Source organism: Oncorhynchus clarkii, unplaced genomic scaffold (genome assembly GCF_045791955.1).
Source record: "Oncorhynchus clarkii lewisi isolate Uvic-CL-2024 unplaced genomic scaffold, UVic_Ocla_1.0 unplaced_contig_4922_pilon_pilon, whole genome shotgun sequence".
NCBI lineage: Eukaryota > Metazoa > Chordata > Actinopteri > Salmoniformes > Salmonidae > Oncorhynchus > Oncorhynchus clarkii.
In genome coordinates this window covers 1-114,135 of record NW_027258138.1, presented here as the reverse complement: position 1 = coordinate 114,135, position 114,135 = coordinate 1, and the positions used below count along the sequence as shown (strand labels likewise).

General features: G+C 41.5%; 2 protein-coding genes, 53 non-coding genes and 8 pseudogenes across 55 annotated transcripts; 61 read left to right on the top strand and 2 right to left on the bottom strand.

The window, feature by feature from the left end:
• Positions 1 to 8,869: 8,869 nt before the first annotated feature.
• LOC139395783 (NACHT, LRR and PYD domains-containing protein 1 homolog) lies at positions 8,870 to 20,487 on the bottom strand. Its single transcript, XM_071143145.1, has 10 exons — positions 20,382 to 20,487; positions 19,535 to 19,572; positions 17,630 to 17,694; positions 17,283 to 17,497; positions 16,837 to 17,096; positions 16,098 to 16,232; positions 15,805 to 15,937; positions 15,674 to 15,703; positions 10,176 to 10,458; positions 8,870 to 9,169 (listed from the first exon to the last, which is right to left on the bottom strand). Exons 3-10 carry the CDS (start codon positions 17,635 to 17,637, stop codon positions 9,163 to 9,165), a joined length of 1,071 nt encoding a protein of 356 aa, XP_070999246.1. The 5' UTR covers positions 17,638 to 17,694; positions 19,535 to 19,572; positions 20,382 to 20,487; the 3' UTR covers positions 8,870 to 9,162.
• A 459-nt stretch (positions 20,488 to 20,946) lies between these two features.
• LOC139395782 (NACHT, LRR and PYD domains-containing protein 3-like) lies at positions 20,947 to 29,979 on the bottom strand. The gene is made up of 7 exons (XM_071143144.1): positions 28,327 to 29,979; positions 27,974 to 28,147; positions 27,721 to 27,894; positions 27,372 to 27,545; positions 24,862 to 25,035; positions 21,633 to 21,679; positions 20,947 to 21,494 (listed from the first exon to the last, which is right to left on the bottom strand). The coding sequence occupies exons 1-7, from the start codon at positions 29,940 to 29,942 to the stop codon at positions 21,082 to 21,084; spliced, it is 2,772 nt and encodes a 923-aa protein (XP_070999245.1). The 5' UTR covers positions 29,943 to 29,979; the 3' UTR covers positions 20,947 to 21,081.
• A 16,612-nt stretch (positions 29,980 to 46,591) lies between these two features.
• On the top strand, positions 46,592 to 46,755 carry LOC139395840 (U1 spliceosomal RNA). Its single transcript, XR_011630631.1, has one exon. It is a non-coding gene; the product is annotated as a U1 spliceosomal RNA (small nuclear RNA).
• A 1,035-nt stretch (positions 46,756 to 47,790) lies between these two features.
• LOC139395833 (U1 spliceosomal RNA) lies at positions 47,791 to 47,954 on the top strand. Its single transcript, XR_011630624.1, has one exon. It is a non-coding gene; the product is annotated as a U1 spliceosomal RNA (small nuclear RNA).
• Positions 47,955 to 48,442: 488 nt separating this feature from the next.
• Positions 48,443 to 48,606, top strand: LOC139395785 (U1 spliceosomal RNA). The gene has a single exon (XR_011630584.1). It is a non-coding gene; the product is annotated as a U1 spliceosomal RNA (small nuclear RNA).
• A 1,035-nt stretch (positions 48,607 to 49,641) lies between these two features.
• Positions 49,642 to 49,805, top strand: LOC139395842 (U1 spliceosomal RNA). The gene has a single exon (XR_011630633.1). It is a non-coding gene; the product is annotated as a U1 spliceosomal RNA (small nuclear RNA).
• A 1,035-nt stretch (positions 49,806 to 50,840) lies between these two features.
• LOC139395795 (U1 spliceosomal RNA) lies at positions 50,841 to 50,989 on the top strand (annotated as a pseudogene).
• A 488-nt stretch (positions 50,990 to 51,477) lies between these two features.
• LOC139395836 (U1 spliceosomal RNA) lies at positions 51,478 to 51,641 on the top strand. Its single transcript, XR_011630627.1, has one exon. It is a non-coding gene; the product is annotated as a U1 spliceosomal RNA (small nuclear RNA).
• Positions 51,642 to 52,676: 1,035 nt separating this feature from the next.
• LOC139395789 (U1 spliceosomal RNA) lies at positions 52,677 to 52,849 on the top strand (annotated as a pseudogene).
• A 488-nt stretch (positions 52,850 to 53,337) lies between these two features.
• Positions 53,338 to 53,510, top strand: LOC139395788 (U1 spliceosomal RNA; annotated as a pseudogene).
• A 488-nt stretch (positions 53,511 to 53,998) lies between these two features.
• LOC139395838 (U1 spliceosomal RNA) lies at positions 53,999 to 54,162 on the top strand. The gene has a single exon (XR_011630629.1). It is a non-coding gene; the product is annotated as a U1 spliceosomal RNA (small nuclear RNA).
• Positions 54,163 to 54,650: 488 nt separating this feature from the next.
• Positions 54,651 to 54,814, top strand: LOC139395832 (U1 spliceosomal RNA). Its single transcript, XR_011630623.1, has one exon. It is a non-coding gene; the product is annotated as a U1 spliceosomal RNA (small nuclear RNA).
• A 1,035-nt stretch (positions 54,815 to 55,849) lies between these two features.
• LOC139395831 (U1 spliceosomal RNA) lies at positions 55,850 to 56,013 on the top strand. Its single transcript, XR_011630622.1, has one exon. It is a non-coding gene; the product is annotated as a U1 spliceosomal RNA (small nuclear RNA).
• A 1,036-nt stretch (positions 56,014 to 57,049) lies between these two features.
• On the top strand, positions 57,050 to 57,213 carry LOC139395834 (U1 spliceosomal RNA). The gene has a single exon (XR_011630625.1). It is a non-coding gene; the product is annotated as a U1 spliceosomal RNA (small nuclear RNA).
• Positions 57,214 to 57,701: 488 nt separating this feature from the next.
• LOC139395787 (U1 spliceosomal RNA) lies at positions 57,702 to 57,865 on the top strand. The gene has a single exon (XR_011630586.1). It is a non-coding gene; the product is annotated as a U1 spliceosomal RNA (small nuclear RNA).
• A 1,034-nt stretch (positions 57,866 to 58,899) lies between these two features.
• On the top strand, positions 58,900 to 59,063 carry LOC139395844 (U1 spliceosomal RNA). The gene has a single exon (XR_011630635.1). It is a non-coding gene; the product is annotated as a U1 spliceosomal RNA (small nuclear RNA).
• Positions 59,064 to 60,065: 1,002 nt separating this feature from the next.
• LOC139395830 (U1 spliceosomal RNA) lies at positions 60,066 to 60,229 on the top strand. Its single transcript, XR_011630621.1, has one exon. It is a non-coding gene; the product is annotated as a U1 spliceosomal RNA (small nuclear RNA).
• Positions 60,230 to 61,231: 1,002 nt separating this feature from the next.
• Positions 61,232 to 61,395, top strand: LOC139395829 (U1 spliceosomal RNA). The gene has a single exon (XR_011630620.1). It is a non-coding gene; the product is annotated as a U1 spliceosomal RNA (small nuclear RNA).
• Positions 61,396 to 62,430: 1,035 nt separating this feature from the next.
• Positions 62,431 to 62,581, top strand: LOC139395794 (U1 spliceosomal RNA; annotated as a pseudogene).
• A 488-nt stretch (positions 62,582 to 63,069) lies between these two features.
• Positions 63,070 to 63,233, top strand: LOC139395827 (U1 spliceosomal RNA). Its single transcript, XR_011630618.1, has one exon. It is a non-coding gene; the product is annotated as a U1 spliceosomal RNA (small nuclear RNA).
• A 1,002-nt stretch (positions 63,234 to 64,235) lies between these two features.
• Positions 64,236 to 64,399, top strand: LOC139395826 (U1 spliceosomal RNA). Its single transcript, XR_011630617.1, has one exon. It is a non-coding gene; the product is annotated as a U1 spliceosomal RNA (small nuclear RNA).
• A 1,007-nt stretch (positions 64,400 to 65,406) lies between these two features.
• Positions 65,407 to 65,570, top strand: LOC139395835 (U1 spliceosomal RNA). The gene has a single exon (XR_011630626.1). It is a non-coding gene; the product is annotated as a U1 spliceosomal RNA (small nuclear RNA).
• Positions 65,571 to 66,605: 1,035 nt separating this feature from the next.
• On the top strand, positions 66,606 to 66,754 carry LOC139395792 (U1 spliceosomal RNA; annotated as a pseudogene).
• A 488-nt stretch (positions 66,755 to 67,242) lies between these two features.
• On the top strand, positions 67,243 to 67,406 carry LOC139395825 (U1 spliceosomal RNA). The gene has a single exon (XR_011630616.1). It is a non-coding gene; the product is annotated as a U1 spliceosomal RNA (small nuclear RNA).
• A 1,014-nt stretch (positions 67,407 to 68,420) lies between these two features.
• On the top strand, positions 68,421 to 68,571 carry LOC139395793 (U1 spliceosomal RNA; annotated as a pseudogene).
• Positions 68,572 to 69,059: 488 nt separating this feature from the next.
• Positions 69,060 to 69,223, top strand: LOC139395824 (U1 spliceosomal RNA). The gene has a single exon (XR_011630615.1). It is a non-coding gene; the product is annotated as a U1 spliceosomal RNA (small nuclear RNA).
• A 969-nt stretch (positions 69,224 to 70,192) lies between these two features.
• Positions 70,193 to 70,356, top strand: LOC139395837 (U1 spliceosomal RNA). The gene has a single exon (XR_011630628.1). It is a non-coding gene; the product is annotated as a U1 spliceosomal RNA (small nuclear RNA).
• A 488-nt stretch (positions 70,357 to 70,844) lies between these two features.
• Positions 70,845 to 71,008, top strand: LOC139395823 (U1 spliceosomal RNA). Its single transcript, XR_011630614.1, has one exon. It is a non-coding gene; the product is annotated as a U1 spliceosomal RNA (small nuclear RNA).
• Positions 71,009 to 72,044: 1,036 nt separating this feature from the next.
• LOC139395822 (U1 spliceosomal RNA) lies at positions 72,045 to 72,208 on the top strand. The gene has a single exon (XR_011630613.1). It is a non-coding gene; the product is annotated as a U1 spliceosomal RNA (small nuclear RNA).
• Positions 72,209 to 73,230: 1,022 nt separating this feature from the next.
• Positions 73,231 to 73,394, top strand: LOC139395821 (U1 spliceosomal RNA). The gene has a single exon (XR_011630612.1). It is a non-coding gene; the product is annotated as a U1 spliceosomal RNA (small nuclear RNA).
• A 968-nt stretch (positions 73,395 to 74,362) lies between these two features.
• Positions 74,363 to 74,526, top strand: LOC139395820 (U1 spliceosomal RNA). The gene has a single exon (XR_011630611.1). It is a non-coding gene; the product is annotated as a U1 spliceosomal RNA (small nuclear RNA).
• Positions 74,527 to 75,528: 1,002 nt separating this feature from the next.
• On the top strand, positions 75,529 to 75,692 carry LOC139395819 (U1 spliceosomal RNA). The gene has a single exon (XR_011630610.1). It is a non-coding gene; the product is annotated as a U1 spliceosomal RNA (small nuclear RNA).
• A 1,001-nt stretch (positions 75,693 to 76,693) lies between these two features.
• On the top strand, positions 76,694 to 76,857 carry LOC139395818 (U1 spliceosomal RNA). Its single transcript, XR_011630609.1, has one exon. It is a non-coding gene; the product is annotated as a U1 spliceosomal RNA (small nuclear RNA).
• A 1,002-nt stretch (positions 76,858 to 77,859) lies between these two features.
• LOC139395816 (U1 spliceosomal RNA) lies at positions 77,860 to 78,023 on the top strand. The gene has a single exon (XR_011630607.1). It is a non-coding gene; the product is annotated as a U1 spliceosomal RNA (small nuclear RNA).
• Positions 78,024 to 79,025: 1,002 nt separating this feature from the next.
• Positions 79,026 to 79,189, top strand: LOC139395815 (U1 spliceosomal RNA). The gene has a single exon (XR_011630606.1). It is a non-coding gene; the product is annotated as a U1 spliceosomal RNA (small nuclear RNA).
• Positions 79,190 to 80,191: 1,002 nt separating this feature from the next.
• Positions 80,192 to 80,355, top strand: LOC139395814 (U1 spliceosomal RNA). Its single transcript, XR_011630605.1, has one exon. It is a non-coding gene; the product is annotated as a U1 spliceosomal RNA (small nuclear RNA).
• A 1,002-nt stretch (positions 80,356 to 81,357) lies between these two features.
• LOC139395813 (U1 spliceosomal RNA) lies at positions 81,358 to 81,521 on the top strand. Its single transcript, XR_011630604.1, has one exon. It is a non-coding gene; the product is annotated as a U1 spliceosomal RNA (small nuclear RNA).
• Positions 81,522 to 82,523: 1,002 nt separating this feature from the next.
• On the top strand, positions 82,524 to 82,687 carry LOC139395812 (U1 spliceosomal RNA). Its single transcript, XR_011630603.1, has one exon. It is a non-coding gene; the product is annotated as a U1 spliceosomal RNA (small nuclear RNA).
• Positions 82,688 to 83,689: 1,002 nt separating this feature from the next.
• On the top strand, positions 83,690 to 83,853 carry LOC139395811 (U1 spliceosomal RNA). Its single transcript, XR_011630602.1, has one exon. It is a non-coding gene; the product is annotated as a U1 spliceosomal RNA (small nuclear RNA).
• Positions 83,854 to 84,854: 1,001 nt separating this feature from the next.
• LOC139395810 (U1 spliceosomal RNA) lies at positions 84,855 to 85,018 on the top strand. Its single transcript, XR_011630601.1, has one exon. It is a non-coding gene; the product is annotated as a U1 spliceosomal RNA (small nuclear RNA).
• Positions 85,019 to 86,020: 1,002 nt separating this feature from the next.
• LOC139395809 (U1 spliceosomal RNA) lies at positions 86,021 to 86,184 on the top strand. Its single transcript, XR_011630600.1, has one exon. It is a non-coding gene; the product is annotated as a U1 spliceosomal RNA (small nuclear RNA).
• Positions 86,185 to 87,185: 1,001 nt separating this feature from the next.
• On the top strand, positions 87,186 to 87,349 carry LOC139395808 (U1 spliceosomal RNA). The gene has a single exon (XR_011630599.1). It is a non-coding gene; the product is annotated as a U1 spliceosomal RNA (small nuclear RNA).
• Positions 87,350 to 88,350: 1,001 nt separating this feature from the next.
• LOC139395807 (U1 spliceosomal RNA) lies at positions 88,351 to 88,514 on the top strand. Its single transcript, XR_011630598.1, has one exon. It is a non-coding gene; the product is annotated as a U1 spliceosomal RNA (small nuclear RNA).
• A 1,001-nt stretch (positions 88,515 to 89,515) lies between these two features.
• On the top strand, positions 89,516 to 89,679 carry LOC139395805 (U1 spliceosomal RNA). Its single transcript, XR_011630596.1, has one exon. It is a non-coding gene; the product is annotated as a U1 spliceosomal RNA (small nuclear RNA).
• Positions 89,680 to 90,681: 1,002 nt separating this feature from the next.
• Positions 90,682 to 90,845, top strand: LOC139395804 (U1 spliceosomal RNA). Its single transcript, XR_011630595.1, has one exon. It is a non-coding gene; the product is annotated as a U1 spliceosomal RNA (small nuclear RNA).
• Positions 90,846 to 91,847: 1,002 nt separating this feature from the next.
• On the top strand, positions 91,848 to 92,011 carry LOC139395803 (U1 spliceosomal RNA). The gene has a single exon (XR_011630594.1). It is a non-coding gene; the product is annotated as a U1 spliceosomal RNA (small nuclear RNA).
• A 1,002-nt stretch (positions 92,012 to 93,013) lies between these two features.
• On the top strand, positions 93,014 to 93,177 carry LOC139395802 (U1 spliceosomal RNA). Its single transcript, XR_011630593.1, has one exon. It is a non-coding gene; the product is annotated as a U1 spliceosomal RNA (small nuclear RNA).
• Positions 93,178 to 94,179: 1,002 nt separating this feature from the next.
• On the top strand, positions 94,180 to 94,343 carry LOC139395801 (U1 spliceosomal RNA). The gene has a single exon (XR_011630592.1). It is a non-coding gene; the product is annotated as a U1 spliceosomal RNA (small nuclear RNA).
• Positions 94,344 to 95,345: 1,002 nt separating this feature from the next.
• On the top strand, positions 95,346 to 95,509 carry LOC139395800 (U1 spliceosomal RNA). The gene has a single exon (XR_011630591.1). It is a non-coding gene; the product is annotated as a U1 spliceosomal RNA (small nuclear RNA).
• A 1,002-nt stretch (positions 95,510 to 96,511) lies between these two features.
• Positions 96,512 to 96,675, top strand: LOC139395799 (U1 spliceosomal RNA). Its single transcript, XR_011630590.1, has one exon. It is a non-coding gene; the product is annotated as a U1 spliceosomal RNA (small nuclear RNA).
• A 1,002-nt stretch (positions 96,676 to 97,677) lies between these two features.
• On the top strand, positions 97,678 to 97,841 carry LOC139395798 (U1 spliceosomal RNA). Its single transcript, XR_011630589.1, has one exon. It is a non-coding gene; the product is annotated as a U1 spliceosomal RNA (small nuclear RNA).
• Positions 97,842 to 98,855: 1,014 nt separating this feature from the next.
• On the top strand, positions 98,856 to 99,020 carry LOC139395817 (U1 spliceosomal RNA). The gene has a single exon (XR_011630608.1). It is a non-coding gene; the product is annotated as a U1 spliceosomal RNA (small nuclear RNA).
• A 1,002-nt stretch (positions 99,021 to 100,022) lies between these two features.
• Positions 100,023 to 100,186, top strand: LOC139395797 (U1 spliceosomal RNA). The gene has a single exon (XR_011630588.1). It is a non-coding gene; the product is annotated as a U1 spliceosomal RNA (small nuclear RNA).
• Positions 100,187 to 100,674: 488 nt separating this feature from the next.
• Positions 100,675 to 100,838, top strand: LOC139395806 (U1 spliceosomal RNA). The gene has a single exon (XR_011630597.1). It is a non-coding gene; the product is annotated as a U1 spliceosomal RNA (small nuclear RNA).
• Positions 100,839 to 101,839: 1,001 nt separating this feature from the next.
• LOC139395790 (U1 spliceosomal RNA) lies at positions 101,840 to 102,003 on the top strand. The gene has a single exon (XR_011630587.1). It is a non-coding gene; the product is annotated as a U1 spliceosomal RNA (small nuclear RNA).
• Positions 102,004 to 102,491: 488 nt separating this feature from the next.
• On the top strand, positions 102,492 to 102,655 carry LOC139395784 (U1 spliceosomal RNA). The gene has a single exon (XR_011630583.1). It is a non-coding gene; the product is annotated as a U1 spliceosomal RNA (small nuclear RNA).
• A 1,001-nt stretch (positions 102,656 to 103,656) lies between these two features.
• LOC139395791 (U1 spliceosomal RNA) lies at positions 103,657 to 103,809 on the top strand (annotated as a pseudogene).
• Positions 103,810 to 104,810: 1,001 nt separating this feature from the next.
• On the top strand, positions 104,811 to 104,974 carry LOC139395839 (U1 spliceosomal RNA). Its single transcript, XR_011630630.1, has one exon. It is a non-coding gene; the product is annotated as a U1 spliceosomal RNA (small nuclear RNA).
• Positions 104,975 to 105,975: 1,001 nt separating this feature from the next.
• LOC139395841 (U1 spliceosomal RNA) lies at positions 105,976 to 106,139 on the top strand. The gene has a single exon (XR_011630632.1). It is a non-coding gene; the product is annotated as a U1 spliceosomal RNA (small nuclear RNA).
• A 499-nt stretch (positions 106,140 to 106,638) lies between these two features.
• Positions 106,639 to 106,802, top strand: LOC139395786 (U1 spliceosomal RNA). Its single transcript, XR_011630585.1, has one exon. It is a non-coding gene; the product is annotated as a U1 spliceosomal RNA (small nuclear RNA).
• Positions 106,803 to 107,803: 1,001 nt separating this feature from the next.
• Positions 107,804 to 107,935, top strand: LOC139395796 (U1 spliceosomal RNA; annotated as a pseudogene).
• Positions 107,936 to 108,974: 1,039 nt separating this feature from the next.
• LOC139395828 (U1 spliceosomal RNA) lies at positions 108,975 to 109,138 on the top strand. Its single transcript, XR_011630619.1, has one exon. It is a non-coding gene; the product is annotated as a U1 spliceosomal RNA (small nuclear RNA).
• Positions 109,139 to 111,610: 2,472 nt separating this feature from the next.
• Positions 111,611 to 111,774, top strand: LOC139395843 (U1 spliceosomal RNA). Its single transcript, XR_011630634.1, has one exon. It is a non-coding gene; the product is annotated as a U1 spliceosomal RNA (small nuclear RNA).
• Positions 111,775 to 114,135: the final 2,361 nt, after the last annotated feature.

Below are 114,135 nucleotides of genomic sequence, written 5' to 3'. Positions count from 1 at the left end.
CAGCTAGTCTACCTGGTTGGATCCCCTGAGCTCCATAACAACAGCTAGTCTACCTGGTTGGAGATCCCCTGACTCCATAACAACAGCTAGTCTCCTGACTGAGATCCCTGACTCCATAACAACAGCTAGTCTACCTGGTTGGATCCCCATTATCTGACTCCATAACAGCAGCTAGTCTACCTGGTTGGATCCCTTGACTCCATAACAACAGCTAGTCTACCTGGTTGGATCCCCTTAGACCCATAACAACAGCTAGTCTACCTGGTTGGATCCCCTGACTCCATAACAACAGCTAGTCTACCTGGTTGGATCCCTGAGCTCCATAACAACAGCTAGTCTACCTGGTTGGATCAATATCATGGATAATCTGATAGAGCAGCCACTATAGTACCTGGTGATACTAATGGGTAATCTGATGAGCAGCCACTATCCATACTGGTCAATATAATGGATCTTCTGATACCAGCAGCCACTATAGTACCTGGTCAATATAATGGATACTCTGATAGAGCAGCCACTATAGTACCTGGTAAATATAATGGATACTCTGATACAGCAGCCACTATAGTACCTGGTCAATATAATGGGTAATCTGATAGAGCAGCCACTATAGTACCTGATCAATATCATGGATAATCTGATAGAGCAGCCACTATAGTACCTGGTCAATATAATGGATACTCTGATAGAGCAGCCACTATAGTACCTGGTCAATATGATGGGTAATCTGTGCACTGGGGGCAACAAGCGGATACACTGGTGACACGCGTCCCACTTCCGACTCCTTTCTCTGTCAAATATGATCTATTATATTGTCAAGACAGCCGATTGGCCGCTCTAACAATGGAAATACATGACCTCAATGATTAAAAGGCAGGCGAGATCAGGTGGGACCGTTCTAACCAATGAGAGGGAATACAGTCATTTGAACAACAGACACAACTATGATGTTTTCCTCAAAGTTGCCAGTGGGGTGATAGTGGATGGTATGTCTGGACTAATGGTCTGTTTACATAGCAGTCATTAACGTGACAGGTTAGGAGGAGAATTAACACAGCAGGTTAGGAAAGAATTAACACGGCAGGTTAGGAGGAGAATTAACACGGCAGGTTAGGAGGAGAATTAACACGGCAGGTTAGGAGGAGAATTAACACGGCAGGTTAGGAGGAGAATTAACACGGCAGGATAGGAGGAGAATTAACACGGCAGGATAGGAGGAGAATTAACAGGTTAGGAGGAGACTTAACACAGCAGGTTAGGAGGAGAATTAACACAGCAGGATATGAGGAGAATTAACACAGCAGGATAGGAGGAGAATTAACACAGCAGGATAGGAGGAGAATTAACACAGCAGGATAGGAGGAGAATTAACACAGCAGGTTAGGAGGAGAACTAACACAGCAGGTTAGGAGGAGAACTAACACGGCAGGTTAGGAGGAGAACTAACACGGCAGGTTAGGAGGAGAATTAACACGGCAGGTTAGGAGGAGAATTAACACGGCAGGTTAGGAGGAGAATTAACACGGCAGGTTAGGAGGAGAATTAACACGGCAGGTTAGGAGGAGAATTAACACGGCAGGTTAGGAGGAGAATTAACACGGCAGGTTAGGAGGAGAATTAACACGGCAGGTTAGGAGGAGAATTAACACGGCAGGTTAGGAGGAGAATTAACACGGCAGGTTAGGAGGAGAATTAACACGGCAGGTTAAGGAGGAGAATTAACACGGCAGGTTAGGAGGAGAATTAACACGGCAGGTTAGGAGGAGAATTAACACGGCAGGTTAGGAGGAGAATTAACACGGCAGGTTAGGAGGAGAATTAACACGGCAGGTTAGGAGGAGAATTAACACGGCAGGTTAGGAGGAGAATTAACACGGCAGGTTAGGAGGAGAATTAACACGGCAGGTTAGGAGGAGAATTAACACGGCAGGTTAGGAGGAGAATTAACACGGCAGGTTAGGAGGAGAATTAACACGGCAGGATAGGAGGAGAATTAACAGGTTAGGAGGAGACTTAACACAGCAGGTTAGGAGGAGAATTAACACAGCAGGATATGAGGAGAATTAACACAGCAGGATAGGAGGAGAATTAACACAGCAGGATAGGAGGAGAATTAACACAGCAGGATAGGAGGAGAATTAACACAGCAGGTTAGGAGGAGAACTAACACAGCAGGTTAGGAGGAGAACTAACACAGCAGGTTAGGAGGAGAACTAACACAGCAGGTTAGGAGGAGAACTAACACAGCAGGATAGGAGGAGAATTAACACAGCAGGTTAGGAGGAGAATTAACACGGCAGGATAGGAGGAGAATTAACACGGCCGGTTAGGAGGAGAATTAACACGGCAGGTTAGGAGGAGAATTAACACGGCAGGTTAGGAGGAGAATTAACACGGCAGGTTAGGAGGAGAATTAACACGGCAGGTTAGGAGGAGAATTAACACGGCAGGTTAGGAGGAGAATTAACACGGCAGGTTAGGAGGAGAATTAACACGGCAGGTTAGGAGGAGAATTAACACGGCAGGTTAGGAGGAGAATTAACACGGCAGGTTAGGAGGAGAATTAACACGGCAGGTTAGGAGGAGAATTAACACGGCAGGTTAGGAGGAGAATTAACACGGCAGGTTAGGAGGAGAATTAACACGGCAGGTTAGGAGGAGAATTAACACGGCAGGTTAGGAGGAGAATTAACACGGCAGGATAGGAGGAGAATTAACACGGCAGGATAGGAGGAGAATTAACACAGCAGGATAGGAGGAGAATTAACACAGCAGGATAGGAGGAGAATTAACACAGCATGTTAGGAGGAGAACTAACACAGCAGGTTAGGAGGAGAATTAACACAGCAGGTTAGGAGGAGAACTAACACAGCAGGATAGGAGGAGAATTAACACAGCAGGTTAGGAGGAGAATTAACACAGCAGGTTAGGAGGAGAATTAACACAGCAGGTTAGGAGGAGAATTAACACAGCAAGATAGGAGAAGAATTAACAAAGCAGGATAGGAGGAGAATTAACACAGCAGGATAGGAGGAGAATTAACACAGCAGGTTAGGAGGAGAATTAACACAGCAGGTTAGGAGAATTAACACGGCAGGTTAGGAGGATAATTAACACAGCAGGATAGGAGGATAATTAACACAGCAGGTTAGGAGGAGAACTGACACGGCAGGATAGGAGGAGAATTAACACAGCAGGATAGGAGGAGAATTAACACAGCAGGTTAGGAGGAGAATTAACACAGCAGGTTAGGAGGAGAATTAACACAGCAGGTTAGGAGGATCATAAAGCGATACCAACCTTGTTTCAGCAGGATGTTGTATATGTCCCTTATGTCAGGCCTTATTGGAAAGGATTTATTGATAATATCTGTTGGGAAAAAGTTTGGATGTTGCCACACACATACCTACTTGTTAACAAAAAATTAAGTAAGTTTACTTTAAAATTATATATAAAAATCAACCAGCCAACCACTATGTGAAGACGTTTAAGGAAAACATCAACTCAAATTGTATCTTTTGTAATGACCACCCAGAAACAGTGTTGCATCTTGTCTTGGCATTGTATTCATGTAAAGAAAACTGTGGCAAGACATCAGTAGATTTATAATGGAATATATTCATGAAGATCTTACACTATTGTGGAGAGATGTACCGCTTGGATTCTTTACCTACGATAGAAATTAGCTGAACATTTTTTGATGTAATTAATTTCATTATTCTTTGGGCCAAATTTCATATTCACAAATGTAAATGTACAAACAAAAACACCACATTTTCTTACCTTGCAAAAAGAAATGTGAACTGTATTTTAAGACAATTAAATACTTTACTAACAGAAACGCTGTTATAATTATAAGTGTCTGTATGTCCCTTAATAAGGCCCGTGTGTAAAATGTGATATTTTACCCCCAAATTGTATTTTGTATATTAATTTATATTGTAATGAAACAGCAGGGAGCTGTTACAATATATACTTGTGTTCCCACGCGTACTTCCTGTATGGATTCGTGCAACGTGGCAGGTTCGGATGAGAACAGTTTATATGCACATTGTTGCGCGTCTCTTTTACTTGACGAGACGTACTTTTATTTAACGACAGCTGTACATAATTCCGATGCACGTCTTCTTTCGGGAAATGAAAGTGAGCTAGTTTCCCACAGTCTTTCGTGAGGATGATAATCACCTTTAATGTGCTGGCAATCACCGATAACAATAATACTATATTTTTTTGTTAGCCCTGTAGCCTATATCACATCACTTTGGATCTTATTGACTAGGCGAATCACTATAAATCAACACAAATGTAAATAAGCCTAAAATAATCATTCTTGGAAGTTTAAATCAATATTGTAATAACATGACGGATGTCTTACCCCCTAAATCATCACTCGCAATTTCTACATTAAAATGTAAAAGAACGCTACACACGTCTTAAACATTCCTCTTTGATGATAACGGTCTTCTTCTTCTTCTTCTATTTCTGTGGGGTTTAAGGAGGACTGTATCCCAAAATATGTATTGCCGCCACCAACTGGACGTTTTGAACAAAAAACAAAAAAATCCATGCATAAAAGTGAAACTAACTTAATCCACCCTAATAAAAATAGTACATTGCCAAAACAAACAACACTCCCACTTCTTCCTTCTTGTAGTTCTCCATATCTCCCGTCTCAGGCTCTAGGATCTGAAAGGCTGGTACGGCTCTGTGGAGGAAAGGGAGAGCGGAGGGATGTTGAGAGACGGACCCTCAGTCTGCTGTTCTCCCCCTCTGCTGAGACTGACCCTCGGTCTGCTGCTCTCTCCCTCTGCTGAGACTGACCCTCGGTCTGCTGCTCTCTCCCTCTGCTGAGACTGACCCTCGGTCTGCTGCTCTCTCCCTCTGCTGAGACTGACCCTGAGTCTGCTGCTCTCTCCCTCTGCTGAGACTGACCCTCAGTCTGCTGCTCTCCCCCTCTGCTGAGACTGACCCTCAGTCTGCTGCTCTCTCCCTCTGCTGAGACTGACCCTCAGTCTGCTGCTCTCTCCCTCTGCTGAGACTGACCCTCAGTATGCTGCTCTCTGCTGAGACTGACCCTCAGTCTTCTGCTCTCTCCCTCTGCTGAGACTGACCCTCAGTCTGCTGCTCTCTAACTCTGCTGAGACTGACCCTCAGTCAGCTTCTCTCTCCCTCTGCTGAAACTGACCATCAATCTGATGCTCTCTACCTCTGCTGAGACTGACCCTCAGTCTTCTGCTTTCTCCCTCTGCTGAGACTGACCCTCAGTCTGCTGTTCTCCCCCTCTGCTGAGACTGACCCTCAGTCTGCTGCTCTCTCCCTCTGCTGAGACTGACCCTCAGTATGCTGCTCTCTCCCTCTGCTGAGACTGACCCTCAGTATGCTGCTCTCTCCCTCTGCTGAGACTGACCTTCAGTATGCTGCTCTCTCCCTCTGCTGAAACTGACCTTCAGTCTGCTGCTCTCTACCTCTGCTGAGACTGACCCTCAGTATGCTGCTCTCTCCCTCTGCTGAGACTGACCCTCAGTATGCTGCTCTCTCCCTCTGCTGAGACTGACCTTCAGTCTGCTGCTCTCTCCCTCTGCTGAGACTGACCCTCAGTCTGCTGCTCTCTCCCTCTGCTGAGACTGACCCTCAGTCTGCTGCTCTCTCTCTCTGCTGAGACTGACCCTCAGTCTGCTGCTCTCTCCCTCTGCTGAGACTGACCATCAGATACAGGCACCATCAGCCCAGTAAAATATAAAGCAAATTATTTAAGTGTATGCTCACTCAGCTGTGCCTCACAAGTAATACAACAATTGATCTATTACCGGTGTGATCATATAGCCTCCCTCAAATTTTTAAATATCTATATTTTTTTAACGTCCTGAACAGCAATGCATTGGGCAGGTAAATTCAAGCAAAGCCCGTATGTGGTGATAATGTATTGGGCCTGTAGCTTACTGCACAAACCTCAGTGCTACAGAACTGTTTTTAATGGGTTAAAGTTTTTTAAGTCAGGTAAATAAAAAAATCAGAGCGGTAGATCGAGGAGACAATGTTTCAGAAAAAATGATAAGAAACAACTTTTCCTAGACTGAAATAGAGGTGCTAGTGTCAGATATTAAATAGAGGTGCTAGTGTCAGATATTGAATCGAGGTGCTTGTGTCAGATATTGAATAGAGGTGATAGTGTCAGATATTGAATATAGGTGATAGTGTCAGATATTGAATAGAGGTGCCAGTGTCAGATATTGAATCAAGGTGCTAGTGTCAGATATTAAATAGAGGTGCTAGTTTCAGATATTGAATAGAGGTGCTAGTGTCAGATATTGAATCGAGGTGCTAGTGTCAGATATTGAATAGAGGTGCTAGTGTCAGATATTGAATAGAGGTGCTAGTGTCAGATATTGAATAGAGGTGCTGGTGTCAGATATTGGATAGAGGTGCTGGTGTCAGATATTAAATAGAGGTGCTAGTGTCAGATATTGAATAGAGGTGCTAGTGTCAGATATTGAATAGAGGTGCTGGTGTCAGATATTGAATAGAGGTGCTAGTGTCAGATATTGAATAGAGGTGCTAGTGTCAGATATTGAATAGAGGTGCTGGTGTCAGATATTGGATAGAGGTGCTGGTGTCAGATATTAAATAGAGGTGCTAGTGTCAGATATTGAATAGAGGTGCTTGTGACAGATATTGAATAGAGGTGCTAGTGTCAGATATTGAATAGAGGTGCTGGTGTCAGATATTGAATAGAGGTGCTAGTGTCAGATGTTGAACAGAGGTGATAGTGTCAGATATTGAATAGAGGTGCTAGTGTCAGATATTGAATATAGGTGATAGTGTCAGATATTGAATAGAGGTGCTAGTGTCAGATATTGAATAGAGGTGATAGTGTCAGATATTGAATATAGGTGATAGTGTCAGATATTGAATAGAGGTGCTGGTGTCAGATATTGAATAGAGGTGCTAGTGTCAGATATTGAATAGAGGTGCTAGTGTCTCTGTTCACATAAATGATAAAATGGTAGAAAATTCAAACTAAATAAAACCATACATGGATCACTTCCTCATTTAGCCTTGCCACACCCCCCATGGATCACTTCCTCATTTAGCCTAGCCACACCCCCAATGGATCACTTCCTCATTTAGCCTAGCCACACCCCCAATGGATCACTTCCTCATTTAGCCTAGCCACACCCCCCATGGATCACTTCCTTATTTACCTAGCCACACCCCCCATGGATCACTTCCTCATTTAGCCTAGCCACACCCCCAATGGATCACTTCCTCATTTAGCCTAGCCACACCCCCAATGGATCACTTCCTCATTTAGCCTAGCCACACCCCCCATGGATCACTTCCTTATTTACCTAGCCACACCCCCCATGGATCACTTCCTTATTTACCTAGCCACACCCCCCATGGATCACTTCCTTATTTACCTAGCCACACCCCCCAGTGGACATGTATCATTGTTACAGAGTAAATATCTATATATTATTCTCCTCCATTACCGTTTCATTTACTTCTCACTTCCCCCCCTCCTGCTGCTCCCCCTATGGACATTCCACAACAGACTCTTACCCCTGATTGGTTCAAACCAAGTGATCCATGGGGGGTGTGGCTAGGCTAAATCAGGAGCTCTCCCTGGTCAGACCCAACTCAATGTACCATAGTACACATGTCAATCAGGAGCTCTCCCTGGTCAGACCCAGCAGTTGTCTTATATATGGCTATACACAGACAAGTTATATTTGAATGATTTGGCATAATTAATTACCATTTTGTTTCAATGATGTGACCGACCAATACTGACAGACCAACACCTCACCAGTCTTTTTCGCTCTAAGATGAGACCTTGAAACTGAGATATCTCCTTCTCAAGTCTGGGCTTACTGCCAAATTATAGCTACTGATAGTGAGGATTTGTACAGTCAGCCACTTAATGAACACACATTGGTTTATAGAAAAGCACACACGCATCACATGTGTTTAAAGAATAGCAAACATTACAATTTAAACATATATTTTTTATTTTTTTATTTTAATTTTACCCCTTTTTCTCCCCAATTTCGTGGTATCCAATTGTTGTAGTAGCTACTATCTTGTCTCATTGCTACAACTCCCGTACTGGCTCGGGAGAGACGAAGGTTGAATGTCATGCGTCCTCCGATACACAACCCAACCAAGCCGCACTGCTTCTTAACACAACACGCATCCAACCCGGAAGCCAGCCGCACCAATGTGCCGGAGGAAACACCGTGCACCTGGCAACCTTGGTTAGCGCGCACTGCGCCCGGCCCGCCACAGGAGTCGCTGGTGCGCGATGAGACAAGGACACCCCTACCGACCAAGCCCTCCCTAACCCGGACGACGCTAGGCCAATTGTGCGTCGCCCCACGGACCTCCCGGTCGCGGCCGGTTACGACAGAGCCTGGGCGCGAACCCAGGGACTCTGATGGCACAGCTGGCGCTGCAGTACAGCGCCCTTAACCACTGCGCCACCCGGGAGGCCCAATTTAAAATAATTTAAGTGTCTTTGTCCACAGACTAGGAGACAGGCCTCAGCATCTTCAGATTAGGTGGAGAAATGTCTTTGTCCACAGACTAGGAGACAGGCCTCAGCATCTTCAGATTAGGTGAAGAAGTGTCTTTGTCCACAGACTAGGAGACAGGCCTCAGCATCTTCAGATTAGGTGGAGAAGTGTCTTTGTCCATAGACTAGGAGACAGGCCTCACTCAGCATCTTCAGATTAGGTGGAGAAGTGTCTTTTGTCCACAGACTAGGAGACAGGCCTAAGCATCTTCAGATTAGGTGAAGAAGTGTCTTTGTCCACAGACTAGGAGACAGGCCTCAGCATCTTCAGATTAGGAGAAGAAGTGTTCTTTGTCCACAGACTAGGAGACAGGCCTCAGCATCTTCAGATTAGGTGGAGAAGTGTCTTTGTCCACAGACTAGGAGACAGGCCTCAGCATCTTCAGACTAGGAGACAGGCCTCAGCATCTTCAGATTAGGAGAAGAAGTGTTCTTTGTTCACAGACTAGGAGACAGGCCTCAGCATCTTCAGATTAGGTGGAGAAGTGTCTTTGTCCACAGACTAGGAGACAGGCCTCAGCATCTTCAGATTAGGTGGAGAAGTGTCGTTGTCCACATACTAGGAGACAGGCCTCAGCATCTTCAGATTAGGTGCTACAAGACAGAGGATGTAGGAGAGATCAGAAAGTATGGAGAAGAATGAGGAGTGAGATACACCTGAGATAATGATGTGATGATGTCCTATGATACACCTGAGATAATGATGTGATGATGTCCTATGATACACCTGAGATAATGATATGATGATGGTCCTATGATATACCTGAGATAATGATGTGATAATGGTCCTATGATACACCTGAGATAATGATGTGATGATGTCCTATGATACACCTGAGATAATGATATGATGATGGTCCTATGATATACCTGAGATAATGATGTGATAATGGTCCTATGATACACCTGAGATAATGATGTGATGATGGTCCTATGATATACCTGAGATAATGATGTGATGATGGTCCTATGATATACCTGAGATAATGATGTGATGATGGTCCTATGATACACCTGAGATAATGATGTGATAATGGTCCTATGATACACCTGAGATAATGGTCCTATGATACACCTGAGATAATGATGTGATGATTGTCCTATGATACATCTGAGATAATGGTCCTATGATACACCTGAGATAATGATGTGATGATGGCCCTATGATACACTTGAGATAATGATGTGATGATGGCCCTATGATACACCTGAGATAATGATGAGATAATGATGTGATGATGGCCCTATGATACACCTGAGATAATGATGAGATAATGGCCCTGTGAAACACATGAGATAATGATGAGATAATGGCCCTATGATACACCTGAGATAATGATGTGATGGTCCTATGATACACCTGAGATAATGATGTGATGATGGCCCTATGATACACCTGAGATAATGATGTCCAATGATACACATGAGATCTGTGATGATGGTCATATGATAAGAGTAATTTATTACAGGCAGCAACACAAAAAAACATGCTTCCATTCTGAAAAGTACTTTATCTTTGATCTGGGTAGCTATGTTTTTATTTGACCTATATTTAATCATTCCACATATTCAAGGGAGGGAGAAAAGAAACCGGTCTTACCTAGATTCACTCAAGAACTTAACAAGATGGTGTTCATGTTCACTGAGAGCTTTGAGACAAGCTCCCATCACTTCTGGTCCTTTAGGGAGGACTGCGTTCAGTAGTTTTCTCATTCGCTCCTGTTCAGTTGTTTCACCTGTTATTCTGGAGTACTCTTCATCACCAATCATGCTCTTTGACGACAGATCATCTGCTATTGGTATTGGGTTTTTGACTCCCTGAATGAGTTCAGCCCTGTGTTTCTTCAGAAACTCCTCAGCAGGAATCCCAGAGAGTGTTAATGCTGAAGGGGGGTGAAATAAATTAATATGTCTTTAGGGTGAACAGCAGCTGTTTCTACATCTAACAGTTATCATTCCTCTGATAGTCATTTCTTGTATAGAGCTGACTCCAGGGTTGTGGTTAATTCATATTCAAGTCAGTCAATAAAAAATAAATTAAAAATTGTCTTCCCATTAGTCATTGAAAATTGATGCCTTTTTCCGATTATTGAATTTGAATTTCAGTTTACTTCCTGAATGGACTGACTTATTTGGAATTGACGCCTACCCTGGCTGACACGATTGTCTATTCTACATAACATACTTGCAAAAGTGTTCATACCCCTTGGATTTCTCTATTGTGTTACATAGTGGGATTAAAATGGATTTAACTGTAATGTTTTGTCAACTATTTACTGAAAATACTCTGTAATGCCAAAGTGGACCTGTCCCCCATACAGGAGAAAACTGAGGATGGATCAACAACATTGTAGTGACTCCATCATAACGACTTAAATGACAGAGTGAAACACAACACATCACTGAATAACTGCCTCCTTATTTTCAAGCATGGTGGTGGCTGCTTCATGGTATGGGTATGCTTGTCATCAGCAAATACTGGGGAGTTTTTCAGGATGAAAAGAAACAGGATGGAGCTAAGAACAGGCAAAATCCTAGAGGAAAACCTAGTTCAGTCTGCTTTACACCAGACACAGGGAGATGATTTCACCTTTCAGCAGGACAATAACACAAGGCCAAATCTACACTGGAGTTTCTTACCAAGAAGACATTGAATGTTCCTGAGTGGCCAAGTCACAGTTTTGACTTAAATCTGCTTGTAAATCTTTGACAAGATGTGAAAATGGCTGTCGAGCCATGATCTCCAACATCTTGACAGAGCTTGAAGCATTATGAACATAATAATGGGCTAATATTGTACAATCCAGGTGTGTAAAGCTCTTAGTGTCATGCCCGGACCATAGAGAACCCTTGGTTCGTGACATATTTCTATGTTGGTGTTTTGTATGGTTCCCAATTAGTTGCCTCTAATTGGGGATCATATTTAGGTAGCCATTTTTCCCACCTGTGTTTGTGGGATATTGTTTGCATTGGTGCTTGTGTCACCACATAGTAACGGTGTGTTGATTGTTTATTGTTTTGGTTAAAGAAGTTTCACTTTAAATAAATATGTGAACCTCAACAAACGCTGGGCCTTGTTCCGTCTCTTACAATAACCGTGACACTTAGAGACTTACCCAATAAGACTCCCAGCTGTAATGACTCTTAGAGACTTACCCTAGAAGACTCCCAGCTGTAATGACTCTTAGAGACTTACCCAAGAAGACTACCAGCTGTAATCACTCTTAGAGACTTACCCAAGAAGACTCCCAGCTGTAATGACTCTTAGAGACTTACCCAAGAAGACTCCCAGCTGTAATGACTCTTAGAGACTTACCCAAGAAGCCTCCCACCTGTAATGACTCTTAGAGACTTACCCAAGAAGACTCCCAGCTGTAATGACTCTTAGAGACTTACCCAAGAAGACTCCCAGCTGTAATGACTCTTAGAGACTTACCAGAGAAGACTCCCAGCTGTAATGACTCTTAGAGACTTACCCAAGAAGACTCCCAGCTGTAATGACACTTAGAGACTTACCCAAGAAGACTCCCAGCTGTAATGACTCCTAGAGACATACCCAAGAAGACTCCCAGCTGTAATGACTCTTAGAGACTTACCCAAGAAGACTCCCAGCTGTAATGACTCCTAGAGACTTACCCAAGAAGACTCCCAGCTGTAATGACTCTTAGAGAATTACCCAAGAAGACTCCCAGCTGTAATGACTCTTAGAGACTTACCCAAGAAGACTCCCAGCTGTAATGACTTGTAGAGAATTACCCAAGAAGACTCCAAACTGTAATGACTCTTAGAGACATACCCAAGAAGACTCCCAGCTCTTAGAGACTTACCCAATAAGCCTCCCAGCTGTAATGACACTTAGAGACTTACCCAAGAAGACTCCCAGCTGTAATGACTCTTAGAGACTTACCCAAGAAGCCTCCCAGCTGTAATGACTCTTAGAGACTTACCCAAGAAGACTCCCAGCTGTAATGACACTTAGAGACTTACCCAAGAAGCCTCCCAGCTGTAATGACTCTTAGAGACTTACCCTAGAAGACTTCCAGCTGTAATGACTCTTAGAGACTTACCCAAGAAGACTCCCAGCTGTAATGACTCTTAGAGACTTACCCAAGAAGACTCCCAGCTGTAATGACACTTAGAGACTTACCCTAGAAGACTCCCAGCTGTAATGACTCTTAGAGACTTATCCAAGAAGACTCCCAGCTGTAATGACTCTTAGAGACTTACCCAAGAAGACTACCAGCTGTAATGACTCTTAGAGACTTACCCAAGAAGACTTCCAGCTGTAATGACTCTTAGAGACTTACCCAAGAAGACTCCCAGCTGTAATCACTCTTAGAGACTTACCAAAATGTACCCTTAAATACATTTAAACTCTGTTTTTACACCATTCCTGACATTTACTCTTAGTAGAAATTTCCTGTCTTAGGTCAGTAACAGATCACCACTTTATTTTTAAGAATGTGAAATGTCAGAATAATAGTAGAGTGATTTTATTTCAGCTTTTACTTCTTTCATCACATTCCCAGTGGGTCAGAAGTTTACATACACTCAATTAGTAGTTGGACAGCATTGCCTTTAAATGGTTTAACTTGGGTCAAATGTTTTGGTTAGCCTTCAAACAAGCTTCTCACAATAAGTTGGGTGAATTTTGGCCCATTCCGCCTGACAGAGCTGGTGTAACTGAGTCAGGTTTGTAGGCCTCTTTGCTCGCACACACTCTTTCAGTTCTGCCCACAAATGTTCTATAGGATTGAGATCAGGGCGTTGTGATGGCCACTCCAATACCTTGACTTTGTTGTCCTTTAAGCCATTTTTGTCACAACCACAACCTAAGTGTTTGGTGGTAACTTCCGACTTTAACTGTATGTTCTTTGACATTACACAGTATTTTGTGGAGATTGTTTACAAAAATTACAATTAAATCCCTTTTAATACCACTTTGTAACACAATAAAATGTAATGAAGACCTTCATCACCCCACTGAACAAGACCCATGAAGACCTTCATCACCCCACTGAACAAGACTCATGAAGACCTTCATCACCCCACTGAACAAGACCCATGAAGACCTTCATCACCCCACTGAACAAGACTCATGAAGACCTTCATCACCCCACTGAACATGACTCATGAAGACCTTCATCACCCCACTGAACATGACTCGTGAAGACCTTCATCACCCCACTGAACAAGACTCATGAAGACCATCACCCCACTGAACAAGACTCATGAAGACCTTCATCACCCCACTAAACATGATTCATGAAGACCTTCATCACCCCACTGAACATGATTCATGAAGACCTTCATCACCCCACTGAACATGATTCATGAAGACCTTCATCACCCCACTGAACATGACTCATGAAAACCTTCATCACCCCACTGAACATGACTCGTGAAGACCTTCATCACCCCACTGAACAAGACTCATGAAGACCATCACCCCACTGAACAAGACTCATGAAGACCTTCATCACCCCACTAAACATGATTCATGAAGACCTTCATCACCCCACTGAACATGATTCATGAAGACCTTCATCACCCCACTGAACATGATTCATGAAGACCTTCATCACCCCACTGAACAAGACTCATGAAGACCTTCATCACCCCACTGAACAAGACCCATGAAGACCTTCATCACCCCACTGAACAAGACTCATGAAGACCTTCATCACCCCACTGAACAAGACCCATGAAGACCTTCATCACCCCACTGAACAAGACTCATGAAGACCTTCATCACCCCACTGAACATGACTCATGAAGACCTTCATCACCCCACTGAACATGACTCGTGAAGACCTTCATCACCCCACTGAACAAGACTCATGAAGACCATCACCCCACTGAACAAGACTCATGAAGACCTTCATCACCCCACTAAACATGATTCATGAAGACCTTCATCACCCCACTGAACATGATTCATGAAGACCTTCATCACCCCACTGAACATGATTCATGAAGACCTTCATCACCCCACTGAACATGACTCATGAAAACCTTCATCACCCCACTGAACATGACTCGTGAAGACCTTCATCACCCCACTGAACAAGACTCATGAAGACCATCACCCCACTGAACAAGACTCATGAAGACCTTCATCACCCCACTAAACATGATTCATGAAGACCTTCATCACCCCACTGAACATGATTCATGAAGACCTTCATCACCCCACTGAACATGATTCATGAAGACCTTCATCACCCCACTGAACAAGACTCATGAAGACCTTCATCACCCCACTGAACAAGACCCATGAAGACCTTCATCACCCCACTGAACAAGACTCATGAAGACCTTCATCACCCCACTGAACATGACTCATGAAGACCTTCATCACCCCACTGAACATGACTCGTGAAGACCTTCATCACCCCACTGAACAAGACTCATGAAGACCATCACCCCACTGAACAAGACTCATGAAGACCTTCATCACCCCACTAAACATGATTCATGAAGACCTTCATCACCCCACTGAACATGATTCATGAAGACCTTCATCACCCCACTGAACATGATTCATGAAGACCTTCATCACCCCACTGAACATGACTCATGAAAACCTTCATCACCCCACTGAACATGACTCGTGAAGACCTTCATCACCCCACTGAACAAGACTCATGAAGACCATCACCCCACTGAACAAGACTCATGAAGACCTTCATCACCCCACTAAACATGATTCATGAAGACCTTCATCACCCCACTGAACATGATTCATGAAGACCTTCATCACCCCACTGAACATGATTCATGAAGACCTTCATCACCTCACTGAACATGATTCGTAAAGACCTTCATCACCCCACTGAACATGATTCATGAAGACCTTCATCACCCCACTGAACATGACTCACGAAGGTCTTCATCACACTACTGAACATGACTCACAAAGGTCTTCATCAACCCACTGAACATGACTCACAAAGGTCTTCATCACACCACTGAACATGACTCACGAAGGTCTTCATCACCCCACTGAACATGACTCATGAAGACCTTCAACAGTGTCTTTCATCACAACTTGAAGAGACGTTAGCTCTGTAACCTCGTCCACAAAGACAAACTTACGTGTTGGATGAGAGTCTTTGCTGTATTCATCTGAAAGACAAACAAGAGAAAATATCATAAAACACTTTAATAGCATCTGTTAGAAAAGGACATTGATGATTGACATACTGTTCATGTCCAGTATTACTTACCTTTTGATACCACTGATTTCCATACTGTCCTCTCATCATCCCCGATTAACTCCATCTCAATGTCCACCCCTGTGTTTCCCATTATCATCTTACAACAGCTTGGTGTGGTGTTTGCAGGTAACAGCTGAATCTTCTGTAGGAGGCCATATGGTGCAACGATTGAGACAACAGAGAGAGAGAGAGAGAGAGAGAGAGAGAGAGAGAGAGAGAGAGAGAGAGAGAAATAGAATGATATTCCAGTAATTCATATACAATATGACAGATTCTTGTCCTCAGCCTGATAAGTACTGCACCTCTGGATAGATGGAAGTGGAGAGGGGATTCTTGAATGCAAACCAGCTGTTCAGCTTTAAGGACCTGTTTGGACTCGACAGGAGAAATTCTGAATATCCTTGGGACACCTGATCTTTCTCCCGTTCCCGAACAGCCTGCAAAATGAGAGATGTAAGTAGTCAGTCACAACAATGTAGTCTCATAATTCACACAACATGCAGCTCACTGGACAATCCATTTTTGTCAACACTATCGTTATTGATTTACCATTATTTTATCAGATAAGTTGACTGAGAAGAGATTCTCTTTTACAGCAACGACCTGGGGAATAGTTACAGGGGAGAGGGGATAAATGAGCCAATTGGAAGCTGAGGATGATTAGGTAGCCATGATGATATGAGGGTCAGATTGGAAGTTTAGCCAGGACACCGGGGCTAACACTCATACGATAAGTGCCATGGGATCTTTAGTGACCATGGAGAGGACACCCGTTTTAACGTCCCATCTGAAAGACAGCTACAAAGGGCAATGTCCCCTTCACTGCCCAGGGGCAATGTCCCCTTCACTGCCCAGGGGCATTGGGTTCTCCTCCGACCAGAGGGATGTGTGCCATCTACTGGCTCTTCAACTGAATGAGACAGAAATAGATTTGTCACAGAGCTGCATGTTGTCTTTGTAATCTAGAGATTTTCAACAAACTATCAGCTTTCCTTCAATAAGATTCAACATACTGTTGTCACTTCAGTGATAGTGGCTCACCTCTTTCTGACTGGAGTTTCTGAGGAGCAGGTACAGCCTTGAAATTATTGTTGACTTTTTTACTGCCATGTAGAGGACCACATCACAGTGTACATCTACGATCCAAGAAAGGATATAGCTCAGTATAACAGCGATAGCTGAGAACTTGGGATGGAGAATCTTAGCATGGAATCTGGTGACCTCATGCACTTCCTCTAAAGACACTCCACGTTCCTCTACATGAAGAATCTTCATCTCATTCCTCAGGGAAGGGTTGGTCCCTGAACAACACAATAAAAAGGAGACAGAAAGACATATTATATTATTCATCCAACTAAAACACACAGAATATGCAGTACCAGATCACAGTAAACTCAAACTCCCATAATACTTTATTCATTAATTCAGGAAGTGAAACTCAGTTACATGGAAATGTCTTTCTGAATACTAATTCTATATGGTTTTACCTAAACAGACAAAGTGTGGCAGATGAACTTCCTCCAGTTCACCTAACTCCATAGTGATGTCCAGCAATGGACCACCTTGTGTGTACTGCATGTCTTTCAGAAGTTGACTGTAGGGTTCCCAGTTCCTGAAGTGATACTTCAGAATGACATCTCTCTTACACAGCCAGCGGAGCCCAGACACTGTGCACTCATAACTCCCTTTGGGTGTCCTGTGCCTTATGGCAACAACAATATGTGGTAGAGAGGGTCAATGGTCAAATGGAGAGGTTGGATTAGAAGACTATTCCCAAAGGTAATAGGGAAATACACTAGCAAGTGGAATGAAATGTTAAAAGTAGTTATTTTACCTGAACATTGTCACTCCCTGGACAGTGGAAGTCAAGGGTTCAATCTGAAGCCAGTGTGTGGAGTCCTGAACAAGGACAAGCATGTCAGTAATACATATGGGGCCTGTTTCCTGGACACAGATTGAGTCTAGTGCTGGACTAAAAAGCATGCTCAATGGAAGTTTCAATAGAAAGTTCTTTAAGGTCCAGGACTAGACTTAATCTGTGTCTGGGAAACTGGCCAATTATACCAAAGTATCTGATCTAAATGTATTTATTCAATGTTACATGGAATGCTGGTGATATATTGATTACACTGTTCAATGAACAAAGGTGACAACAGATAAAATCCTGCATGACTATGTCATGACGTTGCCCTTTTTTGGGTACAGCAAGCCCCATCCCCCTCTCCCTGCCTCCTACAACTAGGCTGCTGTGGTCAGAGAGGTCATACATTCCTGGAGGAGATGATCTCCTCACGGCCACAGTATAGAGACAGAGTGAATTTTCATAGAGAACAATGGAATTTCTTCCACCTCACAGAACTGGAGGTCCGAACGACATTTATGTTCTGGAGAAAGTATAAAATATCGGTGAAGAATTCAGTCCGGTTGCTACAATTTGGTGAAACTCATGAGAGACAATACGGCCACATTACCATAACGCTGTTTACATAATAGCCTCAGATATGAGGTTTACATCTAATTGTTGTATAAGATGAATGAGTGAAGAGGAAACTGTTTGTTTAACGAAGGAAACTCCAATTTCCTTTTGAGTTTAACTAAATCAGAGGAAAGCCCATGAGCCCAGTTCGGACCGGGCGTCGTGAGACAGCCTTTTTTCTGCAACTCCCAAATAAACCCCCCCCACCTTGAGAATTTATCACCAGACCATGTTTCTCTCCATTACAAGAGGACAAAGGTTGCAGACCAGCTTTCCTCGATAACGAGAGGGCCAAGGTTTGAGACCAGACTGCTGAATCTTTTAACCATCCCACGTGGTTAAACTATTAGACTATCGATAACGACAAAATAAGAACAAGTCTTTGACGTTAATTACTAGGAATTCGGTATCATTGAACATGAAGAACGACAACCGCAGAAAACATCTATTCTATAACGAAATGAATGAATGTCACTCTGAACTATCCATTCTATAATTATCGACTGTGTGTTGTCGACCCCCCACTTCCCTTTTGTACACCATGCCGCAATGCCGGTTTATCCCACTAGGGAAACTCCGTTATCATTTCCTTGTAACGATCAACTGTTTGTTTATGCATTTCTGTGAATTACTTAGTTAGTAAATAAATGATTTAAGACAATTGATGTATGGATGACTCATAGTGAAGACTGGGTTTGTGCAGATAACCAACAATTTTATGACGTTTGGAATGAGACTAAAGTGAGGTCAAATAAATAATTCATTAATTCGAAGACTAATTGATCAGATATAAAATATCTGAAAAGTTACATTAGGAAAATTATAACTTTGAATTCTGAATATTTTCCTTGGTGCCCCGACTTCCTAGTTAATTACAGTTACATGATTAATCAGTTTAATCACGTTATACTAATTACAGAGAATCTTTGATAAAAACTTAAAGTCTTCATTTAATGATAGTAAAGACAAGACATATACAAGCAGAACACAGGACTGTCTATATCCCAGTATGAATGGTTGGTCAGTACACACCTGGCTTTGAGACTGTGTTTATATTACTAAAGCAGAACACAGGACTGTCTATATCCCAGTATGAATGGTTGGTCAGTACACACCTGGCTTTGAGACTGTGTTTATATTACTAAAGCAGAACACAGGACTGTCTATATCCCAGTATGAATGGTTGGTCACTACACACCTGGCTTTGAGACTGTACCTGACTCCTGCAGGTATGTAAAAGTAAGAATTGACATTTTGACTTACCTCAACATGGTCACAAGTCTTACAGCTCTGAGGAATCCCTGAAGTCAAAAGTAGTTGTTATTTAAAATGGACAATCTCATGTAATAATGAATTAATAATTATTAAATAGACTTGTAATATAACTAAGCAACAGTCTCAGAATGTACACTCATTAGCATACCATAATCTGACATTAGCGTTATATTAATTAATGTTTGTGGAAGCAGGAAACAACATCGTTCTGGTCCGTGTTTTGTAGATGTTGGGGGTCTGATTTCTGCTAGATTCTAGGATGAGAGTTTAAAGGTAGAGTCAGCTAAATTATGTTGTACGAGCAGCACCACAGATATTGTGATGAGCAAGATGCCCGACTTCTCTCTCACACAGTCACACACAGTAACTGCCATGTGCACCGGTCCTTTTCACTCTCTTACAGCGGCGAGGTTGAGTGTTCGCCACGGGACCAAAACAGCGGAGAAGTTTAGCGCTCCAACACTCTTAATTGTTGTAGAAATTGACCCACTATGCTGTTTACTTTGTGCATCTACGTCATATCGCTGACTCTACCTTTAAGTTTGTTTTGACTGTGCTCCTTGTCTGGGACTCAAGTATAATGAATGCTTTAAAACTACTTTGAGTTAAAAACAATTATCAGTTAAGTCTGGGGCGGCAGGGTAGCCTAGTAGTTAGAGCATTGGACTAGTAACCGGAAGGTTGCAAGATCAAATCCCCGAGCTGACAAGGTACAAATCTGTCGTTCTGCCCCTGAACAGGCAGTTAACCTAGGCCGTCATTGAAAATAAGAATTTGTTCTTAACTGACTTGTCTAGTTAAATAAAGGTTAAAAAAAATAAAAAATTAAACTCACATTTCTCAGGTCCAGGCTTGATCCAACACTCTCCATCATGGTCTCTGGTGTTCTCAGGTCCAGGCTTGATCCAACACTCTCCACCATGGTCTCTGGTGTTCTCAGGTCCAGGCTTGATACAACACTCTCCACCATGGTCTCTGGTGTTCTCAGGTCCAGGCTTGATACAACACTCTCCACCATGGTCTCTGGTGTTCTCAGGTCCAGGCTTGATACAACACTCTCCACCATGGTCTCTGGTGTTCTCAGGTCCAGGCTTGATACAACTCTCTCCACCATGGTCTGTAGTTGTATTTCTGTAGGTCCAACAGAACACATTACAACACACCACTACTACTAATCTAACTGTCTGTAGGTCCAACAGAACACATTAAAACACACCACTACTACTAATCTAACTGTCTGTAGGTCCAACAGAACACATTACAACACGCCACTACTACTAATCTAACTGTCTGTAGGTCCAACAGAACACATTAAAACACACCACTACTACTAATCTAACTGTAGGAATGATTCCAGAGGAAAACACATGATGAAACATTGCTATTTGACTCACCTCTGAATGTGTTGGTCATCTATCTGACGCAGGGTCACTGAGGTCACTGAGGAGGAGGAAACGCCAAACCCAGGATAGAGGGGTTCAGTGAATGTGGTGTGTTCTGTGTAAAGGTGTGTCAGTGTACCAGAGGAGGACACACTATAGAAGGACAAAGTACCAGCTGACCAGATACACTCCAACTCTGTTAGAAACAGGGCCAGGGATGGATCTGCAACAGACTCCAGGATGGTAAAAGCAATAACCACTATGAGAGCAGAATAAACACCAGGACTTCTTATTGCCTCCAATGTCACTGTCAACCCCCCTTCCCTTCCTCTTCATTCCTCTGTACACCACACCAATGACTGCCCCGGTACCATCCATCTCCACCTCCCAGTAATGACGACACCCAGATAAGCCTTCTCTGCAGAGAACCTGATAAAGACAATCAAATCTGTCTGGATGGTCTTCATAATGCTGGTCCTCCACCACCCGTGTCACCTTCCTGTTCCCCTCAGACAGTATCAGGTGTGGGTGTGCTGTATTTGGGTCCAGGGTGAGATGACAGGCATCTGTAGACAAAATGAGAGCTTAATCAAACCACATCTTCATATAAAATATTGTGTTTTGTAGTTACAGAACAAGTATTGATTAGTTAATATGTTACTATAGTGCTGAATATGCAGTTAATTAGGATTGAAGAGACTTACATTTCCTCAGCCCTGATTTCAGCCTGCACTCTCCACCATGATCCACACTGTAGGAGAAACAGGTTATTGACTGACAAAGACCTAATAAAGCAGTCAACATTTAAACCATATTGTTGTGTTCTGGTGCACTATCCCAGTTCATTACTATCCTACCTACTGCATACAGAACGGAGTACAGTTCATTACTAGAGACATACAGGTATTCTATCCTACCTACTGCATACAGAACGGAGTACAATTCATTACTAGAGACATACAGGTATTCTATCCTACCTACTGCATACAGAACAGAGTACAATTCATTACTAGAGACATACAGATATTCTATCCTACCTACTGCGTACAGTACGGAGTACAATTCATTACTAGAGACATACAGGTATTCTATCCTACCTACTGCGTACAGAACGGAGTACAATTCATTACTAGAGACATACAGGTATTCTATCCTACCTACTGCGTACAGAACGGAGTACAATTCCAACAGGATATCAGAGATGCAGAAGAAGAGTATTCATGTGGTGATGATGTATGCTGTGTTGGAGTGCTCTGCCTGCTGGGTAGACTTCCTCTTAATTCTACCATCATGTCACTGAACCTACTACACTACAGTTGTGGCCAAAAGTTTTGAGAATGACACAAATATTAATTTTCACAAAGTCTGCTGCCTAAGTTTGTATGATGGCAATTTGCATATACTCCAGAATGTTATGAAGAGTGATCAGATGAATTACAATTAATTGCAAAGCCCCTCTTTGCCATGCAAGTGAACTGAATCCCGAAAAAACATTTCCACTGCATTTCAGCGCTGCCACAAAAGGACCAGCTGACATCATGTCAGTGATTCTCTCATTAACACAGGTGTGAGTGTTGACGAGGACAAGGCTGGAGATCACTCTGTCATGCTGATTGAGTTCAAATGACAGACTGGAAGCTTCAAAAGTAGGTTGGAATCACAGTTCTTCCTCTGTCAACCATGGTTACCTGCAAGGAAACACGTGCCGTCATCATTGCTTTGCACAAAAAGGGCTTCACAGGCAAGGATATTGCTGCCAGTAAGATTGCACCTAAATCAACCATTTATCGGATCATCAAGAACTTCAAGGAGAGCAGTTCAATTGTTGTGAAGAAGGCTTCAGGGCGCCCAAGAAAGTTCAGCAAGCGCCTGGACACCCCCCTATCCACATCGATGGAACAGTAGTGGAGAGGGTAGCAAGTTTTAAGTTCCTCGGCATACACATCACAGACAAACTGAATTGGTCCACTCACACAGACAGCATCGTGAAGAAGGCGCAGCAGCGCCTCTTCAACCTCAGGAGGCTGAAGAAATTCGGCTTGTCACCAAAAGCACTCACAAACTTCTACAGATGCACAATCGAGAGCATCCTGGCGGGCTGTATCACCGCCTGGTATGGCAACTGCACCGCCCTCAACCGTAAGGCTCTCCAGAGGGTAGTGAGGTCTGCACAACGCATCACCGGGGGCAAACTACCTGCCCTCCAGGACACCTACACCACCCGATGTCACAGGAAGGCCATAAAGATCATCAAGGACATCAACCACCCGAGCCACTGCCTGTTCACCCCGCTATCATCCAGAAGGCGAGGTCAGTACAGGTGCATCAAAGCTGGGACCGAGAGACTGAAAAACAGCTTCTATCTCAAGGCCATCAGACTGTTAAACAGCCACCACTAACACTGAGTGGCTGCTGCCAACACACTGACACTGACTCAACTCCAGCCACTTTAATAATGGGAATTGATGGGAAATGATGTAAATATATCACTAGCCACTTTAAACAATGCTACCTTATATAAATGTTACTTACCCTACATTATTCATCTCATACGCATACGTATATACTGTAATACATGTATCACTAGCCACTTTATACTATACTATGCCACTTTGTTTACATACTCATCTCATTTGTACATACTGTACCCGATACCATCTACTGTATCTTGCCTATGCTGCTCTGTACCATCACTCATTCATATATCCTTATGTACATATTCTTTATCCCCTTACACTGTGTACAAGACAGTAGTTTGGAATTGTTAGTTAGATTACTTGTTATTACTGCATTGTCGGAACTAGAAGCACAAGCATTTCGCTACACTCGCATTAACATCTGCTAACCATGTGTATGTGACAAATAAAATTTGATTTGATTTGATTTGATTTAAAGTTGATTCAGCTGCGGGATCGGGGCACCACCAGTACAGAGCTTGCTCAGATAGGGCAGCAGGCAGGTGTGAATGCATCTGCACGCACAGTGAGGCAAAGACTTTTGGAGGATGGCCTGGTGTCAATAAGGGCAGCAAAGAAGCCACTTCTCTCCAGGAAAAACATCAGGGACAGACTGATATTCTGCAAAAGGTAAAGGGATTGGACTGCTGAGGACTGGGGTAAAGTCATTTTCTCTGATGAATCCCCTTTCCGATTGTTTGGGGCATCCGGAAAAAAGCTTGTCCGGAGAAGACAAGGTGAGTGCTACCATCAGTCCTGTGTTATGCCAACAGTAAAGCATCCTGAGACCATTCATGTGTGGGGTTGCTTCTCAGCCAAGGGAGTGGGCTCACTCACAATTTTGTCTAAGAACACAGCCATGAATAAAGAATGGTACCAGTACATTCTCTGAGAGAAATTTCTCCCAACCATCCAGGAACAGTTTGGTGACAAACAATGCCTTTTCCAGCCTGATGGAGCACCTTGCCATAAGGCAAAAGTGATAACTAAGTGGCTCGGGGAACAAAACATTGATATTTTGGGTCCATGGCCAGGAAACTCCCCAGAACTTAATCCCATTGAGAACTTGTGGTCAATCCTCAAGAGGCGGGTAGACAAACAAAAACCCACAAATTCTGACAAACTCCAAGCATTGATTATGCAAGAATGGGTTACCATCAGTCAGGATGTGACCCAGAAGTGAATTGACAGCATGCCAGGGTGGATTGCAGAGGTCTTGAAAAAGAAGGGTCAATACTGCAAATATTGACTCTTTGCATCAACTTCATGTAATTGTCAATAAAAGCCTTTGACACCTATGAAATGCTTGTAATTATACTTCAGTATTCCATAGTAACATCTGACAAAAATATCTAAAGACACTGAGGCAGCAGACTTTGTGAAAATGTATATTTGTGTCATTCTCAAATCTTTTGGCCACGACTGTACATATGACACAACCGCTGCTCACACTATTAGGACATCTATTCTGACTTACTTCAGCTTCATCAGTTTATATGTGGGATCCACCAGAGCAGCTGAAAGCAGTTCCCCTGCAGAGTCTCCTGGGTGATTGTAGCTCAGGTCCAGCTCTTTCAGGTGGGAGGGGTTTGACCTCAGAGCTGAAGACAGAGCAGCACAGCCCTCCTCTGTGACCAGACAGCCAGACAGCCTGCAGAGAGATACACAACATATTTATTTTGATACTGTCGCAAAGCTAACTAAAAAGCAGCATTCCCAAGAGAGGATGGCTTTCACTTCAGCAGTGATAAATTCATGAACTTCTTTGAGGAAAAGATCATGATCATTAGAAATCAAAATACGGACTCCTCTTTAAATCTGCGTATTCCTCCAAAGCTCTGCACAACTCTGCCAGGAGGTAGGATCAAGAGAGACACTCAAGTGTTTTAGTACTATATCTCTTGACACAATTATGAAAATAGTCTTGGCCTCTAAACCTTCAAGCTCCATACTGGACCCTATTCCAACTAAACTACTGAAAGAGCTGCTTCCTGTACTTGGCCCTCCTATGTTGAACATAATAAACGGCTCTCTATCGACCGGATGTGTACTAAACTCACTAAAAGTGAATAAAGCCTCTCTTGAAAAAGCCAAACCTTGACCCAGAAAATATAAACTATCGGCCGATATCGAATCTCCCATTCCTCTCAAAAATGTTAGAAAAAGCTGTTGCGCCGCAATTCACTGCCTTCCTGAAGACAAACGATGTATACGAAATACTTCAGTCTGGTTTTAAACCCCATCATAGCACTGAGACGGCACTTGTGAAGGCGGTAAATTACCTTTTTAATAATGGCGTCAGACCGAGGCTCTGCATCTGTCCTTGTGCTCCTAGACCTTAGTGCTGTTTTTGATACCATCGATCACCACATTATTTTGGAGAGATTGGAAACCCAAATTGGTCTATACGGACAAGTTCTGGCCTGGTTTAGATGTTATCTGTCGGAAAGTTATCAGTTTGTCTCTGTGGATGGTTTGTCCTCTGACAAATCAACTGTAAATTTCAGTGTTCCTCAAGGTTCCGTTTTAGGACCACTATTGTTTTCACTATATATTTTACCTCTTGGGGATGTAATTCGAAAACAAAATGTTAACTTTCACTGCTATGCGGATGACACACAGCTGTACATTTTGATGAAACATGGTGAAGCCCCAAAATTGCCCTCCCTGGAAGCCTGTGTTTCAGACAAAGGAAGTGGCTACTTCTAAACTTTTAAACTCAGACAAAACAGAGATGCTTGTTCTAGGTCCCAGGAAACAAAGAGATCTTCTGTTAAATCTGACAATTAATCTTGATGGTTGTACAGTCGTCTCAAATAAAACTGTGAAGGACCTTGGCGTTACTCTGGACCCTGATCTCTCTTTTGACGAACATATCAAGACTGTTTCAAGGACAGCTTTTTTCCATCTAAATAACATTGCAAAAATGAGACATTTTTGGTCCAAAAATGATGCAGAAAAATGTATTCATGCTTTTGTCAATTCTAGGTTAGACTACTGCTTTGCTCTACTTTCCGGCTACCCGGATAAAGCACTAAATCAACTTTAGTTAGTGCTAAATACGGCTGCTAGTATTCTGACTAGAACCCAAAAATGTGATCATATTACTCCAGTGCTAGCCTCCCTACACTGGCTTCCTGTTAAGGCAAGGGCTGATTTCAAGGTTTTACTGCTAACCTACAAAGCATTACATGGGCTTGCTCCTACGTATCTTTCCGATTTGGTCCTGCCGTACATACCTACACGTACGCTACGGTCACAAGACGCATGCCTCCTAATTGTCCTTAGAATTTCTAAGCAAACAGCTGGAGGCAGGGTTTTCTCCTATAGAGCTCAATTTTTATGGAATCGTCTGCCTACCCATGTGTGAGACGCAGACTCGGTCTCAACCTTTAAGTCTTTATTGAAGACTCATCTCTTCAGTGGGTCATATGATTGAGTGTAGTCTGGCCCAGGAGTGTGAAGGTGAACGGAAAGGCACTGGAGCAACGAACCGCCCTTGCTGTCTCTGTCTGGCCGGTTCCCCTCTCTCCACTGGGATTCTCTGCCTCTAACCCTATTACAGGGTCTGAGTCACTGGCTTACTGGTGCTCTTCAATGCAGTCCCTAGGAGGGGTGTGTCACTTGAGTGGGTTGAGTCACTGACGTGGTCTTCCTGTCTGGGTTGACGCCCCCCCTTGGGTTGTGCCGTGGCGGAGATCTTTGTGGGCTATACTCAACCTTGTCTCAGGATGGTACGTTGGTGGTTGAAGATATCCCTCTAGTTGTGTGGGGGCTGTGCTTTGGCAAAGTGGGTGGGGTAATATCCTGCCTGTTTGTCCCTGTCCGGGGGTATCATCGGATGGGACTACAGTGTCTCCTGTTTTACCAAGCTCAGTACCGACCTGACTGAAACAGTGTGTGTAGTTTACAGCCTGGATCCTCCAGTCCAGCAGACAGCAGTGTAACTCACCTCAGTACCAACCTGACTGAAACAGCTGTACTTACCCCAGTGTGTGTAGTTTACAGTCTGGATCCTCCAGTCCAGCAGACAGCAGTGTAACTCCTGAGTCCTGCAGGTCATTGTCTCTCAGCTCCAGTTGTTTCAGTTGTGAGTTGGGTGAACTCAGGACTGAGGCCAGATCTGAACAGCAACCCTCTGTCAGACCACACTGACCTAGACTAGAGGGGAGTAGAGGACAAACTTGAACGCTTGCAACACACACACACACACCCATACACACGCACGCACACACACACACCTCAGTGTGTGTAGTTTACAGTCTGGATCCTCCAGTCCAGCAGACAGCAGTGTAACTCAGCTCAGTACCGACCTGACTGAAACACCTGTACTTACCCCAGTGTGTCTAGTTTACAGTCTGGATCCTCCAGTTCAGCAGACAGCAATGTAACTCCTGAGTTCTGCAGGTCATTGTCTCTCAGCTGCAGCTGTTTCAGTTGTGAGTTGGGTGAACTCAGGACTGAGGCCAGATCTGAACAGCAACCCTCTGTCAGACCACACTGACCTAGACTAGAGGGCAGAAGAACACATGATTAACACATGTTTAAAACATCCACATAATAACTCATACTGAAGATATTTAACTCACACTAGTGTCTGTATGTTGCAGAGTGGACTGGTTAGTCCAACACAGAGCAGCTCCACTCCTCTGTCTCCCAGGTCATTGTAGCTGAGGTCCAGTTCTATCAGGGGGGAGTTTGGTGTCTGCAGAGCTGAGGCCAGAGTCTCACAGGATTCATATGTGAGTTTACAGCCAGCTAGTCTGAAGAGAGGATATAGTCTGTTAGATATACAAATCCTTCATTATAATGATACTGTATACATCAACTCAATAACATAACTCACAGTGCTCCAGTCTGGAGAGAGGATATAGTCTATTAGATATACAAATCCTTCATTATAATGATACTGTATACACATCAACTCAATAACAGAACTCACAGTGCTCTCTTGCAGGTTTTCACTATCGGCAGCAACCTCTGATAACCTTTCTCTGATGTGTTGTATGTCTTGAGGTCAAACTCCTCCAGCACCTCCTCTGACATCAGTAACAGGTAGGCCAGGGCTGAACATTGGTCAGGTTTTAGTCTTGTTTCTGAAAGAGTTCCTGATCGCAGGGAGGTCTGCATGTCTTCAACTAGAGAGTTGGAACCAAGTTCATTCAGACAGTGGAACAAGTTGATGATCCTTTCTGGTGAGGATTCCTCCTCGATGATGTCTGAAAGGTACCTGACTGTTCTCTCAACTGTTTTCTTATTGCTCCGTGTGGTACTTCCTGTCTGTGTCAGAAGGCCTCGTAACAGATTCTGATTGGACTCCAGTGAGAGACCCAGAAGGAAGCGGAGGAACAGGTCCAGGTGTCCATTCTCACTCTTCAAGGCCTGGTCCACTGCTCTCCTGTGTAAGTCAGACAACTGGATTGACTCCTTCTCTTCATCATCACTAGTGGTGGGAAAAACATTTTCCTTCTTGTCCAGACATGATTCTAAAGCATGCACTGCTGCTAGAAACTCCTGAATGCTCAGATGCACAAAGCTGTAGACCTTCTCTTGGTACAGCCCAGATTCTTTTTTAAAGATCTCTGTACACAATGCTGAGTACTCTGATGCCTCTGTGACGTCAAGACCACACACTCTCAGGTCCTCCTCGTAGAAGATCAGGTTGCCCTTCTGCAGCTGTTGGAAAGCCAGCTTTGCCAGTTTCAGGATCATCTCTTTGTCTGACTGAGACAGTTCCTTTGGGCTTGTCTCTGTGGCTTTGTTGTACTTCCTGTTCTTCACAATGATTTGGATGAGCATGAAGTGTGAGTACATCTGGGTCAGAGTTTTGGGGACTTCATCCTTCTCTGTCTCTTTCAGCATCATCTCAAGGACTGTGGCTGATATCCAACAGAAGACTGGTATGTGGCACATGATGTGTAGGCTCCTTGATGTCTTCATGTATTTGATGATTTCATTGGCCAGATTCTGATCTGTGATTTTCTTCCTGAAGTACACCTCCTTCTGTGGATCATTGAACCCTCGTACCTCTGTCACTTGGTCAACACACTCAGGAGGGATCTGATTGGCTGCTGCGGGTCGTGTGGTTATCCAGAGGAGAGCAGAGGGAAGCAGATTCCCCTTGATGAGGTTTGTCAGTAGCACGTCCACTGAGGTTGGCATCGTGACATCACAGCACTTCTCATCATTTGTTAAGTCTAGAGGAAGCCGACACTCATCCAGACCATCAAAAATGAAAACAGTTTTGGTTTCACCATCTTCAATGCTGTCAATCTCTTTCAGCTCTGGGAAGTAGTGGGAAAGAAGTTGCATCAGACTGTATTGGTCCTTTTTCAGGTTCAGATCACGGAAAGGAAGAGGAAACATGAAATGAACGTCCTGATTTGCTTTTCCCTCTGCCCAGTCAAGGATGACCTTCTGCACAGAGACTGTTTTTCCAATGCCAGCGATTCCTTTGGTCAGCACAGTTCTGATTGGTTTGTCTTGTCCAGGTAACGGCTTGAAGATGTCGTTGCATTTGATTGGTGTCTCTTGTGTGGGTTGTTTCTTGGATGCCATCTCTATCTGTCTAACCTCATGTTCATTATTGAGCCCTCCACTTCCATCCTCTGTGATGTAGAGTTCTGTGTAGATGTCATTGAACAGATTTTGGTTTCCATGGTGTCCAATTCCTTCAGATATGTGTTGATACTTGTGTTGCAGTTTAGCCTTAATGTCTTGTTGGACTGTCAGAAGAGTTGCACCTGTAGGAAAACAATGAGAGTTGGGACTCATAAGTTAATGTGTTTGTTTTATAAGGGCCTTTGTACCATTCTTTGTGATATTGTATGAAACAGTCTTACTTCTTCTGTCCAGAAGGTTGTGTGTGATCTTTAATGCATCCTCACTGTCCAAACTCTCCACTTCCTTATTGTCATCTGGTAATGGTTCCTGGCTGAAAGCAGGTGGCTGATCACTCTTCATTGATAGCAGGATGGTTGTAGGTGACTCTGATCTGGGCTTCTGGACACTGAACAAAACAGGGAGACAGATCATCTCATCAATACCTCATCTACATCCTTTTAACAACTGTATAGTGGAACTTCTAGAAGTCCTGATGCTTCTTTTAAAGCTACAGTCTGGAATTGGTAAATCCATTTCTGGCCTTTTTAATGAATGATATAGACCTACATTTTACTGTGGGACAAAAAAGTATTTAGTCAGCCACCAATTGTGCAAGTTCTCCCACTTAAAAAGACGAGAGAGGTCTGTAATTTTCATCATAGGTACACTTCAACTATGACAGACAAAATGAGAAACAAAATCCAGAAAATCACATTGTAGGATTTTTTATGAATTTATTTGCAAATTATGGTGGAAAATAAGTATTTGGTAAATAACAAAATGTTATCTCAATACTTTGTTCTATACCCTTTGTTGGCAATGACAGAGGTCAAAAATTTTCTGTAAGTCTTCACAAGGTTTTCACACACTGTTGCTGGTATTTTGGCCCATTCCTCCATGCAGATCTCCTCTAGAGCAGTGATGTTTTGTGGCTGTTGCTGGGCAACATGTGGTTGAGATCTGGAGACTGGCTAGGCCACTCCAGGACCTTGAAATGCTTCTTACGAAGCCACACTTTTTTTTGCCCGGGCGGTGTGTTTGGGATCATTGTCATGCTGAAAGACCCAGCCACGTTTCATCTTCAATGCCCTTGCTGATGGAAGGAGGTTTTCACTCAAAATCTCACGATACATGGCCCCATTCATTCTTTCCTTTACACGGATCAGTCGTCCTGGTCCCTTTGCAGAAAAACAGCCCCAAAGCATGATGTTTCCACCCCCATGCTTCACAGTAGGTATGGTGTTCTTTGGATGCAACTCAGCATTCTTTGTCCTCCAAACACGACGAGTTGAGTTTTTACCAAAAATTTATATTTTGGATCATCCTAATGCTCTCTAGCAAACTTCAGACGGGCCTGGACATGTACTGGCTTAAGCAGGGGTACAAGCCTGGCACTGCAGGATTTGAGTCCCTGGCGGCGTAGTGTGTTACTGATGGTAGGCTTTGTTACTTTGGTCCCAGCTCTCTGCAGGTCATTCACTAGGTCCCCCCGTGTGGTTCTGGGATTTTTGCTCACCGTTCTTGTAATCATTTTGACCCCACGGGGTGAGATCTTGCGTGGAGCCCCAGATCGAGGGAGATTATCAGTGGTCTTGTATGTCTTCCATTTCCTAATAATTGCTCCCACAGTTGATTTCTTCAAACCAAGCTGCTTACCTATTGCAGATTCAGTCTTCCCAGCCTGGTGCAGGTCTACAATTTTGTTTCTTGTGTCCTTTGACAGCTCTTTGGTCTTGGCCATAGTGGAGTTTGGAGTGTGACTGTTTGAGGTTGTGGACAGGTGTCTTTTATACTGATAACAAGTTCAAACAGGTGCCGTTAATACAGGTAACGAGTGGAGGACAGAGGAGCCTCTCAGGTCTGTGAGAGCCTGAAATCTTGCTTGTTTGTAGGTGACCAAATACTTATTTTCCACGATAATTTGCAAATAAATTCATTAAAAATCCTACAATGTGATTTTCTGGATTTTTTTTCTCATTTTGTCTTTCATAGTTGAAGTGTACCTATGATGAAAATGACAGGCCTCTCTCATCTTTTTAAGTGGGAGAACTTGCACAATTGGTGGCTGACTAAATACTTTTTTGCCCCACTGTAAGTAATTTGGGAACACTTTCATTAGTTTGATATAAGAGAACTGTATATTTTGAAAATTCATTTCTTACCTCTTAGAACTTGTGTCTTGAGTCATTTTAGAGGCAGTGGTCCCCTCCTCTGTCTCCCCAGAGAGACTCATTTTAGAGGCAGTGGTCTCCTCTCTCTCCCCAGAGAGACTCATTTTAGAGGCAGTGGTCTCCTCCTCTCTCTCCCCAGAGAGGCTCATTTCAGAGGCAGTTGTCCCCTCCTCTCTCCCCCCAGAGAGACTCATTTTAGATGTAAGTCACAGCTCACTCAGCTACAATAAGCAATAACAGAACAGTCAATATTTCTGAACATTGAAAAACAATTAACAATTACCACACTTTTACTGTCTGTGGTCAGAGTTCAGACACTTCTTGCTGCATTTAAACATACACAGCCCAAAATTATTAATTTGATTTGGATCCCCACTAGCTGACTCCATAACAACAGCTAGTCCACCTGGTTGGATCCCCTGACCCCATAACAACAGCTAGTCTACCTGATTGGATCCTAATTAGCTGACTCCATAACAACAGCTAGTCTACCTGGTTGGATCCCCTGACTCCATAACAACAGCTAGTCTATCTGGTTGGATCCCCTGACTCCATAACAACAGCTAGTCTACCTGGTTGGATCCCCTGACTCCATAACAACAGCTAGTCTACCTGGTTGGATCCCCTGACTCCATAACAACAGCTAGTCTACCTGGATGGATCCCCTGACTCCATAACAACAGCTAGTCTACCTGGTTGGATCCCCTGACCCCATAACAACAGCTAGTCTACCTGGTTGGATCCCTTGACTCCATAACAACAGCTAGTCTACCTGGTTGGATCCCCTGACCCCATAACAACAGCTAGTCTACCTGGTTGGATCCCCTGACCCCATAACAACAGCTAGTCTACCTGATTGGATCCCCTGACTCCATAACAACAGCTAGTCTACCTGGTTGGATCCCCTGACTCCATAACAACAGCTAGTCTACCTGGTTGGATCCTCTGACTCCATAACAACAGCTAGTCTACCTGGTTGGATCCCCTGACTCCATAACAACAGCTAGTCTACCTGGTTAGATCCCCTGACTCCATAACAACAGCTAGTCTACCTGGTTGGATCCCCTGACTCCATAACAACAGCTAGTCTACCTGGTTGGATCCCCTAACTCCATAACAACAGATAGTCTACCTGGTTGGATCCCCTGACTCCATAACAACAACCAGTCTACCTGGTTGGATCCCCTGACTCCATAACAACAGCTAGTCTACCTGGTTGGATCCCCTGACTCCATAACAACAGCTAGTCTACCTGGATGGATCTCCTGACTCCATAACAACAGCTAGTCTACCTGGTTGGATCCCCTGACTCCATAACAACAGCTAGTCTACCTGGTTGGATCCCCTGACTCCATAACAACAGCTAGTCTACCTGGATGGATCTCCTGACTCCATAACAACAGCTAGTCTACCTGGTTGGATCCCCTGACCCCATAACAATGGCTAGTCTACCTGGTTGGATCCCCTGACTCCATAACAACAGCTAGTCTACCTGGTTGGATCCCCTGACTCCATAACAACAGCTAGTCTACTCCATAACAGGTAGTCTACTCCCCTGATTCCATAACAACAGCTAGTCTACCTGGTTGGATCCCCTGACTCCATAACAACAGCTAGTCCACCTGGTTGGATCACCTGAATCCATAACAACAGCTAGTCTACCTTGTTGGATCCCCTGACTCCATAACAACAGCTAGTCTACCTGGTTGGATCCTCTGACTCCATAACAACAGCTAGTTTACCTGGTTGGATCCCCTAACTCCATAACAACAGATAGTCTACCTGGTTGGATCCCCTGACCCCATAACAACAACCAGTCTACCTGGTTGGATCCCCTGACTCCATAACAACAGCTAGTCTACCTGGTTGGATCCCCTGACTCCATAACAACAGCTAGTCTACCTGGATGGATCTCCTGACTCCATAACAACAGCTAGTCTACCTGGTTGGATCCCCTGACTCCATAACAACAGCTAGTCTACCTGGTTGGATCCCCTGACTCCATAACAACAGCTAGTCTACCTGGATGGATCTCCTGACTCCATAACAACAGCTAGTCTACCTGGTTGGATCCCCTGACCCCATAACAACGGCTAGTCTACCTGGTTGGATCCCCTGACTCCATAACAACAGCTAGTCTACCTGGTTGGATCCCCTGACTCCATAACAACAGCTAGTCTACCTGGTTGGATCCCCTGACTCCATAACAACAGCTAGTCTACCTGTTTGGATCCCCTGACTCCATAACAACAGCTAGTCTACCTGGTTGGATCCCCTGACTCCATAACAACAGCTAGTCTACTTCATAACAGCTAGTCTACTCCCCTGATTCCATAACAACAGCTAGTCTACCTGGATGGATCCCCTGACTCCATAACAACAGCTAGTCTACCTGGTTGGATCCCCTGACTTCATAACAACAGCTAGTCTACCCTGGGGTACACACAACTTAAAAAACGTTACAGTTTAGATTGACAGACGGTAGTCGACATTATAACATTCACCAAGTAGACGTTACAGTTTAGATTGACAGACGGTAGTCGACATTATAACATTCACCAAGTAGACGTTACAGTTTAGATTGACAGACGGTAGTCGACATTATACCATTCACCAAATAGACGTTACAGTTTAGATTGACAGACGGTAGTCGACATTATAACATTCACCAAGTAGACGTTACAGTTTAGATTGACAGACGGTAGTCGACATTATAACATTCACCAAGTAGACGTTACAGTTTAGATTGACAGACGGTAGTCGACATTATAACATTCACCAAGTCAACGTTACAGTTTAGATTGACAGACGGTAGTAGACATTATAACATTCACCAAGTCAACGTTACAGTTTAGATTGACAGACGGTAGTCGACATTATAACATTCACCAAGTCAACGTTACAGTTTAGATTGACAGACGGTAGTCGACATTATAACATTCACCAAGTCAACGTAACAGTTTAGATTGACAGACGGTAGTCGACATTATAACATCCACCAAGTAGACGTTACAGTTTAGATTGACAGACGGTAGTCGACATTATAACATTCACCAAGTCGACGTTACAGTTTAGATTGACAGACGGTAGTAGACATTATAACATTCACCAAGTCAACGTTACAGTTTAGATTGACAGACGGTAGTCGACATTATAACATTCACCAAGTAGACGTTACAGTTTAGATTGACAGACGGTAGTAGACATTATAACATTCACCAAGTAGACGTTACAGTTTAGATTGACAGACGGTAGTAGACGTTATAACATTCACCAAGTCAACGTTACAGTTTAGATTGACAGACGGTCGTCGACATTATAACATTCACCAAGTAGACGTTACAGTTTAGATTGACAGACGGTAGTCGACATTATAACATTCACCAAGTAGACGTTACAGTTTAGATTGACAGACGGTAGTAGACGTTACAGACCGGTAACATAACAGGTATTTATTCTATACCAACCAAAGCCCGGCTCCCCCCCCCCCCCCCCCCCAAAGACCAATACGTTTGTTCTTAAATACATAAAATATTGTATCTTTCATCTCTCTGTGCTTCATAATTGTCCTTCAATTCACAAGAGGCGTAATGTATCGCACAGGAGAAAGCATTCGAGCGAGCGAAACAGCTCCCCTCTGTCTCTCTACATGTAGACCATGTATCTGATGCTGTCTGGACAGTGAAACAGCACACCCTCTGTCTCAGTATGTGTAGACCATGCATCTGATGCTGTCTGGACAGTGAAAACAGCACCCCCTCTGTCTCAGTATGTGTAGAACATGTATCTGATGCTGTCTGGACAGTGAAACAGCACCCCCTCTGTCTCAGTATGTGTAGACCATGTATCTGATGCTGTCAGGACAGTGAAACAGCACCTCTCTGTCTCAGTATGTGTAGACCATGTATCTGATGCTGTCTGGACAGTGAAACAGCACCCCCTCTGTCTCAGTATGTGTAGACCATGTATCTGATGCTGTCTGGACAGTGAAACAGCACCCCCTCTGTCTCAGTATGTGTAGACCATGTATCTGATGCTGCCTGGACAGTGAAACAGCACCTCTCTGTCTCAGTATGTGTAGACCATGTATCTGATGCTGTCTGGACAGTGAAACAGCGCCCCCTATGTCTCAGTATGTGTAGACCATGTATCTGATGCTGTCTGGACAGTGAAACAGCGCCCCCTCTGTCTCTCTACATGTAGACCATGTTTCTGATGCTGTGTGGTCAAAAAGAGTATTACATTGTTGTCCGTAGCATTGAAGGCAAAGGGATGCCAGCGAGCATCTGGCCCTTGATTAAAAAAGTATAAGAAATTAGCCAATCAGCGTTGAGCTACACTGTGCGAGCTCAACTGTGAATGGTCCTGGCGCACAAACAATTGACAGAAACAACTTGAATTGTTGCATCTTGTTGTGTTGTTGTCTTCTGGTGACTAGCTAGTTAAAATTGTCCCTTTCCTAAATTAGCCACGGATGGAGATGGGGATTTGAACTTGTGGTTTTACTCAATTCTCCATGCTGGCTAATGAATATAACGGCGGTTCTGATCCAACCATTGATTCTTACGTTGGTGTGCACCTGGCCCGAGAGGATGGAAGTTCAACATGTAGATAGATGTAGAAGGCTAATGTCAACTAGCTAACGTTGACCATGAATGGAGGTCAGGTTAGCGAGCAATCATTTTAGACATGTAGCCTAGGACAACGAAAAATAAAAGCAGGTACTGTATGACAGAGTGATACACCGTTTTGTCAACATGAACGAGAGGAGGATGGCATTGGCGTTTCTCAACAAGTAGGATGAGTCAACATGTTTTTTCTACATGTACGAACGCGCGCGCGCGCGCGCGCGCACACACACACACACACACACACATAAACCAGGACCATGAACTGTTCTTCGTAATGTGCGGTAACTCTGTGGTTCTAAATCAATAATTGTTTAGTCGTCCGAATATGTCGAAAACATGAACTTGCTTGACCCTGCTGTAGGTCATGTAACAGTCTGTTAAATACAATGTGTTGTGTGGATTTAACCAGACAGATGTTGCTTTCCGGTTTTGTGATAAAACAAAAGTGTGGTTGAATTTATTCTGCCAATGTGTCTTCTTATTGTTTCGGCCTTTAGGCCTATAGCCTATCTCTCGGTCAAAAGACGTGAATTAACAGTGATTTTACCCACTCACCGCTACTGGCATGCCCTCATAATTGGCGTGAATGCAATTCGGACACCTGAACTACAGGCTTCTGTCGGTCCGAACCTGCCAAATTGATGTATGCGCTTCAGAATGTTATAGGGCAATTTGTATCATGTTAAATGTCATTCACTATCGAGAACCACCTTCAGTAATACCCACATACATTTATAACTGTCACTTGAGTGTTCGTTTCCTTCTAATTGTATCCTCCATTGTTGCATCATTCCATTCCGTTCACCTTTCTGTCCTCTGTCACGTCAGTTGTTCCTGAGGGTCGTTAACATCGTTATCGTTATGGAACTCAGACCCGACGTAGCGGGTTAAACCTGTCGCCTGGTGCTCGGTTCACGACGACTGGACCGTTGTTATACAGTTCCATGATTAGTGAGAATTAGGGGCAGATGTATAGGACCCTCCCTATTCAACCCCTATTGTACACTTTTTTTTACACCTTCCAATGTTTCATGGATTGAACTTGAAAATGACAACTTTCAGGATGAATCAAACCGCTGTAATTGTTTTATTCATCAATATATTTCCCGTGTAAAGGTTCTCCAGACCAGTTTTTTTTAATGATTCATACATACTTCCCTAACCCTAAAATGTACCTAAATAATCTACAAAATCGGAGTATTTTTAAATCTACCAGTTGGTGCTGAAACGAAGACGAAGATGCATAGATGCCATTGTTTCATTGATCCCTATATTCTGTACCCGTTCTCTCCATGTACTCTGGTCTGTCTACAAAAAAAATCGAATTAAAGGTACACCGTATTTAGAGACATGGTTTAACTGAAATTAATGAAAACTTCACCAAAAAATCTGTTGGCAAGCAAGTGGGTTTTCAATGCAAGGGAACCACGCCTGCAAAGCCCATTATGCAACTTAACAAGGTAAGTCTGAATACAAACTAATGAGAAGTGCGCAGGAAAAGCGTGCATAAGAAAGGCGTCAATTCATAAATTGGAATAGTGCTCTTAGTGAATACATCCACGCGCTGCTTGAGTTCACATGTGGTGAGATCAGTTTATCTCGCCCGTTGCACCGGGGTGTGTATTCAGAAGAAAGGTGTGGCGACAACGACTAAACCAGTGGTTAACATTCTGCAACGGTGCACCGGCCAAGTTATATCGAGCGCACAGCAGTGAGCAAAACGGACCACCACTTTCCTGATCGGTGTCGCCAGAAAGCATTTTCAACGTTGATTTAGCCCAACATTCAAATAGTTTCTATGCCCATTGTTGCACGTCACTTTTACTTGACTGACTTGACGAAACAGAGTGTTTTCTTTAGTGACAGATTTACGTAATTCCGATGCACTTCTTCTAACGCAGTTTCGTCATGCGGATAATAATCACGATAATGCGCTGTCAGACGCTTTTACCAATAATACTCTACCTCATATCCCTGTAGCCAATGACATCACTTTGGATCATATTGATTAGGCTAATAAATATGAATCAACACCAATGTAAATAAAACTAAACTTATCATTCTTGAAAGTTGAAATCAGTATTGCATTAACTTTACAGTTCTTCAGGTGTCTTTCCCTTAAATGATCTGTCTCTCTATGAAAGCCTAACTTCTCCACAACACTTTTCTACATTAAATTATAAAAGAACGTAACAAACCTCAGATGTTTTGTCTTCTACCCGTAAGGTCCATGTCTTCCTGTGTTGAGACATGAGGTGGAGGGAGAGGGGAGGAGGGAGAGAGGGGGGAGGTGGAGGGAGAGGGGAGGAGGGTGAAGGGGGGAGGGTGACGAGAAGTATCAGGGATATACTGTATAGTGCCCTATGTGGCTCTGGTCTAAAGTAGTGCACTATATAGGGAATATGGTGTTATTTGAGGGTACCTACTCTATATACTGTAGTAACATAGGGCCTTATAGCTTATTGACATAGGATCTGTCTCTCTCACTAACACACACACACACACACATACACACATACACACCCCACCTTAACAGACTGACTACACTACATGTACAACACCTCACCTTAACAGACTGACTACACTACATGTACAATACCTCACCTTAACAGACTGACTACACTACATGTACAACACCACACTGTAACAGACTGACTACACTACATTTACAACACCTCACCTTAACAGACTGACTACACTACATTTACAACACCACACTGTAACAGACTGACTACACTACATTTACAACACCTCACCTTAACAGACTGACTACACTAGATGTATTACAGTAAAGATATGCTGTGGTATATATGTAGAACATATTACAGTAAAGATATGCTGTGGTATATATGTAGAACATATTACAGTAATGATATGCTGTGGTATATATGTAGAACATATTACAGTAAAGATATGCTGTGGTATATATGTAGAACATATTACAGTAATGATATTCTGTGGTATATATTTAGAATATATTACAGTAATGATATGCTGTGGTATATATGTAGAACATATTACAGTAATGATATTCTGTGGTATATATTTAGAACATATTACAGTAAAGATATGCTGTGGTATATATGTAGAACATATTACAGTAAAGATATGCTGTGGTATATATGTAGAACATATTACAGTAATGATATGCTGTGGTATATATGTAGAACATATTACAGTAATGATATTCTGTGGTATATATTTAGAATATATTACAGTAATGATATGCTGTGGTATATATACAGGGCATTTCGAAAAGTGTTCAGACACCTTGACTTTTTTCACATCTTGTTACGTTACAGTCTGTACAGAAGTCACTGTACAGTGTTGATCTGTTAGAGGTTCATGAGACGGGCTGAATATCAACACAACCATTCTCAGAGCCAGTTTCCCCAAAGACATTCGCAGTGCCCGACTAGTCCGGACTTGAACTCGATCGAACATCTCTGGAGAGATCTGAAAATAGCTGTGTAGCAACACTCCCCGTCCAACCTGACAGAACTTGAGAGGATCTGCAGAGAAGAATGAGAGAAACTACACAAATACAGGTGTGCCAAGCTTGTAGCGTCGTACCCAAGAAGACTCGAGGCTGTAATCACTGCCAAAGGTGCTTCAACAAAGTACTGAGTAAAGGGTCTGAATACTTATGCAAATGTGATATTTCCGGGTAGTTATTTTTAAATAAATTTGCCAAAATGTCTAAAAACCCATTTTTGCTTTGTCATTATGGGGTATTGTGATGTCATTATGGGGTATTGTGATGCCATTATGGGGTATTGTGATGTCATTATGGGGTAGTGTTTGTAGGATGATGAGGGAAAAAATAGTTTAAGAATAAGGCTGAAACGTTACAAAATGTGGAAAAAGTCAAGGTGCTGTATCTACATGAAGACCAACAGGTCCCTGTAGAATTATTCCTAGCTTGGCAGTCATCCAATGGTGTCTGGACAGAGATCTACACACACAGGGAGAGAGAGAGAGAGAGAGAGAGAGAGAGAGAGAGAGAGAGAGAGAGAGAGAGAGAGAGAGAGAGAGAGAGAGAGAGAGAGAGAGAGAGAGAGAGAGAGAGAGAGAGAGAGAGAGAGAGAGAGAGAGACAGAGAGAGAGAGAGAGAGAGAGAGAGAGAGAGAGAGAGAGAGGTACACATACACACACACACACACACACACACAGGAGCAATCACATGTACAGAAACACAGAGAGCGAAAGAGAGAGAGACACACAGACACTCATAGATTAAAACACTACAGGATAATAAACACAATATTTCACTTTTACTAAAAACTTTTCACGAAGGTCTATATTTTCATAGTGACTATGTACATGGTTGGGGGTCACTTCCATTTTAATTCCAGTCAGGTCAGAAAGTCAACCAGATTCCAAATCCAAATCGTCCTCATTGAAAAGCATTGAGGAGAATTAGAATTAGAATTAGAATTAGAATTAGAATTAGAATTAGAATTTCAGTCTATTTCCTGAATTGAGTGGAATTTAAATGGAATTGACCGTAACCCTGACTATGTATTGGTTTACCAACCTTTCTCAATATATTTTTCACTGATGAATTCTCACACCCAGGGGCAATTCTCACGCCCAATCACATGTTAGTGGTCGCATACACATTTTTAGCAGATGTTATTGTGGGTGTAGTGTAATGCTTGTGTTCATAGGTTTTAGTCCTTATTAAAACTAGTTTTTCAACCACTCCACAAATTTCTTAACTATACCTTTGGTAAGACGGTTAGGACATCTACTTTGTGCATGACACAAGTCATTTTTCCAACAATTGTTTACAGACAGATTATTCCACTTATAATTCACTGTATCACAATTCCAGTGGGTCAGAAGTTTACATACACTAAGTTGACTGTGCCTTTAAACCGCTTGGAAAATTTAAGAAAATTATGTCATGGCTTTAGAAGCTTTTGATAGGCTAATTGACATAATTTGAGTCAATTGGAGGTGTACCTGTGGATGTATTTTAAGGCCTACCTTCAAACTCAGTGCCTCTTTGTGGGAAAATCAAAAGAAATCAGTCAAAAATTGTAAACTTCCACAAGTGTGGTTCATCCTTGGGAGCAATTTCCAAACGCCTGAAAGTACCACGTTCATCTGTACAAACAATAGTACGCAAGTGTAAACACCACGGGACAACGCAGCCGTCATACCACTCAGGAAGGAGATGTGTTCTGTCTCCTAGAGACTAATGTACTTTGCTGCGAAAAGTGCAAATCAATCCCAGAACAACAGCACAGGACCTTGTGAAGATGATGGAGGAAACAGGTACAAAAGTATCTATATCCACAGTAAAACTAGTCCTATATTGACATAACCTGAAAGGCCACTCAGCAAGGAAGAAGTCACTGCTCCAAAACCGCTATAAAAAAGCCAGACTATGGTTTGCAGCTGCACATGGGGACAAAGATCGTACTTTTTAGAGAAATGTCCTCTGGTCTGATGAAACAAAAATAGAACTGTTTGGCCATAATGACCATCATTATGTTTGGAGGAAAAGGGGGAGGCTTGCAGGTCGAAGAACACCATCCCAACTGTGAAGCACGGGGGTGGCAGCATCATGTTGTGGGGGTGCTTTGCTGCAGGAGGGACTGGTGCACTTCACAAAATAGATGGCATCATGAGGAAAATAAATTAGGTGGATATATTGAAGCAACATCTCAAGGCATCAGTCAGGAAGTTAAAGCTTGGTCGCAAATGGGTCAATGATCCCAAGCATACTTCCAAAGTTGTGTCAAAATGGCTTAAGGACAACAAAGTCAAGGTATTGGTGTGGCCATCACAAAGCCCTGACCTCAATCCTATAGAAAATGTGTGGGCAGAACTGAAAAAACGTTTGCAAGCATGGAGGCCTACAAACCTGAATCAGTTACACCAGCTCTGTCAGGAGGAATGGGCCAAAATTCAACCAATTTATTGTGGGAAGCTTGTGGAAGGCTACCTGAAACGTTTGACCCAAGTTAAACATTTTAAAGGCAATGCTACCAAATAATAATTGAGTGTATGTAAATGTCAGACCCACTGGGAATGTGATGAAAGAAATAAAAGCTGAAATAAATCATTCTCTCTGGTATTATTCTGACATTTCACATTCTTAAAATAAAGTGGTGATCTTAACTGACCTAAAACAGGGAATTTTTACTAGGATTAAATGTCAGGAATTGTGAAAAACTGAGTTTAAATGTACTTGGCTAAGGTTTACGTAAACTTCCGACTTCAACTGTAGTAACTAAAGAGCACACACAGACAACATGCACACGACAGGGTTGCTTTCGCTCATCAGCGCTAGGTCCCTTACGATGAGCAGAAATTATACTTGATAACTGAAGATTAAAACTATCCTTAAAATATGTTTGGTAGTTTGTAGATTTATAAAAAATATTTTTTTTAGCTGTTTATCTCTGGGTTGACACTGAGTTGGCTTTGAATTTTGAAGATTTATTCCATGTTTCTACATGCCAGTCCCATCGGAGCCAATAGCATCGCAGCTCTCACCCTCCCATTCCCTCCCAACGGAGCCAATAGCATCGCAGCTGTCACCCTCCCATTCCCTCCCAACGGAGCCAATAGCATCGCAGCTCTCACCCTCCCATTCCCTCCCAACGGAGCCAATAGCATCGCAGCTCTCACCCTCCAATTACCTCCCAACGGAGCCAATAGCATCGCAGCTCTCACCCCTCCCATTCCCTCCCAACGGCGCCAATAGCATCGCAGCTCTCACCCCTCCCATTCCCTCCACAAGACCAGAGCTGTTTCTCCTGAATAATGACAGTAAGAGGATTGTTCCACGAAATGTGTGTCTTTTGATTCTCTCTGATATTTAATGCATAAATGACGCACTAATTCAAAAGGCACCTATTTTGTGGAATGACCAAACATTTACTATCAACTTGAAACTTGTGTTTAAAGTTAAACACTGAATCCATTAGAATATAGAATATTATTAAAACGTCGAACTATATGTATTATTATTATTATTATGTCAATTATTATTATCGCAATCTTTTATTGCAAGTAAAATGTAAAGAAAAAAAATTGCAATCACAATCTGGTCCGTCAGGATCCTCTTGCGTGTGACAACCCCATATTTCCACAGTGTCAACAAAATGTTCTCCTTTCAGAATTTCAGAAGTGTGTCTTAATTAACTATATTGGTGGAGATATTGGAGAAGGTGGAAACGTGTTGGGAGATCAGAGCCCCAAGACTCGTTGAGTTCCATGTCAAGAGGATGGAGGTGGAGGAAGACTTTGAGCAACTAGACAAGCAGCTCCAAAGTGTAGATGCACAGAATCTCATGTTGAAATGTACATTTATTTTGACATTTCATTTACACTGTAGAAATAGTCAGCATTTTTCACACTACCGAACGCTATACAATTAGTTAATTTCAGTCTTATAAGCAATGCCTGTAGATATTTTTCTTAAGTAGTCATACTGAGACAGAGGTTACTGCATCACTTCCGATGTTTCAAACAATGTCTCTTGGCACATATTGTAAGGTTAAGCAACATTAGTGGTAAGGACACAAAGGACTGTGCCGACAAGGTCATGGACAGGTGTGTCATATTTTCAGAATAGATCCAATAAGAACGTCATTTTAAAGGTATCGTTAGTGATACAAACTGTCTGCAACAAAGACGGTACATCCAAGAACCTTATCTCCTCAGCAGTTTGAAAGTGTTCAATTCACAAAGTACTTCCTATGTATAGTGCCCTATGTGGCTCCCTATGTGGCTCTGGTCTAAACTTTCAGGCTCCTTACCTACGGCCTGATGTCCTTGTTCAACTTCAACGGCCATCACACGAAGCGGGGACTAGGAAACACAACGGTGTACTCGGTACCTACAAACATGTCATTATTCTGCAGTATATTTTGTATTAATAACTGGGTGGTTTTGAGCCCTGAAAGTTGATTGGCTAACAGCCGTGGTATATTTGAGCAATAATACATGACAGCCCATGTGTTACGATGACATTTTTATCATGGCTGTGAGTGTCATAGCCCTAAAAACAAAGTCCTCCGGGTTTTTGTGGTGCCGTAACCACACAATACATGGTTACAGTCTGTATCCAGGCAACGCTGAGTTGCGTTTTGTCACGTTCTGACCATAGGTCTTGTGTGTTTTCCTTGTTTTAGTGTTGGTCAGGACGTGAGGTGGGTGGGCATTCTATGTTGTGTGTCTAGTTTGTCTGTTTCTGTGTTTGGGCCTGATATGGTTCTCAATCAGAGGCAGGTGTTAGTCATTGTCTCTGATTGGGAACCATATTTAGGTAGCCTGTTTTGCGTTGGGTTTTTGTGGGTGTTTGTTTCCTGTCTTTGTGTTTGTTACACAAGATAGGACTGTTTTGGTTTTTCACGGTTCTTGTTTTGTATATTGTTCATCTTTCATTAAAGATGTATAAAGATGACCACGCTGCATTTTGGTCCTCCTCTCTTTCACCAGAAGAAAAACGTTACATGTTGTGCATAAGAACATCCTTATCTACACCCTCCCATTGCTTAAAGGGTCACAAAGGTCGCACAATCAAGATGACCTGCTCTGTCTGTTTTAATAGACTAGATTCTTATCTTGTCTCCTAAACCAATTATTCATTTGCATGGTGGTAATTTGCGTCGTCCCTTTTTGAGAAGAATGGTTTTAGGAGCTTGGCGATTTAGATGTATTTTAATTTCACCTTTATTTAACTAGGCAAGTCAGTTAAGAACAAATTCTTATTTACCGAGGAACAGTGGGTTAACTGCCTTGTTCATAGGCAGAACGACAGATTTTTACCTTGTCAGCTCTGGGATCGATCCAGCAACTCTAACCACTAGGCTCCCTCCCGCTACCCCACCTTGATCATGTGACCCTAATGTCCTTTTAACTTATTGACACTTATTTTTTATTTTGCTTTGCTGTAGCCCTTTATAAAATACCTGTACCATTTGTTGTTCTTCATTGGAGCAGACTCTCTCGTATGTCATTATGCTGGTGTTGTTCAGCTTTCTGGCCTGTTATCAATTAGTCCTTACTCTTACTTCATTTCATCACACAACCTACTAGCCCTGCATTTAAATACATTCAAGCATTCTCTTGAATAATTAGCCTACAGTAAACAATGGCCTAAATAATATATATTTTTAAAAATAATTTGTACACTCAACTCTCTGGTGCACCTATAATTTATTTTGTGTTGTTTACACTCTACCAAGCAATCAGGAACAATATATATATTACCATATATATATATAAATATATATATATATATATATATATATATATATATATATATATATATATATATATACAGTATATACAGTATATAGTAGACTATATTATTCGTCACATCGACGCAGCGCTGACTCCTTCCTCTTCCTACGAGCTCAAGTCACATGTCTTCCATACGTCTGACGTCATCTGCTTTTGGCTCCTGAGCGACCAGTCGGATAAACATTCCCCCATTTTTGTTCAAGTTGAATTGTTTACTTGCGATCTCTGAATACTGACAAATATATTAGGCTACAGTTGTTCACCAATGAATGTGATTATGTAGACGGACATTTAGAAAACAAATTCAATGCATATATAATTTCTACCGTATTGCATGATGGGAAAAAGATCGGTCCGTGATATAATATAGTAAAACAAAATGTATTACTTTTTTTTCGCCTTGTCCGCAACTGTATTCGTAAACGTCATTAAACCCTGTTCAATATGATGTGGTATTATCAGTAGTAGAAGTGGTAACCGTGAGTCAAACACCTTTGTCCTGGAAGGAGTACTCCTCTACCAACGTGTACAACTCATACTTACCTGGCAAGGGAGACACCGTGATCACGAAGGCGGTTCACCCAGGGCGAGGCTCAGCCATTGCACTCCGGCTGTGCTGACCCCTGCGAATTTCTCAAATGTGGAAATCTCGATTGCATAAGTTCTGGTAGTGGGGGACTGCGTTCGCGCTCTCCCCTGATCTTGATGTTAAAAATAAGCTAGGAATGTGTTAAATTCGGAGTTCTATTGAGTTTCGTGTTGAGAAGGAGATTTGAGACTATTTCCATTTTTTTTTACTTATCAGATGAATGACTGGGGTCTGTTTATAAGTCAATTAAGGCCTCAGAGATACATTTTGGTCTTCTGATAACCCGGATGTGTGCGATATGTTATTGTAGCACTGGTGATTATGCCTGTCATGTCCTGATAATGTCAAGGAAAAGGCCTACTTGTGAATGGATCATTTTGTGCCCTCATGACGTAATCTGGATTGAGGTCTTTTATTTGCTAGATTATTAAATCATTTATAGGACAGTTTGTCATTTAAGACCACAGTAAATGTCAACCATTACCATGCCACAGTCATTGCCCTGGTCAACCATTACCATGCCACAGACATTTCCCTGGTCAACCATTTCCATGACAACAGACATTTCCCTGGTCAACCATTACCATAACACAGACATTTCCCTGGTCAATCATTACCATGCCACAGACATTTCCCTGGTCAATCATTACCATTCCACAGACATTTCCCTGGTCAACCATTACCACGCCACAGACATGTCCCTGGTCCACTTATTTCCTGATAAAATCAGTCAATAAGATGGATTCTGTTGTTCCAAGATGCAGATCCATTCCACAGACATTTCTGCAGGTTTTTTTTTTGTTGCAGTGAGAATGTGAAGTGAGGTATTCTGCCAAATTGTATTTAGGCATATTAAAACACTTCAGTTTATTGCGATGAATGTGATTATGTAGACGGACATTTAGAAAACAAATTCAATGCATATATAATTTATACCGTGTTGCTTGATGGGAAAATAGTCGGTCCGTGATATAATATAGTAAAACAAAATGTATTGCTTTTTTTTCGCCTTGTCCGCAACTGTATTCGTAAACGTCATTAAACCCTGTTCAATATGATGTGGTATTATCAGTAGTAGAAGTGGTAACCGTGAGTCAAACACCTTTGTCCTGGAAGGAGTGCTCCTCTACCAACGTGTACAACTCATACTTACCTGGCAAGGGAGACACCGTGATCACGAAGGCGGTTCACCCAGGGCGAGGCTCAGCCATTGCACTCCGGCTGTGCTGACCCCTGCGAATTTCTCAAATGTGGAAATCTCGATTGCATAATTTCTGGTAGTGGGGGACTGCGTTCGCGCTCTCCCCTGATCTTGATGTTAAAAATAAGCTAGGAATGTGTTAAATTCGGAGTTCTATTGAGTTTCGTGTTGAGAAGGAGATTTGTCACTATTACCATTTTTTTAAAATTATCAGATGAATGACTGGGGTCTGTTTATAAGTCAACTAAGGCCTCAGAGATACATTTTGGTCTTCTGATAACCCGGAAGACACCACCACAAATATATTAGGCTACAGTTGTTCACCAATGAATGTGATTATGTAGACGGACATTTAGAAAACAAATTCAATGCATATATAATTTATACCGTGTTGCTTGATGGGAAAATAGTCGGTCCGTGATATAATATAGTAAAACAAAATGTGTTGCTTTTTTTTCGCCTTGTCCGCAACTGTATTCGTAAACGTCATTAAACCCTGTTCAATATGATGTGGTATTATCAGTAGTAGAAGTGGTAACCGTGAGTCAAACACCTTTGTCCTGGAAGGAGTGCTCCTCTACCAACGTGTACAACTCATACTTACCTGGCAAGGGAGACACCGTGATCACGAAGGAGGTTCACCCAGGGCGAGGCTCAGCCATTGCACTCCGGCTGTGCTGACCCCTGCGAATTTCTCAAATGTGGAAATCTCGATTGTATAATTTCTGATAGTGGGGGACTGCGTTCGCGCTCTCCCCTGATCTTGATGTTAAAAATAAGCTAGGAATGTGTTAAATTCGGAGTTCTATTGAGTTTCGTGTTGAGAAGGAGATTTGAGACTATTTCCATTTTTTTTTACTTATCAGATGAATGACTGGGGTCTGTTTATAAGTCAACTAAGGCCTCAGAGATACATTTTGGTATTCTGATAACCCGGATGTGTGCGATATGTTATTGTAGCACTGGTGATTATGCCTGTCATGTCCTGATAATGTCAAGGAAAAGGCCTACTTGTGAATGGATCATTTTGTGCCCTCATGACGTAATCTGGATTGAGGTCTTTTATTTGCTAGATTATTAAATCATTTATAGGACAGTTTGTCATTTAAGACCACAGTAAATGTCAACCATTACCATGCCACAGTCATTGCCCTGGTCAACCATTACCATGCCACAGACATTTCCCTGGTCAACCATTTCCATGACAACAGACATTTCCCTGGTCAACCATTACCATAACACAGACATTTCCCTGGTCAATCATTACCATGCCACAGACATTTCCCTGGTCAATCATTACCATTCCACAGACATTTCCCTGGTCAACCATTACCACGCCACAGACATGTCCCTGGTCCACTTATTTCCTGATAAAATCAGTCAATAAGATGGATTCTGTTGTTCCAAGATGCAGATCCATTCCACAGACATTTCTGCAGGTTTTTTTTTTGTTGCAGTGAGAATGTGAAGTGAGGTATTCTGCCAAATTGTATTTAGGCATATTAAAACACTTCAGTTTATTGCGATGAATGTGATTATGTAGACGGACATTTAGAAAACAAATTCAATGCATATATAATTTATACCGTGTTGCTTGATGGGAAAATAGTCGGTCCGTGATATAATATAGTAAAACAAAATGTATTGCTTTTTTTTCGCCTTGTCCGCAACTGTATTCGTAAACGTCATTAAACCCTGTTCAATATGATGTGGTATTATCAGTAGTAGAAGTGGTAACCGTGAGTCAAACACCTTTGTCCTGGAAGGAGTGCTCCTCTACCAACGTGTACAACTCATACTTACCTGGCAAGGGAGACACCGTGATCACGAAGGCGGTTCACCCAGGGCGAGGCTCAGCCATTGCACTCCGGCTGTGCTGACCCCTGCGAATTTCTCAAATGTGGAAATCTCAATTGCATAATTTCTGGTAGTGGGGGACTGCGTTCGCGCTCTCCCCTGATCTTGATGTTAAAAATAAGCTAGGAATGTGTTAAATTCGGAGTTCTATTGAGTTTCGTGTTGAGAAGGAGATTTGAGACTATTTCCATTTTTTTTTACTTATCAGATGAATGACTGGGGTCTGTTTATAAGTCAACTAAGGCCTCAGAGATACATTTTGGTCTTCTGATAACCCGGATGTGTGCGATATGTTATTGTAGCACTGGTGATTATGCCTGTCATGTCCTGATAATGTCAAGGAAAAGGCCTACTTGTGAATGGATCATTTTGTGCCCTCATGACGTAATCTGGATTGAGGTCTTTTATTTGCTAGATTATTAAATCATTTATAGGACAGTTTGTCATTTAAGACCACAGTAAATGTCAACCATTACCATGCCACAGTCATTGCCCTGGTCAACCATTACCATGCCACAGACATTTCCCTGGTCAACCATTTCCATGACAACAGACATTTCCCTGGTCAACCATTACCATAACACAGACATTTCCCTGGTCAATCATTACCATGCCACAGACATTTCCCTGGTCAATCATTACCATTCCACAGACATTTCCCTGGTCAACCATTACCAAGCCACAGACATGTCCCTGGTCCACTTATTTCCTGATAAAATCAGTCAATAAGATGGATTCTGTTGTTCCAAGATGCAGATCCATTCCACAGACATTTCTGCAGGTTTTTTTTTTGTTGCAGTGAGAATGTGAAGTGAGGTATTCTGCCAAATTGTATTTAGGCATATTAAAACACTTCAGTTTATTGCGATGAATGTGATTATGTAGACGGACATTTAGAAAACAAATTCAATGCATATATAATTTATACCGTGTTGCTTGATGGGAAAATAGTCGGTCCGTGATATAATATAGTAAAACAAAATGTATTGCTTTTTTTTCGCCTTGTCCGCAACTGTATTCGTAAACGTCATTAAACCCTGTTCAATATGATGTGGTATTATCAGTAGTAGAAGTGGTAACCGTGAGTCAAACACCTTTGTCCTGGAAGGAGTGCTCCTCTACCAACGTGTACAACTCATACTTACCTGGCAAGGGAGACACCGTGATCACGAAGGCGGTTCACCTTGGGCGAGGCTCAGCCATTGCACTCCGGCTGTGCTGACCCCTGCGAATTTCTCAAATGTGGAAATCTCTTATGTGGGGGACTGCGTTCGCGCTCTCCCCTGATCTTGATGTTAAAAATAAGCTAGGAACGTGTTAAATTCGGAGTTCTATTGAGTTTTGTGTTGAGAAGGAGATTTGTCACTATTTCCATTTTTTTTTAATTATCAGATGAATGACTGGGGTCTGTTTATAAGTCAACTAAGGCCTCAGAGATACATTTTGGTCTTCTGATAACCCGGAAGACACCACCACAAATATATTAGGCTACAGTTGTTCACCAATGAATGTGATTATGTAGACGGACATTTAGAAAACAAATTCAATGCATATATAATTTATACCGTGTTGCTTGATGGGAAAATAGTCGGTCCGTGATATAATATAGTAAAACAAAATGTATTGCTTTTTTTTCGCCTTGTCCGCAACTGTATTCGTAAACGTCATTAAACCCTGTTCAATATGATGTGGTATTATCAGTAGTAGAAGTGGTAACCGTGAGTCAAACACCTTTGTCCTGGAAGGAGTGCTCCTCTACCAACGTGTACAACTCATACTTACCTGGCAAGGGAGACACCGTGAACACGAAGGCGGTTCACCCAGGGCGAGGCTCAGCCATTGCACTCCGGCTGTGCTGACCCCTGCGAATTTCTCAAATGTGGAAATCTCGATTGCATAATTTCTGGTAGTGGGGGATTGCGTTCGCGCTCTCCCCTGATCTTGATGTTAAAAATAAGCTAGGAATGTGTTAAATTCGGAGTTCTATTGAGTTTCGTGTTGAGAAGGAGATTTGAGACTATTTCCATTTTTTTTTACTTATCAGATGAATGACTGGGGTCTGTTTATAAGTCAACTAAGGCCTCAGAGATACATTTTGGTCTTCTGATAACCCGGATGTGTGCGATATGTTATTGTAGCACTGGTGATTATGCCTGTCATGTCCTGATAATGTCAAGGAAAAGGCCTACTTGTGAATGGATCATTTTGTGCCCTCATGACGTAATCTGGATTGAGGTCTTTTATTTGCTAGATTATTAAATCATTTATAGGACAGTTTGTCATTTAAGACCACAGTAAATGTCAACCATTACCATGCCACAGTCATTGCCCTGGTCAACCATTACCATGCCACAGACATTTCCCTGGTCAACCATTTCCATGACAACAGACATTTCCCTGGTCAACCATTACCATAACACAGACATTTCCCTGGTCAATCATTACCATGCCACAGACATTTCCCTGGTCAATCATTACCATTCCACAGACATTTCCCTGGTCAACCATTACCACGCCACAGACATGTCCCTGGTCCACTTATTTCCTGATAAAATCAGTCAATAAGATGGATTCTGTTGTTCCAAGATGCAGATCCATTCCACAGACATTTCTGCAGGTTTTTTTTTTGTTGCAGTGAGAATGTGAAGTGAGGTATTCTGCCAAATTGTATTTAGGCATATTAAAACACTTCAGTTTATTGCGATGAATGTGATTATGTAGACGGACATTTAGAAAACAAATTCAATGCATATATAATTTATACCGTGTTGCTTGATGGGAAAATAGTCGGTCCGTGATATAATATAGTAAAACAAAATGTATTGCTTTTTTTTCGCCTTGTCCGCAACTGTATTCGTAAACGTCATTAAACCCTGTTCAATATGATGTGGTATTATCAGTAGTAGAAGTGGTAACCGTGAGTCAAACACCTTTGTCCTGGAAGGAGTGCTCCTCTACCAACGTGTACAACTCATACTTACCTGGCAAGGGAGACACCGTGATCACGAAGGCGGTTCACCCAGGGCGAGGCTCAGCCATTGCACTCCGGCTGTGCTGACCCCTGCGAATTTCTCGAATTTCTCAAATGTGGAAATCTCGATTGCAAAATTTCTGGTAGTGGGGGACTGCGTTCGCGCTCTCCCTTGATCTTGATGTTAAAAATAAGCTAGGAATGTGTTAAATTCGGAGTTCTATTGAGTTTCGTGTTGAGAAGGAGATTTGTCACTATTTCCATTTTTTTTAAATTATCAGATGAATGACTGGGGTCTGTTTATAAGTCAACTAAGGCCTCAGAGATACATTTTGGTCTTCTGATAACCCGGAAGACACCACCACAAATATATTAGGCTACAGTTGTTCACCAATGAATGTGATTATGTAGACGGACATTTAGAAAACAAATTCAATGCATATATAATTTATACCGTGTTGCTTGATGGGAAAATAGTCGGTCCGTGATATAATATAGTAAAACAAAATGTATTGCTTTTTTTTCGCCTTGTCCGCAACTGTATTCGTAAACGTCATTAAACCCTGTTCAATATGATGTGGTATTATCAGTAGTAGAAGTGGTAACCGTGAGTCAAACACCTTTGTCCTGGAAGGAGTGCTCCTCTACCAACGTGTACAACTCATACTTACCTGGCAAGGGAGACACCGTGATCACGAAGGCGGTTCACCCAGGGCGAGGCTCAGCCATTGCACTCCGGCTGTGCTGACCCCTGCGAATTTCTCGAATTTCTCAAATGTGGAAATCTCGATTGCAAAATTTCTGGTAGTGGGGGACTGCGTTCGCGCTCTCCCTTGATCTTGATGTTAAAAATAAGCTAGGAATGTGTTAAATTCGGAGTTCTATTGAGTTTCGTGTTGAGAAGGAGATTTGTCACTATTTCCATTTTTTTTAAATTATCAGATGAATGACTGGGGTCTGTTTATAAGTCAACTAAGGCCTCAGAGATACATTTTGGTCTTCTGATAACCCGGAAGACACCACCACAAATATATTAGGCTACAGTTGTTCACCAATGAATGTGATTATGTAGACGGACATTTAGAAAACAAATTCAATGCATATATAATTTATACCGTGTTGCTTGATGGGAAAATAGTCGGTCCGTGATATAATATAGTAAAACAAAATGTATTGCTTTTTTTTCGCCTTGTCCGCAACTGTATTCGTAAACGTCATTAAACCCTGTTCAATATGATGTGGTATTATCAGTAGTAGAAGTGGTAACCGTGAGTCAAACACCTTTGTCCTGGAAGGAGTGCTCCTCTACCAACGTGTACAACTCATACTTACCTGGCAAGGGAGACACCGTGATCACGAAGGCGGTTCACCCAGGGCGAGGCTCAGCCATTGCACTCCGGCTGTGCTGACCCCTGCGAATTTCTCAAATGTGGAAATCTCGATTGCAAAATTTCTGGTAGTGGGGGACTGCGTTCGCGCTCTCCCTTGATCTTGATGTTAAAAATAAGCTAGGAATGTGTTAAATTCGGAGTTCTATTGAGTTTCGTGTTGAGAAGGAGATTTGTCACTATTTCCATTTTTTTTAAATTATCAGATGAATGACTGGGGTCTGTTTATAAGTCAACTAAGGCCTCAGAGATACATTTTGGTCTTCTGATAACCCGGAAGACACCACCACAAATATATTAGGCTACAGTTGTTCACCAATGAATGTGATTATGTAGACGGACATTTAGAAAACAAATTCAATGCATATATAATTTATACCGTGTTGCTTGATGGGAAAATAGTCGGTCCGTGATATAATATAGTAAAACAAAATGTATTGCTTTTTTTTCGCCTTGTCCGCAACTGTATTCGTAAACGTCATTAAACCCTGTTCAATATGATGTGGTATTATCAGTAGTAGAAGTGGTAACCGTGAGTCAAACACCTTTGTCCTGGAAGGAGTGCTCCTCTACCAACGTGTACAACTCATACTTACCTGGCAAGGGAGACACCGTGATCACGAAGGCGGTTCACCCAGGGCGAGGCTCAGCCATTGCACTCCGGCTGTGCTGACCCCTGCGAATTTCTCAAATGTGGAAATCTCGATTGCATAATTTCTGGTAGTGGGGGACTGCGTTCGCGCTCTCCCCTGATCTTGATGTTAAAAATAAGCTAGGAATGTGTTAAATTCGGAGTTCTATTGAGTTTCGTGTTGAGAAGGAGATTTGAGACTATTTCCATTTTTTTTTACTTATCAGATGAATGACTGGGGTCTGTTTATAAGTCAACTAAGGCCTCAGAGATACATTTTGGTCTTCTGATAACCCGGATGTGTGCGATATGTTATTGTAGCACTGGTGATTATGCCTGTCATGTCCTGATAATGTCAAGGAAAAGGCCTACTTGTGAATGGATCATTTTGTGCCCTCATGACGTAATCTGGATTGAGGTCTTTTATTTGCTAGATTATTAAATCATTTATAGGACAGTTTGTCATTTAAGACCACAGTAAATGTCAACCATTACCATGCCACAGTCATTGCCCTGGTCAACCATTACCATGCCACAGACATTTCCCTGGTCAACCATTTCCATGACAACAGACATTTCCCTGGTCAACCATTACCATAACACAGACATTTCCCTGGTCAATCATTACCATGCCACAGACATTTCCCTGGTCAATCATTACCATTCCACAGACATTTCCCTGGTCAACCATTACCACGCCACAGACATGTCCCTGGTCCACTTATTTCCTGATAAAATCAGTCAATAAGATGGATTCTGTTGTTCCAAGATGCAGATCCATTCCACAGACATTTCTGCAGGTTTTTTTTTTGTTGCAGTGAGAATGTGAAGTGAGGTATTCTGCCAAATTGTATTTAGGCATATTAAAACACTTCAGTTTATTGCGATGAATGTGATTATGTAGACGGACATTTAGAAAACAAATTCAATGCATATATAATTTATACCGTGTTGCTTGATGGGAAAATAGTCGGTCCGTGATATAATATAGTAAAACAAAATGTATTGCTTTTTTTTCGCCTTGTCCGCAACTGTATTCGTAAACGTCATTAAACCCTGTTCAATATGATGTGGTATTATCAGTAGTAGAAGTGGTAACCGTGAGTCAAACACCTTTGTCCTGGAAGGAGTGCTCCTCTACCAACGTGTACAACTCATACTTACCTGGCAAGGGAGACACCGTGATCACGAAGGCGGTTCACCCAGGGCGAGGCTCAGCCATTGCACTCCGGCTGTGCTGACCCCTGCGAATTTCTCAAATGTGGAAATCTCGATTGCATAATTTCTGGTAGTGGGGGACTGCGTTCGCGCTCTCCCCTGATCTTGATGTTAAAAATAAGCTAGGAATGTGTTAAATTCGGAGTTCTATTGAGTTTCGTGTTGAGAAGGAGATTTGAGACTATTTCCATTTTTTTTTACTTATCAGATGAATGACTGGGGTCTGTTTATAAGTCAACTAAGGCCTCAGAGATACATTTTGGTCTTCTGATAACCCGGATGTGTGCGATATGTTATTGTAGCACTGGTGATTATGCCTGTCATGTCCTGATAATGTCAAGGAAAAGGCCTACTTGTGAATGGATCATTTTGTGCCCTCATGACGTAATCTGGATTGAGGTCTTTTATTTGCTAGATTATTAAATCATTTATAGGACAGTTTGTCATTTAAGACCACAGTAAATGTCAACCATTACCATGCCACAGTCATTGCCCTGGTCAACCATTACCATGCCACAGACATTTCCCTGGTCAACCATTTCCATGACAACAGACATTTCCCTGGTCAACCATTACCATAACACAGACATTTCCCTGGTCAATCATTACCATGCCACAGACATTTCCCTGGTCAATCATTACCATTCCACAGACATTTCCCTGGTCAACCATTACCACGCCACAGACATGTCCCTGGTCCACTTATTTCCTGATAAAATCAGTCAATAAGATGGATTCTGTTGTTCCAAGATGCAGATCCATTCCACAGACATTTCTGCAGGTTTTTTTTTTGTTGCAGTGAGAATGTGAAGTGAGGTATTCTGCCAAATTGTATTTAGGCATATTAAAACACTTCAGTTTATTGCGATGAATGTGATTATGTAGACGGACATTTAGAAAACAAATTCAATGCATATATAATTTATACCGTGTTGCTTGATGGGAAAATAGTCGGTCCGTGATATAATATAGTAAAACAAAATGTATTGCTTTTTTCTTCGCCTTGTCCGCAACTGTATTCGTAAACGTCATTAAACCCTGTTCAATATGATGTGGTATTATCAGTAGTAGAAGTGGTAACCGTGAGTCAAACACCTTTGTCCTGGAAGGAGTGCTCCTCTACCAACGTGTACAACTCATACTTACCTGGCAAGGGAGACACCGTGATCACGAAGGCGGTTCACCCAGGGCGAGGCTCAGCCATTGCACTCCGGCTGTGCTGACCCCTGCGAATTTCTCAAATGTGGAAATCTCGATTGCAAAATTTCTGGTAGTGGGGGACTGCGTTCGCGCTCTCCCCTGATCTTGATGTTAAAAATAAGCTAGGAATGTGTTAAATTCGGAGTTCTATTGAGTTTCGTGTTGAGAAGGAGATTTGTCACTATTTCCATTTTTTTTAAATTATCAGATGAATGACTGGGGTCTGTTTATAAGTCAACTAAGGCCTCAGAGATACATTTTGGTCTTCTGATAACCCGGAAGACACCACCACAAATATATTAGGCTACAGTTGTTCACCAATGAATGTGATTATGTAGACGGACATTTAGAAAACAAATTCAATGCATATATAATTTATACCGTGTTGCTTGATGGGAAAATAGTCGGTCCGTGATATAATATAGTAAAACAAAATGTATTGCTTTTTTTTCGCCTTGTCCGCAACTGTATTCGTAAACGTCATTAAACCCTGTTCAATATGATGTGGTATTATCAGTAGTAGAAGTGGTAACCGTGAGTCAAACACCTTTGTCCTGGAAGGAGTGCTCCTCTACCAACGTGTACAACTCATACTTACCTGGCAAGGGAGACACCGTGATCACGAAGGCGGTTCACCCAGTTCGAGGCTCAGCCATTGCACTCCGGCTGTGCTGACCCCTGCGAATTTCTCAAATGTGGAAATCTCGATTGCATAATTTCTGGTAGTGGGGGACTGCGTTCGCGCTCTCCCCTGATCTTGATGTTAAAAATAAGATAGGAATGTGTTAAATTCGGAGTTCTATTGAGTTTCGTGTTGAGAAGGAGATTTGAGACTATTTCCATTTTTTTTTACTTATCAGATGAATGACTGGGGTCTGTTTATAAGTCAACTAAGGCCTCAGAGATACATTTTGGTCTTCTGATAACCCGGATGTGTGCGATATGTTATTGTAGCACTGGTGATTATGCCTGTCATGTCCTGATAATGTCAAGGAAAAGGCCTACTTGTGAATGGATCATTTTGTGCCCTCATGACGTAATCTGGATTGAGGTCTTTTATTTGCTAGATTATTAAATCATTTATAGGACAGTTTGTCATTTAAGACCACAGTAAATGTCAACCATTACCATGCCACAGTCATTGCCCTGGTCAACCATTACCATGCCACAGACATTTCCCTGGTCAACCATTTCCATGACAACAGACATTTCCCTGGTCAACCATTACCATAACACAGACATTTCCCTGGTCAATCATTACCATGCCACAGACATTTCCCTGGTCAATCATTACCATTCCACAGACATTTCCCTGGTCAACCATTACCACGCCACAGACATGTCCCTGGTCCACTTATTTCCTGATAAAATCAGTCAATAAGATGGATTCTGTTGTTCCAAGATGCAGATCCATTCCACAGACATTTCTGCAGGTTTTTTTTTTGTTGCAGTGAGAATGTGAAGTGAGGTATTCTGCCAAATTGTATTTAGGCATATTAAAACACTTCAGTTTATTGCGATGAATGTGATTATGTAGACGGACATTTAGAAAACAAATTCAATGCATATATAATTTATACCGTGTTGCTTGATGGGAAAATAGTCGGTCCGTGATATAATATAGTAAAACAAAATGTATTGCTTTTTTTCGCCTTGTCCGCAACTGTATTCGTAAACGTCATTAAACCCTGTTCAATATGATGTGGTATTATCAGTAGTAGAAGTGGTAACCGTGAGTCAAACACCTTTGTCCTGGAAGGAGTGCTCCTCTACCAACGTGTACAACTCATACTTACCTGGCAAGGGAGACACCGTGATCACGAAGGCGGTTCACCCAGGGCGAGGCTCAGCCATTGCACTCCGGCTGTGCTGACCCCTGCGAATTTCTCAAATGTGGAAATCTCGATTGCATAATTTCTGCTAGTGGGGGACTGCTTTCGCGCTCTCCCCTGATCTTGATGTTAAAAATAAGCTAGGAATGTGTTAAATTCGGAGTTCTATTGAGTTTCGTGTTGAGAAGGAGATTTGAGACTATTTCCATTTTTTTTTACTTATCAGATGAATGACTGGGGTCTGTTTATAAGTCAACTAAGGCCTCAGAGATACATTTTGGTCTTCTGATAACCCGGATGTGTGCGATATGTTATTGTAGCACTGGTGATTATGCCTGTCATGTCCTGATAATGTCAAGGAAAAGGCCTACTTGTGAATGGATCATTTTGTGCCCTCATGACGTAATCTGGATTGAGGTCTTTTATTTGCTAGATTATTAAATCATTTATAGGACAGTTTGTCATTTAAGACCACAGTAAATGTCAACCATTACCATGCCACAGACATTTCCCTGGTCAACCATTTCCATGACAACAGACATTTCCCTGGTCAACCATTACCATAACACAGACATTTCCCTGGTCAATCATTACCATGCCACAGACATTTCCCTGGTCAATCATTACCATTCCACAGACATTTCCCTGGTCAACCATTACCACGCCACAGACATGTCCCTGGTCCACTTATTTCCTGATAAAATCAGTCAATAAGATGGATTCTGTTGTTCCAAGATGCAGATCCATTCCACAGACATTTCTGCAGGTTTTTTTTTTGTTGCAGTGAGAATGTGAAGTGAGGTATTCTGCCAAATTGTATTTAGGCATATTAAAACACTTCAGTTTATTGCGATGAATGTGATTATGTAGACGGACATTTAGAAAACAAATTCAATGCATATATAATTTATACCGTGTTGCTTGATGGGAAAATAGTCGGTCCGTGATATAATATAGTAAAACAAAATGTATTGCTTTTTTTTCGCCTTGTCCGCAACTGTATTCGTAAACGTCATTAAACCCTGTTCAATATGATGTGGTATTATCAGTAGTAGAAGTGGTAACCGTGAGTCAAACACCTTTGTCCTGGAAGGAGTGCTCCTCTACCAACGTGTACAACTCATACTTACCTGGCAAGGGAGACACCGTGATCACGAAGGCGGTTCACCCAGGGCGAGGCTCAGCCATTGCACTCCGGCTGTGCTGACCCCTGCGAATTTCTCAAATGTGGAAATCTCGATTGCATAATTTCTGGTAGTGGGGGACTGCGTTCGCGCTCTCCCCTGATCTTGATGTTAAAAATAAGCTAGGAATGTGTTAAATTCGGAGTTCTATTGAGTTTCGTGTTGAGAAGGAGATTTGAGACTATTTCCATTTTTTTTTACTTATCAGATGAATGACTGGGGTCTGTTTATAAGTCAACTAAGGCCTCAGAGATACATTTTGGTCTTCTGATAACCCGGATGTGTGCGATATGTTATTGTAGCACTGGTGATTATGCCTGTCATGTCCTGATAATGTCAAGGAAAAGGCCTACTTGTGAATGGATCATTTTGTGCCCTCATGACGTAATCTGGATTGAGGTCTTTTATTTGCTAGATTATTAAATCATTTATAGGACAGTTTGTCATTTAAGACCACAGTAAATGTCAACCATTACCATGCCACAGACATTTCCCTGGTCAACCATTTCCATGACAACAGACATTTCCCTGGTCAACCATTACCATAACACAGACATTTCCCTGGTCAATCATTACCATGCCACAGACATTTCCCTGGTCAATCATTACCATTCCACAGACATTTCCCTGGTCAACCATTACCACGCCACAGACATGTCCCTGGTCCACTTATTTCCTGATAAAATCAGTCAATAAGATGGATTCTGTTGTTCCAAGATGCAGATCCATTCCACAGACATTTCTGCAGGTTTTTTTTTTGTTGCAGTGAGAATGTGAAGTGAGGTATTCTGCCAAATTGTATTTAGGCATATTAAAACACTTCAGTTTATTGCGATGAATGTGATTATGTAGACGGACATTTAGAAAACAAATTCAATGCATATATAATTTATACCGTGTTGCTTGATGGGAAAATAGTCGGTCCGTGATATAATATAGTAAAACAAAATGTATTGCTTTTTTTTCGCCTTGTCCGCAACTGTATTCGTAAACGTCATTAAACCCTGTTCAATATGATGTGGTATTATCAGTAGTAGAAGTGGTAACCGTGAGTCAAACACCTTTGTCCTGGAAGGAGTGCTCCTCTACCAACGTGTACAACTCATACTTACCTGGCAAGGGAGACACCGTGATCACGAAGGCGGTTCACCCAGGGCGAGGCTCAGCCATTGCACTCCGGCTGTGCTGACCCCTGCGAATTTCTCAAATGTGGAAATCTCGATTGCATAATTTCTGGTAGTGGGGGACTGCGTTCGCGCTCTCCCCTGATCTTGATGTTAAAAATAAGCTAGGAATGTGTTAAATTCGGAGTTCTATTGAGTTTCGTGTTGAGAAGGAGATTTGAGACTATTTCCATTTTTTTTTACTTATCAGATGAATGACTGGGGTCTGTTTATAAGTCAACTAAGGCCTCAGAGATACATTTTGGTCTTCTGATAACCCGGATGTGTGCGATATGTTATTGTAGCACTGGTGATTATGCCTGTCATGTCCTGATAATGTCAAGGAAAAGGCCTACTTGTGAATGGATCATTTTGTGCCCTCATGACGTAATCTGGATTGAGGTCTTTTATTTGCTAGTTTATTAAATCATTTATAGGACAGTTTGTCATTTAAGACCACAGTAAATGTCAACCATTACCATGCCACAGTCATTGCCCTGGTCAACCATTACCATGCCACAGACATTTCCCTGGTCAACCATTTCCATGACAACAGACATTTCCCTGGTCAACCATTACCATAACACAGACATTTCCCTGGTCAATCATTACCATGCCACAGACATTTCCCTGGTCAATCATTACCATTCCACAGACATTTCCCTGGTCAACCATTACCACGCCACAGACATGTCCCTGGTCCACTTATTTCCTGATAAAATCAGTCAATAAGATGGATTCTGTTGTTCCAAGATGCAGATCCATTCCACAGACATTTCTGCAGGTTTTTTTTTTGTTGCAGTGAGAATGTGAAGTGAGGTATTCTGCCAAATTGTATTTAGGCATATTAAAACACTTCAGTTTATTGCGATGAATGTGATTATGTAGACGGACATTTAGAAAACAAATTCAATGCATATGTAATTTATACCGTGTTGCTTGATGGGAAAATAGTCGGTCCGTGATATAATATAGTAAAACAAAATGTATTGCTTTTTTTTCGCCTTGTCCGCAACTGTATTCGTAAACGTCATTAAACCCTGTTCAATATGATGTGGTATTATCAGTAGTAGAAGTGGTAACCGTGAGTCAAACACCTTTGTCCTGGAAGGAGTGCTCCTCTACCAACGTGTACAACTCATACTTACCTGGCAAGGGAGACACCGTGATCACGAAGGCGGTTCACCCAGGGCGAGGCTCAGCCATTGCACTCCGGCTGTGCTGACCCCTGCGAATTTCTCAAATGTGGAAATTTTCTGGTAGTGGGGGACTGCGTTCGCGCTCTCCCCTGATCTTGATGTTAAAAATAAGCTAGGAATGTGTTGAATTCGGAGTTCTATTGAGTTTCGTGTTGAGAAGGAGATTTGTCACTATTTCTATTTTTTTTTAATTATCAGATGAATGACTGGGGTCTGTTTATAAGTCAACTAAGGCCTCAGAGATACATTTTGGTCTTCTGATAACCCGGAAGACACCACCACAAATATATTAGGCTACAGTTGTTCACCAATGAATGTGATTATGTAGACGGACATTTAGACAACAAATGCAATGTATATAGAATTTCTACCGTGTTGCTTGATGGGAAAATAGTCGGTCCGTGATATAATATAGTAAAACAAAATGTATTGCTTTTTTTTCGCCTTGTCCGCAACTGTATTCGTAAACGTCATTAAACCCTGTTCAATATGATGTGGTATTATCAGTAGTAGAAGTGGTAACCGTGAGTCAAACACCTTTGTCCTGGAAGGAGTGCTCCTCTACCAACGTGTACAACTCATACTTACCTGGCAAGGGAGACACCGTGATCACGAAGGCGGTTCACCCAGGGCGAGGCTCAGCCATTGCACTCCGGCTGTGCTGACCCCTGCGAATTTCTCAAATGTGGAAATCTCGATTGCATAATTTCTGGTAGTGGGGGACTGCGTTCGCGCTCTCCCCTGATCTTGATATTAAAAATAAGCTAGGAATGTGTTAAATTCGGAGTTCTATTGAGTTTCGTGTTGAGAAGGAGATTTGAGACTATTTCCATTTTTTTTTACTTATCAGATGAATGACTGGGGTCTGTTTATAAGTCAACTAAGGCCTCAGAGATACATTTTGGTCTTCTGATAACCCGGATGTGTGCGATATGTTATTGTAGCACTGGTGATTATGCCTGTCATGTCCTGATAATGTCAAGGAAAAGGCCTACTTGTGAATGGATCATTTTGTGCCCTCATGACGTAATCTGGATTGAGGTCTTTTATTTGCTAGATTATTAAATCATTTATAGGACAGTTTGTCATTTAAGACCACAGTAAATGTCAACCATTACCATGCCACAGACATTTCCCTGGTCAACCATTTCCATGACAACAGACATTTCCCTGGTCAACCATTACCATAACACAGACATTTCCCTGGTCAATCATTACCATGCCACAGACATTTCCCTGGTCAATCATTACCATTCCACAGACATTTCCCTGGTCAACCATTACCACGCCACAGACATGTCCCTGGTCCACTTATTTCCTGATAAAATCAGTCAATAAGATGGATTCTGTTGTTCCAAGATGCAGATCCATTCCACAGACATTTCTGCAGGTTTTTTTTTTGTTGCAGTGAGAATGTGAAGTGAGGTATTCTGCCAAATTGTATTTAGGCATATTAAAACACTTCAGTTTATTGCGATGAATGTGATTATGTAGACGGACATTTAGAAAACAAATTCAATGCATATATAATTTATACCGTGTTGCTTGATGGGAAAATAGTCGGTCCGTGATATAATATAGTAAAACAAAATGTATTGCTTTTTTTTCGCCTTGTCCGCAACTGTATTCGTAAACGTCATTAAACCCTGTTCAATATGATGTGGTATTATCAGTAGTAGAAGTGGTAACCGTGAGTCAAACACCTTTGTCCTGGAAGGAGTGCTCCTCTACCAACGTGTACAACTCATACTTACCTGGCAAGGGAGACACCGTGATCACGAAGGCGGTTCACCCAGGGCGAGGCTCAGCCATTGCACTCCGGCTGTGCTGACCCCTGCGAATTTCTCAAATGTGGAAATCTCGATTGCATAATTTCTGGTAGTGGGGGACTGCGTTCGCGCTCTCCCCTGATCTTGATGTTAAAAATAAGCTAGGAATGTGTTAAATTCGGAGTTCTATTGAGTTTCGTGTTGAGAAGGAGATTTGAGACTATTTCCATTTTTTTTTACTTATCAGATGAATGACTGGGGTCTGTTTATAAGTCAACTAAGGCCTCAGAGATACATTTTGGTCTTCTGATAACCCGGTGGTCTTCTGTGCGATATGTTATTGTAGCACTGGTGATTATGCCTGTCATGTCCTGATAATGTCAAGGAAAAGGCCTACTTGTGAATGGATCATTTTGTGCCCTCATGACGTAATCTGGATTGAGGTCTTTTATTTGCTAGATTATTAAATCATTTATAGGACAGTTTGTCATTTAAGACCACAGTAAATGTCAACCATTACCATGCCACAGACATTTCCCTGGTCAACCATTTCCATGACAACAGACATTTCCCTGGTCAACCATTACCATAACACAGACATTTCCCTGGTCAATCATTACCATGCCACAGACATTTCCCTGGTCAATCATTACCATTCCACAGACATTTCCCTGGTCAACCATTACCACGCCACAGACATGTCCCTGGTCCACTTATTTCCTGATAAAATCAGTCAATAAGATGGATTCTGTTGTTCCAAGATGCAGATCCATTCCACAGACATTTCTGCAGGTTTTTTTTTTGTTGCAGTGAGAATGTGAAGTGAGGTATTCTGCCAAATTGTATTTAGGCATATTAAAACACTTCAGTTTATTGCGATGAATGTGATTATGTAGACGGACATTTAGAAAACAAATTCAATGCATATATAATTTATACCGTGTTGCTTGATGGGAAAATAGTCGGTCCGTGATATAATATAGTAAAACAAAATGTATTGCTTTTTTTTCGCCTTGTCCGCAACTGTATTCGTAAACGTCATTAAACCCTGTTCAATATGATGTGGTATTATCAGTAGTAGAAGTGGTAACCGTGAGTCAAACACCTTTGTCCTGGAAGGAGTGCTCCTCTACCAACGTGTACAACTCATACTTACCTGGCAAGGGAGACACCGTGATCACGAAGGCGGTTCACCCAGGGCGAGGCTCAGCCATTGCACTCCGGCTGTGCTGACCCCTGCGAATTTCTCAAATGTGGAAATCTTGATTGCATAATTTCTGGTAGTGGGGGACTGCGTTCGCGCTCTCCCCTGATCTTGATGTTAAAAATAAGCTAGGAATGTGTTAAATTCGGAGTTCTATTGAGTTTCGTGTTGAGAAGGAGATTTGAGACTATTTCCATTTTTTTTTACTTATCAGATGAATGACTGGGGTCTGTTTATAAGTCAACTAAGGCCTCAGAGATACATTTTGGTCTTCTGATAACCCGGATGTGTGCGATATGTTATTGTAGCACTGGTGATTATGCCTGTCATGTCCTGATAATGTCAAGGAAAAGGCCTACTTGTGAATGGATCATTTTGTGCCCTCATGACGTAATCTGGATTGAGGTCTTTTATTTGCTAGTTTATTAAATCATTTATAGGACAGTTTGTCATTTAAGACCACAGTAAATGTCAACCATTACCATGCCACAGTCATTGCCCTGGTCAACCATTACCATGCCACAGACATTTCCCTGGTCAACCATTTCCATGACAACAGACATTTCCCTGGTCAACCATTACCATAACACAGACATTTCCCTGGTCAATCATTACCATGCCACAGACATTTCCCTGGTCAATCATTACCATTCCACAGACATTTCCCTGGTCAACCATTACCACGCCACAGACATGTCCCTGGTCCACTTATTTCCTGATAAAATCAGTCAATAAGATGGATTCTGTTGTTCCAAGATGCAGATCCATTCCACAGACATTTCTGCAGGTTTTTTTTTTGTTGCAGTGAGAATGTGAAGTGAGGTATTCTGCCAAATTGTATTTAGGCATATTAAAACACTTCAGTTTATTGCGATGAATGTGATTATGTAGACGGACATTTAGAAAACAAATTCAATGCATATATAATTTATACCGTGTTGCTTGATGGGAAAATAGTCGGTCCGTGATATAATATAGTAAAACAAAATGTATTGCTTTTTTTTCGCCTTGTCCGCAACTGTATTCGTAAACGTCATTAAACCCTGTTCAATATGATGTGGTATTATCAGTAGTAGAAGTGGTAACCGTGAGTCAAACACCTTTGTCCTGGAAGGAGTGCTCCTCTACCAACGTGTACAACTCATACTTACCTGGCAAGGGAGACACCGTGATCACGAAGGCGGTTCACCCAGGGCGAGGCTCAGCCATTGCACTCCGGCTGTGCTGACCCCTGCGAATTTCTCAAATGTGGAATTTCTGGTAGTGGGGGACTGCGTTCGCGCTCTCCCCTGATCTTGATGTTAAAAATAAGCTAGGAATGTGTTAAATTCGGAGTTCTATTGAGTTTCGTGTTGAGAAGGAGATTTGTCACTATTTCCATTTTTTTTTAATTATCAGATGAATGACTGGGGTCTGTTTATAAGTCAACTAAGGCCTCAGAGATACATTTTGGTCTTCTGATAACCCGGAAGACACCACCACAAATATATTAGGCTACAGTTGTTCACCAATGAATGTGATTATGTAGACGGACATTTAGACAACAAATGCAATGCATATATAATTTATACCGTGTTGCTTGATGGGAAAATAGTCGGTCCGTGATATAATATAGTAAAACAAAATGTATTGCTTTTTTTTCGCCTTGTCCGCAACTGTATTCGTAAACGTCATTAAACCCTGTTCAATATGATGTGGTATTATCAGTAGTAGAAGTGGTAACCGTGAGTCAAACACCTTTGTCCTGGAAGGAGTGCTCCTCTACCAACGTGTACAACTCATACTTACCTGGCAAGGGAGACACCGTGATCACGAAGGCGGTTCACCCAGGGCGAGGCTCAGCCATTGCACTCCGGCTGTGCTGACCCCTGCGAATTTCTCAAATGTGGAAATCTCGATTGCATAATTTCTGGTAGTGGGGGACTGCGTTCGCGCTCTCCCCTGATCTTGATGTTAAAAATAAGCTAGGAATGTGTTAAATTCGGAGTTCTATTGAGTTTCGTGTTGAGAAGGAGATTTGAGACTATTTCCATTTTTTTTTACTTATCAGATGAATGACTGGGGTCTGTTTATAAGTCAACTAAGGCCTCAGAGATACATTTTGGTCTTCTGATAACCCGGATGTGTGCGATATGTTATTGTAGCACTGGTGATTATGCCTGTCATGTCCTGATAATGTCAAGGAAAAGGCCTACTTGTGAATGGATCATTTTGTGCCCTCATGACGTAATCTGGATTGAGGTCTTTTATTTGCTAGATTATTAAATCATTTATAGGACAGTTTGTCATTTAAGACCACAGTAAATGTCAACCATTACCATGCCACAGTCATTGCATTTGCCCTTTCCCTGGTCAACCATTTCCATGACAACAGACATTTCCCTGGTCAACCATTACCATAACACAGACATTTCCCTGGTCAATCATTACCATGCCACAGACATTTCCCTGGTCAATCATTACCATTCCACAGACATTTCCCTGGTCAACCATTACCACGCCACAGACATGTCCCTGGTCCACTTATTTCCTGATAAAATCAGTCAATAAGATGGATTCTGTTGTTCCAAGATGCAGATCCATTCCACAGACATTTCTGCAGGTTTTTTTTTTGTTGCAGTGAGAATGTGAAGTGAGGTATTCTGCCAAATTGTATTTAGGCATATTAAAACACTTCAGTTTATTGCGATGAATGTGATTATGTAGACGGACATTTAGAAAACAAATTCAATGCATATATAATTTATACCGTGTTGCTTGATGGGAAAATAGTCGGTCCGTGATATAATATAGTAAAACAAAATGTATTGCTTTTTTTTCGCCTTGTCCGCAACTGTATTCGTAAACGTCATTAAACCCTGTTCAATATGATGTGGTATTATCAGTAGTAGAAGTGGTAACCGTGAGTCAAACACCTTTGTCCTGGAAGGAGTGCTCCTCTACCAACGTGTACAACTCATACTTACCTGGCAAGGGAGACACCGTGATCACGAAGGCGGTTCACCCAGGGCGAGGCTCAGCCATTGCACTCCGGCTGTGCTGACCCCTGCGAATTTCTCAAATGTGGAAATTTTCTGGTAGTGGGGGACTGCGTTCGCGCTCTCCCCTGATCTTGATGTTAAAAATAAGCTAGGAATGTGTTGAATTCGGAGTTCTATTGAGTTTCGTGTTGAGAAGGAGATTTGTCACTATTTCCATTTTTTTTTAATTATCAGATGAATGACTGGGGTCTGTTTATAAGTCAACTAAGGCCTCAGAGATACATTTTGGTCTTCTGATAACCCGGAAGACACCACCACAAATATATTAGGCTACAGTTGTTCACCAATGAATGTGATTATGTAGACGGACATTTAGACAACAAATGCAATGTATATAGAATTTCTACCGTGTTGCTTGATGGGAAAATAGTCGGTCCGTGATATAATATAGTAAAACAAAATGTATTGCTTTTTTTTCGCCTTGTCCGCAACTGTATTCGTAAACGTCATTAAACCCTGTTCAATATGATGTGGTATTATCAGTAGTAGAAGTGGTAACCGTGAGTCAAACACCTTTGTCCTGGAAGGAGTGCTCCTCTACCAACGTGTACAACTCATACTTACCTGGCAAGGGAGACACCGTGATCACGAAGGCGGTTCACCCAGGGCGAGGCTCAGCCATTGCACTCCGGCTGTGCTGACCCCTGCGAATTTCTCAAATGTGGAAATCTCGATTGCATAATTTCTGGTAGTGGGGGACTGCGTTCGCGCTCTCCCCTGATCTTGATGTTAAAAATAAGCTAGGAATGTGTTAAATTCGGAGTTCTATTGAGTTTCGTGTTGAGAAGGAGATTTGTCACTATTTCCATTTTTTTTAAATTATCAGATGAATGACTGGGGTCTGTTTATAAGTCAACTAAGGCCTCAGAGATACATTTTGGTCTTCTGATAACCCGGATGTGTGCGATATGTTATTGTAGCACTGGTGATTATGCCTGTCATGTCCTGATAATGTCAAGGAAAAGGCCTACTTGTGAATGGATCATTTTGTGCCCTCATGACGTAATCTGGATTGAGGTCTTTTATTTGCTAGATTATTAAATCATTTATAGGACAGTTTGTCATTTAAGACCACAGTAAATGTCAACCATTACCATGCCACAGTCATTGCCCTGGTCAACCATTACCATGCCACAGACATTTCCCTGGTCAACCATTTCCATGACAACAGACATTTCCCTGGTCAACCATTACCATAACACAGACATTTCCCTGGTCAACCATTACCACGCCACAGACATGTCCCTGGTCCACTTATTTCCTGATAAAATCAGTCAATAAGATGGATTCTGTTGTTCCAAGATGCAGATCCATTCCACAGACATTTCTGCAGGTTTTTTTTTTGTTGCAGTGAGAATGTGAAGTGAGGTATTCTGCCAAATTGTATTTAGGCATATTAAAACACTTCAGTTTATTGCGATGAATGTGATTATGTAGACGGACATTTAGAAAACAAATTCAATGCATATATAATTTATACCGTGTTGCTTGATGGGAAAATAGTCGGTCCGTGATATAATATAGTAAAACAAAATGTATTGCTTTTTTTTCGCCTTGTCCGCAACTGTATTCGTAAACGTCATTAAACCCTGTTCAATATGATGTGGTATTATCAGTAGTAGAAGTGGTAACCGTGAGTCAAACACCTTTGTCCTGGAAGGAGTGCTCCTCTACCAACGTGTACAACTCATACTTACCTGGCAAGGGAGACACCGTGATCACGAAGGCGGTTCACCCAGGGCGAGGCTCAGCCATTGCACTCCGGCTGTGCTGACCCCTGCGAATTTCTCAAATGTGGAAATCTCGATTGCAAAATTTCTGGTAGTGGGGGACTGCGTTCGCGCTCTCCCTTGATCTTGATGTTAAAAATAAGCTAGGAATGTGTTAAATTCGGAGTTCTATTGAGTTTCGTGTTGAGAAGGAGATTTGTCACTATTTCCATTTTTTTTAAATTATCAGATGAATGACTGGGGTCTGTTTATAAGTCAACTAAGGCCTCAGAGATACATTTTGGTCTTCTGATAACCCGGAAGACACCACCACAAATATATTAGGCTACAGTTGTTCACCAATGAATGTGATTATGTAGACGGACATTTAGAAAACAAATTCAATGCATATATAATTTATACCGTGTTGCTTGATGGGAAAATAGTCGGTCCGTGATATAATATAGTAAAACAAAATGTATTGCTTTTTTTTCGCCTTGTCCGCAACTGTATTCGTAAACGTCATTAAACCCTGTTCAATATGATGTGGTATTATCAGTAGTAGAAGTGGTAACCGTGAGTCAAACACCTTTGTCCTGGAAGGAGTGCTCCTCTACCAACGTGTACAACTCATACTTACCTGGCAAGGGAGACACCGTGATCACGAAGGCGGTTCACCCAGGGCGAGGCTCAGCCATTGCACTCCGGCTGTGCTGACCCCTGCGAATTTCTCAAATGTGGAAATCTCGATTGCATAATTTCTGGTAGTGGGGGACTGCGTTCGCGCTCTCCCCTGATCTTGATGTTAAAAATAAGCTAGGAATGTGTTAAATTCGGAGTTCTATTGAGTTTCGTGTTGAGAAGGAGATTTGAGACTATTTCCATTTTTTTTTACTTATCAGATGAATGACTGGGGTCTGTTTATAAGTCAACTAAGGCCTCAGAGATACATTTTGGTCTTCTGATAACCCGGATGTGTGCGATATGTTATTGTAGCACTGGTGATTATGCCTGTCATGTCCTGATAATGTCAAGGAAAAGGCCTACTTGTGAATGGATCATTTTGTGCCCTCATGACGTAATCTGGATTGAGGTCTTTTATTTGCTAGATTATTAAATCATTTATAGGACAGTTTGTCATTTAAGACCACAGTAAATGTCAACCATTACCATGCCACAGTCATTGCCCTGGTCAACCATTACCATGCCACAGACATTTCCCTGGTCAACCATTTCCATGACAACAGACATTTCCCTGGTCAACCATTACCATAACACAGACATTTCCCTGGTCAATCATTACCATGCCACAGACATTTCCCTGGTCAATCATTACCATTCCACAGACATTTCCCTGGTCAACCATTACCACGCCACAGACATGTCCCTGGTCCACTTATTTCCTGATAAAATCAGTCAATAAGATGGATTCTGTTGTTCCAAGATGCAGATCCATTCCACAGACATTTCTGCAGGTTTTTTTTTTTGTTGCAGTGAGAATGTGAAGTGAGGTATTCTGCCAAATTGTATTTAGGCATATTAAAACACTTCAGTTTATTGCGATGAATGTGATTATGTAGACGGACATTTAGAAAACAAATTCAATGCATATATAATTTATACCGTGTTGCTTGATGGGAAAATAGTCGGTCCGTGATATAATATAGTAAAACAAAATGTATTGCTTTTTTTTCGCCTTGTCCGCAACTGTATTCGTAAACGTCATTAAACCCTGTTCAATATGATGTGGTATTATCAGTAGTAGAAGTGGTAACCGTGAGTCAAACACCTTTGTCCTGGAAGGAGTGCTCCTCTACCAACGTGTACAACTCATACTTACCTGGCAAGGGAGACACCGTGATCACGAAGGCGGTTCACCCAGGGCGAGGCTCAGCCATTGCACTCCGGCTGTGCTGACCCCTGCGAATTTCTCAAATGTGGAAATCTCGATTGCATAATTTCTGGTAGTGGGGGACTGCGTTCGCGCTCTCCCCTGATCTTGATGTTAAAAATAAGCTAGGAATGTGTTAAATTCGGAGTTCTATTGAGTTTCGTGTTGAGAAGGAGATTTGAGACTATTTCCATTTTTTTTTACTTATCAGATGAATGACTGGGGTCTGTTTATAAGTCAACTAAGGCCTCAGAGATACATTTTGGTCTTCTGATAACCCGGATGTGTGCGATATGTTATTGTAGCACTGGTGATTATGCCTGTCATGTCCTGATAATGTCAAGGAAAAGGCCTACTTGTGAATGGATCATTTTGTGCCCTCATGACGTAATCTGGATTGAGGTCTTTTATTTGCTAGATTATTAAATCATTTATAGGACAGTTTGTCATTTAAGACCACAGTAAATGTCAACCATTACCATGCCACAGTCATTGCCCTGGTCAACCATTACCATGCCACAGACATTGCCCTGGTCAACCATTACCATGCCACAGACATTTCCCTGGTCAACCATTTCCATGACAACAGACATTTCCCTGGTCAATCAGACATTTCCCTGGTCAATCATTACCATTCCACAGACATTTCCCTGGTCAACCATTACCACGCCACAGACATGTCCCTGGTCCACTTATTTCCTGATAAAATCAGTCAATAAGATGGATTCTGTTGTTCCAAGATGCAGATCCATTCCACAGACATTTCTGCAGGTTTTTTTTTTGTTGCAGTGAGAATGTGAAGTGAGGTATTCTGCCAAATTGTATTTAGGCATATTAAAACACTTCAGTTTATTGCGATGAATGTGATTATGTAGACGGACATTTAGAAAACAAATTCAATGCATATATAATTTATACCGTGTTGCTTGATGGGAAAATAGTCGGTCCGTGATATAATATAGTAAAACAAAATGTATTGCTTTTTTTTCGCCTTGTCCGCAACTGTATTCGTAAACGTCATTAAACCCTGTTCAATATGATGTGGTATTATCAGTAGTAGAAGTGGTAACCGTGAGTCAAACACCTTTGTCCTGGAAGGAGTGCTCCTCTACCAACGTGTACAACTCATACTTACCTGGCAAGGGAGACACCGTGATCACGAAGGCGGTTCACCCAGGGCGAGGCTCAGCCATTGCACTCCGGCTGTGCTGACCCCTGCGAATTTCTCAAATGTGGAAATCTCGATTGCATAATTTCTGGTAGTGGGGGACTGCGTTCGCGCTCTCCCCTGATCTTGATGTTAAAAATAAGCTAGGAATGTGTTAAATTCGGAGTTCTATTGAGTTTCGTGTTGAGAAGGAGATTTGTCACTATTTCCATTTTTTTTAAATTATCAGATGAATGACTGGGGTCTGTTTATAAGTCAACTAAGGCCTCAGAGATACATTTTGGTCTTCTGATAACCCGGATGTGTGCGATATGTTATTGTAGCACTGGTGATTATGCCTGTCATGTCCTGATAATGTCAAGGAAAAGGCCTACTTGTGAATGGGTCATTTTGTGCCCTCATGACGTAATCTGGATTGAGGTCTTTTATTTGCTAGATTATTAAATCATTTATAGGACAGTTTGTCATTTAAGACCACAGTAAATGTCAACCATTACCATGCCACAGTCATTGCCCTGGTCAACCAATACCATGCCACAGACATTTCCCTGGTCAACCATTACCATAACACAGACATTTCCCTGGTCAATCATTACCATTCCACAGACATTTCCCTGGTCAACCATTACCACGCCACAGACATGTCCCTGGTCCACTTATTTCCTGATAAAATCAGTCAATAAGATGGATTCTGTTGTTCCAAGATGCAGATCCATTCCACAGACATTTCTGCAGGTTTTTTTTTTGTTGCAGTGAGAATGTGAAGTGAGGTATTCTGCCAAATTGTATTTAGGCATATTAAAACACTTCAGTTTATTGCGATGAATGTGATTATGTAGACGGACATTTAGAAAACAAATTCAATGCATATATAATTTATACCGTGTTGCTTGATGGGAAAATAGTCGGTCCGTGATATAATATAGTAAAACAAAATGTATTGCTTTTTTTTCGCCTTGTCCGCAACTGTATTCGTAAACGTCATTAAACCCTGTTCAATATGATGTGGTATTATCAGTAGTAGAAGTGGTAACCGTGAGTCAAACACCTTTGTCCTGGAAGGAGTGCTCCTCTACCAACGTGTACAACTCATACTTACCTGGCAAGGGAGACACCGTGATCACGAAGGCGGTTCACCCAGGGCGAGGCTCAGCCATTGCACTCCGGCTGTGCTGACCCCTGCGAATTTCTCAAATGTGGAAATCTCGATTGCATAATTTCTGGTAGTGGGGGACTGCGTTCGCGCTCTCCCCTGATCTTGATGTTAAAAATAAGCTAGGAATGTGTTAAATTCGGAGTTCTATTGAGTTTCGTGTTGAGAAGGAGATTTGAGACTATTTCCATTTTTTTTTACTTATCAGATGAATGACTGGGGTCTGTTTATAAGTCAACTAAGGCCTCAGAGATACATTTTGGTCTTCTGATAACCCGGATGTGTGCGATATGTTATTGTAGCACTGGTGATTATGCCTGTCATGTCCTGATAATGTCAAGGAAAAGGCCTACTTGTGAATGGATCATTTTGTGCCCTCATGACGTAATCTGGATTGAGGTCTTTTATTTGCTAGATTATTAAATCATTTATAGGACAGTTTGTCATTTAAGACCACAGTAAATGTCAACCATTACCATGCCACAGACATTTCCCTGGTCAACCATTTCCATGACAACAGACATTTCCCTGGTCAACCATTACCATAACACAGACATTTCCCTGGTCAATCATTACCATGCCACAGACATTTCCCTGGTCAATCATTACCATTCCACAGACATTTCCCTGGTCAACCATTACCACGCCACAGACATGTCCCTGGTCCACTTATTTCCTGATAAAATCAGTCAATAAGATGGATTCTGTTGTTCCAAGATGCAGATCCATTCCACAGACATTTCTGCAGGTTTTTTTTTTGTTGCAGTGAGAATGTGAAGTGAGGTATTCTGCCAAATTGTATTTAGGCATATTAAAACACTTCAGTTTATTGCGATGAATGTGATTATGTAGACGGACATTTAGAAAACAAATTCAATGCATATATAATTTATACCGTGTTGCTTGATGGGAAAATAGTCGGTCCGTGATATAATATAGTAAAACAAAATGTATTGCTTTTTTTTCGCCTTGTCCGCAACTGTATTCGTAAACGTCATTAAACCCTGTTCAATATGATGTGGTATTATCAGTAGTAGAAGTGGTAACCGTGAGTCAAACACCTTTGTCCTGGAAGGAGTGCTCCTCTACCAACGTGTACAACTCATACTTACCTGGCAAGGGAGACACCGTGATCACGAAGGCGGTTCACCCAGGGCGAGGCTCAGCCATTGCACTCCGGCTGTGCTGACCCCTGCGAATTTCTCAAATGTGGAAATCTCGATTGCATAATTTCTGGTAGTGGGGGACTGCGTTCGCGCTCTCCCCTGATCTTGATGTTAAAAATAAGCTAGGAATGTGTTAAATTCGGAGTTCTATTGAGTTTCGTGTTGAGAAGGAGATTTGAGACTATTTCCATTTTTTTTTACTTATCAGATGAATGACTGGGGTCTGTTTATAAGTCAACTAAGGCCTCAGAGATACATTTTGGTCTTCTGATAACCCGGATGTGTGCGATATGTTATTGTAGCACTGGTGATTATGCCTGTCATGTCCTGATAATGTCAAGGAAAAGGCCTACTTGTGAATGGATCATTTTGTGCCCTCATGACGTAATCTGGATTGAGGTCTTTTATTTGCTAGATTATTAAATCATTTATAGGACAGTTTGTCATTTAAGACCACAGTAAATGTCAACCATTACCATGCCACAGTCATTGCCCTGGTCAACCATTACCATGCCACAGACATTTCCCTGGTCAACCATTACCATAACACAGACATTTCCCTGGTCAATCATTACCATGCCACAGACATTTCCCTGGTCAATCATTACCATTCCACAGACATTTCCCTGGTCAACCATTACCACGCCACAGACATGTCCCTGGTCCACTTATTTCCTGATAAAATCAGTCAATAAGATGGATTCTGTTGTTCCAAGATGCAGATCCATTCCACAGACATTTCTGCAGGTTTTTTTTTTGTTGCAGTGAGAATGTGAAGTGAGGTATTCTGCCAAATTGTATTTAGGCATATTAAAACACTTCAGTTTATTGCGATGAATGTGATTATGTAGACGGACATTTAGAAAACAAATTCAATGCATATATAATTTATACCGTGTTGCTTGATGGGAAAATAGTCGGTCCGTGATATAATATAGTAAAACAAAATGTATTGCTTTTTTTTCGCCTTGTCCGCAACTGTATTCGTAAACGTCATTAAACCCTGTTCAATATGATGTGGTATTATCAGTAGTAGAAGTGGTAACCGTGAGTCAAACACCTTTGTCCTGGAAGGAGTGCTCCTCTACCAACGTGTACAACTCATACTTACCTGGCAAGGGAGACACCGTGATCACGAAGGCGGTTCACCCAGGGCGAGGCTCAGCCATTGCACTCCGGCTGTGCTGACCCCTGCGAATTTCTCAAATGTGGAAATCTCGATTGCATAATTTCTGGTAGTGGGGGACTGCGTTCGCGCTCTCCCCTGATCTTGATGTTAAAAATAAGCTAGGAATGTGTTAAATTCGGAGTTCTATTGAGTTTCGTGTTGAGAAGGAGATTTGAGACTATTTCCATTTTTTTTTACTTATCAGATGAATGACTGGGGTCTGTTTATAAGTCAACTAAGGCCTCAGAGATACATTTTGGTCTTCTGATAACCCGGATGTGTGCGATATGTTATTGTAGCACTGGTGATTATGCCTGTCATGTCCTGATAATGTCAAGGAAAAGGCCTACTTGTGAATGGATCATTTTGTGCCCTCATGACGTAATCTGGATTGAGGTCTTTTATTTGCTAGATTATTAAATCATTTATAGGACAGTTTGTCATTTAAGACCACAGTAAATGTCAACCATTACCATGCCACAGACATTTCCCTGGTCAACCATTTCCATGACAACAGACATTTCCCTGGTCAACCATTACCATAACACAGACATTTCCCTGGTCAATCATTACCATGCCACAGACATTTCCCTGGTCAATCATTACCATTCCACAGACATTTCCCTGGTCAACCATTACCACGCCACAGACATGTCCCTGGTCCACTTATTTCCTGATAAAATCAGTCAATAAGATGGATTCTGTTGTTCCAAGATGCAGATCCATTCCACAGACATTTCTGCAGGTTTTTTTTTTGTTGCAGTGAGAATGTGAAGTGAGGTATTCTGCCAAATTGTATTTAGGCATATTAAAACACTTCAGTTTATTGCGATGAATGTGATTATGTAGACGGACATTTAGAAAACAAATTCAATGCATATATAATTTATACCGTGTTGCTTGATGGGAAAATAGTCGGTCCGTGATATAATATAGTAAAACAAAATGTATTGCTTTTTTTTCGCCTTGTCCGCAACTGTATTCGTAAACGTCATTAAACCCTGTTCAATATGATGTGGTATTATCAGTAGTAGAAGTGGTAACCGTGAGTCAAACACCTTTGTCCTGGAAGGAGTGCTCCTCTACCAACGTGTACAACTCATACTTACCTGGCAAGGGAGACACCGTGATCACGAAGGCGGTTCACCCAGGGCGAGGCTCAGCCATTGCACTCCGGCTGTGCTGACCCCTGCGAATTTCTCAAATGTGGAAATCTCGATTGCATAATTTCTGGTAGTGGGGGACTGCGTTCGCGCTCTCCCCTGATCTTGATGTTAAAAATAAGCTAGGAATGTGTTAAATTCGGAGTTCTATTGAGTTTCGTGTTGAGAAGGAGATTTGAGACTATTTCCATTTTTTTTTACTTATCAGATGAATGACTGGGGTCTGTTTATAAGTCAACTAAGGCCTCAGAGATACATTTTGGTCTTCTGATAACCCGGATGTGTGCGATATGTTATTGTAGCACTGGTGATTATGCCTGTCATGTCCTGATAATGTCAAGGAAAAGGCCTACTTGTGAATGGATCATTTTGTGCCCTCATGACGTAATCTGGATTGAGGTCTTTTATTTGCTAGATTATTAAATCATTTATAGGACAGTTTGTCATTTAAGACCACAGTAAATGTCAACCATTACCATGCCACAGACATTTCCCTGGTCAACCATTTCCATGACAACAGACATTTCCCTGGTCAACCATTACCATAACACAGACATTTCCCTGGTCAATCATTACCATGCCACAGACATTTCCCTGGTCAATCATTACCATTCCACAGACATTTCCCTGGTCAACCATTACCACGCCACAGACATGTCCCTGGTCCACTTATTTCCTGATAAAATCAGTCAATAAGATGGATTCTGTTGTTCCAAGATGCAGATCCATTCCACAGACATTTCTGCAGGTTTTTTTTTTGTTGCAGTGAGAATGTGAAGTGAGGTATTCTGCCAAATTGTATTTAGGCATATTAAAACACTTCAGTTTATTGCGATGAATGTGATTATGTAGACGGACATTTAGAAAACAAATTCAATGCATATATAATTTATACCGTGTTGCTTGATGGGAAAATAGTCGGTCCGTGATATAATATAGTAAAACAAAATGTATTGCTTTTTTTTCGCCTTGTCCGCAACTGTATTCGTAAACGTCATTAAACCCTGTTCAATATGATGTGGTATTATCAGTAGTAGAAGTGGTAACCGTGAGTCAAACACCTTTGTCCTGGAAGGAGTGCTCCTCTACCAACGTGTACAACTCATACTTACCTGGCAAGGGAGACACCGTGATCACGAAGGCGGTTCACCCAGGGCGAGGCTCAGCCATTGCACTCCGGCTGTGCTGACCCCTGCGAATTTCTCAAATGTGGAAATCTCGATTGCATAATTTCTGGTAGTGGGGGACTGCGTTCGCGCTCTCCCCTGATCTTGATGTTAAAAATAAGCTAGGAATGTGTTAAATTCGGAGTTCTATTGAGTTTCGTGTTGAGAAGGAGATTTGAGACTATTTCCATTTTTTTTTACTTATCAGATGAATGACTGGGGTCTGTTTATAAGTCAACTAAGGCCTCAGAGATACATTTTGGTCTTCTGATAACCCGGATGTGTGCGATATGTTATTGTAGCACTGGTGATTATGCCTGTCATGTCCTGATAATGTCAAGGAAAAGGCCTACTTGTGAATGGATCATTTTGTGCCCTCATGACGTAATCTGGATTGAGGTCTTTTATTTGCTAGATTATTAAATCATTTATAGGACAGTTTGTCATTTAAGACCACAGTAAATGTCAACCATTACCATGCCACAGACATTTCCCTGGTCAACCATTTCCATGACAACAGACATTTCCCTGGTCAACCATTACCATAACACAGACATTTCCCTGGTCAATCATTACCATGCCACAGACATTTCCCTGGTCAATCATTACCATTCCACAGACATTTCCCTGGTCAACCATTACCACGCCACAGACATGTCCCTGGTCCACTTATTTCCTGATAAAATCAGTCAATAAGATGGATTCTGTTGTTCCAAGATGCAGATCCATTCCACAGACATTTCTGCAGGTTTTTTTTTTGTTGCAGTGAGAATGTGAAGTGAGGTATTCTGCCAAATTGTATTTAGGCATATTAAAACACTTCAGTTTATTGCGATGAATGTGATTATGTAGACGGACATTTAGAAAACAAATTCAATGCATATATAATTTATACCGTGTTGCTTGATGGGAAAATAGTCGGTCCGTGATATAATATAGTAAAACAAAATGTATTGCTTTTTTTTCGCCTTGTCCGCAACTGTATTCGTAAACGTCATTAAACCCTGTTCAATATGATGTGGTATTATCAGTAGTAGAAGTGGTAACCGTGAGTCAAACACCTTTGTCCTGGAAGGAGTGCTCCTCTACCAACGTGTACAACTCATACTTACCTGGCAAGGGAGACACCGTGATCACGAAGGCGGTTCACCCAGGGCGAGGCTCAGCCATTGCACTCCGGCTGTGCTGACCCCTGCGAATTTCTCAAATGTGGAAATCTCGATTGCATAATTTCTGGTAGTGGGGGACTGCGTTCGCGCTCTCCCCTGATCTTGATGTTAAAAATAAGCTAGGAATGTGTTAAATTCGGAGTTCTATTGAGTTTCGTGTTGAGAAGGAGATTTGAGACTATTTCCATTTTTTTTTACTTATCAGATGAATGACTGGGGTCTGTTTATAAGTCAACTAAGGCCTCAGAGATACATTTTGGTCTTCTGATAACCCGGATGTGTGCGATATGTTATTGTAGCACTGGTGATTATGCCTGTCATGTCCTGATAATGTCAAGGAAAAGGCCTACTTGTGAATGGATCATTTTGTGCCCTCATGACGTAATCTGGATTGAGGTCTTTTATTTGCTAGATTATTAAATCATTTATAGGACAGTTTGTCATTTAAGACCACAGTAAATGTCAACCATTACCATGCCACAGACATTTCCCTGGTCAACCATTTCCATGACAACAGACATTTCCCTGGTCAACCATTACCATAACACAGACATTTCCCTGGTCAATCATTACCATGCCACAGACATTTCCCTGGTCAATCATTACCATTCCACAGACATTTCCCTGGTCAACCATTACCACGCCACAGACATGTCCCTGGTCCACTTATTTCCTGATAAAATCAGTCAATAAGATGGATTCTGTTGTTCCAAGATGCAGATCCATTCCACAGACATTTCTGCAGGTTTTTTTTTTGTTGCAGTGAGAATGTGAAGTGAGGTATTCTGCCAAATTGTATTTAGGCATATTAAAACACTTCAGTTTATTGCGATGAATGTGATTATGTAGACGGACATTTAGAAAACAAATTCAATGCATATATAATTTATACCGTGTTGCTTGATGGGAAAATAGTCGGTCCGTGATATAATATAGTAAAACAAAATGTATTGCTTTTTTTTCGCCTTGTCCGCAACTGTATTCGTAAACGTCATTAAACCCTGTTCAATATGATGTGGTATTATCAGTAGTAGAAGTGGTAACCGTGAGTCAAACACCTTTGTCCTGGAAGGAGTGCTCCTCTACCAACGTGTACAACTCATACTTACCTGGCAAGGGAGACACCGTGATCACGAAGGCGGTTCACCCAGGGCGAGGCTCAGCCATTGCACTCCGGCTGTGCTGACCCCTGCGAATTTCTCAAATGTGGAAATCTCGATTGCATAATTTCTGGTAGTGGGGGACTGCGTTCGCGCTCTCCCCTGATCTTGATGTTAAAAATAAGCTAGGAATGTGTTAAATTCGGAGTTCTATTGAGTTTCGTGTTGAGAAGGAGATTTGAGACTATTTCCATTTTTTTTTACTTATCAGATGAATGACTGGGGTCTGTTTATAAGTCAACTAAGGCCTCAGAGATACATTTTGGTCTTCTGATAACCCGGATGTGTGCGATATGTTATTGTAGCACTGGTGATTATGCCTGTCATGTCCTGATAATGTCAAGGAAAAGGCCTACTTGTGAATGGATCATTTTGTGCCCTCATGACGTAATCTGGATTGAGGTCTTTTATTTGCTAGATTATTAAATCATTTATAGGACAGTTTGTCATTTAAGACCACAGTAAATGTCAACCATTACCATGCCACAGACATTTCCCTGGTCAACCATTTCCATGACAACAGACATTTCCCTGGTCAACCATTACCATAACACAGACATTTCCCTGGTCAATCATTACCATGCCACAGACATTTCCCTGGTCAATCATTACCATTCCACAGACATTTCCCTGGTCAACCATTACCACGCCACAGACATGTCCCTGGTCCACTTATTTCCTGATAAAATCAGTCAATAAGATGGATTCTGTTGTTCCAAGATGCAGATCCATTCCACAGACATTTCTGCAGGTTTTTTTTTTGTTGCAGTGAGAATGTGAAGTGAGGTATTCTGCCAAATTGTATTTAGGCATATTAAAACACTTCAGTTTATTGCGATGAATGTGATTATGTAGACGGACATTTAGAAAACAAATTCAATGCATATATAATTTATACCGTGTTGCTTGATGGGAAAATAGTCGGTCCGTGATATAATATAGTAAAACAAAATGTATTGCTTTTTTTTCGCCTTGTCCGCAACTGTATTCGTAAACGTCATTAAACCCTGTTCAATATGATGTGGTATTATCAGTAGTAGAAGTGGTAACCGTGAGTCAAACACCTTTGTCCTGGAAGGAGTGCTCCTCTACCAACGTGTACAACTCATACTTACCTGGCAAGGGAGACACCGTGATCACGAAGGCGGTTCACCCAGGGCGAGGCTCAGCCATTGCACTCCGGCTGTGCTGACCCCTGCGAATTTCTCAAATGTGGAAATCTCGATTGCATAATTTCTGGTAGTGGGGGACTGCGTTCGCGCTCTCCCCTGATCTTGATGTTAAAAATAAGCTAGGAATGTGTTAAATTCGGAGTTCTATTGAGTTTCGTGTTGAGAAGGAGATTTGAGACTATTTCCATTTTTTTTTACTTATCAGATGAATGACTGGGGTCTGTTTATAAGTCAACTAAGGCCTCAGAGATACATTTTGGTCTTCTGATAACCCGGATGTGTGCGATATGTTATTGTAGCACTGGTGATTATGCCTGTCATGTCCTGATAATGTCAAGGAAAAGGCCTACTTGTGAATGGATCATTTTGTGCCCTCATGACGTAATCTGGATTGAGGTCTTTTATTTGCTAGATTATTAAATCATTTATAGGACAGTTTGTCATTTAAGACCACAGTAAATGTCAACCATTACCATGCCACAGACATTTCCCTGGTCAACCATTTCCATGACAACAGACATTTCCCTGGTCAACCATTACCATAACACAGACATTTCCCTGGTCAATCATTACCATGCCACAGACATTTCCCTGGTCAATCATTACCATTCCACAGACATTTCCCTGGTCAACCATTACCACGCCACAGACATGTCCCTGGTCCACTTATTTCCTGATAAAATCAGTCAATAAGATGGATTCTGTTGTTCCAAGATGCAGATCCATTCCACAGACATTTCTGCAGGTTTTTTTTTTGTTGCAGTGAGAATGTGAAGTGAGGTATTCTGCCAAATTGTATTTAGGCATATTAAAACACTTCAGTTTATTGCGATGAATGTGATTATGTAGACGGACATTTAGAAAACAAATTCAATGCATATATAATTTATACCGTGTTGCTTGATGGGAAAATAGTCGGTCCGTGATATAATATAGTAAAACAAAATGTATTGCTTTTTTTTCGCCTTGTCCGCAACTGTATTCGTAAACGTCATTAAACCCTGTTCAATATGATGTGGTATTATCAGTAGTAGAAGTGGTAACCGTGAGTCAAACACCTTTGTCCTGGAAGGAGTGCTCCTCTACCAACGTGTACAACTCATACTTACCTGGCAAGGGAGACACCGTGATCACGAAGGCGGTTCACCCAGGGCGAGGCTCAGCCATTGCACTCCGGCTGTGCTGACCCCTGCGAATTTCTCAAATGTGGAAATCTCGATTGCATAATTTCTGGTAGTGGGGGACTGCGTTCGCGCTCTCCCCTGATCTTGATGTTAAAAATAAGCTAGGAATGTGTTAAATTCGGAGTTCTATTGAGTTTCGTGTTGAGAAGGAGATTTGAGACTATTTCCATTTTTTTTACTTATCAGATGAATGACTGGGGTCTGTTTATAAGTCAACTAAGGCCTCAGAGATACATTTTGGTCTTCTGATAACCCGGATGTGTGCGATATGTTATTGTAGCACTGGTGATTATGCCTGTCATGTCCTGATAATGTCAAGGAAAAGGCCTACTTGTGAATGGATCATTTTGTGCCCTCATGACGTAATCTGGATTGAGGTCTTTTATTTGCTAGATTATTAAATCATTTATAGGACAGTTTGTCATTTAAGACCACAGTAAATGTCAACCATTACCATGCCACAGACATTTCCCTGGTCAACCATTTCCATGACAACAGACATTTCCCTGGTCAACCATTACCATAACACAGACATTTCCCTGGTCAATCATTACCATGCCACAGACATTTCCCTGGTCAATCATTACCATTCCACAGACATTTCCCTGGTCAACCATTACCACGCCACAGACATGTCCCTGGTCCACTTATTTCCTGATAAAATCAGTCAATAAGATGGATTCTGTTGTTCCAAGATGCAGATCCATTCCACAGACATTTCTGCAGGTTTTTTTTTTGTTGCAGTGAGAATGTGAAGTGAGGTATTCTGCCAAATTGTATTTAGGCATATTAAAACACTTCAGTTTATTGCGATGAATGTGATTATGTAGACGGACATTTAGAAAACAAATTCAATGCATATATAATTTATACCGTGTTGCTTGATGGGAAAATAGTCGGTCCGTGATATAATATAGTAAAACAAAATGTATTGCTTTTTTTTCGCCTTGTCCGCAACTGTATTCGTAAACGTCATTAAACCCTGTTCAATATGATGTGGTATTATCAGTAGTAGAAGTGGTAACCGTGAGTCAAACACCTTTGTCCTGGAAGGAGTGCTCCTCTACCAACGTGTACAACTCATACTTACCTGGCAAGGGAGACACCGTGATCACGAAGGCGGTTCACCCAGGGCGAGGCTCAGCCATTGCACTCCGGCTGTGCTGACCCCTGCGAATTTCTCAAATGTGGAAATCTCGATTGCATAATTTCTGGTAGTGGGGGACTGCGTTCGCGCTCTCCCCTGATCTTGATGTTAAAAATAAGCTAGGAATGTGTTAAATTCGGAGTTCTATTGAGTTTCGTGTTGAGAAGGAGATTTGAGACTATTTCCATTTTTTTTTACTTATCAGATGAATGACTGGGGTCTGTTTATAAGTCAACTAAGGCCTCAGAGATACATTTTGGTCTTCTGATAACCCGGATGTGTGCGATATGTTATTGTAGCACTGGTGATTATGCCTGTCATGTCCTGATAATGTCAAGGAAAAGGCCTACTTGTGAATGGATCATTTTGTGCCCTCATGACGTAATCTGGATTGAGGTCTTTTATTTGCTAGATTATTAAATCATTTATAGGACAGTTTGTCATTTAAGACCACAGTAAATGTCAACCATTACCATGCCACAGACATTTCCCTGGTCAACCATTTCCATGACAACAGACATTTCCCTGGTCAACCATTACCATAACACAGACATTTCCCTGGTCAATCATTACCATGCCACAGACATTTCCCTGGTCAATCATTACCATTCCACAGACATTTCCCTGGTCAACCATTACCACGCCACAGACATGTCCCTGGTCCACTTATTTCCTGATAAAATCAGTCAATAAGATGGATTCTGTTGTTCCAAGATGCAGATCCATTCCACAGACATTTCTGCAGGTTTTTTTTTTGTTGCAGTGAGAATGTGAAGTGAGGTATTCTGCCAAATTGTATTTAGGCATATTAAAACACTTCAGTTTATTGCGATGAATGTGATTATGTAGACGGACATTTAGAAAACAAATTCAATGCATATATAATTTATACCGTGTTGCTTGATGGGAAAATAGTCGGTCCGTGATATAATATAGTAAAACAAAATGTATTGCTTTTTTTTCGCCTTGTCCGCAACTGTATTCGTAAACGTCATTAAACCCTGTTCAATATGATGTGGTATTATCAGTAGTAGAAGTGGTAACCGTGAGTCAAACACCTTTGTCCTGGAAGGAGTGCTCCTCTACCAACGTGTACAACTCATACTTACCTGGCAAGGGAGACACCGTGATCACGAAGGCGGTTCACCCAGGGCGAGGCTCAGCCATTGCACTCCGGCTGTGCTGACCCCTGCGAATTTCTCAAATGTGGAAATCTCGATTGCATAATTTCTGGTAGTGGGGGACTGCGTTCGCGCTCTCCCCTGATCTTGATGTTAAAAATAAGCTAGGAATGTGTTAAATTCGGAGTTCTATTGAGTTTCGTGTTGAGAAGGAGATTTGAGACTATTTCCATTTTTTTTACTTATCAGATGAATGACTGGGGTCTGTTTATAAGTCAACTAAGGCCTCAGAGATACATTTTGGTCTTCTGATAACCCGGATGTGTGCGATATGTTATTGTAGCACTGGTGATTATGCCTGTCATGTCCTGATAATGTCAAGGAAAAGGCCTACTTGTGAATGGATCATTTTGTGCCCTCATGACGTAATCTGGATTGAGGTCTTTTATTTGCTAGATTATTAAATCATTTATAGGACAGTTTGTCATTTAAGACCACAGTAAATGTCAACCATTACCATGCCACAGACATTTCCCTGGTCAACCATTTCCATGACAACAGACATTTCCCTGGTCAACCATTACCATAACACAGACATTTCCCTGGTCAATCATTACCATGCCACAGACATTTCCCTGGTCAATCATTACCATTCCACAGACATTTCCCTGGTCAACCATTACCACGCCACAGACATGTCCCTGGTCCACTTATTTCCTGATAAAATCAGTCAATAAGATGGATTCTGTTGTTCCAAGATGCAGATCCATTCCACAGACATTTCTGCAGGTTTTTTTTTTGTTGCAGTGAGAATGTGAAGTGAGGTATTCTGCCAAATTGTATTTAGGCATATTAAAACACTTCAGTTTATTGCGATGAATGTGATTATGTAGACGGACATTTAGAAAACAAATTCAATGCATATATAATTTATACCGTGTTGCTTGATGGGAAAATAGTCGGTCCGTGATATAATATAGTAAAACAAAATGTATTGCTTTTTTTTCGCCTTGTCCGCAACTGTATTCGTAAACGTCATTAAACCCTGTTCAATATGATGTGGTATTATCAGTAGTAGAAGTGGTAACCGTGAGTCAAACACCTTTGTCCTGGAAGGAGTGCTCCTCTACCAACGTGTACAACTCATACTTACCTGGCAAGGGAGACACCGTGATCACGAAGGCGGTTCACCCAGGGCGAGGCTCAGCCATTGCACTCCGGCTGTGCTGACCCCTGCGAATTTCTCAAATGTGGAAATCTCGATTGCATAATTTCTGGTAGTGGGGGACTGCGTTCGCGCTCTCCCCTGATCTTGATGTTAAAAATAAGCTAGGAATGTGTTAAATTCGGAGTTCTATTGAGTTTCGTGTTGAGAAGGAGATTTGAGACTATTTCCATTTTTTTTACTTATCAGATGAATGACTGGGGTCTGTTTATAAGTCAACTAAGGCCTCAGAGATACATTTTGGTCTTCTGATAACCCGGATGTGTGCGATATGTTATTGTAGCACTGGTGATTATGCCTGTCATGTCCTGATAATGTCAAGGAAAAGGCCTACTTGTGAATGGATCATTTTGTGCCCTCATGACGTAATCTGGATTGAGGTCTTTTATTTGCTAGATTATTAAATCATTTATAGGACAGTTTGTCATTTAAGACCACAGTAAATGTCAACCATTACCATGCCACAGACATTTCCCTGGTCAACCATTTCCATGACAACAGACATTTCCCTGGTCAACCATTACCATAACACAGACATTTCCCTGGTCAATCATTACCATGCCACAGACATTTCCCTGGTCAATCATTACCATTCCACAGACATTTCCCTGGTCAACCATTACCACGCCACAGACATGTCCCTGGTCCACTTATTTCCTGATAAAATCAGTCAATAAGATGGATTCTGTTGTTCCAAGATGCAGATCCATTCCACAGACATTTCTGCAGGTTTTTTTTTTGTTGCAGTGAGAATGTGAAGTGAGGTATTCTGCCAAATTGTATTTAGGCATATTAAAACACTTCAGTTTATTGCGATGAATGTGATTATGTAGACGGACATTTAGAAAACAAATTCAATGCATATATAATTTATACCGTGTTGCTTGATGGGAAAATAGTCGGTCCGTGATATAATATAGTAAAACAAAATGTATTGCTTTTTTTTCGCCTTGTCCGCAACTGTATTCGTAAACGTCATTAAACCCTGTTCAATATGATGTGGTATTATCAGTAGTAGAAGTGGTAACCGTGAGTCAAACACCTTTGTCCTGGAAGGAGTGCTCCTCTACCAACGTGTACAACTCATACTTACCTGGCAAGGGAGACACCGTGATCACGAAGGCGGTTCACCCAGGGCGAGGCTCAGCCATTGCACTCCGGCTGTGCTGACCCCTGCGAATTTCTCAAATGTGGAAATCTCGATTGCATAATTTCTGGTAGTGGGGGACTGCGTTCGCGCTCTCCCCTGATCTTGATGTTAAAAATAAGCTAGGAATGTGTTAAATTCGGAGTTCTATTGAGTTTCGTGTTGAGAAGGAGATTTGAGACTATTTCCATTTTTTTTACTTATCAGATGAATGACTGGGGTCTGTTTATAAGTCAACTAAGGCCTCAGAGATACATTTTGGTCTTCTGATAACCCGGATGTGTGCGATATGTTATTGTAGCACTGGTGATTATGCCTGTCATGTCCTGATAATGTCAAGGAAAAGGCCTACTTGTGAATGGATCATTTTGTGCCCTCATGACGTAATCTGGATTGAGGTCTTTTATTTGCTAGATTATTAAATCATTTATAGGACAGTTTGTCATTTAAGACCACAGTAAATGTCAACCATTACCATGCCACAGACATTTCCCTGGTCAACCATTTCCATGACAACAGACATTTCCCTGGTCAACCATTACCATAACACAGACATTTCCCTGGTCAATCATTACCATGCCACAGACATTTCCCTGGTCAATCATTACCATTCCACAGACATTTCCCTGGTCAACCATTACCACGCCACAGACATGTCCCTGGTCCACTTATTTCCTGATAAAATCAGTCAATAAGATGGATTCTGTTGTTCCAAGATGCAGATCCATTCCACAGACATTTCTGCAGGTTTTTTTTTTGTTGCAGTGAGAATGTGAAGTGAGGTATTCTGCCAAATTGTATTTAGGCATATTAAAACACTTCAGTTTATTGCGATGAATGTGATTATGTAGACGGACATTTAGAAAACAAATTCAATGCATATATAATTTATACCGTGTTGCTTGATGGGAAAATAGTCGGTCCGTGATATAATATAGTAAAACAAAATGTATTGCTTTTTTTTCGCCTTGTCCGCAACTGTATTCGTAAACGTCATTAAACCCTGTTCAATATGATGTGGTATTATCAGTAGTAGAAGTGGTAACCGTGAGTCAAACACCTTTGTCCTGGAAGGAGTGCTCCTCTACCAACGTGTACAACTCATACTTACCTGGCAAGGGAGACACCGTGATCACGAAGGCGGTTCACCCAGGGCGAGGCTCAGCCATTGCACTCCGGCTGTGCTGACCCCTGCGAATTTCTCAAATGTGGAAATCTCGATTGCATAATTTCTGGTAGTGGGGGACTGCGTTCGCGCTCTCCCCTGATCTTGATGTTAAAAATAAGCTAGGAATGTGTTAAATTCGGAGTTCTATTGAGTTTCGTGTTGAGAAGGAGATTTGAGACTATTTCCATTTTTTTTTACTTATCAGATGAATGACTGGGGTCTGTTTATAAGTCAACTAAGGCCTCAGAGATACATTTTGGTCTTCTGATAACCCGGATGTGTGCGATATGTTATTGTAGCACTGGTGATTATGCCTGTCATGTCCTGATAATGTCAAGGAAAAGGCCTACTTGTGAATGGATCATTTTGTGCCCTCATGACGTAATCTGGATTGAGGTCTTTTATTTGCTAGATTATTAAATCATTTATAGGACAGTTTGTCATTTAAGACCACAGTAAATGTCAACCATTACCATGCCACAGACATTTCCCTGGTCAACCATTTCCATGACAACAGACATTTCCCTGGTCAACCATTACCATAACACAGACATTTCCCTGGTCAATCATTACCATGCCACAGACATTTCCCTGGTCAATCATTACCATTCCACAGACATTTCCCTGGTCAACCATTACCACGCCACAGACATGTCCCTGGTCCACTTATTTCCTGATAAAATCAGTCAATAAGATGGATTCTGTTGTTCCAAGATGCAGATCCATTCCACAGACATTTCTGCAGGTTTTTTTTTTGTTGCAGTGAGAATGTGAAGTGAGGTATTCTGCCAAATTGTATTTAGGCATATTAAAACACTTCAGTTTATTGCGATGAATGTGATTATGTAGACGGACATTTAGAAAACAAATTCAATGCATATATAATTTATACCGTGTTGCTTGATGGGAAAATAGTCGGTCCGTGATATAATATAGTAAAACAAAATGTATTGCTTTTTTTTCGCCTTGTCCGCAACTGTATTCGTAAACGTCATTAAACCCTGTTCAATATGATGTGGTATTATCAGTAGTAGAAGTGGTAACCGTGAGTCAAACACCTTTGTCCTGGAAGGAGTGCTCCTCTACCAACGTGTACAACTCATACTTACCTGGCAAGGGAGACACCGTGATCACGAAGGCGGTTCACCCAGGGCGAGGCTCAGCCATTGCACTCCGGCTGTGCTGACCCCTGCGAATTTCTCAAATGTGGAAATCTCGATTGCATAATTTCTGGTAGTGGGGGACTGCGTTCGCGCTCTCCCCTGATCTTGATGTTAAAAATAAGCTAGGAATGTGTTAAATTCGGAGTTCTATTGAGTTTCGTGTTGAGAAGGAGATTTGAGACTATTTCCATTTTTTTTTACTTATCAGATGAATGACTGGGGTCTGTTTATAAGTCAACTAAGGCCTCAGAGATACATTTTGGTCTTCTGATAACCCGGATGTGTGCGATATGTTATTGTAGCACTGGTGATTATGCCTGTCATGTCCTGATAATGTCAAGGAAAAGGCCTACTTGTGAATGGATCATTTTGTGCCCTCATGACGTAATCTGGATTGAGGTCTTTTATTTGCTAGATTATTAAATCATTTATAGGACAGTTTGTCATTTAAGACCACAGTAAATGTCAACCATTACCATGCCACAGACATTTCCCTGGTCAACCATTTCCATGACAACAGACATTTCCCTGGTCAACCATTACCATAACACAGACATTTCCCTGGTCAATCATTACCATGCCACAGACATTTCCCTGGTCAATCATTACCATTCCACAGACATTTCCCTGGTCAACCATTACCACGCCACAGACATGTCCCTGGTCCACTTATTTCCTGATAAAATCAGTCAATAAGATGGATTCTGTTGTTCCAAGATGCAGATCCATTCCACAGACATTTCTGCAGGTTTTTTTTTTGTTGCAGTGAGAATGTGAAGTGAGGTATTCTGCCAAATTGTATTTAGGCATATTAAAACACTTCAGTTTATTGCGATGAATGTGATTATGTAGACGGACATTTAGAAAACAAATTCAATGCATATATAATTTATACCGTGTTGCTTGATGGGAAAATAGTCGGTCCGTGATATAATATAGTAAAACAAAATGTATTGCTTTTTTTTCGCCTTGTCCGCAACTGTATTCGTAAACGTCATTAAACCCTGTTCAATATGATGTGGTATTATCAGTAGTAGAAGTGGTAACCGTGAGTCAAACACCTTTGTCCTGGAAGGAGTGCTCCTCTACCAACGTGTACAACTCATACTTACCTGGCAAGGGAGACACCGTGATCACGAAGGCGGTTCACCCAGGGCGAGGCTCAGCCATTGCACTCCGGCTGTGCTGACCCCTGCGAATTTCTCAAATGTGGAAATCTCGATTGCATAATTTCTGGTAGTGGGGGACTGCGTTCGCGCTCTCCCCTGATCTTGATGTTAAAAATAAGCTAGGAATGTGTTAAATTCGGAGTTCTATTGAGTTTCGTGTTGAGAAGGAGATTTGAGACTATTTCCATTTTTTTTTACTTATCAGATGAATGACTGGGGTCTGTTTATAAGTCAACTAAGGCCTCAGAGATACATTTTGGTCTTCTGATAACCCGGATGTGTGCGATATGTTATTGTAGCACTGGTGATTATGCCTGTCATGTCCTGATAATGTCAAGGAAAAGGCCTACTTGTGAATGGATCATTTTGTGCCCTCATGACGTAATCTGGATTGAGGTCTTTTATTTGCTAGATTATTAAATCATTTATAGGACAGTTTGTCATTTAAGACCACAGTAAATGTCAACCATTACCATGCCACAGACATTTCCCTGGTCAACCATTTCCATGACAACAGACATTTCCCTGGTCAACCATTACCATAACACAGACATTTCCCTGGTCAATCATTACCATGCCACAGACATTTCCCTGGTCAATCATTACCATTCCACAGACATTTCCCTGGTCAACCATTACCACGCCACAGACATGTCCCTGGTCCACTTATTTCCTGATAAAATCAGTCAATAAGATGGATTCTGTTGTTCCAAGATGCAGATCCATTCCACAGACATTTCTGCAGGTTTTTTTTTTGTTGCAGTGAGAATGTGAAGTGAGGTATTCTGCCAAATTGTATTTAGGCATATTAAAACACTTCAGTTTATTGCGATGAATGTGATTATGTAGACGGACATTTAGAAAACAAATTCAATGCATATATAATTTATACCGTGTTGCTTGATGGGAAAATAGTCGGTCCGTGATATAATATAGTAAAACAAAATGTATTGCTTTTTTTTCGCCTTGTCCGCAACTGTATTCGTAAACGTCATTAAACCCTGTTCAATATGATGTGGTATTATCAGTAGTAGAAGTGGTAACCGTGAGTCAAACACCTTTGTCCTGGAAGGAGTGCTCCTCTACCAACGTGTACAACTCATACTTACCTGGCAAGGGAGACACCGTGATCACGAAGGCGGTTCACCCAGGGCGAGGCTCAGCCATTGCACTCCGGCTGTGCTGACCCCTGCGAATTTCTCAAATGTGGAAATCTCGATTGCATAATTTCTGGTAGTGGGGGACTGCGTTCGCGCTCTCCCCTGATCTTGATGTTAAAAATAAGCTAGGAATGTGTTAAATTCGGAGTTCTATTGAGTTTCGTGTTGAGAAGGAGATTTGAGACTATTTCCATTTTTTTTTACTTATCAGATGAATGACTGGGGTCTGTTTATAAGTCAACTAAGGCCTCAGAGATACATTTTGGTCTTCTGATAACCCGGATGTGTGCGATATGTTATTGTAGCACTGGTGATTATGCCTGTCATGTCCTGATAATGTCAAGGAAAAGGCCTACTTGTGAATGGATCATTTTGTGCCCTCATGACGTAATCTGGATTGAGGTCTTTTATTTGCTAGATTATTAAATCATTTATAGGACAGTTTGTCATTTAAGACCACAGTAAATGTCAACCATTACCATGCCACAGACATTTCCCTGGTCAACCATTTCCATGACAACAGACATTTCCCTGGTCAACCATTACCATAACACAGACATTTCCCTGGTCAATCATTACCATGCCACAGACATTTCCCTGGTCAATCATTACCATTCCACAGACATTTCCCTGGTCAACCATTACCACGCCACAGACATGTCCCTGGTCCACTTATTTCCTGATAAAATCAGTCAATAAGATGGATTCTGTTGTTCCAAGATGCAGATCCATTCCACAGACATTTCTGCAGGTTTTTTTTTTGTTGCAGTGAGAATGTGAAGTGAGGTATTCTGCCAAATTGTATTTAGGCATATTAAAACACTTCAGTTTATTGCGATGAATGTGATTATGTAGACGGACATTTAGAAAACAAATTCAATGCATATATAATTTATACCGTGTTGCTTGATGGGAAAATAGTCGGTCCGTGATATAATATAGTAAAACAAAATGTATTGCTTTTTTTTCGCCTTGTCCGCAACTGTATTCGTAAACGTCATTAAACCCTGTTCAATATGATGTGGTATTATCAGTAGTAGAAGTGGTAACCGTGAGTCAAACACCTTTGTCCTGGAAGGAGTGCTCCTCTACCAACGTGTACAACTCATACTTACCTGGCAAGGGAGACACCGTGATCACGAAGGCGGTTCACCCAGGGCGAGGCTCAGCCATTGCACTCCGGCTGTGCTGACCCCTGCGAATTTCTCAAATGTGGAAATCTCGATTGCATAATTTCTGGTAGTGGGGGACTGCGTTCGCGCTCTCCCCTGATCTTGATGTTAAAAATAAGCTAGGAATGTGTTAAATTCGGAGTTCTATTGAGTTTCGTGTTGAGAAGGAGATTTGAGACTATTTCCATTTTTTTTTACTTATCAGATGAATGACTGGGGTCTGTTTATAAGTCAACTAAGGCCTCAGAGATACATTTTGGTCTTCTGATAACCCGGATGTGTGCGATATGTTATTGTAGCACTGGTGATTATGCCTGTCATGTCCTGATAATGTCAAGGAAAAGGCCTACTTGTGAATGGATCATTTTGTGCCCTCATGACGTAATCTGGATTGAGGTCTTTTATTTGCTAGATTATTAAATCATTTATAGGACAGTTTGTCATTTAAGACCACAGTAAATGTCAACCATTACCATGCCACAGACATTTCCCTGGTCAACCATTTCCATGACAACAGACATTTCCCTGGTCAACCATTACCATAACACAGACATTTCCCTGGTCAATCATTACCATGCCACAGACATTTCCCTGGTCAATCATTACCATTCCACAGACATTTCCCTGGTCAACCATTACCACGCCACAGACATGTCCCTGGTCCACTTATTTCCTGATAAAATCAGTCAATAAGATGGATTCTGTTGTTCCAAGATGCAGATCCATTCCACAGACATTTCTGCAGGTTTTTTTTTTGTTGCAGTGAGAATGTGAAGTGAGGTATTCTGCCAAATTGTATTTAGGCATATTAAAACACTTCAGTTTATTGCGATGAATGTGATTATGTAGACGGACATTTAGAAAACAAATTCAATGCATATATAATTTATACCGTGTTGCTTGATGGGAAAATAGTCGGTCCGTGATATAATATAGTAAAACAAAATGTATTGCTTTTTTTTCGCCTTGTCCGCAACTGTATTCGTAAACGTCATTAAACCCTGTTCAATATGATGTGGTATTATCAGTAGTAGAAGTGGTAACCGTGAGTCAAACACCTTTGTCCTGGAAGGAGTGCTCCTCTACCAACGTGTACAACTCATACTTACCTGGCAAGGGAGACACCGTGATCACGAAGGCGGTTCACCCAGGGCGAGGCTCAGCCATTGCACTCCGGCTGTGCTGACCCCTGCGAATTTCTCAAATGTGGAAATCTCGATTGCATAATTTCTGGTAGTGGGGGACTGCGTTCGCGCTCTCCCCTGATCTTGATGTTAAAAATAAGCTAGGAATGTGTTAAATTCGGAGTTCTATTGAGTTTCGTGTTGAGAAGGAGATTTGAGACTATTTCCATTTTTTTTTACTTATCAGATGAATGACTGGGGTCTGTTTATAAGTCAACTAAGGCCTCAGAGATACATTTTGGTCTTCTGATAACCCGGATGTGTGCGATATGTTATTGTAGCACTGGTGATTATGCCTGTCATGTCCTGATAATGTCAAGGAAAAGGCCTACTTGTGAATGGATCATTTTGTGCCCTCATGACGTAATCTGGATTGAGGTCTTTTATTTGCTAGATTATTAAATCATTTATAGGACAGTTTGTCATTTAAGACCACAGTAAATGTCAACCATTACCATGCCACAGACATTTCCCTGGTCAACCATTTCCATGACAACAGACATTTCCCTGGTCAACCATTACCATAACACAGACATTTCCCTGGTCAATCATTACCATGCCACAGACATTTCCCTGGTCAATCATTACCATTCCACAGACATTTCCCTGGTCAACCATTACCACGCCACAGACATGTCCCTGGTCCACTTATTTCCTGATAAAATCAGTCAATAAGATGGATTCTGTTGTTCCAAGATGCAGATCCATTCCACAGACATTTCTGCAGGTTTTTTTTTTGTTGCAGTGAGAATGTGAAGTGAGGTATTCTGCCAAATTGTATTTAGGCATATTAAAACACTTCAGTTTATTGCGATGAATGTGATTATGTAGACGGACATTTAGAAAACAAATTCAATGCATATATAATTTATACCGTGTTGCTTGATGGGAAAATAGTCGGTCCGTGATATAATATAGTAAAACAAAATGTATTGCTTTTTTTTCGCCTTGTCCGCAACTGTATTCGTAAACGTCATTAAACCCTGTTCAATATGATGTGGTATTATCAGTAGTAGAAGTGGTAACCGTGAGTCAAACACCTTTGTCCTGGAAGGAGTGCTCCTCTACCAACGTGTACAACTCATACTTACCTGGCAAGGGAGACACCGTGATCACGAAGGCGGTTCACCCAGGGCGAGGCTCAGCCATTGCACTCCGGCTGTGCTGACCCCTGCGAATTTCTCAAATGTGGAAATCTCGATTGCATAATTTCTGGTAGTGGGGGACTGCGTTCGCGCTCTCCCCTGATCTTGATGTTAAAAATAAGCTAGGAATGTGTTAAATTCGGAGTTCTATTGAGTTTCGTGTTGAGAAGGAGATTTGAGACTATTTCCATTTTTTTTTACTTATCAGATGAATGACTGGGGTCTGTTTATAAGTCAACTAAGGCCTCAGAGATACATTTTGGTCTTCTGATAACCCGGATGTGTGCGATATGTTATTGTAGCACTGGTGATTATGCCTGTCATGTCCTGATAATGTCAAGGAAAAGGCCTACTTGTGAATGGATCATTTTGTGCCCTCATGACGTAATCTGGATTGAGGTCTTTTATTTGCTAGATTATTAAATCATTTATAGGACAGTTTGTCATTTAAGACCACAGTAAATGTCAACCATTACCATGCCACAGACATTTCCCTGGTCAACCATTTCCATGACAACAGACATTTCCCTGGTCAACCATTACCATAACACAGACATTTCCCTGGTCAATCATTACCATGCCACAGACATTTCCCTGGTCAATCATTACCATTCCACAGACATTTCCCTGGTCAACCATTACCACGCCACAGACATGTCCCTGGTCCACTTATTTCCTGATAAAATCAGTCAATAAGATGGATTCTGTTGTTCCAAGATGCAGATCCATTCCACAGACATTTCTGCAGGTTTTTTTTTTGTTGCAGTGAGAATGTGAAGTGAGGTATTCTGCCAAATTGTATTTAGGCATATTAAAACACTTCAGTTTATTGCGATGAATGTGATTATGTAGACGGACATTTAGAAAACAAATTCAATGCATATATAATTTATACCGTGTTGCTTGATGGGAAAATAGTCGGTCCGTGATATAATATAGTAAAACAAAATGTATTGCTTTTTTTTCGCCTTGTCCGCAACTGTATTCGTAAACGTCATTAAACCCTGTTCAATATGATGTGGTATTATCAGTAGTAGAAGTGGTAACCGTGAGTCAAACACCTTTGTCCTGGAAGGAGTGCTCCTCTACCAACGTGTACAACTCATACTTACCTGGCAAGGGAGACACCGTGATCACGAAGGCGGTTCACCCAGGGCGAGGCTCAGCCATTGCACTCCGGCTGTGCTGACCCCTGCGAATTTCTCAAATGTGGAAATCTCGATTGCATAATTTCTGGTAGTGGGGGACTGCGTTCGCGCTCTCCCCTGATCTTGATGTTAAAAATAAGCTAGGAATGTGTTAAATTCGGAGTTCTATTGAGTTTCGTGTTGAGAAGGAGATTTGAGACTATTTCCATTTTTTTTTACTTATCAGATGAATGACTGGGGTCTGTTTATAAGTCAACTAAGGCCTCAGAGATACATTTTGGTCTTCTGATAACCCGGATGTGTGCGATATGTTATTGTAGCACTGGTGATTATGCCTGTCATGTCCTGATAATGTCAAGGAAAAGGCCTACTTGTGAATGGATCATTTTGTGCCCTCATGACGTAATCTGGATTGAGGTCTTTTATTTGCTAGATTATTAAATCATTTATAGGACAGTTTGTCATTTAAGACCACAGTAAATGTCAACCATTACCATGCCACAGTCATTGCCACAGACATTTCCCTGGTCAACCATTTCCATGACAACAGACATTTCCCTGGTCAACCATTACCATAACACAGACATTTCCCTGGTCAATCATTACCATGCCACAGACATTTCCCTGGTCAATCATTACCATTCCACAGACATTTCCCTGGTCAACCATTACCACGCCACAGACATGTCCCTGGTCCACTTATTTCCTGATAAAATCAGTCAATAAGATGGATTCTGTTGTTCCAAGATGCAGATCCATTCCACAGACATTTCTGCAGGTTTTTTTTTTGTTGCAGTGAGAATGTGAAGTGAGGTATTCTGCCAAATTGTATTTAGGCATATTAAAACACTTCAGTTTATTGCGATGAATGTGATTATGTAGACGGACATTTAGAAAACAAATTCAATGCATATATAATTTATACCGTGTTGCTTGATGGGAAAATAGTCGGTCCGTGATATAATATAGTAAAACAAAATGTATTGCTTTTTTTTCGCCTTGTCCGCAACTGTATTCGTAAACGTCATTAAACCCTGTTCAATATGATGTGGTATTATCAGTAGTAGAAGTGGTAACCGTGAGTCAAACACCTTTGTCCTGGAAGGAGTGCTCCTCTACCAACGTGTACAACTCATACTTACCTGGCAAGGGAGACACCGTGATCACGAAGGCGGTTCACCCAGGGCGAGGCTCAGCCATTGCACTCCGGCTGTGCTGACCCCTGCGAATTTCTCAAATGTGGAAATCTCGATTGCATAATTTCTGGTAGTGGGGGTACTGCGTTCGCGCTCTCCCCTGATCTTGATGTTAAAAATAAGCTAGGAATGTGTTAAATTCGGAGTTCTATTGAGTTTCGTGTTGAGAAGGAGATTTGAGACTATTTCCATTTTTTTTTACTTATCAGATGAATGACTGGGGTCTGTTTATAAGTCAACTAAGGCCTCAGAGATACATTTTGGTCTTCTGATAACCCGGATGTGTGCGATATGTTATTGTAGCACTGGTGATTATGCCTGTCATGTCCTGATAATGTCAAGGAAAAGGCCTACTTGTGAATGGATCATTTTGTGCCCTCATGACGTAATCTGGATTGAGGTCTTTTATTTGCTAGATTATTAAATCATTTATAGGACAGTTTGTCATTTAAGACCACAGTAAATGTCAACCATTACCATGCCACAGACATTTCCCTGGTCAACCATTTCCATGACAACAGACATTTCCCTGGTCAACCATTACCATAACACAGACATTTCCCTGGTCAATCATTACCATGCCACAGACATTTCCCTGGTCAATCATTACCATTCCACAGACATTTCCCTGGTCAACCATTACCACGCCACAGACATGTCCCTGGTCCACTTATTTCCTGATAAAATCAGTCAATAAGATGGATTCTGTTGTTCCAAGATGCAGATCCATTCCACAGACATTTCTGCAGGTTTTTTTTTTGTTGCAGTGAGAATGTGAAGTGAGGTATTCTGCCAAATTGTATTTAGGCATATTAAAACACTTCAGTTTATTGCGATGAATGTGATTATGTAGACGGACATTTAGAAAACAAATTCAATGCATATATAATTTATACCGTGTTGCTTGATGGGAAAATAGTCGGTCCGTGATATAATATAGTAAAACAAAATGTATTGCTTTTTTTTCGCCTTGTCCGCAACTGTATTCGTAAACGTCATTAAACCCTGTTCAATATGATGTGGTATTATCAGTAGTAGAAGTGGTAACCGTGAGTCAAACACCTTTGTCCTGGAAGGAGTGCTCCTCTACCAACGTGTACAACTCATACTTACCTGGCAAGGGAGACACCGTGATCACGAAGGCGGTTCACCCAGGGCGAGGCTCAGCCATTGCACTCCGGCTGTGCTGACCCCTGCGAATTTCTCAAATGTGGAAATCTCGATTGCATAATTTCTGGTAGTGGGGGACTGCGTTCGCGCTCTCCCCTGATCTTGATGTTAAAAATAAGCTAGGAATGTGTTAAATTCGGAGTTCTATTGAGTTTTGTGTTGAGAAGGAGATTTGAGACTATTTCCATTTTTTTTTACTTATCAGATGAATGACTGGGGTCTGTTTATAAGTCAACTAAGGCCTCAGAGATACATTTTGGTCTTCTGATAACCCGGAAGACAACACCACAAATATATTAGGCTACAGTTGTTCACCAATGAATGTGATTATGTAGACGGACATTTAGAAAACAAATTCAATGCATATATAATTTATACCGTGTTGCTTGATGGGAAAATAGTCGGTCCGTGATATAATATAGTAAAACAAAATGTATTGCTTTTTTTTCGCCTTGTCTGCAACTGTATTCGTAAACGTCATTAAACCCTGTTCAATATGATGTGGTATTATCAGTAGTAGAAGTGGTAACCGTGAGTCAAACACCTTTGTCCTGGAAGGAGTGCTCCTCTACCAACGTGTACAACTCATACTTACCTGGCAAGGGAGACACCGTGATCACGAAGGCGGTTCACCCAGGGCGAGGCTCAGCCATTGCACTCCGGCTGTGCTGACCCCTGCGAATTTCCCAAATGTGGAAATCTCGATTGCATAATTTCTGGTAGTGGGGGACTGCGTTCGCGCTCTCCCCTGATCTTGATGTTAAAAATAAGCTAGGAATGTGTTAAATTCGGAGTTCTATTGAGTTTCGTGTTGAGAAGGAGATTTGAGACTATTTCCATTTTTTTTACTTATCAGATGAATGACTGGGGTCTGTTTATAAGTCAACTAAGGCCTCAGAGATACATTTTGGTCTTCTGATAACCCGGATGTGTGCGATATGTTATTGTAGCACTGGTGATTATGCCTGTCATGTCCTGATAATGTCAAGGAAAAGGCCTACTTGTGAATGGATCATTTTGTGCCCTCATGACGTAATCTGGATTGAGGTCTTTTATTTGCTAGATTATTAAATCATTTATAGGACAGTTTGTCATTTAAGACCACAGTAAATGTCAACCATTACCGTGCCACAGACATTTCCCTGGTCAACCATTTCCATGACAACAGACATTTCCCTGGTCAACCATTACCATAACACAGACATTTCCCTGGTCAATCATTACCATGCCACAGACATTTCCCTGGTCAATCATTACCATTCCACAGACATTTCCCTGGTCAACCATTACCACGCCACAGACATGTCCCTGGTCCACTTATTTCCTGATAAAATCAGTCAATAAGATGGATTCTGTTGTTCCAAGATGCAGATCCATTCCACAGACATTTCTGCAGGTTTTTTTTTTGTTGCAGTGAGAATGTGAAGTGAGGTATTCTGCCAAATTGTATTTAGGCATATTAAAACACTTCAGTTTATTGCGATGAATGTGATTATGTAGACGGACATTTAGAAAACAAATTCAATGCATATATAATTTATACCGTGTTGCTTGATGGGAAAATAGTCGGTCCGTGATATAATATAGTAAAACAAAATGTATTGCTTTTTTTTCGCCTTGTCCGCAACTGTATTCGTAAACGTCATTAAACCCTGTTCAATATGATGTGGTATTATCAGTAGTAGAAGTGGTAACCGTGAGTCAAACACCTTTGTCCTGGAAGGAGTGCTCCTCTACCAACGTGTACAACTCATACTTACCTGGCAAGGGAGACACCGTGATCACGAAGGCGGTTCACCCAGGGCGAGGCTCAGCCATTGCACTCCGGCTGTGCTGACCCCTGCGAATTTCTCAAATGTGGAAATCTCGATTGCATAATTTCTGGTAGTGGGGGACTGCGTTCGCGCTCTCCCCTGATCTTGATGTTAAAAATAAGCTAGGAATGTGTTAAATTCGGAGTTCTATTGAGTTTCGTGTTGAGAAGGAGATTTGAGACTATTTCCATTTTTTTTTACTTATCAGATGAATGACTGGGGTCTGTTTATAAGTCAACTAAGGCCTCAGAGATACATTTTGGTCTTCTGATAACCCGGAAGACAACACCACAAATATATTAGGCTACAGTTGTTCACCAATGAATGTGATTATGTAGACGGACATTTAGAAAACAAATTCAATGCATATATAATTTATACCGTGTTGCTTGATGGGAAAATAGTCGGTCCGTGATATAATATAGTAAAACAAAATGTATTGCTTTTTTTTCGCCTTGTCTGCAACTGTATTCGTAAACGTCATTAAACCCTGTTCAATATGATGTGGTATTATCAGTAGTAGAAGTGGTAACCGTGAGTCAAACACCTTTGTCCTGGAAGGAGTGCTCCTCTACCAACGTGTACAACTCATACTTACCTGGCAAGGGAGACACCGTGATCACGAAGGCGGTTCACCCAGGGCGAGGCTCAGCCATTGCACTCCGGCTGTGCTGACCCCTGCGAATTTCCCAAATGTGGAAATCTCGATTGCATAATTTCTGGTAGTGGGGGACTGCGTTCGCGCTCTCCCCTGATCTTGATGTTAAAAATAAGCTAGGAATGTGTTAAATTCGGAGTTCTATTGAGTTTCGTGTTGAGAAGGAGATTTGAGACTATTTCCATTTTTTTTACTTATCAGATGAATGACTGGGGTCTGTTTATAAGTCAACTAAGGCCTCAGAGATACATTTTGGTCTTCTGATAACCCGGATGTGTGCGATATTTTATTGTAGCACTGGTGATTATGCCTGTCATGTCCTGATAATGTCAAGGAAAAGGCCTACTTGTGAATGGATCATTTTGTGCCCTCATGACGTAATCTGGATTGAGGTCTTTTATTTGCTAGATTATTAAATCATTTATAGGACAGTTTGTCATTTAAGACCACAGTAAATGTCAACCATTACCGTGCCACAGACATTTCCCTGGTCAACCATTTCCATGACAACAGACATTTCCCTGGTCAACCATTACCATAACACAGACATTTCCCTGGTCAATCATTACCATGCCACAGACATTTCCCTGGTCAATCATTACCATTCCACAGACATTTCCCTGGTCAACCATTACCACGCCACAGACATGTCCCTGGTCCACTTATTTCCTGATAAAATCAGTCAATAAGATGGATTCTGTTGTTCCAAGATGCAGATCCATTCCACAGACATTTCTGCAGGTTTTTTTTTTGTTGCAGTGAGAATGTGAAGTGAGGTATTCTGCCAAATTGTATTTAGGCATATTAAAACACTTCAGTTTATTGCGATGAATGTGATTATGTAGACGGACATTTAGAAAACAAATTCAATGCATATATAATTTATACCGTGTTGCTTGATGGGAAAATAGTCGGTCCGTGATATAATATAGTAAAACAAAATGTATTGCTTTTTTTTCGCCTTGTCCGCAACTGTATTCGTAAACGTCATTAAACCCTGTTCAATATGATGTGGTATTATCAGTAGTAGAAGTGGTAACCGTGAGTCAAACACCTTTGTCCTGGAAGGAGTGCTCCTCTACCAACGTGTACAACTCATACTTACCTGGCAAGGGAGACACCGTGATCACGAAGGCGGTTCACCCAGGGCGAGGCTCAGCCATTGCACTCCGGCTGTGCTGACCCCTGCGAATTTCTCAAATGTGGAAATCTCGATTGCATAATTTCTGTAGTGGGGGAGCTCTCCCCTGATCTTGATGTTAAAAATAAGCTAGGAATGTGTTAAATTCGGAGTTCTATTGAGTTTCGTGTTGAGAAGGAGATTTGAGACTATTTCCATTTTTTTTACTTATCAGATGAATGACTGGGGTCTGTTTATAAGTCAACTAAGGCCTCAGAGATACATTTTGGTCTTCTGATAACCCGGATGAGTGCGATATGTTATTGTAGCACTGGTGATTATGCCTGTCATGTCCTGATAATGTCAAGGAAAAGGCCTACTTGTGAATGGATCATTTTGTGCCCTCATGACGTAATCTGGATTGAGGTCTTTTATTTGCTAGATTATTAAATCATTTATAGGACAGTTTGTCATTTAAGACCACAGTAAATGTCAACCATTACCGTGCCACAGACATTTCCCTGGTCAACCATTTCCATGACAACAGACATTTCCCTGGTCAACCATTACCATAACACAGACATTTCCCTGGTCAATCATTACCATGCCACAGACATTTCCCTGGTCAATCATTACCATTCCACAGACATTTCCCTGGTCAACCATTACCACGCCACAGACATGTCCCTGGTCCACTTATTTCCTGATAAAATCAGTCAATAAGATGGATTCTGTTGTTCCAAGATGCAGATCCATTCCACAGACATTTCTGCAGGTTTTTTTTTTGTTGCAGTGAGAATGTGAAGTGAGGTATTCTGCCAAATTGTATTTAGGCATATTAAAACACTTCAGTTTATTGCGATGAATGTGATTATGTAGACGGACATTTAGAAAACAAATTCAATGCATATATAATTTATACCGTGTTGCTTGATGGGAAAATAGTCGGTCCGTGATATAATATAGTAAAACAAAATGTATTGCTTTTTTTTCGCCTTGTCCGCAACTGTATTCGTAAACGTCATTAAACCCTGTTCAATATGATGTGGTATTATCAGTAGTAGAAGTGGTAACCGTGAGTCAAACACCTTTGTCCTGGAAGGAGTGCTCCTCTACCAACGTGTACAACTCATACTTACCTGGCAAGGGAGACACCGTGATCACGAAGGCGGTTCACCCAGGGCGAGGCTCAGCCATTGCACTCCGGCTGTGCTGACCCCTGCGAATTTCTCAAATGTGGAAATCTCGATTGCATAATTTCTGGTAGTGGGGGACTGCGTTCGCGCTCTCCCCTGATCTTGATGTTAAAAATAAGCTAGGAATGTGTTAAATTCGGAGTTCTATTGAGTTTCGTGTTGAGAAGGAGATTTGAGACTATTTCCATTTTTTTTACTTATCAGATGAATGACTGGGGTCTGTTTATAAGTCAACTAAGGCCTCAGAGATACATTTTGGTCTTCTGATAACCCGGATGAGTGCGATATGTTATTGTAGCACTGGTGATTATGCCTGTCATGTCCTGATAATGTCAAGGAAAAGGCCTACTTGTGAATGGATCATTTTGTGCCCTCATGACGTAATCTGGATTGAGGTCTTTTATTTGCTAGATTATTAAATCATTTATAGGACAGTTTGTCATTTAAGACCACAGTAAATGTCAACCATTACCGTGCCACAGACATTTCCCTGGTCAACCATTTCCATGACAACAGACATTTCCCTGGTCAACCATTACCATAACACAGACATTTCCCTGGTCAATCATTACCATGCCACAGACATTTCCCTGGTCAATCATTACCATTCCACAGACATTTCCCTGGTCAACCATTACCACGCCACAGACATGTCCCTGGTCCACTTATTTCCTGATAAAATCAGTCAATAAGATGGATTCTGTTGTTCCAAGATGCAGATCCATTCCACAGACATTTCTGCAGGTTTTTTTTTTGTTGCAGTGAGAATGTGAAGTGAGGTATTCTGCCAAATTGTATTTAGGCATATTAAAACACTTCAGTTTATTGCGATGAATGTGATTATGTAGACGGACATTTAGAAAACAAATTCAATGCATATATAATTTATACCGTGTTGCTTGATGGGAAAATAGTCGGTCCGTGATATAATATAGTAAAACAAAATGTATTGCTTTTTTTTCGCCTTGTCCGCAACTGTATTCGTAAACGTCATTAAACCCTGTTCAATATGATGTGGTATTATCAGTAGTAGAAGTGGTAACCGTGAGTCAAACACCTTTGTCCTGGAAGGAGTGCTCCTCTACCAACGTGTACAACTCATACTTACCTGGCAAGGGAGGCACCGTGATCACGAAGGCGGTTCACCCAGGGCGAGGCTCAGCCATTGCACTCCGGCTGTGCTGACCCCTGCGAATTTCTCAAATGTGGAAATCTCGATTGCATTATTTCTGGTAGTGGGGGACTGCGTTCGCGCTCTCCCCTGACCTTGATGTTAAAAATAAGCTAGGAATGTGTTAAATTCGGAGTTCTATTGAGTTTCTATTGAGTTTCGTGTTGAGAAGGAGATTTGTCACTATTTCCATTTTTTTTAAATTATCAGATGAATGACTGGGGTCTGTTTATAAGTCAACTAAGGCCTCAGAGATACATTTTGGTCTTCTGATAACCCGGAAGACACCACCACAAATATATTAGGCTACAGTTGTTCACCAATGAATGTGATTATGTAGACGGACATTTAGAAAACAAATTCAATGCATATATAATTTATACCGTGTTGCTTGATGGGAAAATAGTCGGTCCGTGATATAATATAGTAAAACAAAATGTATTGCTTTTTTTTCGCCTTGTCCGCAACTGTATTCGTAAACGTCATTAAACCCTGTTCAATATGATGTGGTATTATCAGTAGTAGAAGTGGTAACCGTGAGTCAAACACCTTTGTCCTGGAAGGAGTGCTCCTCTACCAACGTGTACAACTCATACTTACCTGGCAAGGGAGACACCGTGATCACGAAGGCGGTTCATCCAGGGCGAGGCTCAGCCATTGCACTATCGCTGTGCTGACCCCTGCGAATTTCTCAAATGTGGAAATCTCGATTGCATAATTTCTGGTAGTGGGGGACTGCGTTCGCGCTCTCCCCTGATCTTGATGTTAAAAATAAGCTAGGAATGTGTTATATTCGGAGTTCTATTGAGTTTCGTGTTGAGAAGGAGATTTGAGACTATTTCCATTTTTTTTACTTATCAGATGAATGACTGGGGTCTGTTTATAAGTCAACTAAGGCCTCAGAGATACATTTTGGTCTTCTGATAACCCGGATGAGTGCGATATGTTATTGTAGCACTGGTGATTATGCCTGTCATGTCCTGATAATGTCAAGGAAAAGGCCTACTTGTGAATGGATCATTTTGTGCCCTCATGACGTAATCTGGATTGAGGTCTTTTATTTGCTAGATTATTAAATCATTTATAGGACAGTTTGTCATTTAAGACCACAGTAAATGTCAACCATTACCGTGCCACAGACATTTCCCTGGTCAACCATTTCCATGACAACAGACATTTCCCTGGTAAACCATTACCATAACACAGACATTTCCCTGGTCAATCATTACCATGCCACAGACATTTCCCTGGTCAATCATTACCATTCCACAGACATTTCCCTGGTCAACCATTACCACGCCACAGACATGTCCCTGGTCCACTTATTTCCTGATAAAATCAGTCAATAAGATGGATTCTGTTGTTCCAAGATGCAGATCCATTCCACAGACATTTCTGCAGGTTTTTTTTTTGTTGCAGTGAGAATGTGAAGTGAGGTATTCTGCCAAATTGTATTTAGGCATATTAAAACACTTCAGTTTATTGCGATGAATGTGATTATGTAGACGGACATTTAGAAAACAAATTCAATGCATATATAATTTATACCGTGTTGCTTGATGGGAAAATAGTCGGTCCGTGATATAATATAGTAAAACAAAATGTATTGCTTTTTTTTCGCCTTGTCCGCAACTGTATTCGTAAACGTCATTAAACCCTGTTCAATATGATGTGGTATTATCAGTAGTAGAAGTGGTAACCGTGAGTCAAACACCTTTGTCCTGGAAGGAGTGCTCCTCTACCAACGTGTACAACTCATACTTACCTGGCAAGGGAGACACTGTGATCACGAAGGCGGTTCACCCAGGGCGAGGCTCAGCCATTGCACTCCGGCTGTGCTGACCCCTGCGAATTTCTCAAATGTGGAAATCTCGATTGCGTAAGCTCTCCCCTGATCTTGATGTTAAAAATAAGCTAGGAATGTGTTAAATTCGGAGTTCTATTGAGTTTCGTGTTGAGAAGGAGATTTGAGACTATTTCCATTTTTTTTACTTATCAGATGAATGACTGGGGTCTGTTTATAAGTCAACTAAGGCCTCAGAGATACATTTTGGTCTTCTGATAACCCGGATGAGTGCGATATGTTATTGTAGCACTGGTGATTATGCCTGTCATGTCCTGATAATGTCAAGGAAAAGGCCTACTTGTGAATGGATCATTTTGTGCCCTCATGACATAATCTGGATTGAGGTCTTTTATTTGCTAGATTATTAAATCATTTATAGGACAGTTTGTCATTTAAGACCACAGTAAATGTCAACCATTACCATGCCACAGTCATTGCCCTGGTCAACCATTACCATGCCACAGACATTTCCCTGGTCAACCATTTCCATGACAACAGACATTTCCCTGGTCAACCATTACCATAACACAGACATTTCCCTGGTCAATCATTACTATGCCACAGACATTTCCCTGGTCAATCATTACCATTCCACAGACATTTCCCTGGTCAACTATTACCACGCCACAGACATGTCCCTGATCCACTTATTTCCTGATAAAATCAGTCAATAAGATGGATTCTGTTGTTCCAAGATGCAGATCCATTCCACAGACATTTCTGCAGGTTTTTTTTTTGTTGCAGTGAGAATGTGAAGTGAGGTATTCTGCCAAAATGTATTTAGGCATATTAAAACACTTCAGTTTATTGCGAAGAATGTGATTATGTAGACGGACATTTAGAAAACAAATTCAATGCATATATAATTTATACCGTGTTGCTTGATGGGAAAATAGTCGGTCCGTGATATAATATAGTAAAACAAAATGTATTGCTTTTTTTTCGCCTTGTCCGCAACTGTATTCGTAAACGTCATTAAACCCTGTTCAATATGATGTGGTATTATCAGTAGTAGAAGTGGTAACCGTGAGTCAAACACCTTTGTCCTGGAAGGAGTGCTCCTCTACCAACGTGTACAACTCATACTTACCTGGCAAGGGAGACACCGTGATCACGAAGGCGGTTCACCCAGGGCGAGGCTCAGCCATTGCACTCCGGCTGTGCTGACCCCTGCGAATTTCTCAAATGTGGAAATCTCGATTGCATAATTTCTGGTAGTGGGGGACTGCGTTCGCGCTCTCCCCTGATCTTGATGTTAAAAATAAGCTAGGAATGTGTTAAATTCGGAGTTCTATTGAGTTTCGTGTTGAGAAGGAGATTTGAGACTATTTCCATTTTTTTTACTTATCAGATGAATGACTGGGGTCTGTTTATAAGTCAACTAAGGCCTCAGAGATACATTTTGGTCTTCTGATAACCCGGATGAGTGCGATATGTTATTGTAGCACTGGTGATTATGCCTGTCATGTCCTGATAATGTCAAGGAAAAGGCCTACTTGTGAATGGATCATTTTGTGCCCTCATGACGTAATCTGGATTGAGGTCTTTTATTTGCTAGATTATTAAATCATTTATAGGACAGTTTGTCATTTAAGACCACAGTAAATGTCAACCATTACCATGCCACAGACATTTCCCTGGTCAACCATTTCCATGACAACAGACATTTCCCTGGTCAACCATTACCATAACACAGACATTTCCCTGGTCAATCATTACCATGCCACAGACATTTCCCTGGTCAATCATTACCATTCCACAGACATTTCCCTGGTCAACCATTACCACGCCACAGACATGTCCCTGGTCCACTTATTTCCTGATAAAATCAGTCAATAAGATGGATTCTGTTGTTCCAAGATGCAGATCCATTCCACAGACATTTCTGCAGGTTTTTTTTTTGTTGCAGTGAGAATGTGAAGTGAGGTATTCTGCCAAATTGTATTTAGGCATATTAAAACACTTCAGTTTATTGCGATGAATGTGATTATGTAGACGGACATTTAGAAAACAAATTCAATGCATATATAATTTATACCGTGTTGCTTGATGGGAAAATAGTCGGTCCGTGATATAATATAGTAAAACAAAATGTATTGCTTTTTTTTCGCCTTGTCCGCAACTGTATTCGTAAACGTCATTAACCTTTCTGATCTCCCCATCCCGGATCCGGGATCGTGAATACAGACTCAAGCTCATTACCATAACGCAACGTTAACTATTCATGAAAATCGCAAATGAAATGAAATAAATATGCTAGCTCTCAAGCTTAGCCTTTTGTTAACAACACTGTCATCTCAGATTTTCAAAATATGCTTCTCAACCATTGCAAAACAAGCATTTGTGTAACAGTATTGATGGCTAACGTAGCATTTAGCATTAGCATTCAGCTGGCAACATTTACACAAAAAAACAGAAAAGCATTCAAATAAAATCATTTACCTTTGAAGAACTTCAGATGTTTTCAATGAGGAGACTCTCAGATAGCAAATGTTCAGTTTTTCCTGAAAGATTATTTGTTTAGGACAAATCGCTCTGTTTTCTGCGTCACGTTTAGCTATGAAAAAACCCCTGTATCCAGGATTGTGTAAATCTATCAGCAAGCTCATTAGCATAACACAACGTTAACTATTTATGAAAATCGCAAATGAAATGAAATAAATATGCCATCTCTCAAGCTTAGCCTTTTGTAAACAACACTGTCATCTCAGATTTTCAAAATATGCTTCTCAACCATAGGAAAACAATCATTTGTGTAAAAGTAGCTAGCTAGCGTTAGCATTTCGCGTTAGCATTTAGCGTTAGCATTAGCGTTAGCATCCAGCACGCAACATTAACAAAAACATAAAAGCCTTCAAATAAAATCATTTACCTTTGAAGAACTTCTGATGTTTTCAATGAGGATACTCTCAGTTAGATAGCAGATGCTCAGTTTTTCCAAAAAGATTCCTTGTGTATTAGAAATAGCTCCGTTTTATACATCACATTTGGCTACCAAAAAAAATCAGAAAATTCAGTCCTCAAAACGCGAACTTTTTTCCAAATTAACTCCATAATATCGACTGAAAACATGGCAAACGTTGTTTAGAATCAATCATCAAGGTGTTTTTCACATATCTCTTCATTGATACATCGTTCTTGGACACATGCTTTCTCCCCTGAATCAAATGGTAAAGTAGAAGCAGCTGGCAATTGCGCACCGAATTCAACGCAGGACACCAGGCGGACACTTGGAAAATGTAGTCTCTTATGGTTAATCTTGCAATGATATGCCTACAAATACGTCACAATGCTGCTAAAACCTTGGGCGAACGACAGAAAGTGTAGGCTCATTCGTTGCGCAATCACAGCCATATAAGGAGAGAATGGAAAACAGAGCTTCAGATATTCTGCTAATTCCTGGGTGATGCATCATCTTGGTTTCGCCTGTAGAATGAGTTCTGGGGCACTTACAGACAAAATCTTTGCAGATTCTGAAACTTCAGAGTGTTTTCTTTCCAAAACTGTCAAGAATATGCATAGTCGAGCATCTTTTCGTGACAAAATATCGCGCTTAAAACGGGAACGTTTTTTATCCAAAAATGAAATAGCGCCCCTAGAGCTCTAACAGGTTAAACCCTGTTCAATATGATGTGGTATTATCAGTAGTAGAAGTGGTAACCGTGAGTCAAACACCTTTGTCCTGGAAGGAGTGCTCCTCTACCAACGTGTACAACTCATACTTACCTGGCAAGGGAGACACCGTGATCACGAAGGCGGTTCACCCAGGGCGAGGCTCAGCCATTGCACTCCGGCTGTGCTGACCCCTGCGAATTTCTCAAATGTGGAAATCTCGATTGCATAATTTCTGGTAGTGGGGGACTGAGTTCGCGCTCTCCCCTGATCTTGATGTTAAAAATAAGCTAGGAATGTGTTAAATTCGGAGTTCTATTGAGTTTCGTGTTGAGAAGGAGATTTGAGACTATTTCCATTTTTTTTACTTATCAGACTGGGGTCTGTTTATAAGTCAACTAAGGCCTCAGAGATACATTTTGGTCTTCTGATAACCCGGATGAGTGCGATATGTTATTGTAGCACTGGTGATTATGCCTGTCATGTCCTGATAATGTCAAGGAAAAGGCCTACTTGTGAATGGATCATTTTGTGCCCTCATGACGTAATCTGGATTGAGGTCTTTTATTTGCTAGATTATTAAATCATTTATAGGACAGTTTGTCATTTAAGACCACAGTAAATGTCAACCATTACCATGTCACAGACATTTCCCTGGTCAACCATTTCCATGACAACAGACATTTCCCTGGTCAACCATTACCATAACACAGACATTTCCCTGGTCAATCATTACCATGCCACAGACATTTCCCTGGTCAATCATTACCATTCCACAGACATTTCCCTGGTCAACCATTACCACGCCACAGACATGTCCCTGGTCCACTTATTTCCTGATAAAATCAGTCAATAAGATGGATTCTGTTGTTCCAAGATGCAGATCCATTCCACAGACATTTCTGCAGGTTTTTTTTTTGTTGCAGTGAGAATGTGAAGTGAGGTATTCTGCCAAATTGTATTTAGGCATATTAAAACACTTCAGTTTATTGCGATGAATGTGATTATGTAGACGGACATTTAGAAAACAAATTCAATGCATATATAATTTATACCGTGTTGCTTGATGGGAAAATAGTCGGTCCGTGATATAATATAGTAAAACAAAATGTATTGCTTTTTTTTCGCCTTGTCCGCAACTGTATTCGTAAACGTCATTAACCTGTTAGAGCTCTAGGGGCGCTATTTCATTTTTGGATAAAAAACGTTCCCGTTTTAAGCGCGATATTTTGTCACGAAAAGATGCTCGACTATGCATATTCTTGACAGTTTTGGAAAGAAAACACTCTGAAGTTTCAGAATCTGCAAAGACTTTGTCTGTAAGTGCCCCAGAACTCATTCTACAGGCGAAACCAAGATGATGCATCACCCAGGAATTAGCAGAATTTCTGAAGCTCTGTTTTCCATTCTCTCCTTATATGGCTGTGATTGCGCAACGAATGAGCCTACACTTTCTGTCGTTCGCCCAAGGTCTTAGCAGCATTGTGACGTATTTGTAGGCATATCATTGGAAGATTGACCATAAGAGACTACATTTTCCAAGTGTCCGCCTGGTGTCCTGCGTCGAATTCGGTGCGCAATTGCCAGCTGCTTCTACTTTACCATTTGATTCAGGGGAGAAAGCATGTGTCCAAGAACGATGTATCAATGAAGAGATATGTGAAAAACACCTTGATGATTGATTCTAAACAACGTTTGCCATGTTTTCAGTCGATATTATGGAGTTAATTTGGAAAAAAGTTTGCGTTTTGAGGACTGAATTTATGGATTTTTTTTGGTAGCCAAATGTGATGTATAAAACGGAGCTATTTCTAATACACAAGGAATCTTTTTGGAAAAACTGAGCATCTGCTATCTAACTGAGAGTATCCTCATTGAAAACATCAGAAGTTCTTCAAAGGTAAATGATTTTATTGGAAGGCTTTTATGTTTTTGTTAATGTTGCGTGCTGGATGCTAACGCTAATGCTAACGCTAAATGCTAACGCGAAATGCTAACTCTAGCTAGCTACTTTTACACAAATTATTGTTTTCCTATGGTTGAGAAGCATATTTTGAAAATCTGAGATGACAGTGTTGTTTACAAAAGGCTAAGCTTGAGAGATGGCATATTTATTTCATTTCATTTGCGATTTTCATAAATAGTTAACGTTGTGTTATGCTAATGAGCTTGCTGATAGATTTACACAATCCTGGATACAGGGGTTTTTTCATAGCTAAACGTGACGCAGAAAACGGAGCGATTTGTCCTAAACAAATAATCTTTCAGGAAAAACTGAACATTTGCTATCTGAGAGTCTCCTCATTGAAAACATCTGAAGTTCTTCAAAGGTAAATGATTTTTTTGAATGCTTTTCTGTTTTTTTGTGTAAATGTTGCCAGCTGAATGCTAATGCTAAATGCTACGTTAGCCATCAATACTGTTACACAAATGCTTGTTTTGCAATGGTTGAGAAGCATATTTTGAAAATCTGAGATGACAGTGTTGTTAACAAAAGGCTAAGCTTGAGAGCTAGCATATTTATTTCATTTCATTTGCGATTTTCATGAATAGTTAACGTTGCGTTATGGTAATGAGCTTGAGTCTGTATTCACGAACCCGGATCCGGGATGGGGAGATCAGAAAGGTTAA

What these genes read in the sequence shown, in the direction of transcription:
- LOC139395782 (XM_071143144.1), bottom strand. Translation starts at nt 29,942, where the DNA reads ATGGCATCCAAGAAACAACCCACACAAGAGACACCAATCAAATGCAAC. An exon ending in AAAACCTGCAAGAGAGCACT is followed by an intron (nt 28,148 to 28,326) that starts GTGAGTTCTGTT and finishes TCCTCTCTTCAG; the next exon opens with ACTAGCTGGCTGTAAACTCA. An exon ending in TGTAAACTACACACACTGGG is followed by an intron (nt 25,036 to 27,371) that starts GTAAGTACAGCT and finishes ATCTCTCTGCAG; the next exon opens with GCTGTCTGGCTGTCTGGTCA.
- LOC139395783 (XM_071143145.1), bottom strand. An exon ending in GAAACTCCAGTCAGAAAGAG is followed by an intron (nt 16,233 to 16,836) that starts GTGAGCCACTAT and finishes CTCATTTTGCAG; the next exon opens with GCTGTTCGGGAACGGGAGAA. An exon ending in CCACTTCCATCTATCCAGAG is followed by an intron (nt 15,938 to 16,097) that starts GTGCAGTACTTA and finishes GGCCTCCTACAG; the next exon opens with AAGATTCAGCTGTTACCTGC.